The sequence below is a fragment of the Anabrus simplex genome, chromosome 10 (assembly GCF_040414725.1).
Source record: "Anabrus simplex isolate iqAnaSimp1 chromosome 10, ASM4041472v1, whole genome shotgun sequence".
Classification (NCBI taxonomy): domain Eukaryota; kingdom Metazoa; phylum Arthropoda; class Insecta; order Orthoptera; family Tettigoniidae; genus Anabrus; species Anabrus simplex.
In genome coordinates this window covers 96,107,538-96,251,716 of record NC_090274.1, presented here as the reverse complement: position 1 = coordinate 96,251,716, position 144,179 = coordinate 96,107,538, and the positions used below count along the sequence as shown (strand labels likewise).

Here is a 144,179-nt window from a genome sequence, read left to right as displayed (position 1 = left end):
ACATGAAGTGCTAAACCAATATAGTGCCCTGGCGGACTCAGGCCTCTGCCGGAATGGACGGAATTACAAAAATGATGATTAAACCGCTGCGGAATTACCATGAAGAAGCCAGATAAGTTATTGTACTTGTCTATCTTTTGCTTTCCTAGAATGCTTTAGTAGCGTTAGTCCTTTGTCAATGTCACGTAGGTGACAAGGGTGTGTTAACTTGAACGATCTAACAGATTTTCGGTTGTATTTGTCGGGTTGCGATTGATCATACGTGGGTAAATATTGTATGCCGTCAATTACCGTGGATGAGACGTTTTACTGCGTTGTGTCCGTATTATTTATCGCTGTGAAACAAAAATAATATCATTTACTACAGGTAAGTTGCAGTGTGACAGTGTGTGTGAAATATTGGTGCGTGATCTTGGTATAATTCCATGATGTGATATGGATGTTCATTAAGGTGTATTAGGTAATGTTCATGTATAATGTCAATAAGACTCTTCCTTAATATTGCTTGTGCAGTTAGGATGTGATGATTTTGTGCGGTATACAATGAGATGACGAGCGTAGGGTCGTCATAAAGCGTGGCGGACACGAGATAATTTAGGTTGATTTTTATAGTTTGCGTGTCGAATTATATTGAGTTTCGAGACGTGTTAAGTTGTTAATGGTGTTGTTAATAGAATTTCCGCCGCATATTTTGTGAGATGATTGAACAAGCTAGTCCAGCGTTAGGCATTGGTATTGAAGAGAGTCATCAAGTACATGAATTAATAAATTAAGATTCGTAGTTGCAAGTAATGAAATGTTGGAATATGCGCACGGTTAGGGTCTTAAAATGCAATTCAGTGATAGTTATGTTTAAGATCAGAGTCACCTATTGCGATCGATGTACATGTAGTAGATGCTTATAGTAGATTCATGCTGTAGTAGCATTTCAGCTGATGGTGAAGGCAGACCTCGACGCAGTCCAGACGGCACCAACTTATATTTTCATGCCAGTAGATAAAGATTCATTTCAGGTGCAGCCCAGCAGCTCGATGGGTGGAAACGACGTGCATTTTACTCATTTATGTGTATTGTGTTGCCATGTGTGATCATTTATAAATGCTGAAATCTGTTGGGGGGTTCAAGTTAACCGATATTTAGTTAGTCAGATAGGAACAATGATAACTATGAAAGGCAAGGCGGAGTAGACAGGTACAATTAACATTTGCGACGGCGAGTGAATGACATAATATGACCCGATAGACTTTGGTATATCCATAAGATTCTACATTTCTGTGAATTTGTGTTAAATAATTATTTCCGGTTTATGATGGACAATGCAAGATGGACTCGGTCCTTATTTAATGTTAATGAATGCATATGATTTATTTTACGTTGTTCATTTCAGTTGTTCATATTCAATCAATTGATTTTTTTTTATTAAAATGTGATCCTTCCAATTTCTGTTGCGATTTATTTGAAAACTTTGCCTTAGTGTAGAATTTACATTTTATGATTGGCAGTATCTATAGCTCAGTCGTCGTTATCTGAATGTGACCGAATACTCTTCGAAGGGCCATGCCCTGAGTGGAGTATCATGCGAACCTTCTGAATACTAGTCGGCAAATAATTTGATAGTTCATGGTTATCTACAAACCACGGCGTCCACGAACGGTCACAGTATTCAGCCCGAAGGCTGGTTTGATCCTCTGCAGCTGCACCAACAGCTGTCATAAATAGCCTATAGAGCGTTCCAACCTTAAATTGCAGTACAGCGTAGATGGAGCGCGCTGTTGCGAAATCGACTCGTGAATATCACGCTCGAGTGTGACTCAAACAGGGCGCCACAGTTCCACATTTTTCGTTTGCAATTTTGTAATTTTAAGTTCATTCATTCATAAATTAATATTTTTAGGATGGTAAAATAAATACAATATACCTTAATCACTGGCGTTGCTCTCGGACATTGGACGTACACCTTTAATTTCTGCAAGGCCTGATGTTCCCGCTTTGGATGAACCGGGTTCGGGAGATGAACTTAAGGATGATCCGGACGATGAAGAAAGTCGTATTAAAAACTTTTAATCGTCGACACCGTCCTGTAATTCGCCTGCTTTCCACAAATCTCTTTCATTTTTCTTTACTTCGTTCACGTAATTTCCCCAATTTCTTATGTTTTTATGATATAAAAATATTAGTTCAGCATTTGGAACAAAACCATGTTCATTACCCGCGTGGACTAAGGCAAATCACGTTCCTCGGCTTTTCGGTGGCCTAAGTCCCGGACTCACCCCTTCAATGGCGGCCTGCTGTGCACTTTTCACTGTCGTATCCTTCCATTCTTTTGTCACTGTTTGCCCAATATTTACCCACGATTCATCTGTGTAAATTATAGCTTTAATTTGTGCCCTCAAACGTTTTATCTCCCTGAGATATCTGTGCCTCCAATTAATAATTTCATCGATTTCAACGAAAGCTGCTTTATTACCCCGTCTTAAATAACCGAAGCCTATATCATGTAAGAAGCGATACAACGTAGTTTTGGAAAATCGTGGCAAAGAATCTTCTCCATTTACCCGACTCAAAATCATGTTCAATGTCGGTGGTATGTTAGCAAATGAAAGAGAGTGAACCACCCGACACTCCACTTCGCACAATTTCATCATATTTAATTTTCCTTGCATTTTTCTGCCGTACTTCTCTTTTTTGCTTTTTTTGCGGGAGTTCACAAATGACCATGTGTGTGTTCCTTCCTTATAGCATAGATTGTTCTTTCGGAACAACCCGTAGCTTTAGCTGTTTCACTGACTGCGCTGCTCATATTCATAGTCTTTAAAAAATAATCCAGGACACTCATTATAATATTGCGTTCTTTTCCCATGAGTTTACTTACGGAACGTTTCTTTCTAATTTGACGATCCATTGTACATCCTTCTGCACTTTTTCTTCGAACTAAGAACCCCCCGCACTAGCACGAGCACGAACTGACAACTACACAGACTACACAGACACAACAAACACAATCCACTTGTCCTCAAGAACTATACATTTATCACTGAACTTGTCCGGCTCCATGGCTGAATGGTCAGCGCGCTGGTCTTTGGTCCAGAGGGCCCGCGAGTTCGATTCCCGGCGGGGTCGGGGATTTTAACCTTCATTGGTTAATTCCAATGGCTCGGGGGCTGGGTGTGTGTGTGTCGTCTTCAGCATCAGAATTCATCACAGGTAGGGCCCCATTCTTGTAGACGCGCACGTCGCTTTTCCGGCGTCAACTCGAAAGACCTGCACTCGGAGCCCACACGCCATTATATATATATACATGTATATATATCACTGATCTTTATTTAATCAATCTTATAATACTGATTAAATGAACACCATTGCAGCCGGCTGTCAGTATATTTAAAGGCTCAGCCAGCCGAGTCACTCGTGAAATGTAAACAAACGAGACGTTCTCCCTGTCATAAATTAAGAGATAACGAGATAAGGACTCGAGGTATGATTTAAAACTAACTTCCATATCCGAAGAGCGTTTGCTTTGCTTTAACCACGCCATGATCCTTCTGCACTTTTTCTTCGAAATTAGATCCCCAGGCACGAGCACGAACTCACGAACCACACAAACGAAATACACTTTCCCTCAAGAATTATACATATGTCACTGATATGTATTTAATCACTATTATACATACTACTGACGAAATGAGCACTGCACTGCATGCGACTGTCTGGAAATGTTATAAGCGCATGTTTGGGAGATCACTACCGGTAATTCAGCCAGCCACACAGACAGCCAGCCGAGTCACGCGCGAAACCAAAATTCAAGGAGATATTCTTCCTGCCACAAATTAAGAACTAAACAAGATAAGAACTTCGGGATTGTTTTAAAAATAACTTCCATATCTGAAGACCATTTGCCTCGCTTTGACCCCCCATGCAAATTCAATAGGAAAGACGCTGGCCAGCGACTGACTTTTTCGTGCCTGTACATAAAATTCCTTGAACATGACTGAAAATGAACGCATGTACTGCATTTTGTTATCATTTAAATTTTTAAATAAACTTATCTACATCGAGCTGAAATGCTTCTTTACCAGCAGTGAGAAAATTAGGAAAATAATGAATATAAAATAGGAGTTATGACATGATAAGTCGTATGCAATGAAGATTTTGCATTTGGCGAAACTTTCTATTATATTACTATTTTCACACTAAATTATTTTTTACATTTTTTTGTTAACGGCATCAAATGCGCCTTGAAATTCTGTACATAACACGATATTCACCCATTTTAACCGATAACATTCTGATTTACGGATATTTGGCAAACCCGCTGCATTAGAGTAGGACAGCGCTACCCGCAAAACATGGGAGAAGGAAAGAGACGGATTTATCCCATTACTGCTGTACTGCAATTTAAGGTCGGAACGCTTTATAGGCGTCACTGAAGAGGCGTACTAGGGAAATGAGGAGTGAGGTAGTTTCCCGTTGCTTTCCTCACCGAGCTAGCAGTTGCTATTACATATCAGTCTGCCAAGCCCACTGAAATGCATGCACCAACCGACCCTATGAGCGATACTTTCACACCATTCATAACAGGGACTGGCTGCATAAGGAATGGCATTACTAGCGTCACTCATACCTCAGTCACTTTCATATTGTCAAAGCCAAGGATGAGACTGAGACAGGTCAATGAAAGTAACAAATTTGATATAGCCCATACCAGAAGACACAGTGCACTGTAAACACTACATCTCGCCAGCAAAAGCATCATTTTATATACCGGTATATAATACTGATTTACACAAATACACATAAACAAGTCTGAGGCAATGAAAGCAATTTATTTTGACAATTAAACGTGATTTACATACAAACAATGTCATTTTTATTCAGAATCTTTATGAATTCATAAATGGGAATAAAATAAACTTCAACAGTCCCAGATGTCCCCTTGGAATAAACGCTTCGCTGCCCGGCGTCTGACTGCGTCAAGTTTGTCTTCGCTTTTCAAACACCAACAGCAGTCGGCCATCATTGGTTCATCCCACCTCCCCTGGTATCTTCTTTCTGCCTCCTTGATGTCCTGGTGGAACCTCTCTCCAATCTCTTCACTAACAGCTCCAAGATTTTCCGGAAAGTGATCGAAATGAGAATGAAGGAAGTGCAGTTTCAAATTCATTCTACACACCAACTCTTTCATACCATCCAACATCGCTTTCACTATTGTTCCGTATTATTCATCCTTTACATTTCCTAGGAACTTCGTTATGACGTCTCTTATTGAATTCCATGCAGCAAGTTCCTCGGCATTCATCGTCTGTTCAAAGTTTCTGTCTTTCAGAAGCTTTCTAATTTGTGGTCCATTAAAAATGCCTTTCTTGACTTTTGCATCAGACAAATGTGGAAATTTGCTTGCAATGTACTTGAAACAGGGGCTACTTTTGTTCACGGCCTTAACGAACTGCTTCATGATTCCCAGTTTGATGTGTAGCGATAGCAAAATAAATTTTTGTGGGTCAGCTAAGGCAGGATTTGTAACATTTTTCACACCAGGTGCCAAAACTTGTCTCTTTGGCGAGGAAGGTAGAGACCAGTGTTTGTCCCTAGCTCTGCTGTCCCATTCACATAAATAACAAGGGGATTTAGTGTTGCCTGCTTGTTGTCCTAATAGAATGCCACACACCTTCAAGTCACTGCACACATCCCACTGATGCTCATGATACTTTGCATTGTGATATACAGTAGTTTTCCTTTAGTGAAACGGAATGTGCCACAGGAATCCAAGCTAGAAAGTTTCCGTTATGAAGTAGTACAACCTATAAGCTCCTCTAAGAGAAATGCACAAACAATCTCCATTCTTCAGGATTGTAATCCCTCCCTAGCTGTTCCATCAGTCCTGGAATGTCACAGCAGCAGGTCAGATAATCTTCCTTCTTGAAATACTTCCTGAACTCCTTATCTCTATGTCTACACCAAGAAAAGGTAGTTCCAGGCACAGGAAGGATTTTTCTTTCAATCGTGACGCTGGCAGTTCACCATTTTCCTTCGTGAGACCAAGTTCTCGTATCAGATCACTCATCTCCGACTGTTTAAACAATTGTGGACCTACTGCATCTGCGGAAGGTGAAAAATCCATATCAAATTGCTCGTTATCAGAATTTGAGGAACCGTCGCAGTCAGGTAAACTGGTAGGAGGAGAAGGTATTGGGACTTCCGGTCCATGCGGAGCAGGTCTCATCGGGTACACAGTACTGTCCTTGTTTCTCTTATTGAATCCCGCTACTTTAAACAGGCAACACTAACAGTCCCTGAATGGTCCTGGGGCTCGCGCCAAACCATTCCAATCCCAAATGGAAGGGCCATACGTTTCCCAATGCTCCACTGTCGTAGGTTTCAAGGCACGTTTTACTAATTACGTGAGGAGCCCACGACTTGTCCAAGTCTCCTATTTTTACCTTACATTATGCATAAGAAAAATGTTTCACTGATGCAGTTATTGCCCTACTCTGTCCCTTCATAATATAACACCCACACACGTAACAGAATGAGTCTGGATTATTCACACATGTTCTTCTAATTTCTGACACACTTGCCGTTTTCGCAACTGAACACAACATAGTATAAGGAGGTCAGACGTCCGCCACACACACGACGCAACTGACTGGCTTCACCGCATTGCCGCTACCACGAGCTAAAAATAGACTCTGTTATATGACTGATTCAATGGAGGCGACATCGTCGGAGGAGGAGGTTTGGATTGACAAACGTACGCAACATTAACCAAGCAAACCACTGCCACGCTAACAACAGCCGATTCGCTGTTATCACAAAGAAGCACTGTGCTGCAATGACGTTTTCAGACAGTAAATGGCAAATAACATGAAAACTAGATGTGATACAATAGAACCAATGACATTTATGAATAAGATCACCTATCAGATAATTTGCCACAAAAATCATGCTCGGTAGTGTAATGACAACCAACAGCCATCGACATCTCTATCCATTCTTCCAGCTGTTTCCAGTTCCGTGTCTCTGAATACCACTTCTCCTTCTGCGTCAACTTCTCCATCTGTGGCCTCAACTTCAAAAGCAGGTAAACGATCTTATCAGTTCATCCTAGGAAACAGCTACCAATTTGGCCAGCTACCTCAAGAAAAAAGAAGGGAACCTGATAAAATAGTACCTGAAATGGTTACAGAAGACCTACAGCCTATCTCGCTCGTCGAGAATAGAGGATTTACAATTCTCATAAAGGAGCTAGAACGAAGGTATTCATTGCCTAGCCGTCGACTACTCACCGACCTATATTACCAGGACAGACAACGAAGGCAGCACTACAAAGGAACCTGCATTCAACATCTCATGTAGCTATTAAAACAGATATATGGTCTAATTCTAATGCGACCTCATTCATTACGGTAACTGCACATTTTTTCAACAGTGAATTTGCCATAAAATCTAATGTCCTTAATGCCCTTGAGTTGCATTCAAACCACAATGCATCTTGCCCGTCAGATGTCCTAAGAAGAACACTAGAAGAATTACACATCAAAGAAAAGTTTGTAGCTGTTATAACTGATGGTGGAACCAACAAAAAACCGCTGTGCGGACCCTTTCTATCAGTCACCGAACTTGCTGCACTTAGTTGAGTAGAGTGGTGAAGTAATGCCAAGAATGTCAATCCTCCTTACCTGCAGAACTCAGGTGACAGCGTCGTTTCAGCTATCAAGTATCCAAACACTGCTAAGGGCGTGGTGGCTTACCACTTACTGCTGATCAGTGGATCTGCCGAGTTGTATCCAGCAATCCCGACGACAATTCCTCTCAGATCTCACTCCGGAACAAGGTTTGAAAGACCGCCCTTTCTAAGAAATAACCTTATCCAAGAAATAGACAAAAGATTTGGACGGGTGGAGAAAATATTTATTCCTGCATCAGCTACAATTCTGGACCAACGGTTCAAAAAAAAGCACGGTTTGGGAGAGATGAAAATGCAGAAAATGCTCAAAAACTCCTTCCTGTTCACCTTGCAGAACTGTACCAAAAGCAGACTACTGAAAGGAAGTTCCTCTCCGTTCTACCAGTACCAGATCACCTACATCCACTAGTGACAATACTTGTGGGGTTTTAGAGGAGAAGGCGACTCATTACAAGTGTGCAGAAATCACTACAGGTAATGCAAATATTATTTTAAGGTAATATCTTGACCATCCTTTCATAAAATAGAGAGAACCCAGCCGACTTTTGGAGGAAACATTAATCTAGTACGGAGTTGCTGTACAGTCTTTATCAAAAATATGTTTGTGTTCCTGTAATATCATTTCCTGCGGAGATAATATTCTCTAAAGTCGGTCTCCTCATAAGTGAAAGAAGGAACCGAATACAACCAAAAAATGTTGATATATTCATTTTCTTAAACACAACAAATTATATTAACCCTCTTGAGCCAGGTGGTAGTGCGAGCACCCGCCCTTCAAATTGCCAAAGGCTTAAAATCATATGATATAAATAACTTTGTGACAACCTACTGCAAGTTATTGTGTGCCTGGCCTTGCTTTGGCAGTTCTAAGAGGTTCTAGCTTTCACAAAAGTTACAAGTACAGTACCCCTAACCGGTCAGTAAGACGGTTTCTTGCAGTGAGTGGATTTGTGACAGCACAATGCCTAGTGGTTCACGTGAAATTTTTTCATCAGGTATTTATGACGATAAATTAATGCAGTATTTGGAACAATCCGAAGATTTATTCGATAGCGATAGTGAATTTAGTTCAGGGAGTAGCGACGAAATTATATCGGACACAACCCCGGAACCAAAGCAGATAAAGAAGAGACGTTAATTTTTTTTCTAATGGCACTAAAGCTACTGTGAGTATGGTGGAAGATGAAAATAATTATAACGATGATGATGATGATAAAGTCTCTGGAGGACATTTTGTAGAAATTTCTCCCAAAGAACCTGACAACATTCCTCAACCTTCTGTCCCGTTTAGGGAACTTCTTGGACCTTAACATGCCCATGCATATGATTCTCCGCCAATCTCATACATCAATTTACTTTCTCTCTCCTATATTTTATAGTCACATACACTCCTCTATCATTACGCAAATGCCAGTTCCCGCCGGCCAAGTGTAGAGTGCCTGCCTCTCACACGGAAGTCATGGGTTGGATTTCAGGCCTGGTGAAATTTTTTTACAAGCGTCTGAGGGTTCGTTCGAGGACCAATCAACCAAAGTGATCCTACGTGATTGCGATTGAGGAGATATCTTAGGCTGAGAGGACGAAAACCAACAATAATGACCAATAGGATTCGTCTCACTGACCATGAGTTACCTCGTAAACTAGCGGGACTTCAAACTGAGCAGCGGTCGCTTGGTAGAACAAAGCAAATCAGGGCATTAGCGCCATAGACTTTTCACTGCGTATATTCTGTTTTATTGTAGAATACTCTTTCAAATAGCTACTAGAACCGAAAACGAGAAAAGGTTCTTCCTGAAAACAAAAACTATAATATCAAATATTATTTTTTATTTTTTAATAATTCAGAATTATTCTTATATCACGTTGTACACACGTAGACAATTTCTTGTTAGTATTTGCTATGCATCGATATACCAGGTGGCTCAAGAACGCCGTACTTTCTACTTACAAATGTCCCGCATGCACGAGTGATGAATGGGATGTCTACCAACTGATTTTCACAGGCGCACCACTGCCAGCGGGTAGGTTACGTCAGAATATGAAGAGATAAGGACCAGCCTGTCGCTCGCAGCATGTTACTCAGCGTTACATGTCTAATGCACCCCTTGTATTAGTAAACATTGTTTTCCACCGCATATTCCTAGGCTGGTGTATGGTACAGCCGCACTATATTTGCTGCCAGCATATCGGCAGAGTGTGTTCAGCAGCGACAAATACACAGACATTATTTTAATCTGGAAAACCTGGTCGGAATGCAGCCGAGGCTCCAAGCAGACGTAGGCCAATGCCTTCTACACACGTATTTCACCGAGCAGTATTAGTTTTTGTTTCATACCAGCAACTCTATAATCGAATGGGATGTCTACACATGTATGAATTAATAAGTTATTAAATTTCTTTTTCTGCATCTTTGGCGTGTTTACAAACAGTAGCGGTGATTAGGGGGTGGGGCGAGCAGGGACAGTGGCACCCTCCTCCAACATTTTGGAGTAAACATTACATTTCTTCCACTTTAGCCAGCTGGAACTAGGAATTATTAAAAAACTATTTGTACAAGCCTTCTTGTCTTATCTGCTGATTATTATTATTATTTTATAATTATTAACATAATTATTGGCCGAAATACGCACAAAATGCTGTTCGTCGCGGCTAACCGATTTGTATAGCGCTGCGGCAAGTAGTGGAGACTTTACATGTGCTGTGAGGAAGGGTAGTAGGGGTACATTTTTTTTGCCGCGCGCATTCATCAGTCTGGCAGTCTCGTTTAGTGTATGTTGGTTTCTTAGTGTGTATTCAAATACTAAATGATTTCAATTGCATGATCATGCCGTACTTCCATTTAATTGTACCGGGCGAACAGGCCGTGGGGTTAAGGGGTCGCACCTATGAGCTTGCACGCGGGAGATAGTGGTTTCGAATCCTACTGTCGGCAGGCCTGAAGATGGTTTTCCGTGGTATCCCATTTTCACATCAGGCAAGTGCTAGGACTGAAGGGCAAGCGGGTGAATTATAACTCAGTGTCCACGACCTTGTCAAACAAATGTGCACCCCTACTACCCTTCCTCACAGCACATTCAAAGTCTCCACTACCTGCCGTAGCGCTATACAAATCGTTTAGCCGCGATGAACGGCATTTTGTACGTATTTCCGCCAATAATTATGTTAATAATGAAAATATAAAGGAAATAATTAGCAGATAAGACAACAAGGCTTGTACAAATAGCTTTCTTTAAACAATTGCCAGTTCCAGCTGGCTAAAGTGGAAAAAATGTAATGTTTACTCCAAAAAGTTGGAGGAGTGTGCCACTGTCCCTGCTCGCCCCACCCCCTAATCACCGCTACTGTTTGTAAACACGCCAAAGATGCAGAAAAGGAAATTTAAAAACTTATTAATTTATACACGTGTAGACATTCCACTCGATAATAGAGTTGCTTGTATGAAACAAAAACTACTACTGTTCGGTGAAATACGTGTGTAGAAGGCATTGGCCTACGTGTTTGGAGCTTCGGCTGCATTCCGACCAGGTTTTCCAGATTAAAATAATGTCTGTGTATTTGTCGCTGCTGAACACACTATCCATTGCCGATATGCTGAGAGCAAATATAGTGCGGCTGTACCATACACCAGCCTAGGAATATGCGGTGGAAAACAATGTTTACTAATACAAGGGGTGCATTAGACCTGTAACGCTGAGTAACATGCTGCGAGCGACAGGCTGCTATCTCTTCATATTCTGACGTAACCTACCCGCTGGCAGTGGTGCGCCTGTGAAAATCAGTTGGTAGACATCCCATTCATCACTCGTGCATGCGGGACATTTGTAAGTAGAAAGTACGGCGTTCTCGAGCCACCCGGTATATATACGCGAATTTTATCGTTGAGTGAAATTCTCTTGTTTTTACTAGTGACATGTGTTTGAATTTTTAATTTTAATATTTTTATTTTCCACGTTCAAAGTAATTATTATATAGAATTGTATTTAGAAATACATTATACCTAATTACGAATATTATTTTGTGTCGTAAATGTTTTTTTGAAAGTAGATATTGAGGGAGAAAGTGTGAAAATGATTTTCTCTTCCAAAAGATAAACGTTATCGACAACTATAATATCAACGATAGAGCATTTCTGATTCTTTATATCACTTTGAAACAGTTGTTTACTCTATATACTCGATATGTAGACAATTTCTAGCCGGTATTTGCCATACACCGGTAGATATACGCGAATTTTAAAATACATGTATTTCCACTAAAAACGGCCTGGCACTTTACAGTAGTAGAGTGGAGGCGGAGCTCTGGCCTCTTCCAGCTGACGGTGAGCGGCCGACCAGATAGGCTGCTGGCTCCTAGAGGGTTAAGAAAATAAATTTGCTCACTTCAAATATTGATACAGGAATTAGAAAGATGTTTCTGAGGACCTTCATCTGGAGCGTGGCATTGTATGGAAGTGAAACATGGACCAAAACCAGCTCAGAAAGAAAGAGAATAGAAGGTTATGAAATGTGGTGTTACAAAAGAATGCTGAAGGTGAGATGGATAGATCGAATCATGAATGGAGAGATACTGAATCAATTGGTGAGAGGAGATCGATTTGGCTGAATTTCACGAAAAGAAGAGATAGAATAGTAGGACACATCTTAAAGATACCGAGGACTTTTTCAGTTGGTTTTGGAAGGAAGTGTAGTGGGGGGGGTAAGAAAGGTAGGGGTCTACGAAGGTATGAATATGAAAAACACATTAGTGCAGACATATGATGCAATAGTTACGTAGAAATGAAAAGGTTAGCAAAGGATAGGGTGGAATGGAGGGCTGCATCAAACCAGTCTATGGACTGATGACTCAAACAACAAGAACAAATTGTGAGATGACTTACCAAAGTGCCAAATTTCTTCTGAACTTCACAGATGAAGGAGGTAAAATCTGTAATTTTGTCAATTTCTCACCTTTCACTGAAATAATGTGGTAGCCATTTTGTCACGTATGTATTCCGGTCTTATAATATTGTAGTTAGTCTTGGTTCATACCTTGAGAGACTCTGGCAATCCTTTACATCATACGATAAGTCAAAGACGCCAATGGTTGTTAGTTTGAGATGGCCGACAACGTGAAGAGGCTGGGTGGTGCGCATACAGACTTTGAAGTATCGCACGATTGAATTACCTCAAAAGTGTTTCTTATTTCTAAGATAAGGAGCAACATAATCAATGTAACAAATGCGTCCGATTCCTTGACTGAATGGTCAGCGTTGAGGCCCTCAGTTCGGAGGGTACCGGGTTCCAATCCCGACAGGGTCATGATTTTAATTGCTTCTGGCTCGGGAATTGGGCGTTTGTGTTTGTCCCAGCGCCCTTCTCTTCATAAATACGCTACAATACCAACAGGTAAAGATCGGGAAACAGAGTCAAATCCACTGCTGTAGGAAAAGCGACAGAATTTAACAGATCCATGCCATGGCTACAACCGAATTATTTTAAATTATCGACAAGAAGCACCAGCTGCCTCAGAAAATTGTAAAGAGAATACACGATTATGTAACGTGCGTCACGCGCAGTGGTGCGACCTCAAAGCTGACCCTCTTCCCCTCCCTTATCAGGCTGACGACGAAGTGTTGTGACTGCACGTGTTTTATAATTATTCAAGTTAGTTCACCTACGTAGACTACTAGGTGCTGTTCTTTGTATATCTGCTAGTTAAATATTTAATGAACTTCATATTTTATCGTTTTCAGAACGTTGAATATTTTATTCAGTGAATTGGACTTAGCTATGAAGCGTGATTATGTTCCACCATGCCATCGCGAAGCACTGTTTCTCTTGCATTCCGAGACGGAAGTGCGCTGTGTGTCCACACACTGACTGGAAGAAATTCCTTGTGCCGCATCGAATATTTCGAAAGAGTCAGCAGTGACATTTAGCCCACATCTACTGCTAGAACTGTATTTATGTCGACACGAGGCTTATCGCATTCTATACAATCATAATATAAAACTAGCTATAATTCTTCTGCTTCTACAATATCCTCATCGCATATCGGCTGTCATCAGGGCGATCTGAATCTTGTTCTCAAGTCTGAAAAGTGTGGGAAAGTGAAGGATGTCACTTATGTATTTGAGTCAGTCCCATAGTACATATTGCAGCCCTGCACTCGTATCAGGTGGATGTTCTTCTTTACGTTGTCCTTGGTGTTGGCGCAGTGATACGTGCAAAGAGCGACCTGTATCACTGTGTCCCAGTACTTTTATTACGATACCATTAACAATGATGATATCCAGTTTTCCTTGCAGTGGTTAAGAGAAACACCCTTTCACAGTACATATTGAAGAGGAGTGGAGTTATAACTGAGCCTTTCCTCATCTCTTGCTTTATTTCAATAGCACAGGTGTTGGTGTTGTCAGCCTTAACAGATGGGGACTGATTTTAATGCAGCTTAGCAACGGTTCGTGTCTCTTTTCTATCGAGATCAGTATCATCTACTTTAGTCAATTTACTAGGTAACCAACAGTCTCTGGACAACTGGAAATAAAGCAACACCTGGATCAATCAGTCTCTTCTGCAAGGAAACTTGCTGTCTTCCATGAACATGAATACCTTAATCATGACCAAGGGTTTCTAGTTTAATGTGGAATCCGAACCGGAAGGATGTCTTCTTCATTTGATAACTCCCACAAATAGACCATTTGCGATGTAAAATAAATGTATGTATGTATGTACATTCCGTTGCAGGAACTCCAACCACAGCCAGCTCAGCGACAATGATACTAGGTTATCATGCCCCCTGATCTTTATCTTCAGATTAGGTTAACAATGACCTTATGAGAGAAACATATGTCGTGGTCGGAATGGGCGTATACTTTGTGTCGAACTTGGATGTCATCATCTAAGGCACCTTTTGGGCGGTCCAATGTCAGAGAACACTAGCAAAGGAGATGTGGAGTTACAGGCAAGAGCCCAAGATTATATAGAGTTTTGGGAAAATGTGTTGTAAGGAAGATATTTTACGATGTCCTTGGCTTCACCAATGCCCGCTCCTAATGCTCCAGAGTTCCCTGAACTCTTTGAGATTGTCGGTTTAATCTTTCACGGCCGGTGTCTTCGCTGTACTCCGTGGTCGAATTGCGTTAGTAATTGCCAATGTTACGCTGCAAACTCAGCGCAGCATTCTCAGGAATCCGCTCTGTATGAAGGTCAGTAGTGTACTCAAGGTGCGGCATCCAGTAATTGGAATAGTAACCCGAAGTGGCAAGAAATTTCTCTGAAATGAAACATAAAACACTTTGATGGTGTAGCTCCGAAGATGTAGCAGATTGAAACTGCCATGAAAATTAGGATGTGGCAACGCTTGTGGCCAACGTGTGCAATGTACGTGTTGCTTACCTCGCCTGTCCGTTATGTACAACAGAGGAAGGTCTGTTCACTACTCGGCCATGTGTAGATATATCAAACTGCACTCAACATACAGCAGTCACACACACAGAAATCTCCTGAGCTGTATAGTGATTACATTCCTCATGACGGAACTACAACGTGTGTAAAACAATGGTATGTACTGAGTAAGGGACTGCTTCCAAAGCACATCCCTGAATCGATGATGCTTTTTGTCCAAACGGGTCCAAATTTCAACGGCCCCTCATAAAGCTACGTATCGCTAGTAAAGCAGATCCATGGTATTTCTCAATTAGCGGTACTAACCACAAGTAACGTGGACTCACGGTGTTCCTCACAGTGCGGTACTACTCACTGGTAACTCAGACCTATGGTATTCCTCACATAGTAGGTACTAATCAAAGGGATCCGTACTATACAGCTGCGTTCCTCAAATAGTGGGTGCAAGGATAGGTAAAACCCAGACCCATGGTGTTCCTCGGAACACACAACCATGGTTTTCCTGACATAGATGTGCAAATCTCAGGGACTCGTACTATCCCGTGGTGTTCCTCACATAGTGGATTGTGCCGTTTCACAGTTCTTTATGAGAGCTATAGTAACAAAGATGGAGTCTCTGCGGTCAAAATGTCAAATAAAATACATTTAACGTCAGTACGGGCCGAATTGCAAGTCTTTTCGTCGGTCAGTTACGGTAATGGCCGCGTATAGAAGGCGCAGAAAAAAATGACAGATGGAGATTATTTGAAACCATTATTCAAGAAAAAAAATGCTCATCATTTATTATCTAATCTGACTTCAAGGTGATAGGAAGACGTAAAACTCTTTTAAAAGGAATTATCCAGCGGAGCTGTATACTAGAGATTGGAAACGAAGATTAATTCCCGACTACACGCTAATTTGCGGAGATCAAGATTTAAACGCCGCGCGGGAGATTTAATACGTGAAAAAGAAGAGATAAGATATACTACAGTGGAACTACGTCACGCAGTGACGCAAGCCCTCGGTGAAATTTTCCCGACACCGTTCAACATTGAAAGACACCTACGGAACAGTGATTGAATGCATTTAGGCTGATAAAAGACGGCGGAAAGAAATTTATTTTCAAATCAGAATATACCGAACATCTGTCTTAGAGAATTTTGAACTGTTTATTGGATCAACAGTACCCCAGTAAAACCTATGCAACCTGAGCAACGCAAGAGCTATAGTACTTGGAAGATGTCAGCAATGAGTCAAATGTTCTATCATTGTTCTGTTCCATACGCACGAGTCTTCACCATGGGTCTGTAAGGAAGCAAGGCGATGCTGCTTGGATCCTGACGAGGCGAGACGATGTTGGCTATCCCGGATGACCAGTGATCGATGTTGAGAAGCTACGATGTACCCAACCACTTGTGGAGGAACCAGATGACGAGATCCTAGTCGCAGATGACCGGAGGAGGAAGCGCCGAGACCAACTTGAGCAAAGCTAAGTCCATTATCCAAGTCGTTTTCGTAAGTAAGAATATATCATTTCTTTTATTGCTTGTTAATACTTGTTTGTGCGAATACAGTGCGTAGATAAACATCTAGCTGAATTGATTGGAAGTAGGTACTCATCCGTATGAAACGTCAATTCCATTTGTAGGCGTGGTCACCAAGTGATGTCCCGATCGTAATGTTTTCCAGAGATATGTGAGGAGAGATCGCTAAAGTTATTATTATTATTATCAGTGATGTGTAAAGAGTGAAGTTGGCATTAATACCTGCGTGTACTAAAGTTAAGCAACGTCAATTTGTCCGAAATCATGCATAGGATGTGTGTTATGAAGGAATGGCAGTAGACTACTCCAAGTTTACGTTAAATTTGGCACTATGACTGTAGTAAATAAAGTAGGTATTTTAGGAATATCACGGCACGTTGATGTGCAAGTAAAGGTAATGATTTACATGATGAAGTGATTGTGTGGCTTTATATGAAATATGAGTAGTAATTGACGCGTCATGGATATGATATAGAGTTGTTGATGATGTATGATGGTTGTAGTTATTGTTTCTTCGAGAGAGATAGTCATAGTTGTATGAAGTAAGGTCTTGTGACTTCAAATGTTGTAATTGAGAAGGTCACTGATTTCTCGCCAATTCCACGCAATGATTCTAAGCCTACGCATTTTACCTAGCTCAGGATATGATCTCGAGACGTGTACTGCAATGTTTTCTCTTATCCATATTAGGTTACCTAGATAAGCATGTATGTATTCTGGATATGATTTGAGCCTTCACTGATTTACTTAGGATGATCTAGAAAACTCTCACTGAATATAATTACATTTCTGTATAAATTTCAATCTATAGGCCGATCACTGGTGACCTAGATTTTCAAAGATGAATCATTTTTCTTTTAGTTGGAGATAGTGTCATACGATAAAATAGATTTTCCATTGGTGGTATGTGTTATTATAACTCTGTATGACAAGTGTGGTGACGTTTCTTGCTACTTCGTACGCACGTAGTCTAATGTCAATAAGATAAGGTCATATTACCTTAAGTTCATGAATCAAATCTTGCGAAAATGTTACTTATTGGATGATTACGGCTTACAATGGACGTAGCTTAGCTCATGATGTGTACCACAAGGAAATATGAGTGTCTAAGAAGCAACTAAGTAGGCAGAAATGAATGTTTAAGACGTAAAACATATACGTGTGTACTTGTCAAAACAATGCAAGAAGAGCTTTATAATAGCCTTATTGATAGTCTTAAAACGGCAGACAGACAATCAGTCAGTGAAAATTTAAGTAATGTGACAGTTTTTAGAATAAATATCAGGTGTTAATTACCAGAATCTAATGCGATTTCCAAGAATAATTGACTTAAACAACTGGAACTCCATTTCTTGACTGAACATTAGCTCAGAAATTCCATTTGCGATTCTTTATTTCTCAAAGGAATACCACTAGCAAGACTGTGAATAATAGTTAATAAGATTTTTTTTTATTTTCTTTTCTGTGGATGCATCCCATATTCTTAATGTAATTAATTTCAATGTTTATTTTCTTGCCAAGAAGGCACTTGTAAATACCATTAGCTGTGTTCAATTTAATTTATTTACTCATCACCCAACTCGGTAGGTGAATTGAAAGAGAAGGAAAGGGTAGTTTTTTTTTCAAGAATCTTCCCAAATGTTACATGTAATTTATACTAATAATGGATGATTTCGGAGATAAATGAGTTTTAAGAAAGGAAGCAATTTAAGCCGAGAAGGCATTTATTTAGGTTGAAGTCGAAAGATGTGATTTCTCCAAAGTTGTTGACGGACATGAATTATTAGGTGGACAAAGAGTCACTCATTACAAGAGTTACTTCATTAGTAAAAATTTGAAACAATTTCTTGAATATTTGATCTAATATTTAAATAAATATGGAATAGTGAAACCTAAACACTCTTTCTCTGTGTTCTTAGAATAAGGATTAGTTGTAAGAATGTAGTAGTAACAAGCGACGACGATTTCCATAAGAATTAATGAGAATGGTACCTAACTAGATACGAGTAAGAGACGTCTTTCTGCGTGAGTTAGAGACTACCGTTGATCGACCTGGACGTTTTTCTGTTACGGAACTCACACCCTTAGAACTTAGTTACCAGAGTTATTGAAGTCAGAGCTAGTCAGGATCTCTTGTGTCCATGCCTGGACGCGGGAACGGCGCAAGTAGAAAATGGCGCCTCAACGTGATGCGAATGGAGGAAAACGCCACAGGAACTGTTGGTTGCAAACCAAATAGAATTTTTTGAGATACTCATGTATGTGGAAATTCAAGAGAAAGTCGTCGTGGGAATTCAAGAGAAAGAATACGACACAGAACTGTGAAGAGGTCGATTCCCATATGCAGCAATAAGAATGAGGAAAACATTGAGAAACCTGGTAAGAAGATGACAGAGATGATAGTCGAGTGACGGATCTTTGGTGCAATATTAGAGTAAAATGGGAGAATTTACTCAAAAGAAGTGGGTAAGACGAAGGAGATATTTTAGGAATTAATGGATGAGGAATTATTGATTGTAACAACAAGATGATTGCATGGAGATGGAGATGTCGTACAGTAATTTCTTTACTGGACTGTTATGCGTTATTATCTTAGGGGATCGAAGTGGACACAGCAAGATATTAGACTGTGAGAACGAGTAGGTACCCAGTATAGATAATAGAATAGGAGAAAGAAGAAATGGATGATTGCTCGGAAGAGAATAGCAGCAAATAGATGGTAGCAGTCAGAACTAGGAAAGAAGGATAGATTACCGCTAGTATGTCAGTTTATTTAGATGTAACTTAGATATAAGAGATAGATTGTAAGAGGTTATTTGAGTTATTTTCAGTTAAGAATTGGAGTTATAAGTACATGAACAAGTACCTCATATTTCCTAGTGTGATTGGGTCAACATCGTGAGCTGAATCAGATCCAAGTAGTGAAGCCTGCCTGTTTATTTGCTGAATATATATATTGTTGATTGGAGTAGTGGGAGAGACATTGCTGGAGAACTTAAGTTGTGGAGAATTTAGGGAAACCATAGAGTTTATTAGGATTTTTAGAATTTAGAATACTAATTGAATATCGATATGACGACGTTAAGCCATTTGAAAGCTCAATTTGAGGAGTATCAAAGGGAACAACGAGAAGAACAAGAACAGTATCGGAAAGACCAAGAAGAGAAACAAGAGAAATATCAAAAAGAACAGGAAGAGAAAGAAAGAAGACAGAAAGAAGAGCATCGGCGATTGTTACAGGCTATAAAAGAAATGATGGAAGAAGCTAAAAAGGAGAGATTAGAAGAGAATAGAAAGCGTGATGAAGAAGCTAGAAAGCGTGATGAAGAAGCTAGAAAGCGTGATGAAGAAGCTAGAAAGCGCGATGAAGAAGCTAGAAAGGAGAGGTTGGAAGAGAACAGAAAGCGCGATGAAGAAGCCAGAAAACGGGAGGAAGAAGCTAGAAGACGCGACGAGGAAGCTAAGAAAGAGAGGCAGGAAGAAATGAGAAAGCAGGAAGAGACGTTGAAGAAGATGATGGAAGAAATGGCTAATAAGCAGGAAGAAGAGAAGAATAAAGAGAGACAGGAACGTGAGGAGAAGGAGAAGAAGCAGGAAGAAGAGAAGAATAGAGAGAAGCGAGAACAAGAGGAACGATATCAGAGATTCATGGAAAATTTGGAGAGAAAAATGGGGGAGATACAGGAAGCAAAACATAGAGAAATGATGGAGGAAATAAGGAGAGGTCAGCAAGAACAAAGGGAAGAAATGAATAAATATCAGGAGAAGATGGAGGAGATGAAGAACAATATAGATGAATGGAAAGCTGAAATTAGTGGAAGTATGGAAGAGAAGAACCGAGAGATACGAGAGGAAATAAACGGAATTAGGAAAGAAATGACAGGGAACAATAACTATCTCCAGTCTTTAAAGGAGAATGTAATAAAAGATTTAGCAGATAATATGGAAAAGTTGAGCCTAGATTCCCAAGAAAAGTGGAGATTATGTGAAGAAAGTATAGGAAAAATAGGTGAGGACGTGCTAACCACGAGTACAAGTCTGGAAAAGAAATACGACCAGGCTGCAAACCAAATTGGAAGCAGAATAACGGAGATAAGAGACGAAATAGAACAACATAAGGATGAATTAAACCAAAGAATATCGAAATCTGAAGAAGGGCTTAGGCAAATGCAAGCCCAGTTACAAGAAATTCGAGAGGAAGGAGCAGGAAAGACTGTTATGATGTCTAGTAGCGAGCGGAACAGAGGAGTTGAGTTTCAAATAAATGAAAGAGAAGTGACACCCATACCAGTCACACGTTCTAACCACAGTATGGGGGAGACAAATGTGGATAACGGAAACAGTGGTTATCCTACGATTATTAATGTCATAAAAACCTTCGATGATAGACCGAAGCACTTTAATAATTCCACCAGTATTTCGCCCAAACGTTTCCTTAGGGAAATGGAGGATTACTTCAAGGAACATGGCATCGCTGAGGAGAAGAAATTGAAAATAGTGGAAAAGCATTTAGATGCTAATCCAAGCTTATGGTTCCAAGCATTTAAATACACTTTCCATGAGTATAGTGACTTTAAAACGGCGTTCTTACAGAAATTTTGGAGTCCGGAAATGCAGCAAAATTTACGTCTAGAGTTGTACTCTCGCAAGTATGCTACGAACGGTCAAACAGGGTTTAGTGATTACTTTGCCTACCAGTTTCACCGTTTTCAAGACCTTGATTCGCCACCCAGTGAGCTTGAAGCGATCAAGACGATACAACGACAATTTCCCTCAGATATACAAAGGCTGCTGGCTACTGCTAACCCAACTACGGCAGTGCAAATGGAAACGACACTTAGACAGATCGATATGACTACAGCACCACACCCTCAAAGGATGATTAGGAATGCTTACGGTGAAGAAACGGTCAATGTGCTCACACAAGAAAACGTCGATGGAAATACCCCTGAAGAAAGAGGAAAAATGAACAGGAAGAGACAATGGGGAAACCCGGAGAATGGAAGGAGAGATGAAGAAAAATGCTATTGCAGGAAAGGATCCTACAACCAAGAAGCATATAGGGGAAATAGAGCATATAGACCCAACATGCGATACAGGAACCCGTATAGAGAAAACAGAGGAAGAAATAATTTCAGAGGAAGATATGGTTACGGAAGAAGAAATATGAGAGACGACCAAGGAAGGGAAACTTATAATCGGAGACCTACACGCGATGTAAATGAGGACCGAAACGAAAAGAGCAAGTGGGAAAAAGCAATTAGAGAACAGGACGTCAACGCTGATGTAGAGGGAGCGGAGAGTCTTGAGTTGCAGAGATACAAAAAGAGGAAACAGGAAGAACAAATCCTCGATCCAAACGCGAGAGAATTCGAATGTAGAAGAGAAAATGAAAAGATAACAAGCAAAAAAAAAACGCCGATTTTGAATTAGAAGGTGAGGTTGAGAATATAAAGAACGCATTGGATTCCAAAATTCACAGTTATTTCATAACACAGGTTGATTCATGGGAAATCGATTCGGAAGAACTGATAAAGGATTTGACAGTACATCACATGAAAAGAAAGTATGAATTGCCTGTTATCGTAGCAAGAGTTGGAGAGCTGAAAGTACGTTGCTTAGTTGATTCTGGGGCTAGCATCAGTGTGCTTTCGAAGGAATTATTCCAAGATATGAGTAGAAGAATGAAATTATTAACCATCCCAGTTTCGAAAATTAAAATAAGAGGTATAATTCCGGATAAAACAGTGGAATGCAATATACAAACATATTTGGAAATAAATATTGGAAACAGGCACTTTGAGCATCCATTCATAGTCATGAACAAGATTAAATATAATATTATATTAGGAATAGACTTCATGACGGTAACTGGAATGACGATCGATATGGAGAAACAAGAAATAAGGTTCCCTATATCTGACGAACACACCAGGGAAAACCAAGAACGGATTAAGATCAATGACGACATTATGATCATAGATAACAAGGAGGTATCGGAAGAAGAAAACGTACCATCGGAAGAGCATCCGAACTTTCAATTAGAGGAAGGAGAGATATCTCTGGCGGATGAAAACATTGTTGAAAACATAGAAAAGGTATTGGCTATGGAGGAGGAAGAAGACATGCCGAACATAGCGGAAGCAGTGGCGAATGCTAAGATTTCCTCGATCGAAAAATCAAAACTTCATGGAATCTTACAGGAATATTCGGATTTATTTAAGAATAAACCAGGACAGATTCCAAATTTTAAATATAAATTAATAGTGAACGATTGGACGCCCTATAGAGGCAAGCTCTATGGAATTCCGGAGAAACACTTCCCAGAAGTGAAGAAGATCATAAAGGAAATGGAAGACGATGGCATTATAATGAAAACATCAAGTCCGTATTTGAATCCCTTGGTAATTGTGGTAAAAAGCAACGGGAAACTCCGTTTGTGCCTTGACGCGCGTTTTTTGAATGGTCGATTGATTCCAGAGTATAATCAAACTCCAAAAATAAAGGATATTATTCAGAAATTCCGTGACATGAGGTATTTTTCAACCATGGATTTTACATCCTCATATCATCACATCGTTCTGGAGGAAAAATCCCGATTGTTAACCGGATTTATGTTTGATAATCAGACATATATCTACTGTCGTCTCCCATTCGGTTTAAGAAATAGTTGTGCTGTTTTGGTGAGAGCATTAGACAGAAATTTAACGCCGGAAGTAAAGGAGTTTTTAACTTACTATGTGGACGATCTAATTCTGGCAACTAAAACATTTACGGAGCATTGTGACAAGCTCGAGAAGTTGTTTCAAAACCTAAGAGCCACTGGATTTAAGATCAACCTTTCAAAATCAAAATTCTGTCAAGAAGAGGTCCTATTCGTCGGTCACATGATAGACGGTACAGGAGTACGGCCTAACCCAGTTAAGATCCAAGCCATATGCGATTTTCCCCGACCGAAGCGTATAAAGCACGTCAGACAATTTCTTGGTATGGCGCAGTTTTTCTCTAACCATTGTCAAGGATATACCCAGACCGCCGCACCTTTACAGGATTTGTTAAAGATCAACAACAGGTGGAAATGGGATGAAAAGGCAGAAAGAGCATTCCAAGAGTTAAAGACCTTGTTAACGAAAAGCATCAAATTAGGCTATCCTAACTATGAAAAAGAGTTTATAATACAGTCAGACGCATCTAATGTTGGCATCGGAGCTTGTTTGTACCAAGAAGAAGAAGAAGGAACACCTCCCAAAAGGATATATCTAGCATTCACTAGCCGAAAATTAAGGAGCCACGAGGTTAACTATACTACGACAGAACAGGAGCTATTAGCAATCATTTACGCCTAACAGCAATGGAGAAAAACTATTTACGGATACCCAATAACGGTCAGATCAGACCATAAGGCATTAACATTTGGATTGAAAGCTGCAATGACTAATGAGCGGATAACAAGGTGGATGTTGTTCACGCAGCAGTTCCAGATAAAAATCGAGTATTGTAAGGGAAAGGAAAACATCCTTGCTGACGCCTTAAGTCGTAACCCTGTGGAGAAAGAGGAAGTAATTCATAAAATAGAATTGGTCCCGGACGATGAAGAAACATTAGAGAAACTACAGAACCTAGTACACTTGCAGCGTCAAGACGAAAGGCCGAAACAAATTATAGATAAATTGGAAGATGGAAACTGTGAAAGTGAAACAAGGTCGAAGATTGCGAAAATCTACAGCTTAGAGCAAGGAATACTAATGGCTAGATCAGATAAAGGTCATAAGAGGATACGTATAGTACTACCTTCGATGTTATACAAGGAAGTAATCTGGCACATACATAGGATTACAGGTCACGGTGGCGTGGAAAAGGTAACACAAGTCATACTCGAGAAATTTACTTGGAAAGGTATTCGAAGAACTGTGAGGAATACAGTGAGAACATGCGACATATGCCAAAAGGTCAAACATGGCAGTGGTACAGTAAGACACAAACCCAGAGCTATACTACCTCATAAAGCTCGAGAATTATATCCTATAGATATCTTCGGCAGACTCCCAACTGCCAGAAAGGGACATAAGTACATAGTCGTAGTGATGGATGTGTTCTCTAAATATGTGTCGTTACAACCAATTCAACGCGCCAATACAAAACAGGTATTACAACGTTTAATCAAAAACACCTTACCTAGTATGGGAAAGCCTGAGAAATTACTGTCAGACAGAGGGACGCAATTTACGTCGCTTCGATTCAGAGAAACCATGGAAGAGTTAGGAATTAAACACATTCTTTGCTCGGTGAGACATCCAGCATCCAATCCTGTTGAAAGATGCATGAAAGAAATAGCGAAGTTTTGTCGAATCTATTGTCCAAACCAACACTGGAAGTGGTTAGAGGTAATTGGAATAATAGAAGACAGCATGAATAACACAATACATGAATCCAGCGGACAGATACCTAAAATTATTCATCATAGTATTAAACCTGAAAGACCTTGGGACACAATTGTTCACCTACCTGCTGAACCTGACTTAGATATCAACGAAATTAACAAACTGGTTCGAGAGAGACTGTACAGACAAGCACAGAGAAGGTTAAGGAGAGTACAGCATAAGAAATTCAAACCTGAGTTGAAGAAAGGCGACCTTGTATTAATAAAGAAACCCGCAATTTCCAGTGTAACGAACAAAATCTTTGCGAAATTCCTGCATTTATTCGAAGGACCATTTAGAATTAACCGTTCATTCAGAAATAATGCATACGAAATTCACGACTTAAATGGAAACAGTAAAGGAGTACATAACAGTGCAAACATCAAGTTATATTTCAAAGAATAGAGAAGGGGCAAACCATCTCAGGTGATGACGAGTCAAAGAAGTACAGATTGAAGCCACTTACATCATGAATAAACAGATTGTTCCGAAGAAAGGAGTAATAATGCAAAGGAGAACTCCTAAAGAACAGTGAAAAGTCCCATTATAAGAAGGAAGACGAATATAATAAATATATAGCAAGCCATATATTTCTTTCAACGTAGGGGAAGTTAATGTGCCGTTTCACAGTTCTTTATGAGAGCTATAGTAACAAAGATGGAGTCTCTGCGGTCAAAATGTCAAATAAAATACATTTAACGTCAGTACGGGCCGAATTGCAAGTCTTTTCGTCGGTCAGTTACGGTAATGGCCGCGTATAGAAGGCGCAGAAAAAAATGACAGATGGAGATTATTTGAAACCATTATTCAAGAAAAAAAATGCTCATCATTTATTATCTAATCTGACTTCGAGGTGATAGGAAGACGTAAAACTCTTTTAAAAGGAATTATCCAGCGGAGCTGTATACTAGAGATTGGAAACGAAGATTAATTCCCGACTACACGCTAATTTGCGGAGATCAAGATTTAAACGCCGCGCGGGAGATTTAATACGTGAAAAAGAAGAGATAAGATATACTACAGTGGAACTACGTCACGCAGTGACGCAAGCCCTCGGTGAAATTTTCCCGACACCGTTCAACATTGAAAGACACCTACGGAACAGTGATTGAATGCATTTAGGCTGATAAAAGACGGCGGAAAGAAATTTATTTTCAAATCAGAATATACCGAACATCTGTCTTAGAGAATTTTGAACTGTTTATTGGATCAACAGTACCCCAGTAAAACCTATGCAACCTGAGCAACGCAAGAGCTATAGTACTTGGAAGATGTCAGCAATGAGTCAAATGTTCTATCATTGTTCTGTTCCATACGCACGAGTCTTCACCATGGGTCTGTAAGGAAGCAAGGCGATGCTGCTTGGATCCTGACGAGGCGAGACGATGTTGGCTGTCCCGGATGACCAGTGATCGATGTTGAGAAGCTACGATGTACCCAACCACTTGTGGAGGAACCAGATGACGAGATCCTAGTCGCAGATGACCGGAGGAGGAAGCGCCGAGACCATCTTGAGCAAAGCTAAGTCCATTATCCAAGTCGTTTTCGTAAGTAAGAATATATCATTTCTTTTATTGCTTGTTAATACTTGTTTGTGCGAATACAGTGCGTAGATAAACATCTAGCTGAATTGATTGGAAGTAGGTACTCATCCGTATGAAACGTCAATTCCATTTGTAGGCGTGGTCACCAAGTGATGTCCCGATCGTAATGTTTTCCAGAGATATGTGAGGAGAGATCGCTAAAGTTATTATTATTATTATCAGTGATGTGTAAAGAGTGAAGTTGGCATTAATACCTGCGTGTACTAAAGTTAAGCAACGTCAATTTGTCCGAAATCATGCATAGGATGTGTGTTATGAAGGAATGGCAGTAGACTACTCCAAGTTTACGTTAAATTTGGCACTATGACTGTAGTAAATAAAGTAGGTATTTTAGGAATGTCACGGCACGTTGATGTGCAAGTAAAGGTAATGATTTACATGATGAAGTGATTGTGTGGCTTTATATTAAATATAAGTAGTAATTGACGCGTCATGGATATGATATAGAGTTGTTGATGATGTATGATGGTTGTAGTTATTGTTTCTTCGAGAGAGATAGTCATAGTTGTATGAAGTAAGGTCTTGTGACTTCAAATGTTGTAATTGAGAAGTTCACTGATTTCTCGCCAATTCCACGCAATGATTCTAAGCCTACGCATTTTACCTAGCTCAGGATATGATCTCGAGACGTGTACTGCAATGTTTTCTCTTATCCATATTAGGTTACCTAGATAAGCATGTATGTATTCTGGATATGATTTGAGCCTTCACTGATTTACTTAGGATGATCTAGAAAACTCTCACTGAATATAATTACATTTCTGTATAAATTTCAATCTATAGGCCGATCACTGGTGACCTAGATTTTCAAAGATGAATCATTTTTCTTTTAGTTGGAGATAGTGTCATACGATAAAATAGATTTTCCATTGGTGGTATGTGTTATTATAACTCTGTATGACAAGTGTGGTGACGTTTCATGCTACTTCGTACGCACGTAGTCTAATGTCAATAAGATAAGGTCATATTACCTTAAGTTCATGAATCAAATCTTGCGAAAATGTTACTTATTGGATGATTACGGCTTACAATGGACGTAGCTTAGCTCATGATGTGTACCACAAGGAAATATGAGTGTCTAAGAAGCAACTAAGTAGGCAGAAATGAATGTTTAAGACGTAAAACATATACGTGTGTACTTGTCAAAACAATGCAAGAAGAGCTTTATAATAGCCTTATTGATAGTCTTAAAACGGCAGACAGACAATCAGTCAGTGAAAATTTAAGTAATGTGACAGTTTTTAGAATAAATATCAGGTGTTAATTACCAGAATCTAATGCGATTTCCAAGAATAATTGACTTAAACAACTGGAACTCCATTTCTTGACTGAACATTAGCTCAGAAATTCCATTTGCGATTCTTTATTTCTCAATAGTATACCACTAGCAAGACTGTGAATAATAGTTAATAAGATTTTTTTTATTTTCTTTTCTGTGGATGCATCCCATATTCTTAATGTAATTAATTTCAATGTTTATTTTCTTGCCAAGAAGGCACTTGTAAATACCATTAGCTGTGTTGAATTTAATTTATTTACTCATCACCCAACTCGGTAGGTGAATTGAAAGAGAAGGAAAGGGTAGTTTTTTTTCAAGAATCTTCCCAAATGTTCCATGTAATTTATACTAATAATGGATGATTTCGGAGATAAATGAGTTTTAAGAAAGGAAGCAATTTAAGCCGAGAAGGCATTTATTTAGGTTGAAGTCGAAAGATGTGATTTCTCCAAAGTTGTTGACGGACATGAATTATTAGGTGGACAAAGAGTCACTCATTACAAGAGTTACTTCATTAGTAAAAATTTGAAACAATTTCTTGAATATTTGATCTAATATTTAAATAAATATGGAATAGTGAAACCTAAACACTCTTTCTCTGTGTTCTTAGAATAAGGATTAGTTGTAAGAATGTAGTAGTAACAAGCGACGACGATTTCCATAAGAATTAATGAGAATGGTACCTAACTAGATACGAGTAAGAGACGTCTTTCTGCGTGAGTTAGAGACTACCGTTGATCGACCTGGACGTTTTTCTGTTACGGAACTCACACCCTTAGAACTTAGTTACCAGAGTTATTGAAGTTAGAGCTAGTCAGGATCTCTTGTGTCCATGCCTGGACGCGGGAACGGCGCAGGATATTAACGACAGGGAAACCCGACCACTGGTGTTCCTCCGAACGGAAACCCATGGTTTTCGTCAAGTGGTAGTACAACACTCAGAGACCCACACTATCCCGTGGTGTTCCTCGGAAGGCAGGCCGTGATGTCCATTACCAGATGCTAAAACACCCGAACAAGGTTAGTCTCTTTTTATCTCAATGGGATTTTACAACCGAATCTGGACAAAGTGTTAGCCTACGTCATAGTGGTGGATACTATACGCGGGTATTGTAAGCGAATAGTGATCCTCCAACAGACCCATGTATTCCTCAGTTTGTGGTACTAATCACAAAGATGATGGAACTAAACACAGGTAATTTGGTTCAAAATTCAGCATCCCTTGGGCTCGTCCCTTACCCAGACAGGCTTCTGTGTTTGGTCTGAGAGAGATATTTTATTTCACACGAGTCGGTCGGCAGCCCGACCAGGACCCTCTACCCGCCACCTGGGACGCGGCCATGTGTAAGTTATAACGGCAGCGTAGTAGGTTCGTAGTTTTCTATCCCTCCTGGCTTACCGCTCTTACTACTGTCAACGGCTGCCATGCAGAAAAGCCGCATTAGATGACTAGACTCTAATTCTTCTGACCGTAAAATTTTGAAGTCTGATGGTGAGGTTTACCATTTTCCACGTGATGGCGAGCAATCTGTTTAGCTGTTACATTCGCATGACCCTCTAACTGTTGGGTCGCAACCCAGACGCTTTAGAAACCTCCAGGCTATCTGGCTACTCATCTTTGGATCATTCTCCTCCATCGCTTCTGTTAATAGATATCGCTTTTAAGATATCTTCCCCAGCTTGGATCGCTGTCAAAGAGATCACTATATTTTCTCAATATTTCGCTAGATTCTGTATTGTAGCAGTAAAATATAGCCCGACTCTACTGTTGATTTTAAAAGCGCACAAGACATTTCTCAGGGCGATCCTAGGTGAAAGTTAGCTAGGGCCTGGCACAGGAGAATGGACCCTATCTATAAGAAAATTGAGATTTCTTTAAAGAAATGAGTTTATTCAAATTCAATGCAGGTTGAATTGCATATCATCTTGATGCAGATATTAGTCGTCTTCAGAATCGCCTACCAGGTAACCTCGTACTCCCAGGTCTCCTCGTCACCATGCAATCGAATTCGTTCCGCGCGGTCCTTTCGTCATCAAGGAATGGAGCTGGAACACCCAGGTCCGTCCAACATGGGAGTTCGAACTCTTATCTCGTACCTGAAGCTCTAGACGATCTCGAAGCTCTACGATTACCTTGCCGCGAGGTAATCACTCGTAATTTACTTATACCAGTGTCCGTATTTACACAGTCCCCGACACATTTATTCGGCACCAACGATTTACTTTAATATTGATGTAACAGGAAGTTTGAAGTAGTCAGAACTTTACTTGACACATGTAGATAGCAGAATTTAAGTGTCACTTAAGAAGTTGAAGATGCGAAAGAAAAAATAAATCACAGTTCATGGTATTGACTCCTGGAAATAATGAAACTAAAGCTTGTTCACGTATTGTTCACTGTTCGTGGTTGCTTTCCACTTTGAATTATGTAGCATTTGACACACACAAAAAATCGCTGTTCAAGAGTTTATACATTGGGCACTTCTGTTAGCGACGAACTGATAAATTGTTAATCACTCTTATGAAATAAGAAAGTTTAGAAATTATTATGTACAGATATAAATTCAATCCAGTTTGAGTTGATTACCGTTCACTTCAACAAACAATCAATCACCTGTATCGGAGCATTCGAGTATTGAATTGTGCAATAGGCAAACACTCGTATTATTATTATAGCGAAGCATTTTAAGCACTTTCAAGATCACGTTTGCATAGCAAATAAAATAAATTTAACTGAGTTTCAAACTAGAGACAATCTAAGAAAAACACCACGGTTAAAGATATAATGTTGCAGTGTCACTTTGAAGCAATTAGCACATTTATAACACTTGATGGTGAGTAATCTAATTTCCACAATCCGTTGAAAAATTTTATAGACTTGACAAATATCAAAGTCCCTACTTGCACACAAATTCTTAGTCCGATTTACTAAGTTCATTTCACTCGCAGAATTTAAGATTTTGAACAGTACTATGTTCCGACGAACAGAATTACGACGTAGCGTGGCGAGTCAGACATATCAGAACTCCCAGCAGTGACTGGAATCTGCTGCCTAGCTGGCTCGTCTTTCATATGTCGCCAGATGTCGTGATTCTTAAGAAGTGGAATTACGCGAAAATCCCTCGGTGGATTTGTTTGAAACTTGCTATTGTAGACGTTCACATAATTCCCTACAAAATGACGTATCTCTCGAACTGATACAACCATTGATACAGAAGCTTTAAAATTTTCCGAACCGAAGTTTCTGGAAGGCGTGACGTTTATTCTGGAACACTGGTCAATGTCGTGTGGCAAGTGGCTGAGCGGGCGGGTAGCCTATCTCGCTCCTGCATCTACGTCACTCGCAGCTGTTTGCGCTTAGTACGGGCTCGCTCTGCTAAACGTAGATACACCAAACTTGCAGTATATGGCTCGTGTGAGAATTAAATAATATTCATTAAAAATACAGCATGTACCGTGCGTTCCTGGTACAGTATATAGTGTGCAGCCTCAGGGAATCGAGATACGAGAACAATGCTTCACGATATTTACAAAATCTCATATGATTCAGGAAAAGGCTCTATATTCAGAATGTTCTCATCCAGTGAAATGGTAAATTTCTGCCAATCAGCCTTCTTAAAATGATATCTTCAAAAAGGAACTCAGATTCCAACGATTTAAAGATAAGGCGCATAGAACCAAAACGAGGCCAAAGAACTAGTTACAAATAGAGGATTGTGGCGGCGTTTAGTAAATTCACAGAAGGTCGCAGACTGAATGCTGAAAGGCATTACAGTCTGGAATGAAGATGTATTTATGAAAAGGAACGGTCTGCGGTCAGATTGCAGCATATGTCTAGCATATAACAGGATGATTAAGGATTGCTTGCCCCACTGACTTCGCAGATAACTGAGATATGCCTCAGATACTGTAAGTTAATATGTGGTTTATATCCATGCCTCCATCTCATACAGTTGAATGATGCTGGAAGTTTGTTATCATGCAGTAGAATTAGATCACACGAATCTGCCCATTCTACCCCAGCCTCTTCTCTTTTGTCGGTAGCTGTGTAGCCCCATGTTGTATTATGACTGTTGAAATCACCAAACACGAACTTCACATATCGATGCTGGAAGGCTTATTAATTGAGCTCTACAGTGAGAGTTTCAATGTCATCACGGGAGATGATCTGGATGTTGGATAGCACTGACGGTGTTCAACGGCGAAGATTCTAGTCTCGGTGAGTTACCTGAATGCATATTATTAGCGTGTGGAGAAAATTGCGAGGGTATATATATTTTGTGTTCTCTTTCATATTATTGGAATTAAGTTAATAAAAGTAATAAAATTATCTGAAAGCAAAATATTATGCAAACTTACGTAAAATAAACAAGTAACTTCATCCATACAGGGAACGACGATGAGCAGAAAATTGGAGTTGATAAGAGATAAATAAGGTCTGTATTCCAGTAACTTCTGCAACGTAGTCCGATGTATTTTGCTATGTGCAGGGCTGATGTGAGCTTGTATTATTTTAGTGGAAGTTTATCACAACTTCAACTATTAATTTCTGTGCTGAGAAGACAATTGGCAAAATTTACGATGCTTGCGTGTGTTAGAAGTATCAGTGTTATAACAGAAATTTCGCCACACTTTTCTTCAAGATGGGACGTTAATTTTGTGCATTTCTCATCGAATTTGTTCAGACATAACGAGGAACATATTTTCAGTAGAGCAGTGAAATTTAGAGACATTTTAAGTACGTTAATTTGCGAGGTTTCATTTCCACGGACGTAGAATCAGTTGTGCATGCAAATTGGAAAGTTTTGGTCAACTTGTAATTTGTAAATGTCAATAATTATAAGAATTATTATTTAATTATTTATCTTGTACATGGCTACTTCACTAAAAACAATTAATATTTACAATAATTATCGCATCTCATACTAATAACAATAATAATAATCGATTCCATCACGCTAGTAAGTTGAAGACAGGGGGGAGTTCGATTTTAATCTATCTCTATCTTTAGATGGCCATGGAGAATGTATTAGCCAAGGATATTGTATGTGATCTCTATAGGATTATTCTTTTAGGTGATGTATTCTTCAGCATAACAGAATTTTGATTGAGTTATTTATATTGATTTTTATACTATACTATGCTATGCTATCTGTGTTTTCGTTAGCATATTTTTTATATAATCTTTTCAAGTTGAATTTGCATACATCTTCAGTCTGGGAAGCCATTTTTGTTTATTTACGTACATTGCTTAGCTACCATAGCACACAAATGATCAGGTAAGTAAGGTTAACCGAAGTTTATATACCTGAGCTGACATATTATGCATTGAGCTGGATGATGCAAACAGTAGTAATGTTTCGGCTAATGACAAAAGTAATTCCTCTCAGCCTACGTGTAGCCATTGCGGACAACTGTTTAAGCCCACTCGGGGGGGTCAATATTCAGATTTCGAAAAGACATCCGAAATTTCACCGATCACGGCCAGTGAATAGACAGACAGCTGGGGCATCCAACCACCAAGTAATGAAATAAATTTAGGAACATCTGCAGAACAAGGGAATGAATCTGGAAAAGAAATAAAACAACAAAACACACATAACTCGTACTAACAAGAGCAAATGGTGATATGGAGGGACAAGCTACAAAGTGACGTCAATGATTCTGAATTTTTCTTACTTGTAGAAGAATTTCTAAAGTTTCTGTCCACTGCTATGTTTTTTGCCTGGGCCTAAACACCCACTAAGGAAATTTTCCGAGGCGCGTAAAAAGAACTCGTATGTTAATACGGAAAAAGAATATAAACAAAGCTCAAATCCGCAAAGGTCAGCTAACAGGGATAGAAAAAAAAACGAAGTAAATATTTATATCAGTTAACTCAATTTCAGTTCCACAATCAACGTAGGAAAGCAGTTAGAACGGTCCTTCATGAAAACAATGAAAGATGTCTGATTAATTGTCAACATTTATATGGTTATTTGCATGAAATATAGGACATGATATAATTCAGTGAGAGAAAATTATCCACCAAAAGTTAGTGAAGCTACACAAACGGTTCAAAATAACACGTTCAATGTTATATCTAAAGATGGAATACAGCTTGCAACAAGTAGAATTACGGTGGACACTTCACCTGGACCTGATTAGAGCTATTACAAGTGACTTAGCTTCCGAGATAATTGCCACAATAGCCACTCGTATGCTTCAAACAGGACAGGTACCACCGTGTTTTAGAAAGGCAAGAACCGTTCTTATACACAAGGGAGGTGCCTCTGGTGACATAGCAAACCGGAGACCAATCACAATATTTTCTCTTGTTAGGGGAGTAATTGAGCGAGCTCTTGATAAACGCCTAAGAGAATACGGTGCTTTTATTCCACAGCAACGGGGATTTATATCTTCAGCCGGTACACATATCAGTACTTCTACACTCGATTCGGTTTTAAATGCCGCAAAACTGAACAAAACAGATCTAACAGTGATTTCTGTAGACCTCAGTAAGGCGTTTGACAACATTGGGCACCATCATTTACATCAGACCTTGAGGGCATTAAGAATACCTGAAAAATTAAGGGAACTAATAGTTAATCTCCAGACAGGAAACAGTACAAAATAGAAACTGTAACTGGAAAGACAGCCACCTTAAGCCTAAAAAAGGGGTGTTATGCAGGGCTCACCTCTTTCTCCCTGTCTCTACAATCTAGCAAACTAACTGAAGACTCTCTCACAAGCCACCATGGATTTTCTTTAGTACCACATCTTCCACCTTTAATGATCACAGGTTTCGCTAATGACTTGATTGTCGAACAGCAGCTCTTCAGCTCTCGAAAACAGTCACTTTATATCAAACCAATTAAATCTACGGCAATCTGCACCCAGCTGAATTTAAGAGCTATGATATATCGAGTTTGCAACAAGGAGAAACAATCCGCTATCTGGGACTTAACTTTTCGAATGAAATATTTTTCTACCTACACAGGAGCTTAAAATATTACAAAATAAAATAGAGAAATTGATTTTTTGTCCACTATTACAGGCTGACCATAAATTTAAAATAATAAACACAGTTATATGCCCATCTCTCATATACCCATTCCAAACTATAAAGCCAGAGAAAACTATAAAGCCAGAGAGAATGGTCTACAATGAGGAAATGTATAAAAGGTTGGGACTCTTCTGCGCCACTTGGGAAGCTCATCTTCACCACATTAAAATCTGTAAGGTAGTATTAAACCCAGGTGACGAATACATCCATGCTACAAGAAATCTGAAGGAAGAAATAACTCTCACACTACAATCCCTCAATGTCCCTCCATCTGACAATTTGCTACATCCACGCCTAGAAATAACTGATGCCAGGAAAGTGAAAAGAATACTGATAGAAAGGGCATTCATTGAGTGGTGTGACTTGCAGCAGAAAGGAAGAGGAGTATGTTTGTACAATGAATATACTCCTGCCAACTCCTGGGTTCGAGACCATCAAGGCTTATCATGTAGTGAATGGCGTGAAGCAATTAAGATGACAGCAAACATTTCAGGAGTTAGATCATTACCAGGAAGATCTCAGAACGATTCCCTTTGTAGGCGCTGCCTCAAGGAGACAAACGCTTGCGCATATTCTGCTATCTTTTCCTTATGGTGAACGTTTAAGGAACACGTGTCATCATAAAATCCGCTCGTTAATTGTGACAACGCTGAAAAACCATAGTTTCCAGGTATTTGAAGAGGTTCATGGCTTAGCGGACAACGGAAGCCACAGAAGGATCGACATCATTGCTTTCAAGAATAAGAAGAGAGGTTACATCATCGACCCCACAATTCGCCTTGAAAGCCATAAATCGCAGGCCCCAGATGTTAATCTTGAGAAGAGGAATGTTTACTTACCCGCAATTCGTTACTATAGGGAGAAATACCAGCTAGAGGAAATCAACATAGTAGGTGTGATGATTGGAGCTAGGAGAACTATTCCCGTTTTTGTCGCTAATTTCAGGAAACAGATGTCTCTGCCAGTTACAACGTTACGGGAGATTGCCATCATAGCAAGGAGGGGTTCACTGATAATTCTAAGAAATCATTGCTACAATTAGGTTACCTCTCTTCTAAAAATAAATGTAAAAGTATACTTTCTCGCAAGGCAGCCTCTGCATGAGAGGAAGTGTTTCATAAAATAAAAATGACGTGTTTAGCATTAGAGGTCGCCTCAAGACATTTTCTGGCAAGCTAGTTAATGATAAAATTCATATGAAATGTTTGGCCTTCACATATGGTCTAGTTATTCTATCCAACAATAGGCAAGAATGAATCCAGTCCCTGCAAAAACTTCATGAAATTGCATCTAAAACGAATTCAAATCTCATATTAGAAAATCTGATACATGGAAGGATCTACTCAATACTTACACAAAGAAATTCTGGTAACTCGGTTTGGCAAAATTCCTCAGGTAAATAATTTCAAACACTTGGGGAAATCATCCAAACATCTGCATTAAAACAAGACGAAAACGGAGATATATATTTATATTAAAAGTAGGCCATAAAAACACACGGAAAATGTACAACAAAAAATCAATATCTCGCAACAAATTAAAACATTATAACACTGTAATTAAACGTGAAGCATTGCACACGTCACAAAACTTGGTCATTGGAGAAGGATCGCTATCTAAAATTATAAAAAAAACAAAGAAAGAAAGAAAGAAAGAAAGAAAGAAAGAAAGATCAGTCCTCAGGGAACTATTTTGCCCAGTATGCATAGAAGAAGTGTGGTTGAATATGAGGTCTCCGGAATTATACCAATATAGTGAGAAAATATCAGACACAATTGGGATAAGTCGATTTAAATTTGATGGCAATATTCAAGGAATGGATGATGAAAGACTCACTAAAAAGACATTTAATTCTGCCTCATTCCTAAAAGTGAAGAATAATTGGATAATCGAAATTGAAGAAGTCCTTCCAGAAATCAGCATACCAGATGAAATTATATAGGACATGCCTAGCTTTAGGACGTTGGTGAACAAACATCATTTTGCTAAAAACGCAAGATGAGAACACCACTGCATGGACTGAAGAACGGATGAAAAACACAGCGAGGGAAGAGAATCAGGGAAGAGAAGAGAGCACACTCATCTGCTAAATATGTACAATCTTGCTCCTTAGTTGAGCATATTTTCAAATAATAATAATAATAATAATAATAATAATAATAATAATAATAATAATAATAATAATGATAATAATGGAATGAGTAACAGTTACTATCCAATTGGTATGGTTTGTTTTGTGAAGGGTCAGTCTTTGATACATTTGTGATAGCATGGGGTTCGGTCTACTAAGGTTTGGTGTGGATGCTGAGTCAGTGTCATATGCGTCTGAAGTATTATATTACCAAGTGAAGTGAGAAACTTCCTAACTGTCCAAAACTGTCAGTGTAGATGTGTTCTATTTGTCCATGTAGTTATAAAACAATGTGACTCAGTGAGTGAGGTAGTTTCCTAGAGGATCTCCAGAGGTAAGAGTGTAGATAATGTCCAGGTTTCTTTGTAAAAATTGCCCGAGGGAAAATCGTTAGGACAGAGTGTTTGAAATATGGTACGGTTCCATGGTTTGGACATTGAATAGGATCCTTTATCCAAGAGGGATCCTTTGTTCATCTACTAACTCCATTAATACGAGTGAAATGCATGTAATATTCCACAGACCCCATTATACTTGAGGTCATTCATGATGGCAATACTCTTGATCGATAAATTGTCGGGTAATATGAGGAAGATTTGTGCTGTAGTAAAAGGTTATCCGTGGCAAGATTTGTTTGCTCACTTGTAATCCAATGGAGAGCGACAGGTATAAACCTGTTCATATTTTAATGAGGTGGACCCTGTTTGGAAATAGAAGGCATGTTACAACAGTATTCATGTTAAAATAAATTGTGGAGTTATTTGAATTTTAATGCTATTGCAAATGATAGAGTGGATTCTCTGTAACAATTCTGAACATTTGGCTTTGTATTCCAGCTTCAATGTTTCCATAACATTGTCATAGTTCGTATTGCCACTGAACATTTAACTATTTTGGTGTCAGAAGGATGTCCTTAGATATTAAGGATTTCCATTTCTTGATATATTCGTAGTGCAGCTAGGTGTTAATGATTGCCAATGGCATGTCCTCCACTGGAAAGTAGGATGGTGGTTTAAGTGTATGGAAGGGATTCTTGGGATTGCTCGGCCATGCTACGATCATGAAATGATGTAGTTAGTCAACTGTTACTATATGAGAGGTGAGCATTCTAGTTTGACACAGAGTCAGGACCACATGGTATTCCATAAGATGTAGTAGTAATCTGCCATTAGTCCATGGGCTACCCGTGATTTATGGTCATGTTGTTCATAAAGGAGGTGTAATATTTTAGTAAGACTATATTGTTGGAATTAGTTGAACTCCGTGACCAATAATATTTATTTATTTATTTTGGGCTTGATTGAACGTGATAACACAATGTTAACAGGATTTCTTTTCACAGGTTTTCATGGATTTATTCCAATTACAGACTTGAACCTGTTGTTTTGGTTCTTGAAATAACCTCATTCATTTAATATAAAAATTATTCTTTTATGCTGTTTTATATTATGCTATTAATTCACTGGCACTTAAAGTCCTCTCATTTTGGAGGGGCACTTTGGTCATCAGGCATGTTCAATTAACTTCAGTGAAGGGTCACTTTGGTCATCAGCAACGTTTTATTAACTTCAATAAGAGCTCAATTTGGTCATCAGGCACATTTCCTAAACCTTAAACATTAATTTTTGGATGGCCATGATAGCTTAGTAATGTGAATTGGAGGTTACTCTGATTCAATTGATGGTCCAGATAACTTGTCCTATGCTGATGGTCAGTTAGTGAACAGCCTAAATTAAAAACAAGGACTTCAGACCACCTCCTGATATTTAGACGTTCGAGAAATCGGAAGCATAACACACAGTTGTTTATAGAACCGAGCAGAATGAATCTCATGTTGTCATTTTACAGTTATCTACAAAACGGTTTTCAGTAAATAGCCCTTAAGGCTTTCTTTTGTGCTGGATATTAATTTTATACTGAAATCGTCCATCCTAAAAATTATATTAATATCATTGCCTGTGCTTGTTGTTTTAAAGGGCCTAACATCGAAGGTCATTGGCCCATTAATATCGTTGATCGCAGACCAGTGTTTAAGGCAATATTTGTAAACATTTCTGCCATCACATTTCATTGTTTTTGATTGAATAAACATAGTCAAATTATGTAAGCTATTAATTTAAGTATGTAGGACTTCCTGGATACCCGATAGTCATGTCTGGAAATGACAAAGAGCCATTAACACCCCCTGAGGCACAATAGTTAACAATTCATGCTGAAGACCCGGAACAGGCAATTATCAGTTTGACATGACGAGAAGGGTTCAGTACTCAGTATGTCTCTACAACACTTGCAACGCTGAGATATAACAGACTTTGTGACTTCGTGGTTTGAATAGAGAAAGGCGAGTGACCAATTCTCTGCCACCAGGTAAACAAAAATGGAGAAACTTAAGCGCGAGTATACTGCAGCTGCCCACATACGAGTCCTTACTTACAGACGCCTCCTTGAGAACTACGTGACCTTCATAAATAGCAGCGGGCAAAGAAGTTGAACTTTCAATTTGCATTCAGAACAGGTTGACAGAAACAATATTATCGTGCAAAAGCCGAGGGAGCAGGTACAGTTTTGAGCTACTGGTATACTCATAATTATGGAACACAATAGTGACATGTAAGAAGGGTGCTCAGACTTGAGCAACAATTTCTTCCATTGTATACCCTATTATAGCTTGATTCGCACTCATTTATACTCTTGAATTATTCAATCAAACGTTTGAATACTTTTTCCTGCGCTTCTAGTATTATACCACTTGTTTTTGTCGTATGATTCTTCTGTGTTCATCTGGATTACTTCCAATCTTCGCATATGGATGAACACTCAATGAGTGTTTCTAAGCACACTTGTACCGAAGTCCAAAAACAAAAAAGGGACGTCCATGGCTGACAGCAAGCGAGTGTCATATATCTGTGATTGATGAGGGGATAACTCATGAAATGTCCTTTGCAACTTTCGTTTCCTGAAGATTGTATCTCAGAGAAAATGGTACAAGGGATGGAACGCCCTCCAGTGAACATCATGAGGTGTACCGAGGTGCCGTCCAGGATGAAGAACTTATTAGTCGTCTGCTCTGTTCGATCGCATGTGCCTGGCTACATCTGCATAAATGGAGGACTTGTGGAACTCTGGAATCTGGAACAGTAGTTAATGGGACATAAAGCAAAATAACACAATTTTTAAATCACATGCGGCATCTCTAAAGTGTTGTTTACAGGTGAATGATTTAGTCATTTGATTCTCTGGGCATTTTAACCCATTAACGAGGACTAGTGTGCCTTCACACCCGTAAGTGTTCGGATATGCAATATTAGATTTAATTTCTGACTGAATGATTTACCACAGACATTGCCGGAATAATACTTCTCTACTGTGTGAGTCCGCGTGAGACGTTCTAAGTCGCCTTAAAGGATAAATGATTTGCCGCAGGTGATACAAGAGTTTGGCTCAAAGGCCGTGTGAGTCCGCCCGTGACAGGTATAGGTAGGACTTCGAGTTGAAGGATTTGCCACAGATATTGCAGCAGTATGGCTTGTTGGCTTTGTGGGAAAGCGTGTGATGTTGTCTCTTTCCAGGATAGATTATTTGCTGCAGACATTGCAACAACATGGCTTCTTGTCTGTGTGTGTCCGGAGGTGACAAGTTAGCTGCCATTTCATCATAAATGACTTCTTACAGAAAGTACAGAAGCAAGGATTGTTGCCTGTGTGACTCCGTATGTGACAAGTCAGGTAGTATTTTGTGCTAAAGGATTTTCCACAGATGTTGCAGGAGTATGGCTTATCGCCTGTATGAGTACGTGAATGATGCTTCAGGACGGAATTAAGGCGGAATGATTTTCCACATACATTACAACAGTACGGCTTCACGCCTGTGTGAGTGGAGATGTGAACTGTTAGTTGGCCTTTATGGACGAATGATTTACCACATAAACCGCACAAAAAAGGCTTCTCGCCTGTGTGAGTAAACATGTGTCGCGCTAAGACGCTATTCTGGATAAACGATTTGCCACATACACTGCAATAATATGGCTTCTCGCCTGTGTGAGTCATGTTATGACGTGATAAGTGACTTTTCTGAATAAATGATTTGCCACAGACATTGCATAAGTATTGCTCCCCCCGTGTGTATGACGGCGTATGAACTGCTACGTTGGCTCTGATGGGCAAGGATTTGCCACAGATATTGCAAATGTGCGAGTTCCTTCCTGTATCAGACCAGATTTGATTGGTTAAGTAGCGCGAATTCACAAACATTTCACAACATACAGAGCAATATTTTACTAACCTACTTGTATTCAAAAGCATTGGCTCTGTGAACAAGTTGTCCTTTGTAAAGCATTTATGGCAATATTCGCACAAATAGAGCGGGTGGATCCTAAGGTGTTCCGACAAGCTGCTCCCGCTACCGAACAGCTTTCCGCAGTGATCACATTTGAAGGGACGATCATCTTTGTGTCTCTTCAGGTGTCGCAAGAGGCCCAACTTTCCGGCCAGGACCTCACCGCACACACTGCACCTAAAACAAGGTGTTCCGACATCCGCAGGTCTCGATCTACAATGACAAATTAAAACCAAGTGACCAATAGTCATTCAGCTAACTCCACTATAACTCACAAAAAGGGCATTCCTACTCAACATTCCAAACACTGATATCCCATGCAGAGAACTCGTTATTCATGAACATCACATTCATGAGGGCAAACTACATCTGAGGTCAAATACAGAGGTGGACTTAAATTTCAAATGCTCTCACTTGTTACGGGGATGTGTTGCATCATTTCTCTCGAATCAGAATATCACGCACAAGAAACTTCTCACGACTTTCTTTGCTTTACGTCGAACCGACACAGATAGTCGTATGGCGACGATGGGACAGGAAAGGGCCAGGAGTGGGAAGGAAGCGGCCTTGGCCTTAATTATGGAACATCCCCAGCATTTGACTGGTGTGAAAATGGGAAACCACGGAAAACCTTCTACAGGGCTGCCGACAGTGTGGTTCGAACCTACTATCTCTCGAATACGGGATACTGGCCGCACTTATGCGACTGCAGCTAACGAGCTCGGTCTTCTCACGATTTAGGAATGCACGAGTTAAAAGACAACTTAATGAGAAGTGGTCATGCTCAAAAGTATATATAAAATCTCTTTAATCCGGCACACATTTATCTATTGAAATTCGTATATGTCTGTTCTCCTACATGTAGGACGGCATATGCTTTGGAGTTTTGATCTCGTTCAACCACTCTGCGCTTTGGGGCGGGCAGATAATCAGTTATTGTAATAAGACGCTCGTTGTTGAGGTTGCTTGGGAGAATCTCAGTGTTTAAGATATTAATAAAGTTGAGAACATTATTTGCCAAAAGTCAACAAGATCTGCTGAATCATGGCTGATACTTTATGAATGTTATTTTTTGCCTTCTTGAGATAATCCGGAGTGTAGATGATGAAGGAGCGCTTTATTGAGCCAGACTATGTTAAGCCTTGTAAAACAATAATTTTACGAATTAGCAGTGTCAATATAATCTTTCGTCCTGAGAATCCTGTGAGCCAACTTATCCTAAGTCCACTTACGATACTTCGTCCTAAGCAAATCATAACTTGCGATAGATAGTTTGGCGTTGATATTTTGGGTTACCATTGTAGTTCAAGTCACATTATTACATTATTGACAAGGATTTTGTTGACTTAGGCGGGAATTTTACTATTGTTTTGCACGTTCTGCTCGGTTTCATTCATAAGAAGCAATGAGCCTTGGGCGGATGTTGGTTGATCTTGCACTGCAGCTAAACCAGTGTCCCAAAGGTAAGAATAATATTGATTAGTACATTATATATTTCTATTTCTATGCTCTACAGATATTGAAAAGTAATTTGTTGATGTTTTAGAAAAGAGTCTTCCTCTTTATGAGCCAAACAGTAATTAGCTTGTTAATCAATTTCTTTTACAGTGTTTAATGACAATGACAATGAGCTTAAGGGAACAGAAACTGCCTTTCCTTCTATGAATCTAAAAGTAGATAAAAAAGTGGAAATAAGTATTAAGTTCACCGCACTTTATAATCATGAAAGGTTATACCGTATTTGTTTTTAAGAGCCAACGCAATTTGTTCAAGAACTGTTATTCGTGCATGAGCTTTTATCTGCTGGATAGTAGCTTAAAAATATTTTTTGTCCACAGGCCCCTACTGTTACGATGCCCGATTTTGTGAAGGAGAAGAGGAAGAGGACGAAGAAGATAGTGGAGAAAAGGTGTACACTCAATTAAAATGTGTTACAGTGAATACGCATTTCACTGACGTAGGTTACAATGATCAAGTCTCCACGCCAATTTATCCGCCGCTTGTTGCTGAAGAGACTGAAATAGAATGCAGTGCCAATTCTCAAGGGCTTGTGGGTAGTTCTGGTAAGAGATCACAGTCTCCACAAGAGCATTCGTTGGAGAGTGGCTCTAATGATACCCCATCCAGTGCCTTTTCTTCTGTTCGTGACATCAAGCAAACAGAGAGCGGAACATTTTGATCCCCTCTCGTACAACTGGTGCTAGATTGGTTCCGTACTCAGATTCTGAATATGAAGATGAAGATTTTGAAAATAATAGGAATGGATGTAGGAAAAGGAAAAGAAATACTCTTTTGTGGAAGAAGAATGTGAGGAAAGTTAAGTTATTAGTGGAGAAACATGTGTCTCTTCAGCTGGTAAGTTAGTTGGTAAGCGTGTCTTTCCTTCTGAATGTAGAAACTGCAGAACAAAGGTAAATGAGGTTGAATGACAGCAAATATTTAATGAATTTTGGAGTGCAGAGAAGAGTTGGGACCTTAAAGGACAATACATTATTTCCCTTATGGAGGAAAAGACAGTTACAAGGCATAGGCCACGATGTCATGAGACACAACGGCAACGAACTGCAATATATATTTATCATTTAAACGTGTCAAACAATAAAATCCACGTTTGTCAAGGAATGTTTTTAAATACACTACGGATAAGTATTAAAATGGTGAAAACTGTCTTGAAAAAGGCCAGTGGGTGTGGTATGATTGTTGATGGAAGAGGTAAACACACGCCATCAAATAAAATCTCAGAAGAGCTTTGTCATGACATTAGAGCACATATTGACAGATATCCAGTTTATGAGAATCATTACAGCAGGGAACATAGGAAATGAACTGAATCTATCAAAAATGTATTCCTTATACTGCCAAGAATGTGCCAAGGAAGGAAAAATAGCAGCAAAAGAATGGTTGTTTCAAAAAATATTCAATGAAGAGTATAACATCGCTTTTAAGTTGCTAGATAACGATACGTGTGACAAGTGCGATGAATATAATATTCAGATAAACCAACAATCGTCCACACAACATGAGATATCTAAAATTACGGAAAGGAAGAAAGAGCACTTGGAAGAAGCCGCCCGCCGCTACAAGATGAAAGCAAATGACAAGGAAACTTGCGGCGAAAACGAGAAAGTCGTAATGGTGGACCTACAAAAATGTTTACCGACACCATATCTAACAAATTCAGAGTGCTACTACCTCAGGAAGTTATGGACACTAAACTATACTCTATATGATTCCACACTAAGAGAGTCCTATTGCATGATGTATGATGAAACCTGTGGAGGAAATGAGATGGCTTCATGTTTCTTGAAATGGGCAAATAATCATCTAACTGATGAAACACACATCCTCACTGTCTGGTCAGATAACTGCTCAGGTCAGAACTCAAATCATCAAATGATTATCATGTACTTCTGGCTTATTTCAAAATGGAAACATTTGCAAGTTATTAACCACAATTACTTGTTGCGTGGGCATGTAAGTGGATACCGTACACAGCATTATTGAAAGGAAGAAGAAAAGCATCGAGACACAAAACATCTTCACTTGTAATGAATGGATAAACCTCGTAGAAGAAAGTGATAAAAAATAAAAGTTGAAAGAATGTGTTTGGCAGATTTCAAAGATTTCTTGGGTTTTTCAAGAAAAGACAGCAACATGATTGTTCTGAGGAAGAAAAACACCCAAGGAGAAAACGCACATATTTCTGATATGGTTTGGATCCAGGTGAGAAATGACAAACTATACACCTAGCAGTACAAAACCTCGTTCCAGGATGAAATGTTCAAAGAAGTCAATTTGAGGAGGAATACCAGAAGTGCCAGGACATCTTTCTCACAAACTCTTCCTATGATTAGAACTGTTAAGAAGTCAATTAGTAAAGAAAAGTATAAGGATTTGTGCACCATTTTGAACTGGGTTCCAGAAGAATATCACTTGTACTTCAGGAATCTCAAGACTAAAGAATCCGTCACAGAAGACTACCCTGACTCGGAATAAAAATTGCCTGGTTAGCAGTTTTGGCTCAGGATCTATAAACTTTTAACATAAGCGCAGTAGCGCTCAATGCTGTACTGAATTTTATTTTTCTTCCTTGTGACTTTTATATGTTTATAATAAAGTCAATTTGAAAGGAGTTAGCGCTATAATTTTATAGTTTAACATGTATTTTTCCTATCCTAAGTCCTCTCCACATCCTCACAAATAGATATCTTAAGTCCACAAAAGTATTTTAAAAATGAGAGAACAAAAACCCGTCATCACAGTATTAAGAACAAGAGCTTATGATTATATAAATGTAAGATAAATGTTATTTCAGTCTTTTGTTACGACCTTGCAGGGAAATTTGCGAGTAAAATTTCGTTTTCTGGTTCTACTGTTAAACTCACCATTTGGACTTGAGATAGTCTGGTTCTCAGGTACAGATTTACTGTCACGCAAACATATATAATGTATTTTTACATTCTGATATCTTGTAGCATTCTATTATGTCACAATGTGGTTATTTCTAACTACGCAGTTTTGATGTGCAATCAAACATAGCCAACCTAGATATAAGAAGGTTGGTTTATACAAGGAATTTCATACTACCATGTGTTACATCAGTCTGTCTTAATTACAGTCTTTAACAGAGGCCGTATGCAACATGGAAACCACTAATCCTGATGAAATCCAGGCAAAGCTGAAATTTAACAAGCAGGTGATGGCTCTTTCCCTAACACTGATGCTTTCTTTTCTCTTCCAGATACTGCTGTCATAGACTTTATGAAGGCAACAAGGAATATAGCTTTGGTATTAGTGTTTTATTGCAATGTTCTGACATCCTGAATTTGAACCCAGATGCAAGCTATCATGTCCCTAAATATTCTTACAAGTGTTCCTTTAATCCTGCGGCTAGAAGGAACATAAAAACCAAGGCATGAACCAAAATTCCAGATGACAGGACGTTCAAATGCACAGCAGTTGATATTGCTGCTATGTAAAGGAAAGAATGAGATTCCTTACATTTCAAAGATTATGGACAACGTGGATTGATAACATAGTTGTGTAGCATCCAATTCTGTGCCTGTCTTCCCACCGCACAATAGTTCTACATATTCTAGGAAAGAAGAGCGTGAAATACACATTTCTTGGTTACAGGAGAGATCCGCTTACAACGAGCACATGGGAAAATTCGATCACGCAGCCCAAAATATATCGTAATATGAACTGGCACTTCCCAATTCATGTTGTATGCACTGAATTCGCATGGTCCAGTCGAATGCATGACTTCCGCACAAGAAAAGTAATGTTAATACTACACTCTTAGGAGAAAATAAGTGGACAAACAAAAGGGACAGTTCGGCGGCATCCGCTTCCGCAGGCTCCCAGGGGCCTCCACCTCCGCCTCCGCACGGGGGGCCTTCTCAGGGGCCTCCTCCTGCGCCCCCGCACTGGAGGCCTTCCCAGGGGCCCGCTCCTCCTCCCGCGGGAAATTTGTTATTTGGTAAACAAAGCCGCGTGCTTTTTGACAGCTGTCATCGACAACAACGCATCGCTAACCTCACTGCTGCTATCTTGACGGGCCTAAATCTCAATGCTGCCAACTTAAGCTCACTAGCGCGAGATTTGAATCGGTAAACAAAGCCACGCGCTTTTTTGACAGCTGTTATCGCAACAACGCATCGCTAACCTCAGTGCTACTATCTTAACGGGCCTAAACTTCAGTGCTGCCAAGTTAACCTCACTAGCGCGAGATGTGAATGGGTAAGCAAATCGACGTGCTTTTTTGACAGCTGTCATCCACCATCTTGCATCGCTAACCTTAGTGCTGCCCTCTTTACGGCACTGCTAAAAAATTCCGTTAGCTGTCATCCACCATCTTGCATCGCAAACCTCAGTGTTGCACTCTTTAGCTCTCTTGTTTGGAAACAAACCTACGTGCTTTTTTGACAAGCAGCCATCTTTAATCAACAGAGCACCGTTTTGCCCTCTATAGCTTCATACCTTTGAGGCGGATAATTTGAAAAATGCTTTTTGACAGCGGCCATCTTTAATCAACAGAGCATTGTGCTGCACTCGTTAGCTACTTACCTTTGAAATGTGCTATTATTTGGAAACAAATCCACGTGCTTTCTTGACAGCAGCCATCATTAATAAACAGAGCATCGTGCTACACTCTTTAGCTACTTACCTTTGAAATGTGATGGCGGTACATTCCACGTGCTCTTCTTTGGAAATAAATCCGCGTGCTTTTTTGACAGCTGTCATCCGCCATCTTTAATCAACAGAGCATCGTGCTGCCCTCTTTAACTACTTAAATATGAGGCGGAAAATTGGAAAAATTATATTTGACAAGCTGCCATCTTTAATCCACAGAGCACCGTGCTGCTATCTTTATCATAGTAGTGGGCAGTTTCTACGTAACAGCTGTCACCCGCCATCTTGCATCGCTAACCTTAGTGCTGCCCTCTTTAGCTACTTGCCTTTGAGACGGACAATTTGAAACATTCTATTTGACAGCAGCCATCTTTAATCAAGAGAGCACCGTGCTGCCCTCTAGCTACATACCCTTGAGGCGGATAAATTGAAAAATTCTATTTGACAAGCTGCCATCTTTAATCAAAGAGCATCGTGCTGCAATCTTTAGGTACACACATTTAACACGTGGTGGCGGATAATTTGAAAAATTCCGTCAGCTGTTATCCGAAATCTTGCATCGCTTACCTCATTGCTGCTATCTTTACGGTACTAAACCTTATCGTTGCGGTGGTGGGAAATTTAAAATCTACCTGCATTTTTTTGACAGTTGCCATCTTGAATCATGAGAGCACCGTGCTGCTATCCTGCGGGTAATTCCGTCCGCTGTCATCCGCCATCTTTAATCAATAAAGCACCGTGCTACATAGATTTAACAATGTGGTGGCGGCAACTTGAAATTCTATCCAGATGCCATCTTTAATCTACTGAGCACCGTGCTACTATACCTTTGAATTGTGGTGGCGGATAATTTAAAATTCCGTTAGCTATCATCATTAAAGATTAGTGCATTCGTGAACCTAACAACTCATCTACTATCTTGAAGGAGACTATACGACACCTCCTCTACCTCCTCGGCCTCCTCTACCTTTTCCTCATCGTCTAGCAAGGCATAGCTTTATCGAACTTGCATCGCCAAGGCGTGAGTGTGCAGCGATAACATCATTGTGCATGTTTTAGACTTGTAGATTACAAAAGAAACATAACAAGACTAGAATCGATGCCGTTAACTTTAACATGTGATCAGAATATTAACTGATGGGTTCAGATCACTAAATAAGTGATCAAGACTAGAATCGAGCACTGTACAACATGTGTTTGGAACATGTCAGGGCATACCTTCGTTCTAAGAAAATCAGATTGAAACATAACAAGACTAGAATCGATGCCGTTAACTTTAACATGTGATTAGAACATTGATTGATGTGTTCAGATCACTAAATAAGTGATCAAGACTAAAATCGAACACTGTACAACATGTGTCTAGAACATGTCAGGGCATACCTTTTTTTCTAAGAAGATCAGATTAAAACATGACAAGACTAGAATCGATGCCTTTAACTTCAACATGTGCCTAGAACATTAAATCAGATTGAAACATAACAAGACTAGAATCGAACAATGCACTCGATGTTGTTAACCTCAACATGTGATCAGAACAGTAACTGGTGTGTTCAAAACACTAAATAAGTGATCACGACTAGAATCGAACACTGTGCAACATGTGTTTGGAACATGTCAGGGGATACCTCTGTTCAAAAAGATCAGATTACAAAAGAAGTGATTAGGAATAGAATCGAACACTGTACTCGATTCAACATATGATCAGAACATCAATTGATGCGTTTACAACATATCTGGGGTGTAATTTTGTTCTAAGAGAAAAATAGATAAGACTAGAATTCTGAGCAGCTTGCGTAAGATAGCGATTGTTATAACCTTTTCCTGCTGTGTCAAGGCATAGCTTTACCGAACATACAACGCGATCTTATGCATATCACGTAGCTAACTCGCTCAGTAAACGTTATATAACTTCAGTGATTTTACCTATTGTGAAAATAGAAAACCATACTGCGTAGCTAACTCGCTCAGTAAACGATATAGCAACACTTCAAATCATTTGCCTTGTCTTGTGCGAAAGTCAAAAAAACCATACTGCATAGTAACTCGCTCAGTAAACGATATAACTTCAAGGATTTGCCTAGTGTGAAATTCAAAAAACCATACTGCGTAGCTAACTCGCTCACCGCACTGCTAAGACGATCAGTAATTACAAGTACATTGATATATGTCATGCGAAAATCAAGAAAGCACACTGCGTAGCCAACTCGCTCGGTTACTCGCTTAGTAATTGCAACACGACTGGAACACTGATACACGTCACTTTTTTTTCGAAACACACACACGAGCAAGAATGTTGCGAGATACTACATACCTACATGTTTAAAAAATGGGGGGATGAAAAATCATGAATTATATGTACGCATGTTGTCTCCTCCAAGTTGTAAGACTAAATAGACGCAGTACTGTGTGTTTCCGCTATGGCAGGCGAATGGAAATGACATGTTATCTCAGCAAAAAATACGCATGACCTACACGCAAGTCAGACAATGATGGATACCGCGATTAAAATCCCGGCTACTTATGCCGTCAGGAAGGGCATCCGGCCAGATCCTTATGTTTCATATAATTACATGTTGTGACGATCGCGCAGGAAAGGGCTAGCTACCCCTCTTAGCATTTGATATCTACAGGGCTACCGACAGTAGGGGTTCGAACCTGCTATCTCTTAAACTAGCGAGAATGATTGCGGGTACAAGATGTTGATGGTGATTCATCTGTTGGATGGGGATGATAAGCCATGTGCAGGCTTCTTCGACAGGAGTAGGCTATGTGCCGGCACCGTGCGGGCATTTAATGCTATTCGAGGCTATATGCTGGCAATGGGTTTTACCCTCTCCGTACAATCATAATATTTTATCTTAGGAACTTACACCAGCTAAATGCTCTTTGAGTTACAAGTGCCTTATCATACACACAGTGTCCTCGCTGATTGTCGAAGGTTACTACAGCCGGAAGACAAGTGTACAATTTCAGTCAACGCATGCATTCCTTACCTCGCTCTGACTGACTACACAGATACAACTTCAAAGACAATGTTCTAAGCGGCTTATGCAGAACAAGAATCGAACCTGCTATGTTAACAACAAAAAATGTAAGCAGTGCGAGCACAAAGCCTGCTCTTAAAGCTTAACACCCGAACTACACTGTAAATATTAGGAACTCCTGTTTTACAACTGGATGCGGTTCCTAACGTTACAGGACCGGGTTTAAAAATCAGTTTTACAGCCGGGTGCCCTTCCTGACGCAAGATTTTAAATAGCGTGAATCGGTTTTACAACCGGATGCCCTTCCTGACGTATAAACCTTGATCAAGAATCTGTTTTATAGCTGGTTACCCTTCTAGGATTTTAAATAGCAGTATCTAGCCTCTTACATCATACATTATTTTTACGGCCCGTTGCCCTTCCTGACGTCATAGAACTGGTATCATGAATCTGTTTTACAACTAGATTCCCCTTTATCGCGAGAATTGGGGTTTTAGAGCTAGATGCTCTTTTTGATGTAGGAACTAAGATTTTAAATCGCAATATCTAGTGTCTTACATCACGAACCATTGCTTACGACTAGTTGCCCTTCCTGACTTCAAAACCAGGATTTTAAATGGAAGTATCTAGCCTCTTACATCATACACCATTGTTTTACGACCAGTTACACTTCCTGACGTCAAAGGACCGGGATCAACAATCTGTTTTTCAACTAAATATCCTTTTAACGCGAGAATCGGGGTTTTACAGCTGGATGCTCTTCTTGGATTTTAAATCGCAGTATCTAGCGTCTTACATCATAAGCCATTGTTTTACGGCCGGTTGCCCTTCCTGACGTCGAAGGACCGGGATCAAGAATCTGTTTTACAACCAAATACCCTTTTTTACATGAGAATCGGGGTTTTACAGCTGGTTGCTCTTCTTGGTGCAAGAACGAAGATTTTAAATCGCAGTATCTAGTGTCTTATATAACGAACCATTGTTTTACGACTAGTTGCCCTTCCTGCTGTCAAAACTAGGATTTTCAATAGAAGTATCTAGCCTCTTACATCATAGAACATTGTTTTACGGCCAGTTGCCCTTCCTGACGTCAAAGGCCCGGGATCAAGAATCTTTTACAACTAAATACCCTTTTAACGCGAGAATCTGGGTTTTACAGCTGGTTGCTCTTCCTTGTGCAAGAACTAAGATTTTAAATCGCAGTATCTAGTGTCTTACATCACAAACCATTGTTTTACGACTAGTAGCCCTTCCTGACGTCAAAGGACCGGGATTAAGAATCTGTTTTACAACTAGATACCCTTCGTAACGTAAGAATTGGAGTTTTACAGCTGGATGCTCTTTTTGATGCAATGATTTTAAATCGCAGTATCTAGCCTCTTACATCATTCACCATTGTTTTACAGCCGGTTAATCTTCCTGACGTCAAAGGACAGGGATCAAGAATCTGTTTTACAACTACATACCCTTCTTAACGCCAAAATCGGAGTTTTACAGCTGGATGCTTTTCTTGGTGCAAGAACTAAAATTTTAGATTGCAGTATATATCGTCTTACATCATAAGCCATTGTTTTACGGCTGGTTACCCTTCCTGACGTCAAAGGACCGGGATCAAGAATCTGTTTTACAACCAAATACCCTTTTTTTACATGAGAAGCGGGGTTTTACAGCTAGATGCTCTTTTTGGTGCAAGAACTAAGATTTTAAATCGCAGTATCTAGTGCCTCACATCACGAAGTATTGTTTTACGACTGGTTACATTCCTGGCGTCAACGGACCGGGATCAAGAATCTGTTTTACAACCAAATACCCTTTTTTTTACATGAGAATCGGGGTTTTACAGCTAGATGCTCTTTTTGGTGCAAGAACTAAGATTTTAAATCGCAGTATCTAGTGCCTCACATCACGAAGTATTGTTTTACGACTGGTTACATTCCTGGCGTCAAGGGACCAGGATCAAGAATCTGTTTTACAACCAAATACCCTTTTTTTACATGAGAATCGGGGTTTTACAGCTAGATGCTCTTTTTGGTGCAAGAACTAAGATTTTAAATCGCAGTACCTAGTGTCTCACAACGCGAACTATTGTTTTACAGCTAGATGCTCTTTTTGACGCGAGGACTGGGGTTAAGAATCTGTTTTACAGTCGGATGCTCTTTTTATAGCGAGAAATAAGATTTTAAATTGCAGTATCATCTGTCCCATATCACGAACCATTGTTTAACGGCTAGATGCCCTTCTTGACGCATAAACTATGATTTTAAGTCGCAAAAATCTGTTTTACAGCTAGATGCTCTTCTTAACGCAAGAACTATGATTTTAAATCGCAGAATCTAGCCTCTTACATCATACACCATGGCTTTACGGACGGTTGCCCTTCCTAACGTTAAATGACTAGGATTTTAAATCGCAGTATACGCGATATGAAGTAAGACAAATCTGTTGTAGTGGGTTTTATAACTAGATGTCCTAGTAAATCCAGGTGCCGGCACATAGCCTACTCCTGCCGAAGAAGACTGCACATGGCTTATCGTCCCCATGCAACGGATGAATCATCATCAACATCCTGTACTCGCAATCATTCTCGCTGCTTTAAGAGATATCGGGTTCGAACCCCTACTGTCGGTAGCCCTGAAGATATCAAATGCTAAGAGGGGTAGCTAGCCCTTTCCTGCGCGATCGTCACAACGTGTAATTACACGAAACATAAGGATCTGGACGGATGCCCTTCCTGACGGCATAAGTAGCCGGGATTTGAATCGCGGTATCCATCATTGTCTGACTTGCGTGTAGGTCATGCGTATTTTTGCTGAGATAACATGTCACTTCCGTTCGCCTGCCATAGCGGGAAGTCACAGTACTGCGTCTATTTAGTCTTACAACATAGAGGAGCAAACATGCGTACATATAATTTATGATTTTTCATCCCCCCATTTTTTAAACATGTAAGTATGTAGTATCTCGCAACATTCTTGTCCATGTGTGTGTTTCGAAAAAAAGTGACGTGTATCAGTGTTCCAGTCGTGTTGCAAATACTAAGCGAGTAACCGAGCGAGTTGGCTACGCAGTGTGCTTTCTTGATTTTCGCATGACATATATCAGTGTATTTGCAATTACTGAGTGTCTTAGCAGTGCGGTGAGTGAGTTAGCTACGCAGTATGTTTTTGATTTTCACACTAGGCAAATCATTGAAGTTATATCGTTTACTGAGTTAGCTACGCGATATGTGCACAGTGTGTTTTTTATTTTCGCACTAGGCAAATCATTGAAGTGTTGCTATATCGTTTACTGAGCGAGTTGTTACGCGATATGTGTACAGTGTGTTTTTGGTTTTCGTAATAGGCAAATCATCGAAGTTATATAGTTTACTGAGTGAGTTAGTTACGCGATATGTGTACAGTGTGTTTTTGATTTTCGTACTAGGCAAATCATTGAAATTATATTGTTTACTGAGCGAGTTAGCCACGCGATATGTGCATAGTGTGTTTTTTAATTTCACACCAGGCAAATCATTGAAGTGTTGCTATATCGTTTACTGAACGAGTTAGCTATGCAGTATGGTTTTTGATATTCGCACAAGACAAGGCAAATCATTTGAAGTGTTGCTATATCGTTTACTGAGCGAGTTAGCCACGCGATATGTGCATAGTGTGTTTTTTAATTTCATACTAGGCAAATCATTGAAGTGTTGCTATATCGTTCACTGAGCGAGTTAGCTACGCAGCATGTGCACATTTTTTATTTTCGCACTAGGAAAATCACAGAAGTGTTGCTATATCGTTTACTGAGCGAGTTAGCTACGCAGTATGGTTTTTGATTTTCGCACAAGACAAGGCAAATCGTTTGAAGCGTTGCTATACCGTTTACTGAGCGAGCTACCTACGCAGTATGGTTTTGTTTTCACAATAGGTAAAATCACTAAAGTTATACATCGTTTGCTGAGCGAGTTAGCTACGCAGTATGTTTTTTTATTTTCACATTAGGTAAAATCACTGATGTTATATATCGTTTACTGAGCGAGTTAGCTACGTGATATGCGTAAGATCGCGTTGTATGTTCGGTAAAGCTATGCCTTGACAGAGCAGGAAAAGGTTATAACAATCGCTATCTTATGCAAGCTGTTCTGAATTCTAGTCTTTTTTTTCCTAGAACAAAGGTATACCCCAGGTATGCTGTAAACATATCAATCGATGTTCTGATCATATGTTGTATCGAGTACAGTGTTCGATTCTATTCTTAATCACTTCTTTTGTAATCTGATCTTTTTTGAACAGAGGTATCCCCTGACATGTTCTAAACACATGTTGTACAGTGTTTGATTCTAGTCTTGTTATGTTTCAATCTGATTTAATGTTCTAATCACATGTTGAAGTTAACAGCATCGATTCTAGTCTTGTTAAGTTTTAATCTGATCTTCTTAGAACAAAGGTATCCCCTCACATGTTCTAAACACATGTTGTACAGTGTTCGATTCTAGCCTTGATCACTTATTTAGTGATCTGAACACATCAATTAATGTTCTGATCACATGTTAAAGTTAACAGCATCGATTCTAGTCTTCTTATGTTTCTTTTGTAATCTACAAGTCTAAAACATGAACAATGATATTATCGCTGCACACTCACGCCTTGGCGATGCATGTTCGATAAAGCTATGCCTTGATAGAGGATGAGGAGGAGGTAGAAGAGGCCGTGGAGGTAGGGGAGGAGGAGGAGGAGGTAGAGGAGGTGTCGTATAGTCTGCTTCAAGATAGTAGATGAGAGGTTAGGTTCGCGAATGCACTAATTTTGAATGATGATAGCCAACGGAATTTTAAATTATCCGCCACCACAATTCAAAGGTATAGTAGCACGGTGCTCAGTAGATTAAAGATGGCATCTGGATAGAATTTCAAATTGCTGCCACCACATTGTTAGATGTATGTAGCTAAAGATAGCAGCACGGTGCTTTGCTGACTTAAGATGGCGGATGACAGCGGACGGAATTACCCGCAGGATAGCAGCATGGTGCTCTCATGATTAAAGATGGCAGCTGTCAAAAAAAAGAACGTAGATTTTAAATTTCCCACCACCACAACGATAAGATTTAGTACCGTAAAGATAGCAGCGCTGAGGTAAGCGATCCAAGATTGCGGATAACAGCTGACGGAATTTTTCAAATTATCCGCCACCACATGTTAAATGTATGTACCTAAAGAGTGCAGCACGATGCTTTGTTGATTAAGGATGGCTGCTGTCAAAAAAGCAAGTGGATTTGTTTCCAAACAAGAGCACATTTCAAAGGTAAGTAGCTAAAGAGTGCAGCACGATGCTCTGTTGATTAAAGATGGCTGCTGTCAAAAAGCATTTTTCAAATTATCCACCTCAAAAGTATGAAGCTAAAGAGGGCAGCACGGTGCTCTGTTGATTAAAAATGGCTGCTTGTCAAAAAAGCACGTAGGTTTGCTTCCAAACAAGAGAGCTAAAAAGTGCAGCACTGAGGTTTGCGATGCAAGATGGTGGATGACAGCTGACGGAATTTTTTAGCAGGGCCGTAAAGATGGCAGCACTGAGGTTAGCGATGCGTTGCTTTCGATAACAGCTGTCAAAAAGCACGTGGCTGTCATAAAAGCCCGTGGCTCTGTTTACCGATTCAAATCTCGCGCTAGTGAGGTTAAGTTGGCAGCATTGAGGTTTAGGCCCGTCAAGATAGCAGCAGTGAGGTTAGCGATGTGTTGTTGTCGATGACAGCTGTCAAAAAGCACGTGGCTTTGTTTACCAATTCAAATTTCCCGCGGGAGGAGGAGCGGGCCCCTGGGAAGGCCTCCAGTGCGGAGGCGGAAGAGGAGGCCCCTGGGAACGCCGCCCGTGCGGAGGCGGAAGAGAGAGCCCTGGGAGCTTGCCGAGGCGGAGGCCGCCAAACTGTCCAATATACCTACTGACAGGCTAGACCTCTTGATCATCACATAAGATATTTATGTTGACACCACTTGACAAGAGGGGCAGAAAATAAGACACTGGATTGTATATCATACGATTTGTGACATATCACGCCAATTAAAATGTGCAAAAGTCTGTGGCCAATCTTCTTTACGTGATTTTTGTGACAAGTGATTTATCAGGTTCAGAATTAGTTTTTCTGTAAAATCGTATTTCATTTTGCATTCATAAATATTCTCCACGAACCAGCTATATTGCTGTAAAATGTGGCGCGTCCCAGATGACGGATACGGGTTCCCCACTGGCCTGGGAGCAGTTTTGAGCAAAATATAATAGCTCTCACGGACCAAACACGCACAAAGTTTTAATGGCGATTTTGGCGGAGATGGAGATGTTCGGTACGGAGCATTTGGCAAAAGTGGTACTCTATATCTCTGGAAAGTAATGCAGAAAAGAGCGTAGTGTTTCTTCTCTAGAGGAGCGGCTGCAAAAGGCGTCTGCTCCCCATGTCCAGAGCGGCGTAACTACCTGCTGTCATGAGCTCTAATATACTTCAAGACAAGCCGGCCGTAAAATAATACCGTCACATGACTACAGAAATATGGCTCATGGAATCCGAACCACGATTAGCGCGCCCGAAGGAAGGGACGCAGGTTGGCAGTGCCCAGTCAGCAAGGGTTATCGTTGCACGGGCTCCGACGGCTAAGCAAGCGAGTACCCTCATTCTGTATCGCATCACTGAACTATGTCTGGATGAAGTAGCAAATTACCCACAGCACTTGAGGCATCTGTGATGTGCAGGAAAAAGATGTAGTGGAGACAAGTCATGCACAATGGGGTGCGGTTACCAACTGACGTACAACGGAAGCCGAAGAAAAACTAACGGTGTTGGCATTGTTATATTAGCAAAATTTGATGTTTCAGTCTCCAAGGTGCAAAAGTATGACAATCGCTTGATGTAACACGTCCACACTGGGGAGAGAAGGAAATTCTAATCTTTTAGTGGAACGCTCCACAAACTGGCCTGGGCAAGGACACCAATGATGACTTCTGGGCTTTGCCTGAGAAGAAGAACGCTGACAATCTTTTCGTTTCCGGAGATCTGAATGGACGTGTCGGACGGAGGAAAGAACACCACACAGTCCGTGGCGGACACAGATATGGACACAAGAACGACGATGGCCAACAAATTCCCGAGTACGCAGAAACTGATCATCGCGAACAGACGGTTCAAAAAGCGCGATATTCATCTAGTCATGTAATACAGTGGATCCCATCCAACTCACATTCACACCATCCATGTGAAAGGAAGGAATCTCAAAGATGTCCAAGATACAACAGTAGCTACTTACGAAACCGCTGCAACGCAACATCGACCCGTCATCTGTCACCAAGACCTCAATACTTCGCAGGAAATGGACCAAATGGTGGCGCCTGAAGGAGGAGGCCAACGTTGTTGCAAAAGTTACAGTGCCAAAAATCCCCATAGTTGAAGTGAGCCGGACTAAACTAAACGCTCTATTCTTGAAACAACTAAGTCCGGGCGACGACAACGAAGGAATAACTATGACACGTGATGTTAAGTATGCAGTACGGTTGAACAAACAGCTGTACCACAAGTTTCTTGCTCGTTGGAACGCCTACAATCCAGCCAGAATGACGTTGCTGTAACAAAAACAAACCGGTAAGCACGTCTATATGTGAAACTTGACACGCGAGGAAACGAGCGGAATATTTAACGGCTAGTCAAATCGAGGAAACAGTCGATTTGCTATTCGACTGGCGGGAAGTGCAGGTACACTGGCGGAGCTACTTAATTTCAATCTTGGAATTTCGGTATCTACCAGTCCTAATCATCTTCGCTGTTGAAGGTCCAATGTAGCTGAAAGAAACGAAACCAGGGAAAGCCATCTGTCCTAATTATCCTCCGGCAGAGTTTTGTTTCTCCCAATGAGGGGATGCAGCAGTGTGGCTAAAGGAAGCTTTTCAAACAGATCATCTAAGAAGTCCAAGAACCAACAAAGTGTCCATTCAAAAATAAGGGAAGCTCTGCCGATTTTTCTAATTACCGCCCGATCATATCTCTGAGCTACGCAATGACAGATTTTGAACAAATTTTCGACAAAAGGATGAGCAATATAGCCAAAATTGTGGCGCAACAGGAGCAACCCACGCTGCAGGGCTGTTACTTGAGAGACACTGTGAAAGGAATAAGAGGCATCATCACGACTTTCTGGACCCTGAGAAGGCCTTCCAGAGCACCTTGTTGAGAGAGTATAATTGCTCTATGAAGAACCAAGGAGTTATGTTTAAGCTTCCACAGGAGCGTCTGATGACTTCCGCATAACTGTAGAAGTCCACCAAGGTCCTGCCTTATCACCTCTGCTGTTCATTCTTGTGATGGACACCATTACATCCGACCTGCAATGTCCAATGCCATGGACACTTCTCTATGCAAATGATATGATTTTGGCTGCAGAGAATAAGCGCCAAACAGAAGACTGGAACAATCGACTAGTGCCATATGTCCCGCGCTTCAACAAAAAAAGACAATATACATGACAATACATCGTCGAGAAGTTCGAACCATGCATGTTGATGGAGAAGATATAGCACGAGTAGAGAAATTTAGGTATCTTGGCTCCACAATCTGTGATGATGGCCAACTTACTGATGAAGTCTAATTAAAGATATACAAAGCTGGCTCTAGTTGGGAAAGACAACGGGCACCCTTGCGACCGTCGTTTGAAGGACCATTTGAAATCTAAGATCTACCGTCCTGTCATTTTCTAGGGCAATGAATGGTGGCCAGCTAAATAGGATGCAGAGTGCCAACTAAGCATCATGGATACGAATAAGCTTAGGTGGAAAGCTGGCATAACTAGACTGGATCACATTTCAAATTCTGTTATTAGAAAACGTTTTGGCATTGCACCAATCCAGAAGAAAATTGAGGAAAGGCATGTGGGCTGGTTTGGGCATGCGTTGCGTGCAGAGGACGATATATATTGGGAAAGTCCACCTATACACAGAAAGTCGGTGAAAAGAGGCTCAAGGAATGAACAAGACCGCACAGGACAGATAAAGTGTACAACGACTTCAAAGCTGTGTGACTACATACAGACGCGGTCCGAGACCGAACTGGATGCAATGAATCACAACACTGGACCCTGCGACCAGGCAGGACTAACACTAAAGGAGCAGAATAACAAGAAGCAGATTGATGAATATTTTTTATAAAAATGGGATACAATGGATATTTTAAAAAATCCAATCATTTAACTTAGTATGTTCAAATTCACTCCCCTAAAGCCTATGTCCCATATCTATAATGATTTATTTTCACAAAATAGTGTTGGAATGACAGAACGCTTCTGGATTTCGTGTTTAAGTGACTCCTATAAATGCATTATAAAGAAAAATTATAACTCAACAAAAAAAATTTGATGATTATCTGTGTTAATCGGGAGTGACAGTTTGAATATCCGTTGAAATTTTACGAGTATCAACAGGAGGGGAGTCCGTCGATGTATTCTAGCCAGAATGGAATTTTGCAATTCATATTTCTGCTTACATCCATCATAGATAGCAGACGATCATAATAAGCAATTTGTTATTTTCACCCTGATCACATCTATAATATGAAGACCATTGAGAAGTGGCACAAAGTGGTCAGCTCAGGGCCATGTGACACTCGACACTCTACAATTCGAAGGAAACAGCATCATTAAGCGGTTAGTTCTTGATCATGTGTCTCTATACAAGTGGAAATTTGCCTCATCACTCATCAGGGCGATGTGTATCTCCACAAATGGAAGGTAACCCATCACTAATTGGTAAACTCAGAAATGTGTGTCTTTCCACAAGTCAGCAATTAGAAAATTAAATGAATCCTAAAACCAGTTCTTATGTAATCCAGTACCAAATTGACATGGCAATTCTATCAGACTTATTAACAGAAGTAATTTAAGTTGCTGCATGATATCTATAGACTGCCGAAATGAGAGTCAGTAGTAAACATACAGTAGGAACAAGGCAATGCGTCACATAACAGTCGAGAAGACTAACCTCTCACGAAATCAAATAAACCTTTCAGAATTCATAGTTTCCATCAATAATCTGATTTGAAGTCAAACTTTAGGCTACGACTAGCCATTGCAGGACCTGCCTATAAGAGGGCTCGGTTAAGAGCACCAATCTGAGATTATAAAATCATTTCTCATGGATTATCAAAGACTGATTCACACAGAACCAACAAAGGTGAGAGGGCAAAAAGTTAATTGGCAAATAATCCAATGGCTCACCTCCCCATGGTTGGCAGCCCTGAAGATGGTTTTCCGTGGTTTTCCATTTTCACACCAGGCAAATGCCGGGGCTGTACCTTAATTAAGGCCACGGCCGATTCCTTCCAATTCCTAGGTATTTCCTATCCCATCATTGCCATAAGACATATTTGTGTCGGTGCCACGTAAAGCAAATTGCAAAAAAAAAAAAAAAAAAAAAGGCTCACCTACAGTTCAAAAAATACTGCATGAAATGTTTGAAAACAGGATATACACTTTTGATACGTTGTAATGTCACTGATAAAAATTACAATTTTGAAATAATATTATATAATTACATTATTATTTACCCACTGTTATGAGATATTAAATTCACTTACTTGAATAATTCTGAATTTTTTAGGCAAACTGCACAAATTATATCTATACTTGTAGCTGTCCATTTTATTAGTTTATACTAATTGTGTGAATGTGTTTGCAATCAACACACTACAAGCACTTGACTGACAATGGGCACTAAAATGAAAAGAGGGAACTGGCGACAATCAGCAGGTGTGGCAATACAACTCGAACAAACATAAATTCAATACCACAATTTATTTTATGCTTACAACAATGTGGAAGATTTATTTGAAATCTACGATATCTAGAATGTAGCACTAATGATCTGAACGTTTCATTTCTACAACACATTATCTGCTTTGGCGTCCACAAATGATGGAATCTGACTTAACACACAAAAGAACTGAAAAATTCATGAAAAAATTGGAATCGAGCCAAATAAATAATTTTAAAATGGCATTCTTTGAGTTATTGCACTTTTGAACACAGTATTCATTATAGTGATTAATTTACCTAATTAAGTTAGTTTAAAATTATTATATTCTTTAAATGTACATAAAACTTAACAATTTTGAATGTGTAGATTTAGTTTATAATCTACAAACATGGCTTTTTCTATGTGTCACTGTTTATACGCATGTACAAAATTACTTAGAATATCTGGTGGCAATAGTTGCAGATGGTATTTAAGATGATAAGAATGTGATGAACATATGATGCAGTGACAGAGAAAGAAAGAACACATTTTTCATGGTTCCTTAAAGGTACCGGTATTGTAAACAAATACACTTCAAAATTGTCTAGTTTTACTAGAGATTTCTTTTGTAGACATGTAGTCAAAAAGGCTACATGGCCGAATATTAAATATAATCTTAAAATTCATGAATATTTTAGATAATTTGAATCAACAGAATTTTAAGATATTAGTGTTTCAGTGTAAGCTCGTAAAGATGGGAATAAACTGACGAAAATGGCTAGCTTTTGGAGATAAACCAGCCACTACTGAAATAACTGTGAATAGGTACAACATATTCCATATTCTATAGGATCTGTAGTGTACGTACTTTGTTTCTTCTTTGATGTACGGCAACAGCTGATCATCAGTATGTTCTTCTATGAATATTTCCTCCTTAATACCTTCGGAAATCTATAAATAAGAAATAAGAAAAGCAGAATAAAGGAGAAAGGGAATAAAAATATATAGACCCAAACAAGAAACAGCTGAGAATATAAATTTCATAGTGGCACAACAAGAGTATAATTAATTTATCTCTTATTTTAAAAATAAAACAATGGAAAGGAACAATCAAAAACAACTTTTAATGCAAAAGAAGTGTCCACCTTGGTGGAAAATTACTCAAAATACATTAGTATCAAGCACTAAATATTAAATGAACAGAGAAAAACACAATTTCATAAAATACAGTGTTATACAATTTACACCAATTTCTTTTTCTCTTAAACACACAGCTCATCCTTAATGAATTTATATTATTTACAAAATTCTACTCATAATATCTTCCGTATTGAAAAATATAATCAATTCATATACAACATGTGGAATTACTTCAAATCATGCTGTAAAACTGCTATTATATAAAAATTTACATTGGGGCCGATGACCTTAGATGTTAGGCCCGTTTAAATAACAATCAACAAAATTTACATTGCATGTATTTATTTTATTTTCTAAACCTTTTGGAACCTAACTTGCATGACGACCTGCTGTTTCTTCACTCGTGACCCTTTTGCCACCGTTTTTCAGACAAGGGATAAGAGAGATAAAAACTTGAAGAGCAACACACTGTAGGATAGTAGTAGGCAAGGTAGCATAGAAAAGGAGGATCATTTGTAAATACGTAAATTTATAATTGTCACCGTTTTTCGGACAAGGGATAAGAGAGATAAAAAGTTGAAGAGGAATGCTTTTCCTTAACTAGGTCGTCACAGCCAGATTGTGACAGAGAAAACACAAGTTCGAGAGGTGCAATGTTGAGTGCAATTGACGTAAGGCTCTCTGAATAGCGCTGAACCTCAGCAACTCAATCTTGCAGGCTTGCGTACAAGTCAACACTGTTCCTGCTAGATGTACTCTGGTAGAAAAGTTCATAGACATCTCTGATGTCATGAGATTTCTGGTCTTTCCTAAACAAGCAACTTACTATCTAATAAACATAGCTATTCTTCAATTCTAAACTGGACTAGCATTATCCTAATTACAGCAGGTCTACTGAAACAATAGGATTTTAATGAGAACCAAATTTCTAGAGAGATATCCCCCTATAATGAAAATAGTATGTAATAATAAAGCAAGCATAATATTTACTAATAAAATAACTACACTACAAGCCATATTTAGATGTGTCCTAATTACAATAGTTTAACTGAAAAAATGTTTCTTAAACTGTGAATCTATTGAACTTATGGGCCTGTAAATTTTCATTGACTATGTACATAATATTTAGACAAAAATGTGAAAAGTTTGAATGTAATTATCAGTCAAAGAACAGTGGCCAGTTGAATTCATAAATTTAAGACTTAATAAGAAAGTTCTTTGAACATAACCTATGGAATATTGGTTTCTTGATGATTTTTGCCATTTCTCTTTCACCGAAGAACTGCTTTTTAACATTGCTTTACATAACACTGGCACAGATAGGTTGTATGGCGATATGAGCTAGAAAATAGCTAGGAGTGGGAAGGAAGCAACTGTGGCCTTAATTAAGGTACAGCTGCACCATTTGCTTGCTGTGAAATCGAAACCGGCATCTCCCAAATGCAGGCCTATAGCTGCACGGCCTGTTGTTCAGTACCACAAAGAAGCTATTGCTTGAATTCCTTCTCTTCCAATACTTATTGTGAGAGTATCTAAAAATGTAATTTCAAACAATATGTTAAGAAGTAAGTTTCTATTCAAAAAATTCGGTGTTCACAGTTAGACACATTTACATGCACATTTGTACAAACGTTTTCATATACATGTCCAAAATTTTACGATACATGGGGTTACTTTGGAAAAGTAAGAGTAAAATAAAACCCCATACGCTGCTTGCTTGCTGTTTTAAGGAGCCTAACATCGAAGGTCATCGGCCCAAACCCCAAACGCACATCTTTCAAAATTCCATGCAGAGCATGCTTTCCTCTCTTGAACTCAAGATGGGCTGCCTACCTATGCTCTTCGGTTCTACGATCGAGCTAGCTCTTACTTCTTCGCAGCTTCTCCGTATGTCTTTTACCAAGAATCACTTTAAGAGATTTATCAAGTATATCAGCACTGTAATTAGGATAGACCATGCTTCCAAGTTTATGCTTATATTCCTGCAGCACAGTCCGAAATAACACCATGAAAGCACCATATTCAGAAAAACTGCCAAAGGCATGATTATTGAGGTGATGAAGGTAACGCAAGTTGATCCTAACAGAACTTCAGTTGGTGTAAAACACTCAAAAACAATTTACTTAAATTAACATTTGTTGACAAGGAGAACATTCAGATACCACGCAATAAAACAAACAAATCTTCCCACTGAGGGACAGGAGAAAAGTGACAACAATCAAGAAATAGGTTTATCACAATAGTTCTATGAACTTTGACTGTCCTATATCAACACAGATCTATCCATATTAAGAAACAAAGTGTACACTTGTTTGAAGATAAACCGACGTCCATAAATATCCCATGGAATATTTGGAAGCTAATACTCAGAGAAATGTAGGAAAACACTAGTGAATTGCAGGGTATATGCTGTGAATAACAACCATGGATTAAAGGTATCTGGGCATAGAGAAATGCTCATGGGTCAATTTATCTACAAAGGGAAGAAATTGTGTTGGATCAAACACATTTCAATGACACTTGGGTGAATTATCAATTAACAAATAGTAAATTTAACGATTATCATTATTTTACTGTAAAACCAATTATAGTACTAAAATTAACCGCTAAAAAATAGCTGGGCATCTCAGAAAAGTTAACTGTTAATAATGTAGAATGACACTCCGTACACACTGTAAAGTCTATATGTAGTTTAAATTTAAAGTTCTACACAACAATTTATACTGAAAATGAGATTTTCACACCACACATAGGATTTCCACAAAGTAATTTTACTAATTCAACAACACATCAGTATATCAAAATAATACAATTTAATACTTCTGTGTCATTTATACAGCAGTATATAGCGTTGAAAAAATCTTTCATCTACAACATTTTGTACCTGTATATTTTGGCATAATTGGAGTTAAAATTGAGATTGCCACAAAAGCCTAATTTAATTCGGTCAGTGGGTCACCTATGACAGCTATGGTGAAAGTGGAAGATGAAGTGGTAACTGCATTCACTTTCACTTAAGATGCAAACATTCTTGAAAAATACAATATGAAAGTATCTTCTAGAACCAATAACAGAAATCTTGATATATTACACAACTCTAACTCATTAAATAAATCTAATGCTTTTCTAAATCTGGAGTATACAGATTCAAATGTAACTACTGTAGCTCTTCGTACAATGATCATACTGGACGCCATTTTCATATCAGATACTCCGAACATATCAACGCCATAAAATATAAAAGATTTTCTGCAATAGGACAACACATACAAGACTCTAAACATAATTTCACAAAAATTTAACATGACATGGTAATACTTAAAATTATTAACAAAGGTCTCCTTCTAAACACAACTGATAATTCTTTCATTCACCCTGACCAGTACTTCAACCCTAATTTCAATTTAAACGACATTTCTGAAAAAAAACAATAATCTATTCGACTTCCTCATTCTCTGTTTCAAAAATGGTGAAAATCTAAAATGGAATTCGATTTTCCATGCAGTTTCCTACCCACGTTTTTACCTCCAATAACCATTCACCTGCCTCACCTTAAACTACTACTCCTTTATTTCCCTATTCTCTATTAATCATCTTCTATCTAAATCAACGCCAACAGCCGTAGCCGTGTTGAAACAACGGATCCCGTGAGATCACCAAAGTTAAGCAACATTGGGCGTGGTCAACATTTGAATGGGTTGCCACGCGTTGTTGGTGGGGTAAATTGAATGGAGGAGCGGAAAGGAACTGGCCACCCTACCGTACATAAACTCCGGCTCAGGAACACCTCTGCGGAGGTTCGGACCTGCCTTCGGGCAGAATACACCCTTACCTTATCTAATCCAACCCCTCTCTCTCTCTATATATATAATGCTTTTACCTGCTTTAGTCATTATTTGTATTCTGATCCACACCTATTTATCTTCCATTAACCCTTTACTACATACTGTTGCCCTCAGGCAACATACAACTTTTCACCTGTATAAATGGATACAGATTGTGGACAGATGTAGTTTTCCGGCACACCTTTAACTGTACAGTCATTTAAAGACATATACCAGTGATGCCTTGTTTTTTTTACATAACATAAGACAAAACAGCCCTACAACCAAAGGTACTCCTTCCACCCCGTCAGCATCCACGCGTACCAACCACCGTTTACTTTACGTGGGCCCTCCCCATCATATTACCACAGGCTTCAGAAGTACCTCTGGCTCAACCTCAAAGACATTACCGACCTACGGTCGTGCAAGTATTGCGCCCTGCAATACGTACCCATGGCCAGTAGGCAGTAGTGTTCGGTCTTTGAATGTTAAAATCTTAGCGTGAAATCGTATATATACCCCGTTATGGCAATCCACATCACATACGAGTGTTAAGCTATTAGCCCCAGTTAAGAATTGCTGGTAAATCTAAAACACTGAACGTAAGTTGAACATTGAAGCTTGAAATTTTCTTCACCAAACGAAAACGAAAAATAATTCATGCAATAAAGGGTTAACATGTTTGTTTATCTCTCTTTTTATTTTCCGCATTGATCTGCGTATTATAAATATAATTTACGGTTCAGATCGTTACAACATTTAAATTTAAACCTTACGTCACCTCAAGAACTACCCGAGCTCATATCTTCAAAGAAATCACATGCTGTGTAAATGCATTTCTCAATTGTTCTAATATTGCGTTTCTTAACTTCTTTCTTTTCACAATTGTTTTTATGTCAACTGTTTTGCATCTCCAAACTTCAAGAATCTGATATATGAGATTCTATAAACATAAATATATATTTCTATCATCAAGTACATTGAACAGCATTGTACGATTTCACGCCTAGGAGCGTTTGCAGGCTTGCTCCTTTCCGTCGAGTTCCACAGTAATTCGGAAGCACGATGCCGGTTAGCACATACGTTTTGTGTCTGGCTTCAGGATTTTGGGAACTTTAGACACGCAGTGCTAATGACTAATGTGTTATGGTGATTCATGAACTGCAACTGGTGAAATATTTATACATCTACTATTGTTTTCCTGTGCATTGTTTTTTTTATATTTTAAGTGATCGGCTGATGATGACCCGCAACAGTGGTTGAAACCAGTACCGCTTGTAATCAACTAGCAAAGTAACATTATATTTCTAATTCTACTTGTATTCAAAAGATTGAACCATTATATATCTTAGTTCAACTTAATTGTGTTTCCACTACAATTCTACAAGATATCCTACGACAAGCGATGTTTATTAGCCGTGTTGTCTTACAAAGGGAACACTTTAGTTTATTTTCTGCACGACATAACCACTACAATATTAATTCAAGAACACGTGTGGTATGCGTAAATCATCTGAACTTGCAAGCTAAGCGTCGACTGACATTTAAATAGGCATGATTGGAGCACATATTAATGTGCCGTTTTAGTTTCAGTGTGTGTGAGAGGTGTGTGTGTGTGTGTGTGTGTGTGTGTGTGTGTGTGTGTGTGTGTGTGTGTGTGTGTGTGAGGAAGGCTAGTGTTACAAGAAGCCTGCAAGAGAAGGAACAAGGTGAATAATCATGCTGCTTGCAAGAGGAATCTCTACTTTCAGCATGGTGCACCTTGCAAGGGATATTCCTTCCGTAATGTGCTACTAAAAGGGGAGATCCCACCACAAAATAAAGAGTGCTAAAGGGACCAATTGTGAGACGTTGCCAGCCAGGACTGATACAACGTTCAACATAAAAAAGTACCCTTTTTAAATAATATTTTTCTCAGAAGGATTTCATTCTTGAAATAGTATTTTCTATTACCTTGTGTTGTTGCAGATTCTTACCGCTTCTGACCTACTTATTGGTGTTGGCAAATTTTGTGAATGATTGAAGTACATTCATGTCCATAAAACCTAGAACACCTTGAAAGACTAGAGATAGGAAGCTTATGATCAGAGGATATGTGCACTAGTATGTTCTGAAGAAATTATTAGCATTCGAACCATGTCGACCCTCAGGTTCAAGGCCACATCGATATCTCTGCGCACCACCGACTGGTAAATTGTGCCTGCGGCTCGTGTTGTCGCTTTAAACCGAAGGTAATGAATCCGTGTGACTTGAGCAGACATACAGGATGCCTCGCAGACGAATGCAAGAAAAGTACTGTCAAATGAGTGAGATTGATAGAGGGCGCATTATTAACATGAGAGAACATGATGCATCCATCTGGGAAAATGCTGCTCGTGTGTGAAGAAGTGCGTCGGCAGTGCAACGGGCGTGTAGAGAACGTTGACAGAAGGTCGTAGAACACGATGAGATGGGGCTGGTCAAACCACCCCACCCCCCACCACACCCCGATAACATCGACAGCTCATCCGAATAGCATTGCAGCACAGATCTGCGTCCTCCTCGGCTCTGGCGCAACAGTGGAACAGTGTAACACATCGTACACTACCAGGAGCGACAGTCCATCACTGATTATTACGATCTGGTTACCGGCGCATCGTCCAATTCTCCGCTTACCTTTGACTAATGTGCATAAACATGCTAGACTGCAACGGTGCATGGAACGACGTCACAGGGACAGGAATGGCAGCAGATAGTTTTTGGAAGAATCCAGGTTCTGATCGTTTGTAAATGATGGCCGCATTCTTGTTCGCCGCAGACAGAGGGCGGGGGGCATCACAATGACTACATTCTCACAAGACATACAGAGCCAACTCAAGGCTTTATGGTGTGTGGTGCTATTGGGTACAAACACGAATCACAGCTGGTGCATGTCCATGTCACTGTTACCAGTTTGACCTGCGACCCGTAGCCATACCCTTTCTGCACGACACCCCGGACGCCATATTTCAACATGACAATGCACAACCACATGTTGCTCCACGAACAGGTGCCTTTTTGTTGTCACAGGATGTCAAACTGTTGCCCTGGCCCGCCCGATCACCGGACTTGTCGCTAATAGAAAATGTGTGGGATATGGTGAAGGGATGGGTGCGGCGCTGTGATCCAATGCCAACCACCAAAGATCAACTGTGGAACCAGGTGAAGGCTATACCCCAGGGTGCCATTCACGCCTTATACGTGTCGATGCCATCACATATGGAATAAGTTATCAGTGCCCCTCGAGGACCCAGTTCCTGCTAGGCAACAGGGTACATGCCGAACCTGGGTGACTGAAATGCTGATCGTTACTGCAGAACATACTAATGAACATGTCCTGTGAATATGAACTTCCTATCTGTAGTCTTTAAAGGTGTTCTGTTTTCATGAACATGAGTGTACTTCTATCAGTTGAAATGTGTTTATATTGCAAGTCTTCAATTATTACAATTCCATTAACAGCGTAGTGCACTAACAATCAAGTGCTAAAATCAGAGAACAATTTGTTTAATTTAGAACATAAGAGACTAACAGGAACGGATACAATGCATTCCTTTGTGAATATTTGTTATCTAATCTTGCATAATTTCATCAATGAAGTACAAATTGTCATCCAAATGTTATTCATGTGCATTAGGGACTAATCTTATGATATAAAAGTAAGTTATGTTGAAAGTAATAAACATGGGTGTAAATGAGTGACCTTAATAGACCTTAATGTCGTAGGATGCTGTATTTAGGAAGGTGGATAGTGTTCAATGGAAATAGCCTAGTCTTGTTAAGCGACAGAATGCGATGACAGCTCATATTTATGACCAGTGAGGAAGTAGCAACAAATATTGCATTACGGAGAGTATATTACTGAGGACATGAGGCGACCAGCTCAGTTTAAGATAATAATCACTCTCTGTGCACACTCAACAACACCAAGCTTGTCTAATTAAAGATGTACTAATTAATGCAAATTATAAACCATTATTAGTCTGTCTTCTATAATGTGTGAAGATGGATTGACAACTCTTCATAATGTGTTAAAGTGAACATTCTTCTAGTTATTTGATCATGATCCTCACAGTGAGGGTGACATAAATGCTACAATGTTCATGAAGTTAAGGTTTTCAATAAATTATGAACATACGTAATGTAATAACAATGCCTAAATAAAATGATTAATTTCACATGACCTAACTTTTGGGGGGAGGGGGATTCGAATAGTAGTGTTTGGCCAACAGTGCAAAATTAACCTAACAGGCATGGATTCGACTCGAGGCCTAACATAGCAGGCCATGGATTCAACCCTAGGCTTACCTTATAAGGTCATTAGCTATACAGACTCAAGTTTAATGTCCAAGAGTGCTGACTTAAGCTAACAGGTACAGATTTGTTGCCCGGCTTAACCTTAGAAGGGCGTTACAGACTCGAGTTTGAGATTCAGTCCCAGGCTTAACCTAACTAGATGAGATGAGACATGGTGCATGGGCTTTAGGAGCTGAGCTTGGAAGTGGATGGCGGCCATATACACTATTTTAATAGGACAAGGGAGACGGTGTAAAGCTTAATACATGTGCTTTATTCACAGGGGCATATCACTGAAAGGCGATATCAGGTCGTGGATCTGAGTGACTGCAAAAGGGCAAAAGCACAAAAGGTCAACATGGCAAAAGGACAAATGTGCAAAAGAGTTAAATGGTTAAAGGGCGAAAGTGCAAAATGGCTGAAAACAAAAGGGCAAAAGGGAATGAGCTATGGTCTAGGGCTCAGAACTGAATGTGGAACAAGATGGTGGTATGGGACTATGGAGATGGTGAAAGGTTTAACACATGTGCATTATTCACAGGGACATACCTTTATAAAGATACTTCAAGGTCCTTAAGCTGAGCGGCTGCAGAGTCAACGATGCTAGCGTGTGAGCTGATGCGAAATGTGCTGTTGGTTTTCAGGGTTTGGAAACCTAAATTTTTATTGTAACAATTCGAGCTCAGAGATTTGAATTCTAGAGTTATTCTAGAATTTTAGAATTATAATACTCTTCATATCACTTAAGAGATTAAAACATAAGTGTTCAGAACTGAAAAGAAATGATCGCACTACATGTGACTGGAAATGGTACACAGAGCTCATCCCTTTGGACTGCTGAGTATCATGCTAAGTAAATTACTGCACACTGAAAGTTTCCATGTAATTCAAAACACCTAACGTTTGAGCTGCGAGAAATTAAAAAAGTCCCCACACCAACTGAGAATCTAACTCGGCAATCCTTCCCTTGGACTGCTGACTACCATAGTAACTAAATTATTGTGTGTACCCAACATTTGAGCTACAGGAAATGAAAAATTCGCCGACCCGACTATGTTTTGAACCCGGGTCTCATTTACTTTGGAAGCCAACAAGCATGGTAACTAAATGACTGTTCATTAACAGCTTATGTGTTTCACTGAAACACTTAGTTTTTGCGTTACAAGATTCAAACGAAAAATCAACAACAGAACTAGGATTTGAACATAGAGCTTGCTTGGATTCTAAGCTGTAGTGCTATTCAAATATCTAACTCCAAAAATCCAAACTTATTTCTGAGCAAAGAAAACAATCGCTGATTTGGGTTCTCAAACCTGGAGCTAAGTTCGACTCAGAACTAAAGGCCCTAAGTTCATAAGAAGAAAAACGTTTAAAGTCCTCAACCTGACCAGGAATCGATGACAAGCTTTCCTTTCACTGAAGACTAAGTGTAAACGATTAGCACAAACTATGATAATTAAATGTGGAAAGAGAATGCCACAAATTTTGTATTAAGTAAGGTCGTGACATATGTGCGTCTCAGCAAAAAAGAAAATTGATTGTAGGAACATTCTGATTAGACTTGTAAATCTTTGCTGTGACATGAAATACAAAGTTCATGGTTTTTGCAATTAGCCTAGTATGCTCATCTCTGAAAAAGAACATTGGCGCAACGAGCAACTTGACTAAACTTGGAAGTAACATACTTGCTATGACAGGGAATACAAAGTTTATTGTTCGCGCATTGAACTGTGGGCTGCAGATTTGAAACCTGGAGATGTGTAACTGCCTGCTCTAATGTTTACATCACTTGGTACCTAACATTAGAGCAACACGCATTTAAAAAATCCCCATGCCACCTGGTAATCAAACTCGGCACACTTTCCCTTGGACTGTTGACTATCATAATAGCTAAAGGATTCAAAACACACAACCATCGAGCTAAAATAAATTAAAAATCACCAACCAGACAAGGCATCGAACCAGTGGCTTCTTTACATAGGCAACTAAATGACTGTACATTAAAAGCTTGTGTGTTTAATTGAAACACATCAAGTTCGACTTCCTTTCACGGGGAGGGGGGACAATAATAATATTCTCTTTACGTCTTACTAACTACACACGAACGTTTGAAAAGTTTGCTATAAAAATTTTGAAGATCAAAGCTGCTTTCCTGCTGAATACTCAACATTCATGCATAATAAGAAAGATAAGGCCAGCACTTTAACCGCCTGAGCTACTCAGTTCCGCAATTAATTTGCTAAGTTGCTAAGTGCAGAAATTTCAAACCCCGATTCAAATAATTTTTTCCGGGATAATCTGTGGAACGCAGAGAGGTGAAAAAAGGTGTCAGCTTGAATGGGTCTATCTACGATATCAAAGATTAATTTAAACATTAAAATAAAAGTTATGTTTCTTTTCAGATCTCAAACTTAACAAATTTTTTCACTAGGTGAAGGAAGAAAATGTCAGATACAAAACAGCAAACTAAAACAGAAATCCAAGGGTTGGAAATTACAAGTTTTGAGCTTCCAGCTCCAATTTACAAGTTTACAAAATCACAAATGTTGTGTTTGGTCAGATAACGAGAGATATCTCCCAAGACACAGTTCAAGAGCACCTTGCTCCAAAGGTTACACGTACAGCATTCCGAAGGCCCCACTCAATATTACACCAATATCACCAGAGAGTTTACATGATCTTTAAATTCAACCAAGGAGGCTATGCTCCCAATTTCTTGCAGGCTGCTCAAGGCAACATTACACAAACCTTACAATTTCTGGCCTCTCTAGGCACAACCTACAATTTACAATTCCTTTACACAGGGGTATCTATTACCCATACTACTTTGTGAAAAAGAAGAACAGGATAAAATACTGGCCCAAACTCAAAATGTATGGAGTCGTACACTTGCGCTCCTTTAAAACCAAGTTTTTAAACCCTACCTGGGCTTGTGGCTCGATGATGCAGAGGCTAGGGAATCCCACACTACTGAGGTGACTCAAAAGAGAAGTTAATGAGTGATTTACAGGAGAAAAAAAAGTTACAAAATCGTAGTCACCTCAAGATAAATTGAACGGGAATTCGAGATGGTAAAGCACTCTCTATTCCCCGATTTACAGTTTAATTCTGTATGAAATTTTACATTAGCAGAAAGAAAGTTTACGTTTTAGAAAACAGATGGTTACATAGTTAAAAATAATAGAACCTACCCCTCGGGTGAGTTTGCGGAGATAGATACAGAGATAGAAAACGGGTGGCTTTTACCTGGGCTGATGTACTTCCTGCCGAACAATTAGGCACACCGCCTTCTCAATTAACATACACACTCAGAAATTTGACGAGAATAAGACAAGGTAACTAGAAAAAGCCACGGCTTTTATAGCCGACGGGAGGGTTCGAGAAGGCTCCGGACTAAATCCGACCACACCCTCTCAATTTATTGGATACTCAAAACGATACAAGAAGCTTATGATTGGCTGAAAAATAAATGCAGAAAATTTGTGATTGGCCAGACTCGAAAGCTGGCGGGATGAGAAGGAAGTGTTGCAAACCATGAACTATCAAAATACATGAAAGTCAATTTAGTTGAGAAAATGTATAAACACAAGTCTTCTTAAAATACTTTAATTATTCCACCTTGACCAGAGTGCATGACCTCAGTTTCTGTAGGGACATCTATGGAGAAAAGTTCAAACTTCTTGATGTACACCAAAACAAAACAAAGAAATCCAGTCAGTTTAGGTAACTTTAAAATAAAATATTACTCAGTTATTCAGTAGTGACATCTTCTGATCAATGTACCAGCTTTATGCATTAGCAGTTTCAAGTTTGTTCGATAGATGGTGTCCCTCAAGGCACTTCTTTTAACTGTGCGGGGTTGAGGTGTACCTCCCGGTACAAATATTATAAGTCACAATGACTAGTAACACCACAGACCACATTACGAAGAACAAGAATATTTTTCACTTCCCAAGAGATGGCTGCAATGTGTGTAGTATACAAGCGAACGCTCACAGAAAACAAGCATATCACTTGCAACTTGTATGAACAAATTACTGTATTATCTAGAAATTAATATAATCAAAAATTAATATAATCAATAAGATAACAACGGTGTTTCATTTGGAAACAACTAGTAAAATATCCTGTAACAGAAGCAAAACAATGTATCTTTTAGCTACTTTGTGTTCAAAACTGTTTACGAATTCAAAAGTATTAGTAGGAATGATACCAGATCACAAATGACATAGAATAGAGGTCTTTGGAATAATTCTAACGCAAGATTATGGAACAACTTGAAGGAAAAGTGTAAACTAGATAAGTAAACAGTCAATCTCATAAAAAAGTATATTTTCTGTAAGACTATCAATCATGTGCCCTGAAATGAAGGATCAAACCCTGGCATCTGTTGAGCAATTTTTTACCCATTTCCATTTCCTGATGATGGCTTATCAAATTATGTACATTACCTCAAGAGAGTTTTCCTGCGATGACCCTGGCTCTGTTAACTCCGATTTAACTTCTTCTTTCAGAGCTATCACTTCTGATACATGTTCAAAATTTTCCTGTGGAAAATAAGATATTAGGTATGCTCTTAACACACATCTAGAAATAGAGTCACTAACAAATGAGCATGTTAATTCAGTATTACAGTTACTTTCAGAATTTCACTAATGATTAAGGAAGATTTCTAGCAACAGAGAACTGTTATAACCAAAGGCTGTACTGAGAATGGTGTTACTATACTTGCCCACTCCTTATGTCAGAGAAAGGACAAGACTTACAATAAAATATAAAATGCAAAAAAATGTCTAGCCATATCAGAAGATATAATACCAGGGATGGAATTGGAGCAATCTCATACAGAATTTGGAAGGAAGCAGTGATAGGCATCAACACTAAATTGTATGACCTGTTTTCATAAGTACAATCATATCAATCAAATCATAGAAGTTGTGTGAACCAATTAGAAGTTTAAAGTTAAAAACTTCATTATTGTTCCGTATTGAATAGAGAAATAAGATGTACAATATAATAGGTTAGGATCCACCTTTCAATACTCCGTAATAAGATGGTAAGAAGTAGTTACAACCTGTTTAATGGGACCGGTTTCAACACATTTTAAGTGTCATCATCAGCCAATTTTCGAAGATCTTAAAACAACTAGCACATTGAATACAGGCAAAAAATTAACAATGTATCATAACGTATCATAACTGTGATTATTGTGTTTTGAACATTTACTGAATTGCTACGTTATGATACATTGTTAATTTTTTGCCTGTATTCAATGTGCTAGTTGTTTTAAGATCTTCGAAAATTGGCTGATGATGACACTTAAAATGTGTTGAAACCGGTCCCATTAAACAGGTTGTAACTACTTCTTACCATCTTATTACGGAGTATTGAAAGGTGGATCCTAACCTATTATATTGTACATCCAATTAGAAGTGTTACAAGTGTTCTAAATAATTTTTTGTTCTCAGCATAGAGTTTGTTTATAGACAGATTAAAATAAGTTGAAATAAAGGAATCATATTCCCTACTCTGGTTTTGCTGAGATCACAGGGGCTACATAAAGCATTAAGGCATTTCTGTTTCAAACAGCATATTTCAATGCTTCCAAGTTTATATGAAAAACGTAAACATGAAAGAAGGAGACTTATCACAGTCATATTACAGCAAAAGACGTGATGTAGCCCAAAGTAAAGGCAACTAGAAATGAAATATTTTACTACTACAAACATGTTATGTAGTGTTCTTTGAAGTGTAGGGATGAGAACACTGTCAGTGCAGGGTCAGCAGTGTTGGAGTGTACATCTGCAGTTTCAGAAGATTAATTATGGTCTACTACAATACATTTAAATTTTTTACTTGGATTCATAAAACCTTGTCGGCATTAAAGGGGGGAAGGGACTGTGATTAAAAGCTTACGTTTTAATATAAGTTTAACTACTAATAAAAGTGAATTAAGGTAACAAATTCTAGAATGTACCAAGTTAATGCATTCAATATAGAAGTGAACAGTAGCTGAACTAAGGAATGGATGAAAAGGATGCACAAAAACGACAGGGAAGTAATGAAAAAGAGGAAAGAAAAAACTCTGTTTAATGTGCCTTAAGAAATTATTCTCGGAAATCCTGCATTCTAGAGCCCTTAGATATGATTCTCTATATAACATAAGCTGACCTGCATTTGAGGAATAAAATGAGCTAATCACTATTCTGCCTTTCTAAATGAATTCAATGCCGGAGCAAAATACTTATTTTGAGAGAATGTATATTCAGATTTTGAGCTATTTTATCCCTCACATGTCATAGGCAAATCTGCTCTTTCCTTAACACACACATCTTCCAGCATATTGTGGATGTGAGGGTAACCCAGAATAATCACACCTGTGTTGACATTTTATTTAGCAGACTGGCGTATCATCTCAAAAACACTAACGAATGGTTTGTGATTTAACTTCTTCTACACTAATTATGGTAGAAGTAATAATTTTTAACATGGTGGTGCAGTAGTGTTGGAGAATATTATTTTTTAAATCAGTACAATGGGCCAACCATCCTCTATTATAATCGGAGAGGGAAAATAGAATAGGTGCATCCCCTAAACAAAAGTAATTTTGATACTGGCAGTAAAAAGTACAGACTAATCCAACCCCAACCTTAAGTTCCTAAGAGTTGGCAGCTTTGTGTAGCATGTTGTGGTGTATTCCCAGACAAAGAAACAAAACAGAGTCGTACTACACTTAGATGTCCATGCAGCAAATGGTGACGGCTGGTGTTAATATTGGGGAAACACATAGTAAATTATGCCCCTGCCAAACTTATTGAACTGCTAAGGATAAAATTCTGATCTCTATAAAGTTATCAGAAATGAGACTTACAAGTGATGCATATGTTGCTCCTTCAAGCCCGGCTGGTTCCTCTTTGATCTTTACTTCAAGGTCCATTTTGTACTGCAACTGAAGTAGTTAGAAGGTGCTGGGATTATTGATTACTTCCAATGACTTTACACTGAAACATAAGCCAGAAAAATATATTACCTTATTGATGTAATATCTACTTATGTTATTTGTCAACAGACTAAGCAACAAGCTTGTAATTTTACATGACCATCAAGATTATGATCATACTGAAGAACTCAAAATTTGACATGACTGTTGATATTGTGATCAGAGCTAAGGACCTCAAGCTTTCTACGACTGATACTTCGATCATAGCTAAGGACATCCAGTTTTAAATGACTTCTAAAACAGTGATCACTTCCATAGGTAATATAAGTTAACATATCTCTCAATATCAAGATCATAGTCAAAGGACCCCTAGTATTATATGACACCATATATCATATTAATAGCTATATAACATACAGTTTAATATGGAACTGAAACCACAACAAGATGACCTTTCTTATTAAAAATCCAACATGCATCGCTTGTGATCGAAATGCACAAAACTTCTTGAAAATTCAGTGACTATTCCGTTTGCATATCACTGTGATCACCTGGGTCCATATCTTGGAATCTTCCTACAATTTATGAAAACCTATAACCTGTTTTCCAATCATTGACCGGGTGTCCCAAAGTGATTTATTAATGACTGATAGATGCTATGAAATGAGAATGGAGAGTGTTGCTGGAATGAAAGATGACAGGGAAAACTGGAGTACCTGGAAAAAACCTGTTCCGCCTCCGATTTGTCCGGCACAAATATCACATGGAATGACCGGGATTTGAACCACGGTATCCAGCGGTGAGAGGCCGACGCGCTGCCGTCTGAGCCACGGAGGCTCCCTTCCTATAATGTATATCCTTTGCAATTAGCTTCAAAACTAACTGAACAAGATCACAGCTCTTTGGGATTTTTTCTATCAAAATTATCCTTCTCAGGATCAAATTCTCTCAAAACATTCTCCTCCCATCCAGCTGATTCACTATCTCTTTATTTGAAATATGTTCTATCAATCTGATCATCAAGAACTTCTGATATCATGGCCATTCAAAGGCTTCAACTCTGTTTTTTCGGCACCAGTTACTATCTATGTTTCACTTCCATATGATGTCGTACTCCATATTCAGTGTAAACATAATTTTTAATTTTTTCAATCTGTGAACCTAAAGAAGGAGAATAGATGTGAATTTAGGCTGGATTCAGTGATGATATTTATTAATAATTAGAAGGCATATGTTAGTGTACCATGGCAAGTGGTCTCGGATGCATTGATAAAAAAGAAGGCAGGGAGAGGAGAAGAACCAATTATGAAAGCCATGAATGACAAGTGAGTAAGTAGTATGAATACTACGACGGGACAAACTAACTGGTTCAAAGTAGAAACAGGACTTCAAAAAGGATGTGTTTTATCCCCTCCAATCTTAATTAGTCATGGATGAAATCCACAAAAGTATACAAAATAATGGGAACCATCTTTGCAGATGACACAGTAATATGCGGAAAAGATGAAATGGAAGCACAAGAACAAGATGCTGTATGGAATCAGGAGATAGAGAAATATGGAATGAAAATAAGTGTGGAAAAGTGTATGACAGTAGTGGTGTCGAGAGGTAATAGAGAAGAAAGTGGGAATATTGAAGTAAATGGAAGACCATTAGAAGTTGTGGAAAAAGCTTCAAGTATTTGGGGAGAATTATTCCAGAAGATGAGAAAATAAATTAAGAAATTGGAAAGAGAATTGAACAAGCCAATGAGTTTTACTAATGTGTGAGATGTATAGTCTGTAACTGGGACGTCCGAAAAGTATGTGAGAAAATTCTGCACCCAATTTATTACACAACAATTTTGACATATGCATCAGACACATGGACAACAATAAAACATGACGAAAGCAGAATGCAAGAGGCCAAGATTAAATTACTTAAGATAAATAATAGGGAGGTCATGAAGGAATAAAGTCAGAAACATAGATATCAGGGAGAGGATTCAATTCCGTGAACTGAAAGGCAAGATAGATCCCGTAAGCTAAAATGGTATGGACACATGATGAGAACGCAAAAGGATAGAGTACCAAAGTAAGTATTTACAGAGAAAGTCATAGGAGAAAGACATCGGGGAATGCCCAGAAGGGGGTGAATGGATATGGAAAGGAGAGTACAGAGAAGAATGGAGTAGATGTAGAAAAAATATTCGAGGAAGGAAGGGAGTAGTGGAGAAAAACTGAGGAGGTACTTGATTCACATTTTAATGCAAAAGACTGGAAATGGAAAATGAAGAAAATTCTACTGATATGAAGACAGAAATTTATACAATTGTCCTATCAGCTCATTGCATTGAGCAATGCCATCAACAATTACTTAAGTGTCCTTTCTTTATTTTTCTGCGCATGTCACGTCTAATGACACAACCGAGTGGTGTTTACCAGAGCGCCCCTTGTAGGGAGTTCCATGTCAAACAATTGGTTTAAATGTTTAGCAGTTTCAATCAATCAATACTGATATGCATTTAGGGCAGTCACCCAGGTGGCAGATTCCCTATCTGTTGTTTTACTAATATTTTCCTAAATGATTTCAAAGAAACTAGAAATTTATTGGACATCTCTCTTGGTAACTTATTCCAATCCATAACTCCCCTTCCTACAAATTAATATTTGCCCCAGTTTGTCCTCTTGAATTTCAACTTTATCTTCATATTGTGATCTTTCCTACTTTTAAAGACGCCACTCAAACGTATTCGTTTACTAATGTCATTCCAGGCCAACTCCCCACTAACAGCTCGGAACATCCACTTGTTACAAACCATCACTCTCATTTTTGTTCGATACTGAAAACACTTAGTTTACAAAAGGAGTATATTTATTACCCCACCTATTCAATACAATTAATACCTCGTTATGTGGTTAAATAAACATAGAAGTTCCAAATTTTAAGGGGACATGTTCCGCCCTTCTTTTATTGGGCATCATCAGCCTTATTTACACTTAAAACAAACATTATTTAGAGGACATTGATATTTATGATTTACAAAAATTGAACTGCGATGTCTTAAGGTTAAAAACGCTGAGGAATAATAGGTATAAAATATGATGTTGAGACATGACATGGGGCCGATGACCTTCGATGTTAGGCCCCTTAAAACAACAAGCATAATCATCATCACGAGACATGACAAATACAACACATGTTAAAATCATTGTACACAATTTTAAAATCTTTGTCCAAAAGAACATTTATGCCATATAAAATTCTAAAAACAACTCTTGTCTGGAACTGAAGTGGATCTTCTTTGTAAGAAAATTCGAGCCTATGTTAGCTTGAGGCAATTGTCAATACAAGTCTTCCATAAACTAGATTGGTTGAAACGCTGAGGTTGGATTTTGTTTATTTTTGTAATACATACATACATACATTATCATTATAGACTGTTATGCCTTTCAGCGTTCAGTCTGCAAGCCTCTGAGAGTTTACTAAACGTCGCCACAATCCTCGATTTGCAACTAGTGTTGTGGCCTCATTTAGTTCTATACCTCTTATCTTTAAATCGTTAGAAACAGAGTCTAACCATCGTCGTCTTGGTCTCCCTCTACTTCTCTTACCCTCCATAACAGAGTCCATTATTCTCCTAGGTAACCTATCCTCCTCCATTCGCCTCACATGACCCCACCACCGAAGCCGGTTTATGCGTACAGCTTCATCCATCGAGTTCATTCCTAAATTAGCCTTTATCTCCTCATTCCGAGTTCCCTCCTGCCATTGTTCCCACCTGTTTGTACCAGCAATCATTCTTGCTACTTTCATGTCTGTTACTTCTAACTTATGAATAAGATATCCTGAGTCCACCCAGCTTTCGCTCCCATAAAGCAAAGTTGGTCTGAAAACAGACCGATGTAAAGATAGTTTTGTCTGGGAGCTGACTTCCTTCTTACAGAATACTGCTGATCGCAACTGCGAGCTCACTGCATTAGCTTTACTACACCTTGATTCAATCTCACTTACTATATTACCATCCTGGGAAAACACACAACCTAAATACTTGAAATTACCGACCTGTTCTAGCTTTGTATCACCAATCTGACATTCAATTCTGTTGGATTTCTTACCTACTGACATCAATTTAGTCTTCGAGAGGCTAATTTTCATACCATACTCATTGCACCTATTTTCAAGTTCCAAGATGTTAGACTGCAGGCTTTCGGCACAGTCTGCCATTAAGACCAAGTCGTCAGCATAGGCCAGGCTGCTTACTACATTTCCACCTAACTGAATCCCTCCCTGCCATTTTATACCTTTCAGCATATGATCCATGTAAACTACAAACAGCAAAGGTGAAAGATTACAGCCTTGTCTAACTCCTGTAAGTACCCTGAACCAAGAACTCATTCTACCATCAATTCTCACTGAAGCCCAATTGTCAACATAAATGCCTTTGATTGATTTTAATAATCTACCTTTAATTCCATAGTCCCCCAGTATAGCGAACATCTTTTCCCTCGGTACCCTGTCATATGCTTTCTCTAGATCTACGAAACATAAACACAACTGCCTATTCCTCTCGTAGCATTTTTCAATTACCTGGCGCATACTGAAAATCTGATCCTGACAGCCTCTCTGTGGTCTGAAACCACACTGGTTTTCATCCAACTTCCTCTCAACGACTGATCGCACCCTCCCTTCCAAGATGCCTGTGAATACTTTGCCTGGTATACTAATCAATGAGATACCTCGATAGTTGTTGCAATCCTTCCTGTTCCCTTGCTTATAGACAGGTGCAATTACTGCTTTTGTCCAATCTGAAGGTACCTTACCAACACTCCACGCTAATTTGACTACTCTATGAAGCCATTTCATCCCTGCCTTCCCACTATACTTCACCATTTCAGGTCTAATTTCATCTATTCCTGCTGCCTTATGACAATGGAGTTTATTTACTATCCTTTCCACTTCCTCAAGCATAATTTCACCAACATCATTTTCCTCCTCCCCATAAGCTTGACTGTTTGCAACACCACCATGATGATTTCCTTTTACATTGAGAAGATGTTCAAAATATTCCCTCCACCTCTCCAGTGATTCCCTGGGATCTGTTATGAGTTCACCTGAATTACTCAAAACACTGTTCATTTCCTTTTTCCCTCCCTTCCTAAGATTCTTTATTACTGTCCAGAAAGGTTTCCCTGCTGCTTGACCTAGCCTTTCCAGGTTATTACCAAAATCTTCCCACGACTTCTTTTTGGATTCAACAACTATTTGTTTCGCTCTGTTTCTTTCATCTACGTACAAATCCCTGTCTGCCTCGGCCCTTGTTTGGAGCCATTTCTGATAAGCCTTCTTTTTACGTTTACAGGCTGCTCTCACTTCATCATTCCACCAAGATGTTCGCCTTTTCCCATCTTTACACACAGTTGTTCCTAGGCATTCCCTTGCTGTTTCTACTACAGCATCCCTGTATGCCACCCATTCACTTTCTATATCCTGAACCTGCTTACTGTCTACTGTTCGAAACTTCTCACTAATCATATCCATGTACTTCTGTCTAATTTCCTCATCCTGGAGATTTTCTACCCTTATTCGTTTGCAGACAGATTTCACTTTCTCTACCCTAGGCCTAGAGATACTTAGTTCACTACAGATCAGATAATGGTCTGTATCATCGAAAAATCCCCGAAAAACTCGTACATTCCTAAAAGATTTCCTGAATTCAAAGTCTGTTAAGATATAGTCTATTATGGATCTGGTACCCCTAGCCTCCCATGTGTAGCGGTGAATAGCCTTATGCTTGAAGAATGTATTTGTAACAGCTAAACCCATACTAGCACAGAAGTCCAGCAAACGCTTCCCATTCCCATTAGCTTCCATATCTTCCCCACATTTACCAATCACCCTTTCGTATCCTTCAGTTCTATTCCCAACTCTCGCATTGAAATCGCCCATTAGCACTATTCTATCCTTGCTGTTGACCCTGACCACAATGTCACTCAATGCTTCATAAAACTTGTCAACTTCATCCTCATCTGCACCCTCACATGGTGAATACACGGACACAATTCTTGTCCTAATTCCTCCCACTGACAAATCTACCCACATCATTCGCTCATTTACATGCCTAACAGAAACTATGTTGCGTGCAATGGTATTCCTGATAAACAGCCCTACCCCAGACTCTGCCCTTCCCTTTCTAACACCCGTCAAGTACACTTTATAATCTCCTATCTCTTCCTCCTTATCTCCCCTTACCCGAATATCACTTACTCCTAGCACATCCAGATGCATCCTCTTTGCTGACTCAGCAAGTTCTACCTTCTTTCTTCCATAAGCCCCATTAATATTGATAGCTCCCCATCGAATTCCATTTCGTTCGCCAAGTTGTTTCCAAGGAGTCCCTCGCCTGTCAAATGGGAGTGGGACTCCATTACTCCCATAGGTCCGAGGCTTGCTTAAAGTGTTCTGAGCTCGGTAAATTCATGAAGCAGGATGCTGCCCTACTTGCACATAGTCCAAGTGAGGATCTCTCCTCTAACGGGTTATGGACCACCGGTGAATTGTGTAGTCCTGGCCGCCTGAGCACAAGGAGGGCCACGACTCAGAATATGTCCGAGATGCCCACTCCCATTCCATAGCAACTGGTATCCCGACTCTCAGGACCACTTACTAGGCCACTCAGCCGTTGCCCATGGTTCACGAACTAGGACGTGACTACAGTAACCCACAAACATGAACCATTTTTGTAAAGAGAAGCTAAAGAATATTGGCCAGGAAAAAACACGAATGTTTTGAATTATATTATTAAGTTGGTTGATCCATAAATTATCATAATATATCGTAATATAACCCATGCAAATAAAGATGTTGATGTGCTGGTTGAAGCTGCTTTTGAGACGAGTATATCTGGTATTTGACAGGTATGTTTGACTGTCTCGTGAAAGTGCAGTCCCTCTAGAAGATGTAGAGCATCGTGGAAAAGGATGTGGTTATACTGTAATGACACAAAAAAGAAAGACGTGTATCACGGTGTGTGTTTAACCTTCCACTCAATATTCCCCTCCTCCTCTACCGCATCGATACAACACGAGGAGTAGGAATTCCAGGCAGAACAATGATGTTAATACACTAAGATATACATAGTTACGGCAAATGAGTAAGTACCCGTTTTACATAATACATAACTCTTGGATATTAACATATGATTTAAACACTCTTCTTCTTTTTTCTTGTTCCATTACAGTAAAACCATATCCTTTTCCACGATGCTCTACATCTTCTAGAGGGACTACACTTTCACGAGACAGTCAAGCATACCTGTCAAATACCAGATATACTCGTCTTAAAAGCAGCTTCAACCAGCACATCAACATCTTTTTTGCATTGGTTATATTACGATAATTTATGGATCAACCAACTTAATAAGGTAATTTGAAACATTTGCCTTTTCTCCCGGCCAATATTCTTTAGCTGCTGTTTGCAAAACGATACAAAATCCAACCTCAACATTTCAACCAATCTACTTTATTGAAGACTAGTATTGACCTCTGCCTCAAGCTAACATATGCTCGAATTTTCTTACGAAGATGATCCACTTCAGTGCCAGACAAGAGTTGTTTTTAGAATTTTATATGATATTCTTTTGGATAAGATTTTAAAATTGTTTACAATGATTTTAGCATGTGTTGTATATGTCATGTCACAACATCATACTTTATACCTACTATTCCTTAGTGTCTTTGACCTTAAAAAACCCAGTTCAATTTTTATAAATCATAAATGTCAATGTCCTCTAAATAATGTTTGTTTTAAGATTAAATAAGGCTGATGATGTCCAATAAAGGAAGGGCAAAACGTGTCCCCTTAAAATTTAGAATTTCTATGTTTATTTAACTACAAAGCGTGGTATTAATTGTAATGAATAGACTCCTTTTGTAAACTAAGTGACATACCACTTAGTAGAATAGCTCGTCTTCTCCCAATTCTTCCCAGCCCAAACTTTGCAGCACTTTTTTAAGGGTAATCTTTTGTCGGAAATCACCCAGAACAAATTGAGCTGCTTTTCCTTGGATTTTTTGCAGCTCTTGAATCAGGTAATCCTGGTGAGGGTCCCATACACTCGAACCATACTCTAGTTGGGGTTTAACCAGAGATTTATATGCCCTCTCCTTTACATCCTTACCACAACCCCTAAACACCCTCATAACCATGTGCAGAGATCTGTACCCTTTATTTACAATCCCATTTATGTGATTACCCCAATTAAGATCTTTCCTTATATTAAACCTAGATACTTACAATGATCCCCAAAAGGAACTTTCACCCCATCAATGCAGTAATTAAAACTGAGAGGACTTTTCCTACTTGTAAAACTCACAACCTGACTTTTAACCCCGTTTATCAACATACCATTGCCTGCTGTCCATCTCACAATATTTTTGAGGTCACGTTGCTGTTGCTCACAATCTTGTAACTTATTTATCACTCTATAGAGAATAACATCATCCGCAAAAAGCCTTACCTCTGATTCCACTCCTTTACTCATATCATTTATATATGTATAAGAAAACATAAAGGTCCAATAATACTGAATTGAGGAATTCCCCTCTTAGTTATTACAGGGGCAGATAAAGCTTTGCCTACTCTAATTCTCTGAGATCTATTTACTAGAAATATAGCAACCAATTCAGTCACTGTTTTGTCTAATTGAACTCCACTCATTTTTGCCAGTAGTCTCCCATGATCCACCCTATCAAATGCTTTAGACAGGTCAATCACGATACAGTCCATCTGACATTCTGAATCCAATAGAATCCTACAAGTTGAGCTTCAGTGGAATAACTTTACCTAAAACCGAACTGCCTTCTATCGAACCAGTTATTTATTTCGCAAACATATCTAATATAATCAGAAAGAATGCCTTCCCATAGCTTACAAACAATGCATGTGAAACTTACTGGCCTGTAATTTTCAGCTTTATGTCTACAACTCTTTCCTTTATACCCAGGGGCTACTATAGCAACTCTCCATTCATTTGGTATAGCTCCTTCAACCGAACAATAATCAAATAAGTACTTCAGATATGGTACTAATCCCAACCCATAATCTTTAGTATATCCACAGAAATATTATCAATTCCAGCCGCTTTTCTAGTTTTCAACTTTGTATCTTATTGTAAATGTCACTGTTTTGATATGTAAATTTTAATACTTATTTGGCATTAGTCTCCTCCCCTATCTGGACATTATCCTTGAAACCAACAACGGTTTATTATTCCCCACGTGGTACGAAAATTGTCTATGTTGAATACCTCGAGTAGTGCCTCAGAGAATTCATTTCACCCGATAGCAGTTTTCATTAGTCACTTTGTGATATTTTACTGTAAATGTAAACATACTGCACTAACAATGAACACTACAATTTCTCCTACAGGTAATATAAAGTTCATTTCACCCGACAGCAGTTTTCATTAGTCACTTTGTGAGATTTTACTGTAAATGTAAACATACTGCACTAACAATGAATACTACAATTTCTCCTACAGGTAATATAAACTTCGTTTCTATGGCTAATTGAGTCGATAATTACACATTGCCAGGGAACTGATTTTTATGTAAACACATATATATTCAGGAAACTATGCTCAATTGTATTTTGTATATTTCAATGTAGGGGACAATTCTGAAATGTGCCATGTTTACTTGTTCTGGCCATCACAGTTTATTCTATTAATATATTTTCGGCTTTACTTCCAAGCAACTGCCTTTTACAGTTTCCACAGCCAGAATTTATTCCAGAAGATTGTTCTTCATTCCTGCTAGCAGTTTAATGTTGCACTAACAACTCCAAAGTAAAGGGATAGGATTAGGTACGCAAGGTTAATTAATGATAAAATGGCGAAACCACGGAAACGCTTTCCAGGGCTGCAGATCCAAGGAGTCGACCCCATGCAAACTCACCGCCATTCGCCCCTAAAAATATTTACACACAAATAAATCAGGGAGGCAGGCAACTGTTACCTAAATCATCACGAATAAATACCGCATACAGCTGCTGTGGCATAATGATGTGATACAGAAGAATCTCCATAACAACACCTATATAACAAGATACAGATATCCTAAATGGAAACCTCTGAAGATTTCGAACCCTAATGCCATTTGTCGCAGCATTCAACATTTCAGAATTGTCCCCTAAATTCAACATTCACAGCGTCACTATAAAATTGCAAACAGAGGTAAATAACACAGCAAAACAATAATTAAAATTACACACTATATATTGCAAAATCTTTCTGAAACTACCATCCGCATTTCTTCATCTGCGTAGCTCTTCAGAAAATAAATCCTCATTTCACTAAATGTAGATATACGGTACATTGCTACTACACAAAACTTGCGGGCACTTGCAACGCACAGGCTGGGAGTTTTCTAAAAAGCAAGCTAGTTATATACGTACTCATTTTTAACGCTTAATTAAAAATAAAATTTAATAAAATTAATAACATTAAATAGTAAAAATTAGTAGAATGCTGGAACTGAGAAAGATTATTATTAACTTATAATATTCTCAATTGAGATCTATATATTTAGCAAAAGTAAATGATTGAACTTGAACATTACCGACAATATGTTAGAGGTTGTGAACAGTGTAAAATGATAGAAAACACAATTCCTCAATGAAGAAAATCCGTAAATCTGTGAACGATATAAGCTGGTGAATTACGCACCTTATATAACAAAATTCCAACCACTTCGAAACAGAATCGGGTGTTTGAATTTAGTTTAATCACTTGAAACAAACTCTTGAAGAACAAATTTGATTTCCAACAGTCAGTAGAACAGGCTGAATTTAGGAAAGGATGTATTACTAGTGACAACTAAAGAGTATGCAACACTTCTCCTGCTTCTGCTTGAAATGTGAATGGGCTTGTTATATCACCCAGTTCCAATACTTGTAATAAATCACACTGTTAACACGTATATATACCAAAATACACAACTGTGGTTGTAATAAATCACACTGTTAACACGCATATATACCAAAATACACAACTGTGGGGAGAGTTGTAGTTTAACATATCCGTATTGTCTACAATATTGTAGTACGCTACACTGGGTGCAAAATCCCGCTATGTCTGGCTCTGGCTCAAAGAGGATGTATAAGAGAGAAGGAACCTCTCCGGGTGAAAAAAAAAAAAAGAATACGAATGCAAGTCCATAAGTCAACATATGTGGACAGTCATGGAAGGAAGGATCAACTGACTGAACTTTACGATCCAATTCTTCGTACACTAAGGGAAATAAAATCGTACGGTTTTTTATACATATATACATGCATTACCTTTATAGTCCGTTATGCCCTTCAAGTGATCAGTCTGCAAGCCTCTGTGAATTTACCAAAACGGCACGTCGCGACAATCGTCTATTTGCAACTAGTGAGGTGGCCTCATTTAATTCCATACCCCTTATCCTTAAGTTGTTACAAAATGAGTCAAAATATTATCATCTTGGTCTCCCTCAACTCCTCTTACCCTCCGTTATAGAGACTATTATTCTCCTAGCTAACCTATCCTCCTCCATTCATCGCACATTCCCCACCACCAAAGACGGTTTACTCGTACAGCTTCGTCCATCGAGTTCATTCCTAAATTAGCCTTTATCCGCTTGTTCCGTGAACTCTCCTGCCATTGTTCCACTGGTTTGTAAAAGCAATAATTCTCGCTACCGGTACTTTCATGTATTTTACTTCTAATGAATACGATATCCTGAGTCCACCAAGCTTTCGTTCTCAATCAATCAATCAATCAATCAATCAATCAATCAATCAATCAATCAATCAATCAATCAATCAATCAATACTGATCTGCATTTAGGGCAGTCGCCCAGGTGGCAGATTCCCTATTTGTTGTTTTCCTAGCCTTTTCCTACATGATTTCAAAGAAATTGGAAATTTATTGAACATCTCTCTTGGTAAGTTATTCCAATCCCTAACTCCCCTTCCTATAAATGAATATTTGCCCCAGTTTGTCCTCTTGAATTCTATCTTCATATTGTGATCTTTCCTACTTTTATAAACGCCATTCAAACTTATTCGTCTACTAATGTCATTCCACGCCATCTCTCCGCTGACAGCCCGCAACATACCACTTAGTCGAGCAGCTCTTCTTCTTTCTCTCCATTCTTCCCAACCCAAACATTGCAACATTTTTGTAACGCTACTCTTTTGTCGGAAATCGCCCAGAACAAATCGAGCTGCTTTTCTTAGGATTTTTTCCAGTTCTTGAATCAGGTAATCCTGGTGAGGGTCCCATACACTGGAACCATACTCTAGTTGGGGTCTTACCAGAGACTTATATGCCCTCTCCTTTACATCCTTACCACAAACCCTAAACACCCTCATAACCATGTGCAGAGATCTGTACCTTTTATTTACAATCCCATTTATGTGATTACCCCAATTAAGATCTTTCCTTATATTAAACCTAGATACTTACAATGATCCCCAAAAGGAACTTTCACCCCATCAACGCAGTAATTAAAACTGAGAGGACTTTTCCTACTTGTAAAACTCACAACCTGACTTTTAACCCCGTTTATCAACATACCATTGCCTGCTGTCCATCTCACAACATTTTCGAGGTCACGTTGCAGTTGCTCACAATCTTGTAACTTATTTACCACTCTATAGAGAATAACATCATCCGCAAAAAGGCTTACGGTACCTCCGATTCCACTCCTTTACTCATATCATTTTTATATATATAAGAAAACATAAAGGTCCGATAATACTGCCTTGAGGAATTCCCCTCTTACTTATTACAGGGTCAGATAAAGCTTCACCTACTCTAATTCTCTGAGATCTATTTTCTAGAAATATAGCAACCCATTCAGTCACTCTTTTGTCTAGTCCAATTGCACTCATTTTTGCAAGTAGTCTCCCATGATCCACCCTATCAAATGCTTTAGACAGGTCAATCGCGATACAGTCCATTTGACCTCCAGAATCCAAGATATCTGCTATATCTTGCTGGAATCCTACAAGTTGAGCTTCAGTGGAATAACCTTTCCTAAAACCGAATTGCCTTCTATCGAACCAGTTATTAATTTCACAAACATGTCTAATATAATCAGAAAGAATGCCTTCCCAAAGCTTACGTACAATGCATGTCAAACTTACTGGCCTGTAATTTTCAGCTTTATGTCTATCACCCTTTCCTTTATACACAGGGGCAACTATAGCAACTCTCCATTCATCTGGTATAGCTCCTCCGACCAAACAATAATCAAATAAGTACTTCAGATATGGTACTATATCCCAACCCATTGTCTTTAGTATATCCCCAGAAATCTGATCAATTCCAGTCGCTTTTCTAGTTTTTAACTTTTGTATCTTATTGTAAATGTCATTGTTATTGTTACCGTGTTTATCGTGGTAGGTAGAGGAGAAAGAAGGTGCGGGTGTGAACGGGTCTCAAACTACGAAATTAAAGTTAATGTAAAATATAACAAGGTTATATTTTCTTTTCAAGATTAAGTAATAACAAATAGAACAGGTACTTAGTAGCCGAAAACACAATTGAAATGTACAATAACAGAGATTACAGAATTTGGGCTCCGAGAGCCAAACACACGATTCTTGAGCTAGAAGCCCAACCTTACGATATACAAAATTCAACAAAAGGGGCAGAAGACCCCAATCATGCCCTGGAGCACTAGCTCCTCTTTACGCAGAAAAGCCTCCCCGAGGCATACAAAAATCAAGTTCCAAAAAGAGTAATCTGCTCTCAAAGTTTAAGCCAATCAAAGGCCACACCAAACTCGACCTTCAAGCTGTCCTCTAAGGACCTAAACACAGGGGTAAAAGACCCAACCTACTGAGGCCTATTAAGAGAGAAAAGAATAATTACATGGCTTCTAAAATACCAAGTTGAGAGGAGGCGAACTGCACTCCTTATACATTTTTGTTTTAAAACCTAATCTGGCTCCAGGCCGCTAATGCAAGGGCTAATCCCATACTACAGAGGAGACTTTCGAAAAGAACAATTTACATTACATCAAGGAAGAATAGGTTGTGAAAAATAAGTTCACCTCAAAACAATATGAGTGGGAGCTCGAGAGGGTTAAGCACTCTCTATCCCAATATGTAGCTTTAAAAGAGAATAGATGTAAAGAGTAGTTACATTTTAGGAAAAGGTTACATGGTGGAAACGCTTCGAACCCGCCCCGAGAGTTAAACTGCCGACCTAGCAAGAAAAGAAGTTATTAAGAGGCCATTACCTGGTGTTGAACTGCTGGTGAAGAAAGAGGCGCTTCCCGCCCCCTGCTATGTACTTTACACACTAAAAGATGGAACAGAAGTGGCCCCGAGACCCTAAAATCAGCAGTTTATAAACTCCCGCGGAAAGTTCGAGGCGTTTCAGGAAGGAAAACACCCGCCCACAATCACTTTATTGGTGAATAAAGAGAAACCCCTACACAAGATGAAGAAGAAACACATTATTGGTGGAAAATGAATTCAAGAAATTCGGGATTGGCTAGATTCAAAACAAGGGGAAAGCAAGGGTTAATATTGCCAACTTAACCAATGACAGAAAGAAATTTAGCAAAGAACAAACTTTTGAAATTAAATTTTCTCCAATAAATAGTTCTTTCACTTCGCACTAGGGTGCACTATTGTTGATCTTCAGTAGTGTCCTCTAGAAGAGAAAGTTCACACTTCTTACTACAAGCAAAACAAAAATACGTCGAAAATGACACAGTTCAAAAACTCAAGAATTTCCACGTAGTGGCATCTTTTGAGACACTTGCAAATTAACTCATTAGATAAAGTTCGGACTTCCTCCAGTAGAGGAGTTTCACGTGGCGCAAATTTTAAATTAGCGGCGTGGAGGTGTACCGCCCGGTACAGTTATCATATGTAAATTTTATTACTTCTTTGGCCTTAGTCTCCTCCTCTATCTCGACATTATCCTTGTAACCAACAATCTTTACATACTGCTGACTGAATACTTCTGCCTTTCGAAGATCCTCACCTACACACTCCCCTTGTTCATTAATTACATTCCTGGAATGTCCTTCTTGGAACCTGTCTCTGCCTTAAAATACCTATACATACCTTTCCATTTTTCACTAAAATTCGTATGACTGCCAATTATGCTTGCCATCATATTAACCTTAGCTGCCTTCTTTGCTAGATTCAATTTTCTAGTAAGTTCCTTCAATTTCTCCTTACTTCCACAGCCATTTCTAACTCTATTTCTTTCCAGTCTGCACCTCCTTCTTAGTCTCTTTATTTCTCTATTATAATAAGGTGGGTCTTTACGATTCCTTACCACCCTTAATGGTACGAACCTGTTTTCGCATTCCTCAACAATTTCTTTAAACCCTTCCCAGAGTCTGTTTACATTTATATTTACCGTTTTCCACCGATCATAGTTACTTTTTAGAAACTGCCTCATGCCTGCTTTATCAGCCATATGGTACTGCCTAACAGTCCTACTTTTAAGACCTTCCTTTCTATCACATTTATTTTTAACTACCACAAAAACAGCTTCATGATCACTAATACCATCTATTACTTCAGTTTCCCTATAGAGCTCATCTGGTTTTATCAGCACGACATCCAGGATATTTTTCCCTCTGGTTGGTTCCATCACTTTCTGAATCAGCTGTCCTTCCCATATTAACTTATTTGCCATATGTTGGTCATGCTTCCTGTCGTTCGCATTTCCTTCCCAATTGACATCTGGCAAATTCAGATCTCCCGCTACAATCACATTTCTTTCCATGTCGTTTCCCACATAGCTGACTATCCTATCAAATAATTCCGATTCGGCGTCAGTGCTACCCTTTCCCGATCTGTACACTCCAAATATATCAAGTTGCCTATTATCTTTAGAAATGAGCCTTACACCTAGAATTTCATGTGTCTCATCTTTAACATTTTCGTAGCTTACAAATTCTTCTTTCACCAGAATGAACACTCCGCCTCCCACCCTTCCTATCCTATCCTCTCGTAAAGCAAAGATGGTCTGGAAACACACCGATGAATAGACAGATTCATCCGGTAGCTGACTTCCTTATCACAGAACACTGTTGATCGCAACTGCCAGCTCACTGCATTAGCTTTACTACACCTTGACTCAATCTCACTTACCTACTATATTACCATCCTGGGGGAACACACAACAAAAATACATAAAATTACCTACCCCTTCCGGCTTTGTATCACAAATCTGACATTCAATTCTGTTGAGTTTCTTACCTACTGACATCAATTTAGGTTTGGAGAGGCTAATTGTCATACCATCCTCATTGCACCTATTTTCAAGTTCCAACACTTTAGACTGCAGGTTTTTGGCACAATCTGCCGTTAAGACGAAGACGACAGCAGAGGCCAGACTGCTTTGTAGATTTCCACCTGCCTGAATCACTCCCTGCCAATTTATACCTTTCAGCAAATGATCCACGTAAATTACGAAGAGCAAATGAGAAAGTTTACAGCCTCGTCTAACCCCTGTAAGTATCCTGAACCAAAAACTCATTCTACCATCAGTTCTCACTGCAGACCAATTGTAATCATAAATGCCTTTGATTGGTTTTAATAATCTACCCATCACTCCATAGCCCCTCAGTATGGTGAGTATCTTTTCCCTCCTTACCCCGTCATATGCTTTCTCTAGATCTACGAAACGTAAGCACAACTGTCTATTCATCTCGCAATATTTTTCAATTACCAGGCGCATACTGAAAGTCGGATCCTGACAGCCCCTCTGTGGTCTGTAACCACACTGGTTTTCACCAACTTCCTCTCAACCAATGAACGCACCCTCCCTTCCAAGATGCCAGTGAATACTTTGCCTATTATAGTAATCAACGGGATACCTCGATAGTTGTTGCAATCCTTCCTGTTCCCTTGCTTATAGATAGGTACAATTACTGCTATTGTCAAATCTGAAGGTACCTCACCAACACTCCGTTCTATTCTTACTATTCTATGAAGCAATTTCATCCCTGCCTTGCCACTATACTTCACTATATCAGGTCTAATTTCACCTATCCCTGCTGTTTTATGACAATGAAGTTTATTTACCATCCTTTCCACTTCCTCAAGCGTAATTTCACCAACATCATTTTCTTCCTCACCATGAGCTTGGTTGTTCACGACACCACCGGGAAGATTTCCTTTTACGTTGAGACGATTTTCAGAATATTCCCTCCACCTGCCCAGTGGTTCCCTGGGATCTAATATGAGTTCACCTGAATTAACCAAAACACAGCTCATTTTATTTTACCTTCCTTTCCTAAGATTATTTATTACTACCCAGAAAGGTTTCCCTAATGCCTTAAATAGCCTTTCCAGGTTATTACCAAAATCTTCCCACGACTTCTTTTTGGATTCAACAACAATTTCTTTCGCCCTGCTTCATTCTTCTACGGGCAATTCAATGTCTGCATCGGCCCTTGCTTGGAGCCATTTCTGATAAGCCTTCTTTTTACGTTTAGAAGCTGCTGTCACTTCATTATTCCACCAAGATGTTCGCTTTTGCCCATCTTTACTCCCAGTTGTTCCTAATCGTTCCCTTGCTGTTTCTACTACAACATCCCTGTATACCACCTATTCTCTTTCTATATCCTGAACCTGCTCACAGTCCACTGTTCGACACTTCTCACTAATAATATCCATGTACTTCTGCCTAATTTCCTCGTCCTGGAGATTTTCTACTCTTATTTGTTTGCAGACAGATTTCACTTTCTCTGTCCTAGAACCTTGAGATACTTCTACTTACTTCACTAGAGATCAGATAGTGGTCTGTATCACCGACAAATCCCAGAAAAACTCGTACATTCCTAACAGACTTCCTGAATTTGAAGTCGGTTAATATATAGTCTACTTTATGAATTTGGAACCCCTAGCCTCCCACGTGTAGCGGTTAATAGTCTAATGCTTGAAGAATGTATTCGTAACTGCCAAACACATACTAGCACAGAAGTCCAGCAAACGCTTCCCTTTCCCATTAGCGTCCATTCTTCTCCCCATTTAGCAATCACCCTTTCGAATACTTCAGTTCTCTTTCCAACTCTCGCATTGGTATCGCCCGTTAGCACTATGCTATCTTTGCTGTTGACCCTGACTGCGATTTCACTCAATGTTTCATAAAACGTGTCAACTTCAACCTCATATGCACCCTCACATGGTGAAAACCTTCAGGTAATTCTCATCCTTATTCCTCCAACTGCCAAATCTTCCCACATAGTTTGCTCATTTACGTGCCTAACAGAAACTTCATTGCGTACAATAGTATTCCTGACAAACAGTCCTTCCCTTTTTAACGCAAATCAAGTACACTTTAAAATCTCCTGTCTCTTCATCGTTATTTCTTCTTACCCGAATATCACTTACCCCTAGTACATCCAGATGCATCCTCTTTTCTGACTCAGCCAGTTCTACTTTCTTTCTTCCATAGACCCCGTAAATATTGATAGCTCCCCATCGAATTCCATTTCGTTCGTCAAGTTGTTTGCAAGGAGAAAATCGCCTGTCGAATGAGAATGGGGATCCATTACTCCTATCGGTCCGAGGCTTGCTTAAAACGTACTGAACTTGGTAAATCCATGAAGAAGAATGTTACCCTACTTACACATAGTCCAAGTGAGGATCTTTCCTCTAACGGGTTAGGGACCACCGGTGGATTGTGTAGTCCTAGCCGCATGAGCGCAAGAAGGGCCATTACACACTATATGTCTGAGGACCAACACCTGTTCCATAGCAACTGGTCTCCCGACACTCAGGACCACTTACTAGGCCAATCAGCTGTTGCCCATGGTTCACGAACTAGGACTTGACTGCAGTAACCTACATCATGAACCATCAAATATTATTATTCCGGAAATACCGTGCAGCACAGAGGTGTAGGAAGGTGTTGGGCTGAATGGATGGACAAGGAATTGACAAAAGCACAATATAATGCCCTAAATTTTGAAACTGTATTCCTTCCTTCTTGTTCTCTTATTTAAAATATGAGAAAAAACAATAACAATACAAAAATGAACTAGTTAGTTCCAAACAACAACGACATAAAGTCCAAAATCAGATACAAAAGTAGAGAGAATTATCAGGACGATAATATAAGAGGGATGAGAATTATAAGCTCTGAAAGAGCTACACTATTTTATAAGAGCAGGTAGGATCCATTAACTTCCATAACCTAAGAGTATGAGCTCCAAACTCAGAGGCATAACTTTCTTATAGCGCAGAAGGTTATACAATGGCAATCTTCAAATGAGGTATTTACAGTCACTTCTGCTCAATTATTTCCATTTGTTTCCGGAAACATAAACAGGGGCAACGAGTGTCCATAGTAAATGGCTATGGTGTAAAAAGGAAAAGGTTAATAACGATCGGGGAAGAACAAAATCCATGGAGGCGAAAAACCTGCGCTCCTTGTAGAAAACTCTCAAAACCCTAAGTGGGCTTATGGCCCCAACACACAGAGGCTAAGCCGGGGAGAATAAATGATAACCATTAAATACCGAATTCTGTTAATAATTTTATGGGATAAGAAACTTTATTCACCTCATACCGAGTTGAGTGGTAGTCAACAGAGGGTAATCACGCTTGTCCCGTTACATGATATATTTCCCAGTAGCAAATAAAACAGATTCCTAGACTTGCGAAAATTTTACATTCAAACAACCAGGTTTAGTAATGTTCATGAAATAAAAGAGTTTTGAATCCTTTCATATGGTAAGAAAATTCTACAATTACCTTGAGTTGCTGGGCCTTCTGAACGTCGATTTGCGACATCTACCACTTTAGTATAGGCCGCACACAATGAACTGGAACCATGACAATGACAATACGGTCTTATAGCGCTCAGCTTTTAAAGTATCTGGAGGGGAAGTTCCAGGACTCTTTACAGATAGGCTGGATGCTTGTACAAACCCCAAAACAAAATGTATTTGGCTAGAGAAAATATACAAAAATTATCTTTAATCCCGGGAGGGAGGACACTTAGGCCGATGGTAGAGACATCTAATAGTTGAAAATCCAAGTGTACTGCATAACATTAATTCAAGTTCAATTACAGAGATGGCCTTATAGAAGGCACGCAGTCTGACTGGACGGAGAAGGTGCACCCCCGGTACCCGTGAGGTTTTGCCACGGTATGAACAGCTTTGAAATTTTGAATCTTGCCGTACATAATTTTTGATAAAAGCATCACTTGATAGAGAGGCATTTCATGTTTAGTTGTTGAAGTAAAGTAGTTTAGATAGTGTTTGCGAAGTAGTAGAAGGTCGGGGTGTTGCGTCCAGAGCCGATGGCAAGAACGGCCGCCGGTGACGATGTCAGGATGGGGTCGCCCGGACCCCAAAGGTACCCTGAGATATCATCCTCCTGTATATTTTGAGGAGCAACCAAGGCGATGGTCATAAAGTACCAAGTAGCATTGTTCGGGCCAAGGATAGGGTGGGCGGTTGGAGTCCAGCATCCAAGCCACTCCAAAGGATGATACTCCCAAAGGAGTCAGTTTAGACGGAATCTCGGCCGAAACGAGGCGGGCCCATACCCCGCGCCGGCATCTCTCGCTCATTGATACGACGTGGCCTCAGGTGGAAGTATGGCACTGTAATATTGATTTTTGGGGCAACAGTAACTTACTCACAGACAGTGTCACATGTGGTGCACGTAAGGTTGGCAACTTTGGACTAATAGTGCACGGAGTTTCGACACAGGTTTGGAGGCAGGGTCCTTACTGGCAGAATGGTGATGAAATCATTGAAGGGAAGGTTTTCAAAAAAGGATTTAAACAAAAAATGAAATTTAAGTTAGGATGTAACTTAAATTCATACAATATTGCACAGCCAACAGGGGCAGAAGGTCTCCTTATTCTAACTTGATTATATAAATCTTAAACTAATAAGATGCTAAGGAAAGAAATATAATTAAATCAGCAACATCATCACTTGGTGGCATATACTAAAGAAGCAAATGCCTTCACACAGGTTTTACTTGACACAGGTGTAGCCCTAAAATCCTATCATTTACCGCGTTACTCCCCAAAAGGTTGACAGGAGTAAGGAAATCAAGGCTAATGCATGGTCAATGAAATCTTGGGGCAACCTTGCCCGTGGGAACAAAGTTTTTAACCATTACCTGATCTCCAATTATTTTAAATGGTGGGTCTTTGTCCACGGTCATACCTCATTTTTACTCTCTGATGAGAGGCCTTAAGATTATTTCTAGCTTTTCTCCATAAATCCCGGATATTATCTGTACCTATTGCCTGTGGCAAAAGCTCGTTGATCGACTACGAATTTGACACAGGTGTATTTGGGACAAACATAAACATAAGAGAAATTGGATAAACTTGTGCGACTATTGAACGGCCGAGTTAAAGGCTAATGATGACCAGTGTAAGGAAGTGTCCCTTTGGGAGTGATGTTCGTGGTGGAAAGTAATAAGGGCAGGTCGAGTATTATGATTAACCCACTCAGCTAGAGATGGTTGTGGGTGGTACGCAGACGTCGTGACATGCGAGATAGAGAGATCGAAAGGGAACATACGAAATTAATTAGAGGGGAACGGCGTAGCGTTATCAGGAACAATATATTGACCGGGTCCAACAAATGACAAAACAGCACTGAGACAAGAAATACACTAGTGGACTGAGTAGTGGCAAGCCTAGTCGAAAACAGCCATGAGAGCCGTGTGAAATCATCCACAAACACAACAATGAATTAATTCCCACTCCCTTTATATTGAGGGAATTTTTCGACGTAATGCATGTACAACCGCTCCATAGGGAGAGATGCTTGGTGTGAGTACGTTAGTCCTTAACTGGTAGACAAGGTGGGATTGCTAATCAAACTTGACTTACCGTACATGCTTAAACCAGTTCCCTAATATCGCCATTCATACTCTTCCAGATAAACGTCCCTCTTATCTTCTCTCTGCTTTTATAGATGCCTAGATTTCCCCCTAATGCGGTTTCATGGTAATACTTGAAAATCATATGTACTAGCACAGCTGAAACGAAAATTTTCGTCTTCTGATCGTGCCTCGAATGGGCACACAGAACTCCATTCCTCGAAACATAAGGGACGATATGTTCCCCAGAAGAAAGGGTTTCCATAAGAGGAGCGTGCACCGGATCTCCACGTTGGTATTTGGCTATATCGTGAAATAACAAAGAGGCATCAGTCCAAATTGCACTTATGCTAGGTGGTTTGAAAATAGAAGGCGAAGGTCTTTCCTCCGGATCAACAGAATTAGAATCGCCGGAGAATATTCGGCTTAAGCCACCTGCGACTACGTCCTCGGACCCTCCAATGTGTCGCACGTAAAACTGAAAAGCTTACATCCCAGTTGACCATTGGGTGATGCATCCGGTACAACAGGGCCCAGGCAAAACCCAACTCAGAGCCTGATTTTCGGTCTCCAATTAAAATATAACGTGCTCAAAGTTAAGATGGAATTTTTCGAAGGCAAATAGGCGGCCAGTCATTTAACTCTTGTATTCAGTATTCAGTAGAACCGCCGCAACCGCAGATGAAGAGGCGTCTGTCTGTAAAATTAACTTCTTGGAGAAATCTGGCATTACCAAAACCGGGACGTTACCCAGAGCTAATTTCAGATCCTCAAACGCAGGTTGCTGCAACGGACCCAATTCCAACTGTACACCTTTCCTGCGGAAAAGGTTTAGGGGTGCCATCCTACTAGGGAAGTTTGGGAATTCACCACGCTGATGAATCTGGCAACCCATTTAGCATTTTTAGGGGGCTCGAAGTTACGGATTGCGTGAGTTCTGGAATGATCGACCGAAACTCCAAAAGGTGACACAGTATGGCCTAAGATGGACATAGATTGTTTAGCGAAAGTACCTTTGACAACTTGAATGTCAATCCAGCTTTACACAGGTGTTTTAGAACTTTATCTAGACGAGCGAAGTGTTCTTCAAAGTTCTCGGAGAAAATAACATCATCTAGATAATGGTACAGATAATTAAATTTAATATCGGAGAAGACCCTAACTAGCAGCCTAGTAAGAACCGCCCTACCCGTAGGAAGCCAGAAAGGCACCCGGTTTTATTCACTATCGAAAGCAGGCAGATATTTCGATTCTTCCGCCAGAGGTATCTGGTTGTAGGCTTGGTTATGATCAAAGATATTGATGAACATAGCCTTACGAAACCAAGAAAAAACACGAATGCAAGTCCGGAAGGGGTACTGATTATAGAACTATCTTATGATTGAACGCCCTCTAATCAACTACTGGCCTGAAGCTGCCTTGAGGTATTGGAACCATCAAAATGGGTGAAGAATACGCCTACTTGGAGGATCGAATGTTACCATACCTCAGCATTTGGTCTATGATTTCTTTGAGGGCCTTTGTTTCAGGTGGAGGGAGATAGCCTGTATAGAGGAAATCTTACTGGGACCGAATCCGGAAACTCGATCTTGTATTCAATTAAGTCAGTCACACCAAGATTTTCCGGAAATCGTCGGAAAATGACTGACATAATTTACTAATGCAATTTTTTTTTGCTAGTTGCTTTACGTCGCACCCACACAGATAGGTCTTATGGCGACGACAAATTCGAATGGCCTGTTCCCCAGGTGAATGACAAAGATCTAAAACATCTCACTCTGGGTAGACGAAATCACAGATGATGATACTGAATTACATTATAAATGAGGTATATGGAAATTACTCGTAAATTTGAATGTGCAGGATTTACTTTCAAGATCGAGCATGATACCTGAATGTGACATGAAATCTGCCCCTGATATCACAGGGCATGACAAATTTTGAGCAACAAATAACTTAAAATTCGATGTAAATTTAGAAATATGAATTTTCGCCTGAATAAACCCTAAAATGTATAGTGGGGAAGAGTTAGCCAAAACACATCTTACAGAGGAAGAAATATATTCAGGAAATATACAACAAAAATTTAATCTGGAATACCATTCTTCCGAAACAACAGAGTCAACACTTCCGGAATCTAAGAGGACAGTAATATGTTCATTGTTTATTTCAGTTCTTAGGAATGGAACAAAGTCTGAAGTATCAGAGGCAATCTTGAGGCACTCTTTGGGACCTTCAAAGATGGTCTTAGGTGGTCTTCCCTCCTTACAAGATAAGATTCCATACTTAAATTGGGCTAAGTCTTGAGATGCAGATAGTGGCGATTACTTAGCCTGGCACCCTGGTCATTTTCTATTGCTGTCGTTGGCAGAGGTAAAACCAGAAGTAGGACAAGAAGATGTACGATTAGACGAGATAGAGTTCTTAGCTAGGTGTGTGAATGGCTCGCAATTGAAACATCCTTGAGAACACGACGCTCCATTTTTCGGTCAATTACTTTTGAATAGGAGACACTTATTTCTTAGATGGTCCGCCGACCCACACGCATAACATTTACGGGAAGAGGAGGATCGGCGATGTGGTGACCGAGAGATATCAGAGGAGGGTGATAGATCTCGAGCGACTCGCAGACTATCTGCATATTTCACTCCTTCCGCTGACACTGACATGGCCTCAAGTTCCCTGAACGTTTGTGGACGGAAATCGAAATACAAGTATGATCTCTAAGATGGCGACATCACTTCAGTAGTATAATTGGATGGTTCTGCCGCCTCCTCCTCCGCCCGCGGCGCGGGAAATTTGAATTTTGGCGGGAAATTTGAATTTTGGCGGGAGATTTGAATGTGTAAACAAAGCCACGTGCTTTTTGACAGCTGTCATCGACAACAACGCATCGCTAACCTCACTGCTGCCATCTTAACGGGCCTAAACCTCAGTAGTGCCAACTTAACCTAACTAGCATGAGGTAAACAAAGCCACGTGTTTTTTGACAGCCACGTGCTTTTTGACAGACAACAACGCATCGCTAACCTCAGTACTGCCATCTTGACGGGCCTAAACCTCAGTAGTGCCAACTTAACCTCACTAGCATGAGGTAAACAAATCCACGTGTTTTTTGACAGCCACGTGCTTTTTGACAGATTTGTAAACAAAGCCACATGCTTTTTGACAGCTGTCATCGACAACAACACATCGCTAACCTCAGTACTGCCATCTTGACGGGCCTAAACCTCAATAGTGCCAACTTAACCTAACTAGCTCGAAATAAACAAAGCCACGTGCTTTTTGACAGCCACGTGCTTTTTTGACAGCTGTCATCCGCCATCTTTGAGCACTGTGCTGCCCTCTTGCGTCACCTGTCATCGGCAGTGCTGCCATCTTGGCGGGCCTAAACCTTAGTGCTACCAACTTAACCTCACTAGCGTGAGATAAACAAAGCCACGTGCAGCTGTCATCCGCCATCTTTAAACTACAGAGCACTGTGCTGCCCTCTTTATCGCAGTAGCTGTAAATTCGTCACCTGTCATCCGCAGTGCTGCCATCTTGACGGGTCTAAACCTTAGTGCTACCAACTTAACCTCACTACCGCGAGATAAACAAAGCCACGTGCTTTTTTGACAGCTGTCATCCGCCATCTTTAATCTATAGAGCACAGTGCTGCCCTCTTTAGCTACTTACCTTTGAAATGTGGTGGCGGATAATTTGAAAAATGCTTTTTGACAGCAGCCATCTTTGTGCACCGTGCTGCCCTCTTAAACAAACTCACGTGCTTTTTTCTGACAGCTATCATCCGCCATCTTGCATCACAAATTTTTTTTTGCTAGGGGCTTTACGTCGCACCGACACAGATAGGTCTTATGGCGACGATGGGATAGGAAAGGCCTAGGAGTTGGAAGGAAGCGGCCGTGGCCTTAATTAAGGTACAGCCCCAGCATTTGCCTGGTGTGAAAATGGGAAACCACGGAAAACCATCTTCAGGGCTGCCGATAGTGGGATCCGAACCTACTATCTCCCGGATTTTTCTTACTAAATTTTGTTCATTCATATTTAGGTTGGCAATATTTATCTTTTCTTTCCGCCAGTTTTGAATTTAGCCTCACTTTGGAGGACAATAGAGCGTCGCTAACCTCACTGCTGCCATCTTTACAGCGGTAAACCTCAAGGCTGCCACCTTATGCATGTTATAGCGGGGGATTTAAAATCCAACAACAGAACATTGCTAACCTCACTCTTGCCATCTTTACGGCGGTAAACCTCAAGGCTGCCACCTTATGCATGTTATAGCGTAGAATTTAAAGTCCAACAACAGAACATTGCTAACCTCACTCTTGCCATCTTGAAAAGTTCAGTGTTCCAAACACTAGTTAGAAAAACGTAACTCATCGCACCTCAGGGATTTTATTAGGTAAGACGTAACCCCGAGGTTCCATTCCTGGTTCTGAACATAAAACCATTTACCAATAAAGATTAATTTTCTACACTTAACAAAGTACAAGCGTTCTTGCTGATAGCGATCGATGAGGTTGTTGCTCCTTTAGCCCATTAGCCCTTAAGCCAATTAGCCCTACAAGGAATGTGCGGTAAGGAGGAGGAAGAGTCCTTTCATCCTTTTTGCCCTTCTGATTAGATGTAACCCCTGGGTTCCATACCCTATCACGATTTTTTTCAGCCATGTTTATGCGATAACTTGTTCGACTGATTTTCACACAAGACGAATGATGGAAGGTTTGAAGTTATACTTTGGCTATATTGTTTACCGAGCGAGTTAGCTGCGCAGTATGGGTACAGTGTGTTTTTGATTTTTACACTATGCAAATCATTGAAGTTGTAGTTTTGCAATGTTGCTTACTGAGCGAGTTAGCTACGCGATATGTGCACAGTGTGTTTCCATAGTTTTTGATTTTACACTAAGCAAATCATCAAAATTGTACTTTTGCTCTGAACACATCAAACAATGTTCTGATCATATGTTGAGGTTAACAACATCGATTACAGTGTTCGATTCTAGTCTTGTTATGTTTTCATTCTGATCTTCTTAGAACAAGGGTACCCCCTAACATGTTCTAAACACATGTTGTATTGAGTACAGTGTTCGATTCTAGTCTTGATCACTTATTTTGTGTTCTGAACACATCGATCAATGTTCTGATCACATGTTGTATCGAGTACAGTGTTCGATTCTAGTCATGATCACTTATTTTGTGTTCTGAACACATCAATCAATGTTCTGATCACATGTTGAAGTTAACAACATCGAATACAGTGTTCTATTCTAGTCTTGTTATGTTTCAATCTGATCTTCTTAGAACAAGGGTATCCCCTGACATATTCTAAACACATGATGTATTGAGTACAGTGTTCGATTCTAGTCTTGATCACTTATTTTGTTTTCTGAACGCATCAATCAATGTTCTGATCACATGTCGTATGGAGTACAGCGTTTGATTCTATTCTTCTTATGTTTCGAAAGTCTAAACATGCACAATAATTTTATCGCTGCACACGCTTGCCTTCGCGATGCAGGTTTAAACTTGTTCGATATAAACTATGCCTTGACATAAGAGGCGGAGGAGGAGGTAGAGAAGGAGGAGGAGGAGGAGGAGGAGGAGGAGAATGATAAGGCCTTAACAGCCTATGTATAGTCGCCATTGTTTAAAGATGACAGCTGTCAAAAGAATTTTTCAAATTATCCGCCACCACATTTCAGCTAAAGAGGGCAGCAGGGTGCTCTGTTGATTAAGCATATAGAATTTCAAATTACCCTCCACCGCATGCATAACAGCAGCTGTTATCTTGCGCAGTAGCCTCTAAGCTAGCTTTCTTCATAAGAGTAGCCGCCATCTTGTGCGAGCACCCCTAGGCTGTCTCATAAGGAGCTATGTATAGTCACCATTTTGTGTCTGCCATCTTGCGTAAGCATCCCTAGGACGTCTCAAGGCATCTTGTTTCTCATAAGAGCAGCCACCATCTTATAGAAATAGATAGCTGCCAACGCCAAAGGGCCTAAGTAGGAATCGAACCGTTGATCTCATCATTAGACTATGTTTCTTCTTGTTCCTGATACTACGAACCTACGTATTAGGCGGAAAAATTTTGTCCGTTTTGCTCTACGATGCATCGTTTTCGAGATATTTAACATTTTGCATTTAAGCCTCCAAATTTAATGAATCGAACCAGCACGGTACGTTATACTCTCTACCATAGCTAGACCTGATCATGTTACGAAGACTCGCTTCAATACAAGCTAAAACAGAGCAAATGCCAAAGGGCCTAAGTAGGAACCGAACCGTTGATCCCATCATTAGACTATAGTTTTCTTGTTCCTCATACTGCGAACCTAGGTATTAGGCTGAAACATTTTGTCCGTTTTGCTCTACGGTGCACCGTTTTCGATATATTTAACATTTTGCATTTAAGCCCTAAATTTAATGAATCGAACTAGCACGACACGTTAGCCTCTAAGCTAGCATTCTTCATAAAGAGTAGAAACCATCTTGCGCAAGCACCCTTAAAGCGTCTCATCAGGAGTTGTGTATAGCCGCCATCTTGTGTCCGCCATCTTGCGCAAGCATCCTTAGGGCGTCTCTAGCCAAGGACCCTTAAGCCGTCCCATAAGAGCAGCCGCTATCTTGCGCAAGCATCCCTAGGGCATCTCATAAGGAGCCATGTATAACTGCCATCTTGCGCAAGCATCCCAAGGGAGTCTCATAAGAACCTGTGTATAGCAGCCATCTTGCGTAAGCACCCTTAAGGAGTCATGTATAGCCGCCATCTTATGCAATTAGCGTCGAGAGAGGGCTGCTGTAGAATTTTTCTTTTTAAATTATCCACCACCCCATTTCAAAGGTATCTAGCTAAAGATGGCAGCACTGCGGATGACAGGTGACGAATTTACATCTACTACGATAAAGAGGGCAGCACGGTGCTCTCTGGATTAAAGATGGCGGATGACAGCTGTCAAAAAAGCACGTGGCTATGTTTACCAAACAAGAGCACGTGGAATTTGCCGCCACCACATAGAGGGCAGCACTATGCTCTGTTGATTAAAGATGGCGGATGGTAGCTGTCAAAAAAGCACGTGAGTTTGTTTCCAAACAAGAGCACGTGGAATTTTTCAATTTGGCGCCACCACATTTGAAAGGTATCTAGCTAAAGATGGCAGCACGGTGCTCTCTTGATTAAAGATGGCGGATGATAGCTAACAGAACTTTTCAAATTGCCCGCTACTACGTGCTTAAGGTAGTAGCCACAAAGAGGGCAGCATGGTGTTCTGTGGATTAAAGATGGCGGATGACAGGTGATGAAATTGTCCGCATGATAGCAGCACGGTGCTCTGTTGATTAAAGATGGCGGATGACAGCTGTCAAAAAAGCACATGGCTTTGTTTCCAAACAAGAGCACGTGGAATTTGCCGCCACCACATTTCAAAGGTATCTAGCTAAAGATGGCAGCACTGTGTTCTGTTGATTAAAGATGGCGGATGACGGCTGTCAAAAAAGCGCGTGAGTTTGTTTCCAAACAAGAGCATGTAGAATTTGCCGCCACCACATAGAGGGCAGCACTGTTCTCTCTGGATTAAAGATGGCGGATTATAGCTGTCAAAAAAGCGCATGGGTTTGTTTCCAAACAAGAGAATGTAGAATTTTTCAAATTGCCGCCACCACATTTCAAAGGTATCTAGCTAAAGAGTGCAGCACTGAGGTTTGTGATGCAAGATGGCGGATGGTAGCTGTCAGAAAAAAGCACGTGAGTTTGTTTAAGAGGGCAGCACGGTGCACAAAGATGGCTGCTGTCAAAAAGCATTTTTCAAATTATCCGCCACCACATTTCAAAGGTAAGTAGCTAAAGAGGGCAGCACTGTGCTCTATAGATTAAAGATGGCGGATGACAGCTGTCAAAAAAGCACGTGGCTTTGTTTATCTCGCGCTAGTGAGGTTAAGTTGGTAGCACTAAGGTTTAGACCCGTCAAGATGGCAGCACTGCGGATGACAGGTGACGAATTTACAGCTACTGCGATAAAGAGGGCAGCACAGTGCTCTGTAGTTTAAAGATGGCGGATGACAGCTGCACGTGGCTTTGTTTATCTCACGCTAGTGAGGTTAAGTTGGTAGCACTAAGGTTTAGGCCCGCCAAGATGGCAGCACTGCCGATGACAGGTGACGCAAGAGGGCAGCACAGTGCTCAAAGATGGCGGATGACAGCTGTCAAAAAAGCACGTGGCTGTCAAAAAGCACGTGGCTTTGTTTATTTCGAGCTAGTTAGGTTAAGTTGGCACTATTGAGGTTTAGGCCCGTCAAGATGGCAGTACTGAGGTTAGCGATGTGTTGTTGTCGATGACAGCTGTCAAAAAGCACGTGGCTTTGTTTACAAATCTGTCAAAAAGCACGTGGCTGTCAAAAAACACGTGGATTTGTTTACCTCATGCTAGTGAGGTTAAGTTGGCACTACTGAGGTTTAGGCCCGTCAAGATGGCAGTACTGAGGTTAGCGATGCGTTGTTGTCTGTCAAAAAGCACGTGGCTGTCAAAAAACACGTGGCTTTGTTTACCTCATGCTAGTTAGGTTAAGTTGGCACTACTGAGGTTTAGGCCCGTCAAGATGGCAGCAGTGAGGTTAGCGATGCGTTGTTGTCGATGACAGCTGTCAAAAAGCACGTGGCTTTGTTTACAAATTCAAATCTCCCGCCAAAATTCAAATTTCCCGCCAAAATTCAAATTTCCCGCCAAAATTCAAATTTCCCGCGCCGCGGGCGGAGGAGGAGGCGGCAGAACCATCCAATTATACTACTCACTTCGACGATTGTTTGTACAAGTTGGCCTTCAGAATAGTGCAATGCACAAACTTTAGTAAAAACCTTAATATCCTGTATAAAGTCCGCTAGGTTTTCATTAGCCTCTGGACTCGGAAGTAATATTTTTGAATTTGAGATGACAAAGCTCTTGCAGGGATAAAGTTTGCAAACTAGTGGGCATGGAAGTTTTCGATGCAATTCCTTCCCGATATCGCCCTAACAATAATATCTGATAGAACGCAACAATGTAATATTTGTGAATGTGAGAGGGCAAATACTAAGGCTTGATCCTGAAATTCTACTTGAAATCTTAAAAATGTTATTACAAATTTATTTGAGGTAACTGAAAATCTAGATAACCTTTTGAACAAAGTGATAAAGGATGGGGTAAGCTGAAAAACACCATAAATATTATCGGAGGGGTGGCCGGGTTTTGAGGAGGGTCAAAGCTGCATTACTGTAATAAAAATGGCGGAAGATTTTGTGCACTGCCCACTAATTTGTTCTGATGGGGAAGAAGCTTGCTGCTGCTCGACTGATTCCGCAATGTCAGAGGATCCTCTTCCGTACTGACTGTTAACGGGACAGCATAGTCACCCTTTCCACTCTCAACCCAGACAATAATTGATTCACTTTATTCGAGAGTTCAGAAATATGTTGAGCCAAGGAGTTTGGCTTGTTTTAGTGTTCATCTCTGATTTTAAGAGGCAATAGATCCCCTACACTATTATTGAAATGAAAGAGTCTAGCCTGAACACATTTAAGCTGGTTTATTTTCCGGGTTGAACCGTGTTGTTTTTTGTACATTATGTACAATTTGCTGACGTTTCGAATAAGTAAGTAAACTCGTGTACTCATCCCGAGGTGGTGCAGCTCTTTTCAGGCACACCCCCTATGGAGGTGAGCTTCATGTACCATTTCAACCACATACCAGCCCTCCTGTCATTCTTAAATTTCTGGCAGTATCGGGAATCGAACCCGGGCCTCCAAGGACGGAAGCTAATAACACTACGGAGGCGGACGTAATCTTTGTCAAGGCGACTGAAATGCCTCTACTCAATTCGGGGTAATCAGTCTCCCAGGCAGCAATCACACTCTATATATCCTAGTCTTTCTGGCTGATGTAAGCACTGAATAAAAGAGATCTACATCATTCGAAATGCTTTCATCCGCACGAAGAAAATGCTGTCGAGAGCGGAGCTAAATTAAGCTAACTAAATAAGGTATATTACAATGTAATTAACATGCAGGTAATTATGATATCCACACCTGATTATTTATTGTTTGTATAAAAGTTGAAGTCTTCTCACTTTAGCTGTTGCGCACTGCTCTATTTCTTTCTTATTACATTCTGGGATGTTTCCCAAGTTTGATCGGAGCCATCTTCTCATAGTGTTTCTCAGAAAAATATCAACCCCATTTTGAGTAGAAGAACGACGTTCACTTTCGACAGTTGTCATGTGTATGGCGATGGGTTTATTTAACGCAATGACGCATTCCGAGAAAGTTATTCCGAATGAAGAAGTCTTAACAACGTTTTAGCACCGGCAGCCACTCACAAATCTGGTCTTGAATATAGAACTTGCAATTCTGTTTTCAGTTTGTGTTCATTAAGGGAAGGGTAAGCTTTAAGATTGGCTAAAACAAGTGATGTTCAGGGATCGTCACCCTATACTGCTCAATATTGCTGAAAAGAAATAGCTTTGGCAAGCACAGATGACTATACAATTGAAAATTACTCCAATAATTTGCACAATAACATCACGAAATTCAACAGCAGTGATACGATTACATGCCGATTCTACATCGTTCCTACGTATTCGCTTGTTAAAAGGTTCACTTGCAGTCTCTTCGCGTTCATAATATCTGTGCACTGCTGCTTTATGTAACCTCTTTGTATCGAGATATCGATTACAGGAAATATCTTAGTAATGTTGATGTTATGTTAAAAGGCTATTGTTTATTAACTGACCCGCTCAACATTACATGGCTTCACGTGTTTTATGACCTGCCTGGCCTATTCCAAGAAATGGAGAATACCGCTAGTCGGAAACTGCCAGCTGTTAGCATGCCTCCTCCCCTGAGATATTTATCTCTAAAGAGCCGCCAGTTTGGCCTCGATAGATTAGAAGGTTTGAACGTTTTAGAGTTTTTTCTGTATTGAAGTGCAAGTGAGTATGCTATTATATAGTTTGGGAAATGAGTGTGGAGATCTGTTGGAGATCTTCAGTTCGAATGGGGCGGATAGCGGCAAATATGACGAGGTTAAGAAGTAGTTTGGTAAGTTTCAAGGTTTTAAGACAAATATTGTGTATCTAAGTGGTAAATTTCTCAAAGAAATAGTCACTTTTGTTACGGGGATTACCCGTGGACCAGCAGAGGTGAAAGAATGTGCCGTGATGAATGGGTCTAACTGCAAAGTCAAAGTTAATTTAAAATTTTAACGATGGGTATATTTTCTTAACAAACAACAAAATTATAACAACTTTTCACTTGGTGAAATAACAATTTGGAAACAAGACTTAGAAAGATCCAAGATTTCAGAATTTTAACACACTTGGGCTACAAGTCCCTAGTTTTACAATTTTGATCTCCTAGCTAAACATTACAAAACACTAATTTGTTCAAAGGGCACAAATCCCCTAAAACATGGAGCACTTGCTCCTAATTGCAATATCGAGCCTCCCAGAGGCATTCCTACAATACTTGAAAAGAACTGATGTGCTCTCAGTGTTCCCAGCCTACTCAAGGCAACACAATGTGAAAATCTAGTAATTACTGGCCTTACAAGGCACTATTTACAAATAGCAATCTTATTACACAGAGGTATCTAGTACCCAACCTACGGGGCCTTAGTGAAAAAGAACAGGTTCAATAAACGGCCCAAGTACATCTGGAATGGAGTAAAAGAATGAGCTCCCAAAAGGAAATTTAAAAACCTATAGGGCACTTGGCCAACGAAACAGGGGCTAATCCCAAACTACTGAGGTTGCTCGGGTGGAGATAACTTTAATACATATTAGAAACACATGCGGTACCTCAAACCAAGATGAAGGGGAGCTCGAGAGGGTGTATCACTCTCTAAACCCGATTTACAGTTAAAGATTTTAAGAAATTTTTACATAAGCCGGCAGAAAATTACATTTTAGAGAAGGTGGTTACATATTAAAGTTTCGGACCCATCCCCGGGTTAAACTGCGGAGCTAGCAAAAGGTGAAGATGTTAAGTGGCCATACCTTGTCAAAGTACTGCTGCCTGATGAAAAAAGGCACCTCCCGCCTCCTGCTTCACACACACACAATACACACACACACTTAGTTAGATGTTGATCAAATGGCGAAGAGACGTAAAAATCCGCAGTTTATAAACCCTCGGGGAAAGTTCGAGACCTTTCATGAATAATCAAGACACACCCACAGAATTTTATTGGAGGATACAAAAGTTACACACAAAGTCGAAGAAGAAACCTGTGATAGGCTGAAAATTAATTACAGAAATTCTTGATTGGCTAAATTCAAAACTGGCGGAAAGAAAAGATAAATATTGCCAACCTAAATATGAATGAACAAAATTTAGTAAGAAAAAACTTATGAATACAAAATTTCTTCAGAAAGGTTCGTTCACTTCGCACCATGGTGCATGATCGAAGTTTGTTAGTAGTGACATCTATGACAGATTGTTCAAGTTTCTTGATAAATGGAAAACAAAACAAGTTGAAATTCACACAGTACTGGAAACTTCACAATAACGAAAATTTTAGTGGTGCCATCTTCAGAGAGTTGGTCCAGTTTCAAGTTGACTGTTTCTCCTGTACAGGAAAACTATTAGGTGCAACCTTTAAATGGGCGGCGTAGAGGTGTACCTCCCGGTACATCTTTCATTAATGATCTTTATAGATTAGCTGACCAATGTCAGTTTCAATATTTGAGAGATCTGATCGTTTCAATAAAACTACGAATGACCGACACTGTGGATCTACGTAAGAATGAACAATTGACAGCTTGAAGCAACAGCAGCGATTTGTTAGAGATGTGGAAAGTTCTGGTCATGTTGCTCCAGAACTTCGTCACCGCAACCACCGTCTCACATTCCCAGGCGGAATACGCGTCCTAATTGTGGATATAACAGCAGTCACAAGATTAGCCCTCTGCTAGTGCTGTAAGTCATTATTGTGGAAAACTAGGCCATTTTATAAAGTGTTGTAGGTAAAATGCAATCATTCTTTGGGACTGAAGATAGGCAGCCTCAACGGGAAGAGAATGATTATCTCGGCGAATGGTCAGTACTGGAACTGAACTCGTATGCCGATATCCATTGTCGCAATAAGTAATACTTGTTTTCAAGTCGAAATTTAATCTCGACTTTATTCCATATTCCGGCACAAATAAGTTCTACTTAATAGCAATATACTTAGTAAAGCCTAACTTCATGAAGCTGAACTTATTGGAATTCATAGTCATTTAAGTACTACTTACGTGATGAAATAAGTTGAACTTCGTAAATCAAGGAGACCTTTGACTTATTTGGCGTCTTAACCAATAAAATGGGTGACGATAATGAGGAAGTGTTGGAAGAAATCCGTGCTCCAAAGTGATACTTGCGAAATGTTATGAACCCATTTGAATTTTACAGTGAAGTGGATTTCTAAAGGAGGTTCCGCTTCCATAAAAGCACCGTTTTGGAGGTTATACCCCCAAAGGTAGAATCAGAGTTGGTGAAAATAAACCAGTAGCGGCGATTGAAAATTAGAAGTGGGGAACTAGAAACATACACAGACGACAGAAAGTAGTCGGGTTGAGAGATATAGCGGGGATTATGGGGTTATACACATCCAAACTGAAAAAAAGCTACAAGATGGTAAGTTTTTGATGCTCTTTGAACGAATTTCGCCTTGGAGGTAAAGGTTGACAATTTACTAACTTAAGTGCGGTTTGATTCAATACTATACAATAAAACTTTCACAAAGGAAACAATATTACAATTTAATAGAAGTACGGCGTGATTATAAAATTAAAAAATCATTTAGTATTTGAGTACACTCTAAGAAACTAACAGAGACTGCCAGACTGACGAATGCATGCGACAAGCAGGTGAGTCATACCTTAGTGTCCATGACCTGTTATCCTTCCTCATAGCATTAGCGCAGTCTCAACTACTTGCTGTGGCACTATACACATCGGTTAGCCGCGACGAACGATATTTTGTGCGTATTTTCGATAGTAATTTTGTTAATAATTACAAATTTGTACAAATGGCTTTTTTTAAATTCCTATAATTCCCAGTTTCAGCCGGTTAAAATGGAATAAAAATGTAATTTTTCTCTAAAAAGTTGGGGGAGCTGCCCCCCTCGCCCCCCTAAGTCGCCGCTACTGAAAGAAGCCAACGGGGCTTGCCTCTTCCTCCACTATTGCATATTCTTGTTTGCCTGTCATTTTATGCCACAGGAAGCTTTCAGGTATGTTCCATACGATGAAATACTACAGCTAAAGTTAATATAATGGGATGTTGCTCGGTAAGGTTATGGTTCTTTAATACGGAAGAATCATATGTATATACACTGACTGACAGTGACAATGCAACACCAAGGAGGAGTGGTTCGAGAGGGATGAGACTTGGGGAAAAAACAGAGACGGCACGGATTAATAATTGATATTTATTTCAAACCGATATGCAGGTTACACAATGCGCACGGCATCGACTCAGTAGGATGTAGGACCACCGCGAGCGGCGATGCACGCAGAAACACGTCGAGTTACAGAGTCAATAAGAGTGCGGATGGTGTCCTGAGGGATGGTTCTCCATTCTCTGTCAACCATTTGCCACAGTTGGTCGTCCGTACGAGGCTGGGGCAGAGTTTGCAAACGGCGTCCAATGAGATCCCACACGTGTTCGATTGGTGAGAGATCGGGAGAGTACGCTGGCCACGGAAGCATCTGTACACCTCGTAGAGCCTGTTGGGAGATGCGAGCAGTGTGTGGGCGGGCATTATCCTGCTGAAACAGAGCATTGGGCAGCCCCTGAAGGTACGGGAGTGCCACCGGTCGCAGCACATGCTGCACGTAGTGGTGGGCATTTAACGTGCCTTGAATACGCACTAGAGGTGACGTGGAATCATACGCAATAGCGCCCCAAACCATGATGCCGCGTTGTCTAGCGGTAGGGCGCTCCACAGTTACTGCCGAATTTGACCTTTCTCCACGCCGACGCCACACTCGTCTGCGGTGACTATCACTGACAGAACAGAAGCGTGACTCATCGGAGAACACGACGTTCCGCCATTCCCTCATCCAAGTCGCTCTAGCCCGGCACCATGCCAGGCGTGCACGTCTATGCTGTGGAGTCTTTGGTAGTGTTCTGAGCGGACGCCGGGAGTGCAGGCCTCATTCAACCAATCGACGGGAAATTGTTCTGGTCGATATTGGAACAGCCAGGGTGTCTTGCACATGCTGAAGAATGGCGGTTGACGTGGCGTGCGGGGCTGCCACCGCTTGGCGGCGGATGCGCCGATCCTCGCGTGCTGACGTCACTCGGGCTGCGCCTGGACCCCTCGCACGTGCCACATGTCCCTGCGCCAACCATCTTCGCCACAGGCGCTGCACCGTGGACACATCCCTATGGGTATCGACTGCGATTTGACGAAGCGACCAACCTGCCCTTCTCAGCCCGATCACCATACCCCACGTAAAGTCGTCTGTCTACTGGAAATGCCTCCGTTGACGGCGGCCTGGCATTCTTAGCTATACACGTGTCCTGTGGCACACGACAACACGTTCTACAATGACTGTCGGCTGAGAAATCACGGTACGAAGTGGGCCATTCGCCAACTCCGTGTCCCATTTATCGTTCGCTACGTGCGCAGCACAGCGGCGCATTTCACATCATGAGCATACCTCAGTGACGTCAGTCTACCCTGCAATTGGCATAATGTTCTGACCACTCCTTCTTGGTGTTGCATTTGCTCTGTCAGTCAGTGTATTTCTCGTAGCCTATATGCAATTCAGATCAAATACTAAAAACGAATTTTAAAAAAGTCTTATTGCTGCTCTTTGAAGGAAATACAGTTTAGTTTCTTATTGAAGGAATATTCGTCTGATCTACGTATTATTTATAGATAGTTGTTGGGGACCAGTTGCTCACTGTCACAACCTACAGTATCGAGGGTGGTGGCCAAAATATCACGGATTCTTGCATTACACATAGGCCAACACGTAAAGATGCCAAGCACACAGTTAGAGAAAGCAGCCAACCACTTACTGTTTGAGGAAATAGCCAGAGGTCACAATCCCAACAACTCTTTCATTCCTGGAGTGGAGTGTGTTATTGACTGCACCCTTGCCCAACTTGGCCACGCGAAATTCGGAGACTATGCAGAAGCATTCGGAAACCGAAAAGGATATTTTTCCTTGAACGTACAGGTAACTTCTGAGCTATACCATGTTATTCGATCACCTTTAAAGCTATGGCCAACAAATATTTATTCTCGCGTATTTATTATTTCAGCTGTTTCTGGACCCAAAAGCGAATTTCTGGATTTTGCTGAGCATGACAGAAGAATATTTCAGAACTCGTTATGTTAAAGGAGAATTCATTGGTTGTCTGCTAGGAGACTCAGGGTACACCTGCCAGAGTATTTTGCTTACGCCTTTATTGAATTCTGTCACTCCAACTGAACACAGGTAGTGTTTTAAGTTAATTATGTTTATACTCAAGGTTTGGATTGCATCCTATTATTTATAGGAAACTATTAAAATGATTTTCATTCTATAGGTACAACAGGACCCAAACGGGAGCAAGAAATTTGATGGAGAGAATGTTTGGGGTATGGAAAAACCGGCTTCCTTGTCCCGCAGTTCACTTGGGAAACAAGCTGGAGAATGCAGTATCTCAGATGTCATTGTTGCCTGTGCAGTGCTTCACAATTTGAGCATCGAAATAAATGACGACTTACTAGAAGAGGAACCGGATGTGGCTGTTCCCCTTTACGAGCCTGTACCTGTTGCACCATCTGTACAGCAACCAGGAGGTTTGGCATTCAGGGGAAAACTGATAAACAGAGTTTTCACAAGACTTGGTGATGATGTGTAACAAGATCAGACATCAGAAATAGTCATAAATCACTCGCATTTCAACAAGCCAGAGAAAAACAAATTTTCATTCCCCTCGCCCAGACTATTTCAAACCAGTTCTGGCTCGTGTCACCTCCCTCGATCGACAAATGACCACGTCCAAGCTAGTATTAAACACAGCTTGGCTGCAGGGATTCTCCCTTCAAACAACAAACGTATGTAATTCTCACACTTATTTATACCGTCTACTATTCAATTATCACATCATGACCCAATATTTACCCACGTTAAATAACAAGTCGTAGTTCACAATATTCTCCCACGGTAAAAATTCTACTCATATAATTTGATAGATCTGTGCTGGAATTATAATAAATATCTACGATATGATTTTACTGAGGTTACATAATAAAATAAGGAAAGATTGACTTTTACTCATGCCAACTGGCTATGGCGGTTTCCAATTATACCTCATTTACCTACGACGTGGCGTTCTCTCAACTCCTCCTCCACTGATATGACTGCTTCATGTCTGTGTAGAGGTGTGGTGTTGGTAGATTATTGGTCTCAAATGTTTGTAAGTTAAAGAAGAAATGTATTTATTTTACTTTAACACCTTGTTCAATCCATAACACATCCTGCAAATATAAAAAAAAGGATTTTTAAAACATTTTCACTAAATCTTAATTTACATCTGAAACAAAGCTGGTATGTGCAGGCACTTTAAGGGGAGACATATGCAAAATTGCACTTCATTAAAAGAATTATTGTATCTCCCAGAGTTTCAAAGAGTTTGATATACGCACCGTGTTCTAAGCATACGTGTGTGAATATTTGAACTTTCTGAAACGTGTTCCATCGAGTTCTAAGTTACCGAATTTGGCACAGAATATCTAAAGAATAATTTGAAGATATATGTGGAACGAATATTTGATATCTTATTTACTTTTATTTTTTAGAACAATTCAAATTTGATAGATTAAAATTGGAAAAATATATAGCGGCTTGTCACCCCATAAAATACGAAGCATACGTTTTAAATGTTTTTTTCCAGGAAGTTATTTATAATGATGTTTTATAGAAGCATACCAAGTTTCATCACAGTACCTGGAAAAACGTAGTATGAAAGGTACATTGAACTAACAAAAATATAAGTTGCAGAACACTTGAATCAAAGATTTGAGATTGTTTATATTGCTTTACCATTCATCTAATGAATTAGTGCAGACCCTATCCATATTCCTCAGTTTTCTCTTCCTCCTCCAGCTGTTTCCTATTCGAATTTCTCCTTTGCTGAGCAATAGTTTCCAGTTTCATCAATGCGGAGTCAGCTGTAGCAATTCGCCTGTCATCTATGTCCTTTAGTATTGACACTCTAAAAGTTCCTGGCTGCAATCCTAGTCTATTCAAAGTCTTTATCCTCCAGACATTTCCATTGTTAAACATTAAACAAGCATCATATGCTGCTATTTTCACCACATTTGAAGAGACAAAGAAGATATTGGGACATCTCTTCCATATAACGGAGTTGAATCTTTCATTACGGTTCTCGGTTCTGCCATGCAAACAATTCTGTAACAAATTGGATTGCCAGAACCCTAAAGGTAGGTTTTACTACATCCACGACAGCTTCAGGTAGACTATGCTTTTGGGAATAAGGAGTGCCAGCTTGCTCAGCGTGTTTGAATTTACAACATGAAATATTACTAGGTTATGAACAGTTGACAGTTTGTGAAAATAAATGATCCAAACAGTTCTTTGCATGTCCTTCACATTTCCATAGTTCTCTCTTATAGCCTTCCAATAATATATCTGCAAAGTATGTATTTCTTTATCAGTAAGCCTATTAGCACCCCCCAAGAGGCTTGCCATCTTCAAGTTTTTGTCCCCTGAGTACCTTATTCAATTCCAGAAATCTTCTCTCATTCTCTTCTGCATATGCCCAACAAATTCAGACTTTACAATCCTACAATCAGGGCTATACGGTTCAGATTCTAAGACAGTTTTGAACGAACTGAAGTCACCATCACCAAGATATTTTACATACCTAACTCCATATTTTTCAACACTTCATTGAAGAATAAGTTTCAACCCAGCTTGCTCCATCCCACCACTAAAACCGGAATAATTTGGACAGCAGACATTTCTATGTTCACTTTGCCAATCCCTCTCTTCTTCTACATTGCCCCATTTCTAAGGGCACAAACACCACAGAACTTGCAGATCAAGTATTCTGCCAGTGTCAAAGCTGATGACTGATGAAACACCATAAAGTGATTGTGTCCATGCTTCATCCATGTGCCATCGCAAGAAACACACAAGTCAGTAACGTGAACATCTGATTCAGTTGTTTACAAATCACTGTTTAGTTTCACAGCTTCCTGTATTGATGATGTCAGATTATGCTCATATTATTTCTCTATGAGTCTACCTTGCAGCTGGGGGTGGCACAAAACAGGCTGGTCCCTTCCCTTCCAACACCTAAACATCTCATTCCCTAGCACCATCACAGGTTTGCTTCATAAGTTCACTTCAGACGTTCTAAACTGACAGCACTCACAATACAAATGTAACGTACAGACTACACCAATCCATTCTTCGTCATCATATAACCTCAAATCTCGTGCACAGCAGTTAGCACATGCACAAGCTGAACGAATAACTTCTGACAGAATCCTCAAATCTATGAACCTAAACCCACTTAAGGGTTTACCTTCCGTCTTGAATTCATCAAACGAAATGCCTCCATCAAATTTCGCCTTAGCAGCACTGGATTTCTTGCTCGAAGTACTACAGATATCGATTTCTTTTTCGTAAACTGAGAAGAACGGTCCTTTTTTACTTTCTTTAAAACTCTAAGTTCACCTCGAGGCACACAAAATTAGCTCTCGGTAAATCGGTTATTAAACCACAGCAACACATGCATATAAACACGTTGTCAACAAAGGAACCGGAAGAATGCGGCAGCTAGAGTTGGGTCGTTCATGAACTAACTAGTTCATTTGAACGATTCTTTTATTTGAACTGGTACGAGGTCGTTCAAATATTTTGAACGGGTCGTTCACGTGAACATTCAGCATATTAGAGGACTAAGACCTAAGCAAGCACCATCTATTGTAAAATGTACGTACTAGCTCGAACCTCGTTCTTTGAACGAAGTGGCGCGAGAGCTGTTTCCAAGAAGACAACACAAATGAACTACCTCGTTCATTTGAACGACAAAATAAGCTCGCACATAAATGGCCAATGGCATGCAGTGTTAATGATCGCTTGACAGCACATCTCCTCTCACACTTCTCAGCTGGCGGCGGTGCTGTGCATTCAGTACATTGAGTACTTGTTTTCTGTACGTGCTAGGAGCTCCGAAAGACGACAATCAAATTCCAAATTCTCAGAATGTTGTACTTGCCTGCTAGCTATAACTTAGCTCATGTTTGTTCGAGCCCGGTCTTACGCAAGATACAGTCCACAATACGCACAATGGGGTGATAATATCGCTGGTTTACATTTTAAAACATTACGAAAAAAATTAAAACGTGTTTGCAGTCTGGCACTTACGTACTGTAAGCGTTCTATAATACACGACAGTTGTGAAAATTATACACGGGTACTGGTAAATAAATACTTTGTCTACACACAAAATAATCAATGTCAACAACATGAGGCACAACGAAATCATACGCACTTGAAGCGGAGTAGGAAGATCATGTTATCGCATGGTAACCGACACGAGACTACGGTATTGTATTCAGTGCGCATAGGTTATCTTAAGATGAGTGTATCGTCGTAGAAGAAGAATCAACTAAAATAACCACATATGTTAAAATTGTTCATACCACATAGAAAACGCTCGTAAATGTCAAGGTACCCAAATATGACAGCCTCTTGTCAGAAGAGTTACTGGCACGTAAAAGAACTCCTGCGAGATAGAAATTCGGCACCTCGACGTCCATGGAAGCCGTAACAATAAATGGGAGCCGTTAAACAGTACAGATATTACTGTTCAGAAATAACAGCTGTTCAGCCCTTTTTCGCGTGAGACGATTCGTATTCTCGGTCACTACCTGTCCTGTCCCATGTGTAATTATGTGTAAAATGAGATGTATGTAGTAGTGGTTAAAATTAGGTGGTGATCGACAGAAAACTCTAGAAGTTCATGTCGGTAATTTCAGTCATTACCCCCCTTATTACAATGTAATATTAATGAAAATATTAAGGAATTAGATTTTACACAGCAATGGAGCATTTCAAAAGTTAACGGGCTTCTGATAAATTCACCTGCATAGATCCTAGGGTCAGTGGATGGGCCTGACACATCCCACTCTGATGAGTGTAGTGTCAGGCATAAGAAAAAACACTGGTTTTATGGAGTAAGCACTTGAAAAGACTTATATCTCGCATTGTAATATTAGTAAGTTTTTCAGGAACATTCCTCATTAACAGGACGTTTCCACAGGATTCGTCTTCCGCAGCTCTTTAACAGCTAAAAAGGACAATTATCATCAAAGATTTTCCCGTGGATAAAAACGGTAAATAGCTTCTTCTCTCTCAAACTCAAACAGTTGATTCATACGCCCCTCGAACCGCCGAGCTTTAAATAGCATAAGAGGTGGGATGCGGTCGACGACTATATGGTTTGTCGTTCATATTAGGGGAGGACGAAGACCTAAGCAAGCACCATCTATCGCAAAATATGCGTACTAGCTCGCACCGCTATGCTGTTGCTAAGATGCTCATAATAAACTACCTCGTTCATTTGAACGACTTCGCCGCGAGAGCTCTTTCCATGAAGACAGCACAAATGAACTACCACGTTCATTTGAACGACAAATAAGCTTGCATAAAAATGGCCAATAGCGTGCCGTATTAATGGTCTCGTGACAGCACATCTCTCATACTTCTCAACTGGGGGAGAAGATGTTATACAAAATTAGAAAGTTTGTCTGTCTCTCCGTCTCTCGTAGATACCATTTCTTCACTTAGGCAGACTGGCGGCGGCATTGTGTAGCTGTTTTCTGTTCGTTCATTTGAACGAAATGCAGTGAGGCCTGTTTATATGACAACACCTCATGAACTACCTCGTTCATTTGAACTAGTTCATTTGAACGACTCAAGGCCATGAACGGTATCTAATGAACTAGTTCAAGCAAATGAACTAACTGGACCCATCCCTAGCTGCAGCCATACTTTTCCACAGCCTTATTGATGACAGGTTTCCATGGAAGAAAGACAAACACGTGGAAAATCTCCGTAGGAGTAATAAAAAACACTCTTCCTACATAATTGGGCGTGGCAGTATACAAGCAGTTACAGATACTCATTTTTCGCACATTTACAGATGGCATTGAACTGTAATATTTTTTAATTAAATGAGAAATTGCTATCTTAGCCAGTTTAATACAGTAATACAAAATGTAGTTATTAAGGAGATATTGTACCTTAATATCAAAATAAAGCTACACTAGAAGGTCCGGTCAAAGTTTTAAGAGTATAATGTCAGCAGATTGGAAAACTGCAATAATACCCACTTTTTGGAAACGACCCATCATCTACGTTCCTATACCAAAAAAAGGCGGACTATTGGACTGCACAAACTGCTGTACGCTTGACCTAATATCACATGCCAGTAAGGTGTTGCTGAAGATCATGCAACGAAGATTAGAATCTTAATTGTCTAAAACTCAAGATGGCTTTGGGATAGATATCATTAATAATATGCGTTGGATGAGAGAGAGCAGAGGAATTTGTCATCAGAAAGCCTTTGATGGTATAAATCACAGGACCATGTGGGATGTCCTTAGACGGATTAACATCTCTCTGTTTTGGATCCCAAAACCGATTTAAATTCACACTCTTGACTTGGTTATATGGTTCTCCGAGCGTACATTTTCTCTGGACTTTTCCTGACTCTAAATTGGCAGGTTTGATCCCTGTTCAGTCCGGTGGTATTTGAAGGTGTTCAAATACATCATCCCCATGCTGGTAGATTTACGGGCAAATAAAAGTGGTCTTAAGTGACTAAATTCCGGCACCTCGGCGTCTCCGAAAACTGTAAAAATACAGTTGTTACTGGTATGTAAATCCGAAAACAAAAATTCAATACTATTATTGAAATTGTACTTTCTCTATTCTTCTGGGTATATTTTATCTTACAGTATTTTATTTACTTCTCATTAGCAACGGTGAGGCGTGGATTTGTGGTCCCTTCTTATACAGTTAACCCCAGGAATACTAACTTTGTGCCCACCACCTGTTTCTTTTAACATTTGATATTAAGAGGTTGTAAACTGTATTTATTGTTACCAACTAACTATGACTCCGAATGGTGTAGTTGGTTTGCTAATTTTTACCGTCCGAAGGCAGCACAGTCATTCAAACATGAGTGAGAAAGAAGTAACCCCCCCCCCACCTCTTGTTTGGTATTGGCAGGATTTATAGCGTTGTTGGCCACTCACAGTAAAATTGAAATAGTTCCTTTGTTGACAGCTACTAGACATCAGTACTCCAACCGCATCGCACCTGATGGATGCTGGAATACTCTCCGAGATACAGTAGCTAATTCGTCTGAAGGCGACGACAGTTTATATGACAACACCTCATGAACTACTTCGTTCATTTGAAATAGTTCATTTGAACGACTCAAGGCTATGAACGGTATCTAATGAACTAGTTCAAGCAAATGAACTAACTGGACCCATCCCTAGCTGCTGCCATAATTTTCCACAGCCTTTTTGATGACAGGTTTCCATGGAAGAAAGACAAACACGTGGAAAATCTCCGTATGAGTAATAAAAAACACTCTTCCTACAGAATTGGGCGTGGCAGTATACAAGCAGTTACAGTTAGTGAAAACGAAGATGGAATTGAGAGTATATGTATAAGAATGTATAAGAAAGCGAGCTGGATTAATATCATGCAAGAGATGCACAGAGAAATACAGTTCCAAAACTGTTATCTGCCAGACGCGTAGAAATGATTCATCAGACTGAAAGTAGAACTTTGAAAATATTTGCATTTTAGCAATAGCCCAGTCAGCTGTTTATTTATGGGGTTGACAGCTGATAATGTGATCAAGTTGAAATAATGACCTCTCTAGTTGATTGTAAGGAATGTAAAATAAGTTGGTAAATATCTCCAATAATAAACATCAGAGATTCCCAGAAACTTGAGTTTAAGTGGTGGTCACAAAGCACACACCCGTTAGTATACAACGACATTAAAATAGGGATGGCATTCCTAGGGTTATAATAATTGAAAGTCACGCCTGTTGTCAAAATGGGAAACCACGGAAAACCATCTTTAGGGATGCCAACAGTGGGGTTCGAACCCACTATCTCCCGGAAGCAAGCTCACAGCTGTGCGCCCCTAACCACACGGCCAACTCGACCGATAATTATAGCATATTATATTATGTTATATTATATTATAAAAATAATTTCGTGTGGCTATTTCTAGCCGGATGCAGCCCTTGTAAGGCAGACCCTCCGATAAAGGTAGGCGGCATTATATTGTGGTGGAGGATAGTGTTAGGTGTAGTGTGTGAGTTCCAGGGATGTTGGGGACAGCACAAACACCCAGACCCCGAGCTACTGGAATTAACCAATGAAGGTTAAAATCCCCGGCCCGGCCGAGAATCGAACCCGGGACCCTCTGAACTGAATAGCTGTACGCTGACCATTCAGCCAACGAGCCGGATATTATATTATATTATATTATATTATATTATATTATATTATATTATATTATATTATATTATATTATATTATATTATATTATATTATATTATATTATATTATATTATATATAATTCGCTGGGGCCATCAAGGACCACGTTAAGTCTTGTTGCATTTGACACTGAACTTGGCCGTCTTTAGAGCCCAAATTTCCCTCATTCTTTGTGAGTGGGCCTGCTTACGCTCCTCTGTCCAAAGGGCACCGTGTCTTCTCTTCGGTTGCTCGTCTCGGTTTAGCCCGTTCGTCAATATTTTCTTGCGGAAGAGATCTCTGTTAAGGGCGTCTTCAGTTGAGATATGTAGCATTTGCAGGTCTTCTTTGGTATTTCTAAACCAGGGAATTGTGGTTTTGGGGTTTGAATCAAAAAAGTGAAAGATTTCTTTAGATAACTTTCTTCCGTCCATTCTTTTCAGATGACCGTAAAATCGTGCCCGTCTTTTTCTGATTGTGTCGATAACTGTATTTTGCTGTAGATTTCCTTGTTGGATCTCTTTTTATGGATTCCATTTCTGTACTTTGATCCCAAGATTCCTCTCACAATTTTGAGTTCTCTTTTCTCCAGTTCTTCAAGGAGTCCTTTGTTGGCATTTAGAGACAGGGTTTCGGCTGCATATAGAACTACTGGCTTCAGAACTGTTTCATAGTGACGTATCTTGGTGTTTTGGGAAAGGCATTCTTTGTTGTAGATTGTGCGGGATGTTTGGTAGGCTATTTCCAGTTTGCGTAATCGCTCCTGAAGTGCTTCTTTGTCCAGTCCACTTTTCATGATGATCTCGCCCAGGTATTTGAATTTGTCTACTCGGGTGATGTCCCCGTATTTTGTATGGAGTTTTGGTGGAGCCTCTTTGATGTTAGTCATTACTTCTGTTTTCTCAAACGATATCTGCAAACAAGTTTGTTCGGCAATTTTCTTTAAAATTTCAACTTGAGCTCTAGCGGTTTCTATGTCGTTTGAGAGAACAGCAATATCATCGGCAAATTCTAAACAGTCTGTTGCGATCCCCTTGGATTTGGTTCCTATTCTCAATGGACTGTAGTTGGTTTCATGTAATCTCATCCGCCGGGTTCTGATGATCTTTTCAAGAACACAGTTGAAGAGTATCGGGGATAGCCCATCACCTTGTCGGACTCCTGTTTTGATGTCAAAGGAATGCGAGAGACATCCGTGGAACTTCACCTTGGAATCTGTATCGGTCAGGGTGGCTCTAATTAATGACAGCAGTTTCAAATCAACTCCAAATTCATTTAAGATGTTTAGCAGGACTTCCCGGTCAATGGAGTCGTACGCTTTCTTAAAGTCCACAAAGACAGACACATACTGCTTGGACCTTAGTGTACAATATCTGATGATCGTTTTGAGATTTTGGATCTGTTCAGCTGTTGAGCGACCTTTTCTGAACCCTCCTTGGTATTCACCTATTTGATGTTCGACTTGTGCTTAAAAACGCTCCATAATGGCAAGTGATAGAATTTTGTAAGTCTCGGGTAGCAAAGATATTCCTCTGTAGTTGTTGATATTCTTCATGCTGCCTTTTTTGTGTAATGGAAGGATCAAAGCTATTTTCTAATCTTCGGGTAGGGTCTCCTTGTTCCAAATTTCTTCTATTTGCTTTTGCAAGATATCAAGTGATTCCTCTGGGGCATATTTCCCTAGTTCTGCTACTACTGAATCTTTCCCCGGCGCTTTGTTATTTTTGAGACGGGCAATGTGGCGCTTGATTTCATCTCTGTCGGGTGGTCTGGAATCTGGATACCTGAGTAAGGGTTCCTTGGTCTCAATGGCGCTTTGCGGTTTAGAGCAATTAAGTAAATTCTTGAAGTAATCTGCCAGAATGCTGCAATTTTCTTCATTTGACGTCGCCAGTGTGCCGTCCTTTCGCTCAAAGCATAGAGATGTTGGTTTATAGCCAGTGAGTTTGCGTTTGAAGGCCCTGTAGTACTCTCTGCTTTCATTCTTCCTAAAGTTTTGTTCTATCTTTTCAATGAGAGATATTTTCGTATTTATGTTTCTCAGTTCTGAACACCCTAGCTGCTTGGGCACGTTGGGTTTTGTAGGTTTCCCAATCATTTTCTGATTTCGTAGAGTAGTACTGTTTCCACGCATTGAGTCTTTCTTGGAGGACTGATTCGCAGGTACCATTCCACCAGACATGATTTTTGCTTCTCTTGATTTCTGCAACGTCTTTGGTGGCCTCAACAAGGAGACTTTTGGCGTTGTTAAAGTCACAGTCATTTGGTCTAGCCTTATCCTGGAACTCCTCGACCCTTTGCCGAAGTTTATCATTGTCGAAGCGTGTGATCTGTTTGGTTGTCTTCCTTGTGTTTGCGGGAATTGGTTTGAATTTGATAAGAGACATATAATGAACTGAGGCCACATTGATGGCTTTCTTTACCTTGACATTCATAATCTCAGGACTGTTTCTCCTGGAGATTGCAACATGATCAATTTGGAACTCTCCGAGAGCTTGGACGGAAAAACGCCAAGTCATTTGCTTTCTGGGTAGATGGCGAAAGTGGGTCGAATTGACCTGCAGGTTGTGATTTTCGCAAATGGACACCAGTCTTTTGCCTTTGGGATTGGTTCTTTTGTGAGCAGGGCAATTTCCTATAACTTTCTTCTACTTCTGTTCACGACCTAGTTGGGCATTGAAGTCACCCAAAAGAAGCTTGACATGGTGTTTGGGGATTTTGTTTAATTTTTCATCCAGTAGGTCCCAGAAATTATCAACTTCGTCTGGATCAGACTTGTTCTTATCGTTTGTAGGAGCATGTGCGGTAACTAGGGCGTAGGTTTTGTTCGCGCATTTTATTGTGAGTATAGACAATCTGTCATTCACAGGTTCGAAATTTACAACCGATTTAATGATCTTGGTTCTAACAGCAAACGCGGTTCCAAGCATCGCAGCTCCATTGAGGATTCCTCTTTGCGCTTTGCTCTTGAAAAATCGGTAGCCTTCGGATTCAAAAATCTCTTCATCTGGGTACCTTGTTTCCTGTATGGCCACTATGGATATCTGATTTTCGTGAAGAGCTTTGGTGAGGGTTTTCAGCTTGCCAGTTTGTGTAAGTGAATTTATGTTGAAAGTTGCTAGAAAGGTTTTAGATTTTGGCCTGAGTTTTTGACTCTTCGGGGTACACCGAGACGCTCCGACTCGTCTCTTGCATGATGTCGAGTCTCCCCCAGAATCCGAACGAGACTCGTGCGCCGTGGCATTCACGATGAGGGATTTATCCGAAGATTTACCCCCTGGGGTATGTTTCTTGAAATGTTGTGCCATCATGCTTTTTGACTTGACTTTGCTTTGGGCGGGTACCCATCCTTTTACAACTAGGGTTGTTAGCCCTAGAGGTTGCCTCAAGATGTTTTCTGGCTTCTGGTCATTTACCGGTCTTCGCCGTAACCCTGCCAAGGGACCAGTTTTTTCACGGTGGTATTTTATTTCCCTACTACCCTCTGACTCTGCTGGCGGCAGAGCCAGCGAGCTTCCCCAATTCCAATGGGACGCGCCCTATGGAGGTAACCGGTAAATCCCCACACGGGATATTATATTATATTATATTATATTATATTATATTATATTATATTATATTATATTATATTATATTATATTATATTATATTATATTATATTATATTATATTATATTATATTAATGAGAAAGAAATCGAGTTATTGAGAGGGGAAGTGAAACATCTGAAAGAGGAGGTGATGAAGATGAAGAAAGAAGCGGAGGGGTACAGGCAGGAGAGATTGAAAAAAGCCATATTTATATATGGAGTTGAGGAAGGGGCGAGAGAGAGCAAGATTGAGCTGATATCTAAGGTGGTGGAAGTTATACGTGATACAATGAAGATAAACTTTAGTGAGATAGACATAGATGATGTAGAGAGAGTTGGTAAAACCAAAGGTCGGAGGCCAATTAGGGTTAAATTGTGCTCAACCTTAATGGCAGAAATTGTGTTAGGTAACAGCAAGAATTTACAAGGACTGAAAATAGGGGTGAAAGGAGACATGGGAAGAGAAGGAAGTGAAAATATGAAGATCTTGAATAGGCACCTATGGAGAGCGAGGAACCAGGGGCTAAAGGCCCGAATAAGAGGTCTGAGGTTGGAGGTGACAAACGGGCGATGGGTTAGAGTACATTCAGTGACGAAGCTAAAGGAAATGGACGAAAACGAGATGGTTGAGGGTGGTGAGAGGACAAGGCAAGATGGGAAGAAGAAAAAAGAAAAGAAGAGGAGGAGGGACGTAGCAGGAGAGGAGAGCATCTCAGAAGAGAATGGGCAGTGCAGCCGGGAGACAGAAGATCAAGATAGTGAAGTGGACGGTGAGAGTGAGCAGCAAGAAACTGGGAGAGTAGAGTGTAGTGGTGCAGTGAGCAAGAAAGGACAAGGGAAGGTGGATTCAGAAGTCCAAAATAGTGAGGGGGTGAGTGGGGGTGAGCAGCAAGAAGCGGTGAGAGCAGGGTGCAGTGGTGTAGTGAACAAGAAAAGACAAGAGGAGACAGATCGACAGGAAGGTAAAAAAATTATGAGTAAAGTCAGAAGTAGGAGCTTAAAAGATATATGGGAAAAGTACGTAAAGGGATGGAGGATACAGAGGACATGGAACGGTATATGTTGGTTAAAGAAGGAGGAATGGAGACGAGGGATGAGAGGACGGTAACTACTAGAAGCAAGAATAGAGGGGGAGACCAAGAAGGGAGGGAGGGAAAGTTATAACTATATTGGAAAATAGGATGTGTGAATATTGAGGGACTAAGGAACAAATTAGGAAACAAGAAAGTTCGGGAAGTAATTGAAAGTTTTGATGTGGTGGCACTCTTGGAGACGTGGTTGGAAACAGGGAGGGAGATTTCATGGAAGGGGTTTGAGATAAAATATAAATATAGAAGAAAAGAGAGGAATAAGGGACGAGCACCAGGAGGGATGATAGTTCTAATTAGGGAAGAAATTAGTGAAAGACTAGAGGATATAGAGACCGATATGATGGAAACCATATGGCTGAGATTGAATTTGGGAGGGAGTGAGGGAAGGAGGAAGAAAATAAATCTAGCTTTTGTTTACTGCCACCCTAGTAATTCAGCATATGCAAATAAATATGTTTTTGAAGAGTTATTGGTGGATATTGGTAGGATAAGGGGAATGTATCCAGGTGAGGAGGATATGTTGTTATTTGGGGATTGGAACGCGAGAATAGGGGAACAGAGCCCAGTTTATAGTAGGGAGGATGGAATGTGTTTGTTGGAAAGTAGAAGGAGTGAGGACAAAATTACAAATAGTTATGGAGAGAAGCTCCTAGAGATGTGTGCTGTGGGAAATTTGTATATTCTGAATGGGTGGATAGAGGGTGACAGGACGGGGAAATTGACATATGTTACTGAGAAGGGTGGTAGTGTGATAGATATGGCTTTAAGTTCGGAAGGGTTGATTGAGGAAGTTGTAAGAATGGAAATAAGAGACTGGATTGAATCACATCATTTCCCGGTGAGGGTTATGCTGAAAAGGGAGGAAGAGAAGTGTACAATGAAGGAAGATGAGACAAATGATAAACGAGGGAGTGGTTATAATAAGTATAAATGGACAGAGAAGGTGGGCCGGGATTGGAATAGGGTAGTAAAAGAGGAGTTACATCTTCTGAAATATGGGTGGGAAGGGGCGTTAGAAGAGAATAATACTGATAAAACCTTGGAATTGTTGCTACATCCAATAAAGATGATAGCGCAGAAGGCGAAAGCTAGAAAGGGAAATAAGAAAGAGGCAGAAGAATGGTTTAATAGGGAGTGTGAAGGAATGCGGAGGAAGGTGATGGACGCGTTAGGAGAATATAGAAGGAAAGGTGGGAGCCGAGAAAAGGAGTTTTTCTGTAGATTGAGGAAGGAGTATAAAAAGAAAATCTCTGAGACAAAAAAGACGTGGTTAGAGGAACAAATGGAAGCCATAAATAATGATTGCAAGACAAATAATTTTGAGAGAGTTTGGGATAAGATTAATAAAATTATTAAGGGTGGAAGGAATATAGAGAGAACGAGTATTGAGGAAGTGCAATGGGTCAGGCACTTTGATGAATTACTAGGAAAAAAGGGGGATGATAGATGGAGAGGTTCGGGAGAAGAAGTAATTTGGAGGAATAGGAGAGTGGCAATTTATGACCTGGATAAAGAAATCACAAGAGATGAAATCCTGAGAGTGATAAGCAGAGCCAGAGCGAAGTCGGCCGGGGGGTGTAATGGTATAAATAACAAGTTTTGGAAGGAAATTAGTAAAAATGAGATAATGATAGAGGGCATGGTTAAACTATTCAATAGGATCTTTGAGGGAGGTAATTACCCTAAGGAATGGGAAACAGGAATTATATGCCCTATATACAAGGAGAAGGGTAGTAGGAACAATGTGAACAGTTACAGAGGTATATCTCTGTTGGATTCTTTGAGTAAAATATATACTGGGGTGTTAGCGAACAGAATAAGCGGGTGGGCGGAAGAAAATGAAATTTTGACAGATTACCAAGGGGGATTTAGGAAAAAGAAAAGAACAGTGGATAATATAATGATAGTAAAGACTATTTTAGAAAAGTATAAGAATATGGCTAGAAGTACGGTTTATGTAGCAGCAATAGATTTTGAGAAAGCTTTTGACAAGGTGAATAGAGAGGCCGTATTAGAGAAATTAGGCAGGCTAGGGATTTCGGAGAAGATGTTGAGGGCAGTGGAAGGAATATATAGGGTTGTCAGGTTTTGTGTAAAATTGGGAGAAGGGACACTGAGTGGACCATTAGAGTCCAAGGTGGGTTTAAAACAAGGATGCAAGTTATCGCCAATACTGTTTATTTTATTTATCAACGATATTTTAGAGGGGTTTGGGGCAGAAAATTGGGCTGTACCAGTAATTAATGGTTTTGAAGTACCAGGACTGATATTTGCGGATGATGTGTTATTGATGACGCTAACCTCAGGGGCGATGAATAGGGCCTTAGAGTCAGTGACGCTATTTGCGAGGAAATGGGGATTGAAAATTAATGGAAATAAGTCTAAAATATTAGTAGTACAGGTGGACAAAAGAAGAAAGATAGAAGGTAATTGGGTAATTCAGGGAGAAAGATTGGAACAGGTAAGGAAGTTGGAATATCTAGGAGTTATTTTTAATGATAAAGGAACTTGGAGTGACCAGATCAAAAGGGTGAAATATAGAGGATTGGCAGCCTTAGCCTCAGTCAGAAATTTGCTAGTCAAGTACCCGGGGATCAGTTATAAAACACTGAGACTTGTGTTCAGGTCGGTAATCGTTGGGAGGGTATTATACGGCTCAGAAGTTTGGGGGCTGGATGAGAAAAGAGAGGAACTAAGAAGGATTGTTAGTAGTTTTGCTAAGTTAGTAATGGGCTTACCGAGGTGTACAGCAAATGTAGGGGCGGAATTAATGTGTGGGGAGGATTTGGAATCAGAGGGTGTGAAAAGAATAGTTAGATACTGGATGAATTTAAAAAGACAGGAAGGTGGGAGAGTATTACAGGCAGCATATGCACAGCAATTTAAGAGCATGTATAAGGGTGGATGGTTAGAAAAAATAAAGTGATATTTGGAGAGGATAGGATTAGGACACCTGTGGGGGGAGGTTTGGTCGAAGACAGAAGTGAGAGGGATGAATATACTGGAAAGGAGAATTAGAGATATCCATAGGCAGAAATTATTGGGGGAAAGCAGACTAAGAAATTCGCAGACGGTTTTGACGAAAATAGAGGAGATAGCAGGGTTGAATATTAGATACGTCGATAGGTCAAAACGGTATGGGATGATGTGGTGGCTTTTAGGTTTGCAAAGGAATACAGGGTGGTTACAGGGGAGGGATAAGACAAGATGTGTACTTTGCGGAGGTGTGAATGATGATTTTCACTTGCTAAGAGACTGTGAGGTAACGAGGGGGTTAAGACATGGTTTATTGAGTGCCGAGCATCGGGAAATATTGGGGAGAGGGGATGAGAACGCAATCCTGAGATGGATTATTACACAATGGGAGAAAGGGGGTGAATTGAACAGGTATTTATGTGCGACAAAAAAGGCATGCGAGAGTAAAATGAAGGAGAGTGAGTTAGAGGGTAGGCAGGGGAATAGGGGGGTGGAATAGTTATGCATATAAGGGAAGGGGATAGTATGATAAAATTCTAATGGATTAGGGAATATAGGGATAGAGTACTTAGTTATGTGGAGTTGGGAAATGATACAGGATTGCATGGTCTGTTTGTTTTAAAGTTAGCTGAATGCAAGTGCTGAAATGCTGAGTGTTGTTGTTTGAGGTCAGGAACAATAATGTGACGCAAGTACAGAGCACAATAAGGACACTGGATGAATATGTTTGAACATTGAGTGAGGGACTGCTACAGCTAATGACTGCTAGATATTATTCTTATTATTATTATCCTTATTATTATTATTATTATTATTATTATTATTATCATTCTTTATTATTTATTTTACTTTGCATGTGAACATGTATAGGGGCGAAGTCGCCTGTTATGTTCAATAAATGTATGTATGTATATATTATATTATATTATATTATATTATATTATATTATATTATATTATATTATATTATATTATATTATATTATATTATATTATATTATATTATATTATATTATATTATATTATATTATATTATATTATATTATATTTGTGGCTGAAGAGGGTATAGGCCTTTGATTAGGAGCAGATGAAAAGAAAGCAGCGAAAACATTTTTTCCACTCGGTGACAAATTCTTTCTCTCTTAATCGGTTTACCCTACAGGGTTGGCTCTTCCCTCGGACTCGGCGAGGAATCCCACGTCTACCGCTTCAAGAGAAGTGTCCTGGAGCGTGAGACTTTGAATCTGGGGATACAACTGGGAAAGAGGAAAAGTACCTCTTCCAGGTGGCCTCACAAAAGTTCAAATAAAGTGCATAGGAATGTTTTGAGATATTAGAGAGCTATCGGCTGTCCTGAGAATACTGTACTGCAGTTTCCTATTTTACTTGCAGGCAAACAGCCCATTCCTTCCAACTCCTCACCCAGTTCCATTTCATCTTCATTTTTTTTAGAAAAATGTTCAAATGTTGAGGATTTTTCCTTCCTTAAAAATAGTTTACACCTGTTCAAGCATTTTTGCCAATGAGCCTTTTTTGTTCAAAATTTAACGATTAAAATCTCTCATACCTTTGTAGTCATATTCCCGCAGATACTTGCGGCTTGTAGTCGCTACGCATTCACGTTGGGAGCTGAGGGTTTCAGCACTGCTTTCTTTTCCTAATGCATCTATTTAATTTTCTCAATAATTACTTCTTTGTTGTGGTCTCTTTTGTTTTAGAGCTATCTGTAATATTTTGAATCATTGTTACTCCTTGTTGCTTGACGTAAGTCTTGCCTTATTCGTTAGAATTTAAATGCAGCGCTGCGCTACGTTCATTCGCACTGCAACAACGCACTTTGCTCCAAAATCAAGCTAAATTCTCCGATTCATCAGCAGCTTTCATCTAATCCTTTCGTAGGCATGATGAAGTATTGTCCACAGCGTCTACAGAAGACAGTAGTAAAAGAGAAAATGGGAGAAAACCGTTCGTGTTTTCCTATAAACACCCAGTCTGTTCAAAGATTTTAAAATGATATGCACATCAAAACCTTCCCCAGGATGTGTATACACTAAATATGACGCTTGGTCGAGATCTATCCAGCCGTTTCGCCGTGATGTTGGAACAAACAGACAAACAGACGGATAAACGGACACGAAAAGTAAAAACCACCGGATGTGAAAAATTGGCAAAAGCAAACGAAATTACAGACAGCGGACCGCCTACAACTTTATTTATATAGATAAGTATGGACACGTCCAGAAGTGCAGACCTTTATTTCGAGAGTCGCTGCTTTGAAACTGTACGACATATCTACAAACGGACCTCACCATCAAACGCCCCATTAAGTATTTTACATGGTTGGTCCTATGACATCTTCTTGTATCTCCTATATTTATGGGTTAGATTGAGTTAGAGTCATTGAATGGGGGGAAATTTTGTGCAATTTTCACATCCTACTTTATATTCTTAATACTCATGTGACAGCTAGAATCATACGATTTGGCTATCATATGGCAACTGGTCATGTCAACATGTGAGCCGAATGTCATCATTCTATGTTTCCTATAAGTGTGAGTAACGATAACATAAACGTGTAAGAAGTACAAAATTAACTTGAAATCGAGAAATACAGCTCTATTTAACGTATAAGGGATAGAAATACGACCAATGTTGTAGATCTCTCCAGAATGAAAAACGATTGTGCTCTCTGTTTTATGAGACGACTTACCGCTTAGCCACCAATTATCTCGAAACAAATGTCTGCACCGTCGTTAAAATTGCATCCATATTTCAATATTTTCCGGGGCTAAAATTTATACATTTACATAGCTTAGAATATTTCTTCAAAGAAAGAGTGTCCAGGCTTCGCGATTAGCATTCGCATATGTACCGAGTAGGAAAATAATACAATTAAGAAAGTTGAAATTAATAGAAAGTAGGTCAATAATTGAGGACAGTTGGATAGGGCAATAATACGTAAACACCAAGTTAATGTATTGGAAAATCAGATGCCCCTCAATAAATTATGCTGATATGAGTTAAGGATATAAGAAAGCGGTAACAGAGGAGAAATTTAGGCGCGAGGATTCTTAGGTAAGTAGATAAGAAGATGACTATTGGTGTTATTGCTTAAGCTATTCGAAGACGGTTATAACCTCCAACGATATTCCACCAATAACCCGCAAAATGGCCGGTTGACGTCTCTCTTGCTTTCTACCCAAGGAACAACCTCGAGTTTACAGGAATGATGACGAAAATGGCAGTACGTTACTTCCCTGCTGGCAAGCAGTCAGGGACGTTGCCATGGTAACCCGTATGTTCGTTGTCGGTCTGTCGGTCACTCAAAGCAGAGCATGGAACCCGCAGTAAGTAGTAATTTTCTCCGTCATTTGAAGAGTAAGTTCAATTATGAACATAACAAAAGTTGTTTATAATGAAGAGATGTTTCACATACAGTCCACGGCGTTTACAGAAAGAAAGTTGCATAGAAAATTTAGGAAAACCGTTCGTGTTCTCCTATAAACACCCAGTCTATTCAAAGATTTTAACCCTTTATTACCCACGCCTACCATATGGCAACACTTACTTTTACCCTTTTCAGAAACGATATTATATTGAACACCGTGCTATTTTAGCCCATATTAGCCACTTGGATATCTTTTCTTTGAAATAATTGTGTTTCTCAAGTTGGTATCACTGTTAGAGCTCCATGTCCTCTGTTTAAGTCTCAACAGCCGCTTCAAACATGTAATGCGAATGGCGGGCTTCGTTTTCAACTGTGAATAAAAAGTTTATTTGAAGCATAGGTCATTAAATAATATTAGATACATGTCAGTAATAGACTCTAAATTATATTTTTACTATGAATGAAGTTATATCCCTAATATATTTTACTGTAATTGGTTCCTAAAATAATTATTGTTATATGGCAACTGCAGTCATTGGAGGTTAGGTAGTACACATTTGTTTACTTCTAGTTTTTTCATACCATTATCTCATATGATTCAAGTTTCTTGATGAATGTACTGTGTACTGTACTGTATTATTTTTCTTTATTAGTACATACAGGTCATTCATATTAAAACTAAGGTTACGGGTTTTTTGTTATTTTTTGACGTAGTCACATAACCTAACAAGAGATGTTTTCTTGGCAGGGCCCCAACCTCCCACTGTCACATGGAGATTTGGACTTTATCCTAAATGAGGCAGTAATTCCTGATGGGGATTTATCAGATGTTGATATTGATGATGATGATGATGACCCAGAAACAGTAGAACAGAATATTGTTCGCAGGAGCGTTACAACTGATGAACCCCAAATTCAGTAGATATGACTGCACTGACTCATAGGCCCAATCTTCCTGCAGTAGATAATTCTGCTGTAATAGACATTTCTGGTACCAACGGTTCACCTACACAACTGCAGCAAATATCCAGAGAAACAGCATCAACATCAACTGACAAAATTAAAGTTTATCCAAAGTGGAGAAAAGTCTATTTTGATTCTCCTTGCCCTTTCGTTGTTGAAATTTCAGACTGTGATTGCAAATTCACTCACAATTGCAGGAAAGTCACAAATTAGGAAAAGAGGTCGACCGAGTTCAGAGTTGCAGACTGCTGTGAAAAGAAGGCCAAAAGTAGCCATGCCAGTTTCTGATGTGAGGTTTGATGGGTTGTGCCGCTGGCCAGTTTATATTTTTAAATACAGAAGTGTAGGAACTGTAAAGTGGGTTTCACCAGAGTGATGTGTAAGAAGTGCAAGGTTGGCTTATGCTTGAATGGGAATAATGACTGCTTCTTGCGATTTCACAATCGTTAGTTAAAATTCAGAAGAACTAGGCCCACATCATATTTAGTATTCAACTGTAATTGTAACTTTTTCACTGTTTTACTATATTAATTGATGTGTTTATTGTGATGTATTCAACTGTAATTTGAATTTTAACTTTTTCACTGTTTTACTGTATTAATTGATGTGTTCATTGTGATGTATACCAATTGTGCAATAAGAATATTAAATTTAGTGAGTGCCTATTACTTTGACACCATGCCCCGAAGTTGCCATATGGCTATAATAATTACTTCAATAATTACAATAGGAATTTCTTTAAAAATGGTCATATCATCTTATCTGAAAGCCAAATAACACATTAAGAACAGTGAAATATTTTTCTTGTTAAGAAAAATAATTCAGGACAGAAAGGGTTAAAATGATATGGATATCAAAACCTTCCCCGGGATGTGTATACACTAAATGCGACGTTTGGCCGAGATCTATCAGGCCGTTTCACCGTGATGGTCGTACAAACAGACAAACAGACACGAAAAATAAAAAAACACCGATTCGGTATTGAGTTGACCTAAAACGGATAAATATCTGAAAAATTGGCAAAACAAACGAAATTACAGACAGCGGAACCCCTACAATTTTATTTATATAGATAAAAGATAACATTTATGAAGTTAAATGAGAATATTTGCATGGTAAAATTGAGTATTAATTTGAGGTAATAACGTTTACATGAGGTACCTCAATTATTCAACTTAAATATACTAAGTCCTTACAACCAAATAATTAATTATTCAATATATCTTGAAGGAAACTGATTACTGCCAAATGGGTTAGAGCTCATATTCTGGAACCCCCAAATTACAACTGTTTGATAAGATCAGTAAAGGCAAGATCAGGAAAAAGTTAAATCTCAACTTTTACGATTCACGTATTGAGGTGACAATAACTAAATAGATAAACTAGCATCAAATCAATCACTTTTTAGGATACAACCACGAAGTGACAAGCTTGAACAATATATGTTATAGTCACCTGGTAATGATCTTTCACTATCAGGACATCAGTTGCTTTTCATTATTTCTTATAAACAAGAGAAAGGGCAAAAAAAGAATTCATTATCAAAATAAATGCCATTACCAGGCAACAAACAATAGACAAGGCTACTGTAAACTAGTTTTAAGACAGCTAATAATTTTGAGGCTTCGTTTACATCAGTAGAAATAAATGTGACGATTAATTATTAGGCCCATGCTCACATATAAAAATACTTCGATAGACCTTGAATAAACTTTATGCAAGAATCAGAATAATAACATAGTTTCAATATTTTATAAGAAATGATGTTAACAGAAGAAAAATTTGGTCCTAACGGTTATTAAGGATTCCCAATTTTATAAATATTAGCTCGAACTATATTTTACCTGCTTATAAAATTGACACAGGTAAATTCTATACATAAATTAATTTAAAGAATGCCAATAACAATATTAGATCATTAAGTTTAAGTTTCCGGAATCAACACTTACTTAGTTAAGCTGATTATACGTAATGAAATCAAACTGCTACAAGTGCATAAGAAAAAATAATTGCCTTAAGTTAAATAAAAATGGAATAAAATATTTTGACGCCTAGCGATGAAAAGTGTTTTTCAAGCCTGAAACCAACTGTGATATTTAGCCAGGAACATAATCCAGTCCTCTGAACATCGTCTTTCGCGAGGAACACGAACATCCGCCTGCTGTCGACTCCATCTTACTCCAGACTACACAGTGTTTTGTTTGTATCAGATCATTTGCCACATTGTCGCAGTTATGAATAGCGGCCACCAGGTGCGCCACCAACTGGATGAAGCTTTAGTAAATAGTCACGCCAACAGGTAGCACACCGGCTGCACAACTTTCCAAATAGTTTCTAAGGTTATTAAGTTCCGTATTAACGTTACAAACAATATACGCACAATAATAGGACATTCATTCAGAAAATGTATTTGTGAAGCACGTTCTATATTTTCTGTTTATTTGTGATAACGTTTGATAGCTCTGTACATTCTTTATGAAACAAGTTCTATTTTCTGGTTATTTATGAACATTATGAAAACTCCGCACATGATATTTATTCAGAAAATCTTTTAAGAAGTAAGGTTTTTCTTTTCTTTTTCGAATTGAACCTCTATGGACCGCGTGTTAACAACCAATCTCATTTTCAATGTCTGTGTCGTTCGTCTGCCGTCTTTGACATCCTGCCAGTTTTTCCTTAGCCCGTCGAGCAGCGCTTTCTTCCGCTCCTGTGGTACAGGGCCTGTCTGTCTTCTGGGTGCTGCCTCCGCCATAAAACCCTGATAGCTTTTCGTCATACTTCTGAAACAACCCGTCATTGATTTCATCCTCACCGAGCTGAGTGGCTCAGACGGTTGAGGCGCTGGCCTTCTGACACCAACTTGGCTGGTTCGAACTTCGCTCAGTCCGGTGGTATGTTAATGTCCTGAAATACATCAGCCTCTTGTCGGTAGATTTACTAGCACGTGAAAGAACTCCTGCGGGACTAAATTCCCACACCTCGGCAAATCCCAAATCCGTAAAAGTAGTTAGTGGGACGTAAAGCCAATAACATAATTATATCAATTTAGGAAGGCTCGGCTTGTGCCGGTAACATCATGGGCTTGATTATGAAACTACAGGTACATATATTTACAACAGAAATAATTACAATATATATATTTATGCTAGAAATATGCACAGATAATGTCGCTAAACAACTCCTTATCTCCCCGTTTTGGGAATCTGTTCTTCAGTATTACTGGAACTGCAGCCTGGAACTTCATGCTGTTCTGCTATTGGCTTTACGTCGCACCGACACAGATAGGTCTTACGGCGACGATGGGACAGGAAAGGGCTAGGACTGGCAAGGAAGCGGCCGTGGTCTTAATTAAAGTACAGCCCCAGCATTTGCCCGGTGTGAAAAAGGGAAACCACGAAAAACCATCTTTAGGGCCGTCAACAGTGGGGTTTGAACCCAGTATCTCCCGAATACTGGATACTGACTGCACTTAAGCGACTGCAGCTATCGAGCTCGATACTTCATGCTGTTTGGCGTAAGTTAGAGGAAAAGTCGTTCCTAAAACTTTCTCACAATATGGCAGGTGCTCAGGAGGGTGGCTTTCTGTAGTGCTACGTATGTGTGATGATGCAGGTTTAATGCGGCCAGAGAACTGTGAAAGCCTTCTGGAATAACACCGGTACATGATATTACTGTTGGAACTGTGGTGACTGATTCTAGTTTCCACAGGCATTGTATTTCTATTGCCAGTTATGTGGATTTTGATATATTTGTGGCTATTTTTGATTTATCGACTAGAACAATATCTGGCATATTGTTGCTGAGCGTAACATCGGTTATGCCTTCTTGGTCCCATAGCAGTTTGTATGAAGAGTTTTCTAGAATGTATATTTCCAATATGCAGTTGATGACTGAAGAAATCCACATTTTACAGAAAGTTTCAGGTGAATGGTTTTAGCTACCTGATCATGTCGGTGCTTATAATCGGTGTTGGCCAGAGATGACGTGCTGTATGGTCTTTGTAGTTCTGGAACAGCGGCGGCAACTGTTGGATCATTCTTGATGAATCTACGGTGGTTCCGTGTATCAATTACGTGATCTTGGATGGGCAGAGTAAATCCTTCTGTTTCTGGGAAAAGACCAGAGTAGGTCGGCCAAGCGTGCGATGCTGGTTTGTCGACATGAGGCTGATTCAGTTCGTGGGGGTATTTCCCGTGAAGAGGTTTTTTTCTTCCACGTGGCCATATTCATCCCCCATGTAGGAGGGGTAGAAACAGGCATTTCCGGCGACGACGGATTGAGAGGTGTATAGTTTATGTCAGCTCTGCAAACAGCTTGATGAAGACACGATGTATCAGCTTTCGAGTGGAAATATTCTCTTAGACTTGATATCAAATTGCTGTGTAAATTGACAATGGGTAAGAAGCCTCTACCACCTTCTGATCTCGGGAGTGTAAAACGATCGATTGCAGATTTAGGATGGTGCATATGGTACCGGGTGAGTGAAACTGCTGTTTTCGTTTGTAAGTGCTGAAGTTCTGTTTGGGTCCATTTTATGACACCAAAGGAGTATGTGAGCAGTGGAGCGGCGTACGTTATTATCATTATTATTATTATTATTATTATTATTATTCCGAGGGTACTGTGGAACAACAGAGGTGAAAGAAGGTGCGGGTTGGAATAGGTCTCAACTACAGAAGCGCGAAAGATGAATTAAAATTTGAACAAGGTTATATTTTCAGAACTTAACAATTGTAGCATAGAATTTTGAGCATACAACAAATAACAACAAGTTAAATCAGGTACACAATTTAGAGAATATTTAACCGGTTCCCACTAGGGGAAATAACAAAGACAATCAGGTATGCAGCCGCTGTACCAAAAACCAGTTAAGTGATTTTTACATATATTGGGCTACGGCCCGAATTGCACAAGATGGCGGCTGCACACGGCTTCTTATAGAGAAAGATGACGCGCATGAGCGATTGTGCAAGAAGGCGGCTATACATAGACTCTTATAGAGAAAGATGAAGGCCACGGGCGATTGAGCAAGATGGCGACTATACATGGGCTCTTATAGAGGAAGATGAAGGCCATGGGCGATTGAGCAAGATGGCGACTATACATGGGCTCTTATAGAGGAAGATGAAGGCCATGGGCGATTGAGCAAGATGGCGACTATACATAGGCTCTTATAGAGAAAGATGAAGGCCATGGGCGATTGAGCAAGATGGCGACTATACATGGGCTCTTATAGAGGAAGATGAAGGCCATGGGCGATTGAGCAAGATGGCGACTATACATGGGCTCTTATAGAGAAAGATGAAGGCCACGGGCGATTGAGCAAGATGGCGACTATACATGGGCTCTTATAGAGGAAGATGAAGGCCATGGGCGATTGAGCAAGATGGCGACTATACATAGGCTCTTATAGAGAAAGATGAAGGCCATGGGCGATTGAGCAAGATGGCGACTATACATGGGCTCTTATAGAGGAAGATGAAGGCCATGGGCGATTGAGCAAGATGGCGACTATACATAGACTCTTATAGAGAAAGATGACGGCCATGGGTGATTGCGCAAGATGGCGACTATACATGGGCTCTTATGGAGAAAGATAACGGCCATGGGCGATTGAGCAAGATGGCGACTATACATACTCTTATAGAGAAAGATGACGGCCATGCGGGATTTCACAAGATGGTGGCTATACATAGGCTCTTATGGAGAAAGATAACGGCCATGTTCGATTCCACATGATGGCGGCTATACATAGGCTCTTATGGAGAAAGATGACGGCCATGTTCGATTCCACATGATGGCGGCTATGCACGGGTTCGTGTGGAGAAAGATGACGGCCATGTTCGATTCCACATGATGACGGCTATGCACGGGTTCTTGTGGAGAAAGATGACGGCCATGGGCGATTCCACATGATGACGGCTATGCACGGGTTCTTGTGGAGAAAGACGACGGCCATGGGCGATTCCACATGATGACGGCTATGCACGGGTTCTTGTGGAGAAAGATGACGGCCATGTTCGATTCCACATGATGGCGGCTATGCACGGGTTCTTGTGGAGAAAGATGACGGCCATGTTCGATTCCACATGATGGCGGCTATACACGGCCTCTTTTGGAGAATGACGGCCATGTTCGATTCCACATGATGGCGGCTATACACGGCCTCTTTTGGAGAATGACGGCCATGTTCGATTCCACATGATGGCGGCTATACACGGCCTCTTTTGGAGAAAGATGACGGCCATGTTCGATTCCACATGATGACGGCTATACATAGGCTCTTATGGAGAAAGATGACGGCCATGTTCGATTCCACATGATGACGGCTATGCACGGGTTCTTGTGGAGAAAGATGACGGCCATGGGCGATTCCACATGGTGACGGCTATACACGGCCTCTTTTGGAGAAAGATGACGGCCATGTTCGATTCCACATGATGGCGGCTATACACGGCCTCTTTTGGAGAATGACGGCCATGTTCGATTCCACATGATGGCGGCTATACACGGCCTCTGTTGGGGAATGACGGCCATGTTCGATTCCACATGATGGCGGCTATACACGGCCTCTTTTGGAGAATGACGGCCATGTTCGATTCCACATGATGGCGGCTATACACGGCCTCTTTTGGAGAATGACGGCCATGTTCGATTCCACATGATGGCGGCTATGCACGGGTTCTTATGGAGAAAGGTGACGACTATGGGTGATTCCACAAGATGGCGGCTATACACGGCCTCTTTTGGAGAATGACGGCCATGTTCGATTCCACATGATGGCGGCTATACACGGCCTCTTTTGGAGAATGACGGCCATGTTCGATTCCACATGATGGCGGCTATGCACGGGTTCTTATGGAGAAAGGCGACGACTATGGGTGATTCCACAAGATGGCGGCTATACATAGGCTCTTATGGAGGAAGATGCCGGCTATGGGCGATTGTGCAAGATGGCTGCTATATATACATAGACTCTCATAGGGAGAGATGAGGGCCATTCGCGATTGCGCAACATGGTGGCTATACAGAGGATTTTATGGAGAAAGATGACGGTTATGGGCGATTGCAAAAGATGGCGGCTATACATAGGCACTTATAGCCTCCGCCTACTCTGATGGGACACAGCCGCCTCCTCCTCCTCCTCTTCCGTATAGCAAAATTGCAAAAGGGCAAATAGGCATTTCTTCCTGGCAAAAGAGAAAATGGGAAAAAGGACACCTCTTCCTTACCTGTGGGGCAAAAGGGCAAGAGGGCTCCTCTTCCTGGCAAAAAGGCCAAAGGGCACGTCCTTATTCGTGGGGCAAAAGGACAAAAGGGCAAAAGAGTTTCTCTTCATTATCTGTTTGGCAAAAGTGTAAAATAGAATTGAAGGTCGCATCACAAAAAATAGTGCAGATATACTTACGTTTTAAAACTAATGTAACGTTATCCTCTTGTTCTCGTCGCGTAAGTTTTTACCATTTTCGATTGGCGAGGGAGCGGTTAGAGAGAGCATGATGAGCTAAGGGGAAGGTAATATTTTTTTTCGATTGCAATTGAAATGAAAACCTACAACCTGTTTTCCAGTCATTGACCGGGTCAGAGATGGAATGAATGAGGCAGATATAGGCTAACGATGGGGTCGCCACTCCCAAAGTGATTCATTAATGACTGATAGATGCTATGAAATGAGAATGGAGAGTGTTGCTGGAATGAAAGATGACAGGGAAAACCGGAGTACCCGCAGAAAAACCTGCCCCGCCTCCGCATTGTCCAGCACAAATCTCACATGGAGTGACCGGGATTTGTACCACGGTATCCAGCGGCGAGAGGCCAACGCGCTGCCGTCTGAGCCACGGAGGCTCCCCGATTTCAATTATCATGCAAAAATATAGAACTGAATATAGGATAAGCAAATGTTGTATGTTACTATCCGACATGCAAAAGAGGTTCAATCGAGTTACAGAATGCAATTAGAAAAATATAGATCTGACAAGCTAATGCTGTATGTCTTCATCCAACAAGAGAAAATATGTTGACTGTTACACATAAAACACTTATAACACAAACACAATAGTTACTATGTTGTATGTGTCTATTCGACAAGACAAGTTTAATCCTTTTACAATTAGCACACAGTAGAATTGATTGTAGAACTAGCTAATGTTGAATGTCTTTATCCGACATAACAAAACATGTTGACAACAGGAAAATCTTTTAACGCTACTGTGCTGTATGTTTCTATTCGAAAAGACAAGTAACAATTAGCACACACTAGAATTGATTGTAGAACAAGA

General features: G+C 39.8%; 1 protein-coding gene across 1 annotated transcript; it reads right to left on the bottom strand.

Annotated features, from left to right (window-relative positions):
• Positions 1–34,432: 34,432 nt before the first annotated feature.
• LOC136881871 (zinc finger protein 665-like) lies at positions 34,433–88,593 on the bottom strand. Its single transcript, XM_068229356.1, has 6 exons — positions 88,087–88,593; positions 77,420–77,549; positions 75,000–75,095; positions 62,139–62,221; positions 40,922–41,622; positions 34,433–34,458 (listed from the first exon to the last, which is right to left on the bottom strand). The coding sequence occupies exons 2-6, from the start codon at positions 77,483–77,485 to the stop codon at positions 34,433–34,435; spliced, it is 972 nt and encodes a 323-aa protein (XP_068085457.1). The 5' UTR covers positions 77,486–77,549; positions 88,087–88,593.
• Positions 88,594–144,179: the final 55,586 nt, after the last annotated feature.

Bases quoted from the DNA above. Each gene is read 5' to 3' on its own strand.
- LOC136881871 (XM_068229356.1), bottom strand. From the start codon at position 77,485: ATGGACCTTGAAGTAAAGATCAAAGAGGAACCAGCCGGGCTTGAAGGA. The intron at 62,222-74,999 runs GTAATGTACATA...TCTTATTTATAG, and splicing joins CGCAGGAAAACTCTCTTGAG to ATTTCCGAAGGTATTAAGGA. The intron at 34,459-40,921 runs GTAATGTATGTG...TTAATTTTTCAG, and splicing joins AGGCGTGAAGCCGTACTGTT to GTATTCTTAATGCCCTCAAG.